Here is a 144,179-nt window from a genome sequence, read left to right on the forward strand (position 1 = left end):
GCATGGGGAGAAATGCTCAGAAGGTTAGCTGATAATGTTCGATGAAGTGGAATGGGAGAAAGCCTGTGTGCAGAAGAAACACCAGCAAAGACAAGTTGAGCTGAATGTTACCCTGCTCTAAATTCTATGTAATTATACGTGATATGTACTATAAATATTGATAAATGCTGTCATGCAACTTGGCCTAGGCTGAGCTCTCCAGAAGCGTCACTATAGATGATCTGTTCCTTATTACAGGTGACCCTGGTTTTCAGGAACGTGCCATTGGCGGTGGTACAGGAGTACCCTGAGTACCATCTTCTGCATTGTGAATGTTGCCTGAGGGAGAAGTGATTCCTACTCATCCTTGTGATGCTTTAGCCATTCTGAAAGTAGTTACTGTACCCTTTTGAGGCAGGTTATGCCGCAGGTGACAGACGGGGGCTCCAATGAAATTCTGATCTGGGAGACCAAAAAGGAAACTAGGTTCAATGGCTAATTGTCTGGAATGAGCTGTAAATATCCAGCTGGAGCTGGACTCTTTGTATAATGAACTGCACACTGAGATATTTCCTACATTGTTCAATCTTTAAACTGTATCCTCGCTTTCCAATATATTTAATCAAACGTATATTGAGTTTTATCATGCGATGCTAAGAGAAATGGTACATAATTTTACTGATTGCAATTTGGGAAGATCTCTGGACTGACTGGATTATGTGGAAACATACTGAAACAAATTGTGATCAATTAAAGGTGTAATTAGGCAGACAGCTGCCATACACTAAAATAACTCACAGCTGGCTCCAAAAAGGTTAGTGGCTTAAATTTACTGATGTAATCATTCAACAGACACATTGGAGAACAATTGATCTCGGAGGCAGTATGTGTAGAGTGGACTCAGAAACATATAAAAATAGGAGCAGGAGTAGCCCATTCGGCCCTGCTCCAACATTCAAAAAAGATCATGGCTGATTGTCTAATTCAGTACCCTGTTCCCACTTTCTCCCCATATCCCTTGATCCCTTTGGCATTGAGAAATATATCTATCTTCTTCTTAACTATCTTTAATGACTTGGCCTCCACTGCCTTCTGTGGTAGAGAATTCCATAGGTTCACCACCCTCGAAGTGAGAAATTTCTCCTCATCTCAGTTCTCATTCTTCTAAACTCCAGTGAATATTGGCCTAGTCGACCCAATCTCTCCTCATACGTCAATCCTGCCATCCCAGGAATCAGCCTAGTAAATCTTCTTTGCACTCCTTCCATGGCAAGAACATCCTTCCTCAGATAAAGAGACCAAAACTGCACACAATACTCCAGATGTGGTCTCACCAAGGCCCTGTATAACTGCAGTAAGACATCCTTGCTCCTGTACTCAAATCCTCTTGCAATGAAGGCCAACATACCATTCACCTTCCTAACTGCTTGCTGCACCCGAATGCTTGCTTTCAGTGACTTGTGTACACAAGGACACCCAGGTCTCTTTGCACCTCCCCTTTTCCCAATCTATCACCATTCCACGTTATACTACATCTGCCTTGCATTTGCCCACTCACCCAACTTGTCCAAATCACAGTGCAGCCTCTTCGTATCCTCCTCACAGCTCATATTCCTCCCCAGCTTTGTACCAGCTGCAAACTTGGAAATGTTACATTTCGTTCCCTCACCCAAGTCATTAATATACATTGTGAATATCTGGGGCCCAATCACTGATCCCTGCGGTACCCTACTAGTCACTGCCTGCCACCCGGAAAAAGACCCTTTTATTCCTACTCTCTGTTTCTTGTCTGTCAACCAGTTCTCAATCCATGCCAGTATATGGCATGTGCTTTAATTTGGTACGCTAACCTCTTATGTGGGACCTTATCAAAAGCCTTCTGAAAATCCAAATACACCACATCCACTGGTTCTCCCTTATCTATTCTACTAGTTACAACCTCAAAAAACTCCAGTAGATTTGTTAAGCATGTTTCCCTTTCGTAAACCCATGCTGACTTTGCCCAATCCTGTTTATGCTTTCCAGGTGTTCTGCTATCACATCCTTTATAATAGACTCGAGCATTTTCCCCACCACTGATGTAAGTCTCACTGGTCTGTAATTCCCTGTTTTTTCTCTCCCTCCTTTTTTAAATAGTGGGGTTACATTTGCCACCCTCCAATCTGCAGGAACTACTCTCGAGTCTATAGAATTTTGGAAGATGACCACCAATGCATCCACTATTTCCAGGGCCACTTCCTTCAGTACTCTGGGATATAGATTATCAGGCCCTGGGGATTTGTCAGCCTTTAACCCCATTAATTTCCCTCGCACTATTTTTTTTTTACCAATACTGATTTCCTTGGGTTTCTCCCTCTCATTAGACCCTTGGTTCCCCAACATTTCTGGGAGGTTATTTGTGTCCTCGCTTGTGAAGACAGAACCAACGTATGTGTTGAATTGTTCTGCCATTTCTTTGTTCCCTGTCAGTTTTTATGTTCCCCGCAAGTTTACTCTCATACTCTATTTTCCCCTGCTTCATAAAAGTCTTTGTCCTCCTTTGCTGAATTCTAAACTGCTCCCAATCCTCAGACAATCCTCTTTGGATCTAATACTATCCCTAATTTATTTTGTAGGCCATGGTTGAGCCACCTTTCTAGTTTAACTTTTGCACCAGACAGGAATGAATGACTCCTCATAGCAGTGAAGATTAAAGGGAGCTCTAATAACAAAAACAACAATATATATATATATAGGGTCTTACAAGCAATAAAAAGTCCCAAGGTGCTTCACAGGGGAATTAGGCAACAAAATATGACACAAGGGTACATAAAGAAATATTAGGTCACATGACCAAAAGCCGGGTCAAAGAAGTAGGTTTTAAATAGTGTCTTAAAGGAGGGAAGCAAGGCAGAGAGGCAGAGAGGGGTAGGGCAGATATTCCAGAGCTTCAGGACGAGGCATCTGAAGACTCGACCACCACCAATGGTGGACGGATTAAAATCCAGTATGATCAAGGTGCCAGAGATAGAGGAGTGGAGGTATCTTGAAGGCTTGTAGGGCTGGAGGAGATAACAGAGATAGCAAGTGATCAGGCCATGGAAGAATTTGAAAACAAGGGTGAAAATTTTCGACTCGAGGCATTGTTTAATCAGGAGAAAGGTCAGTGATCACAGAGCTGATAGGTGAACGGGATTTGGTGCGGGTTGGGACATGGGCAGCAGTGTTTTGAATGACCTCAAATTTATGGAGAGTAGAAAGAGGGAGGTCAGCCAGAAGGACATGAGAATACTCAAGTCTAGAGGTAACAAAGACATGGATAAGGATTTCAGTAGCAGATGAACTGAGACAGGGCAGGTTGGCTGATGATATGGACATTGAAATAGGCCATCTTAGTGACAACATGGATATATGGGTTAAAGCTCATCTCAGGGTTCAAAATGACACTGAGCTTGCGAACAGTGTGGTTCAGCCTCAGACAGTTAGCAGGGAGAGGGATGGAATCAGTGGTTCGGGAGCAGAGTTTGTGGTGGGAACTGAAGGCAATGGCTTCAGTCTTCCCAATGTTTAATTGGAGGACATTCCTGCTTATCCAGTACTGGATGTCAGACAAGCAGCCTGAGACCGTGAAGTTTGTGGTAATGGGGAAACCTGGGTGTTGTTAACAGAAATATGGAAACTGACGCTGTGTTTTCAGGATGATGTCAACAAAGGGATGAGAAATAGGAGGGGGCCAAGGATATCTGCTTGGGAGACAGCAGAGGTGGGAAGGGGAGCCATTGATGGTGATTGTCTGGCTACGATAAGATAAATAATAATGGAACCAGGTGAGTACAGTCCACTTAGCTGGATGATGGTGGAAAGGTTCTGGAGGAAGATACTGTGATCGACTGTGTCAAAGGCTGCAGACAGGTTGAGAAGGATGAGGAGGGATATTAGAATAGGTGATGAAAAGCTTGGACAAATAGATACATTATCAAGAAGGAGAGAAAGATCGAGAAGCGAACGGTCGGGAGACAATTCCACAGTTTAGTGACTAGGCAGTTGAGTGCATGGTCAATGGCGAAGTAATTGAAATCAGGGATTACAAGAGGCCAGAATTGAAGGAGTGCAGAGATCTCGGAGTGAGGCAGGGGTGGAAGAGTGTACAGAGATAGGGAGGGTGAGGCCATGGAGAGATTTGAAAATGAGAATCGAGGCATTGCTGGACCAGAAGGCAATGTAGGGCAACCAGCACAAGTTGATGGGCCAACAAGACTTGTTGAGAGTTAGGATACAGGCAATAGAGGTTCGGATGATCTCAACTTTATGAAGAGTGCCAATAAGAGGCCGATTAGAAGGCCATTGGAACAAGTCTGAAAGTAACAAAGGATAACAAAGGGAGTGGCAAATGGAATTTAACGCAGAGAAGTGTGAAGTGATGCATTTTGGGAAGTTAAACTAGGGCAGGACATATACAGTGAATGGCAGGGCCCTGGGGAGTGTTCTTGAGCAGAGAGACCTTGGCATGCAAGTACATAGCTCCCTGAAAGTGGCAACACAGGTAGACAGGGTGGTGAAGAAGGTGTATGGCATGCTTGCCTTCATCGGCCGAGGCATTGAGTACAAGAGTTGGGACGTCATGTTACAGTTGTACATAATGTTGGTTAGGCCGCATTTGGAGTACTGTGTGCGGTTCTGGTCGCCACACGACAGGAAAGATGTGATTAAGCTGGAGAGGGTGCAGAAAAGATTCACAAGGATGTTGCCTGGTTTGGACGGCTTGAGTTAGAAAGAGAGATTGGATAGGCTGGGTCTGTTTTCCCTGGAGCGAAGGAGGCTGAGAGGGGACATGATGGAGGTATATAAAATTATGAAAGGCATAGATAGGATAGATAGCCAGAGTCTGTTTCCCATGGTAGGGGTGACGAAAACGTGAGGGCATAGATTTAAGGTGAGAGGGAGGAGGTTTAAAGGGGATCAAAGGGGTAAATTTTTCACACAAAGAATAGTGGGTATCTGGAATGAGCTGATAGAGGAGGTGGTGGAGGGAGGAAGAGTAGCAGCATTTAAGAAGCATCTGGACAGGTACTTGAATGAGCAAGGCATAGAGGGATATGGAATTAATGCAGGCAGGTGGGATTAGTATAGATAGGCATTATGGTCGGCATGGAGGCGGTGGGCTGAAGGGCCTGTTTCTATGCTGTACGACTCTATGACTCTATAACTGACGAGACAGGGAATGTTATAGTGCAAAAAGAGAGTCCCTGATTTCAACAGAAGATCTGACAACAGATATGGCTCATGGGACCAGACTGTAACTGAGTTATTGGAGCAGTGGAGTCTCAATGTTAATCAATGAGATACTTCATTGTATCGAAAGCATAATACTGCTGATCCTGGAAACCTGAAATAAAAAGAGGACGTTCTGGATAATAATCAGAAGGTCAGGCAACATCTCTGGAGCTAGAAACAGAGATAACATTTCAGGCTGATGACTTTTCGGGAGAACAAGTATATCTTGAAGCACATTCGTTGCAAAGTTATGTTATTGGAGCACTTCCAGTGACTCGCTGATGCAGACAAGTTCAAGCCCTACATTCCTTTTTCAACCAGATGCTCGTGATGCAGATGTTCCAGAGAGAGAAAATCAGTTCCAGGATATTGAATAAAAGTATCAGCCAATGATAGCTGCAGTCGGCTTTCTGTAAGGGAGCAGAAATATTGCCCTGAATGGGCTGAGTATTTCCCACTAGAAAACAAGTTAAGTCAGTAAAATTAGACCTGTTTAATATGAACTTAGTGGGGAAAACCACTGATATACAAGGCTGAATGACTGCCTTCATTGGGGAACAACTGCCGAGAAAGGGAAGAGTTTAACATTTGTTGATGTTTTACAGCAGACTATATCAGATCGGCCATCGTCTGTACACGAATCTCGATTTTTCTTTCAGTTGACTTTGATTAAGGGAAAATTGGGCGATGGTTTTAGATAGAGCTTTAGACAACACGGGGCATCAACCTCCCCCAGTTCTTTTGTATGCTAGTCATTTTCGCCACCCTACATTGTTAATTTACAGTGGAATAGATCACATATAAGGTTACTGCACAAGCTAAGAGCTCATGGTGTTAGAGGCAATATATTAGCATCGATACATGATTGGCCAATTAACAGATAACAGCGAGTTTGGATAAATGGTCATTTTTACCTTAACGAACTGCAAGTCATGGAGTGGCACAGGGATGAGTGCTGGGGCCTCAACTATTTACAGTCGATAGGAGTGATTTGGATGAAGGGTCCAGGTGCATTGTAGCCAAATTTGCTGACAATACAAAGATAGGTGGGAAAACAAGTCCTGAGAAGGACACAAAGAGTCTGTAAAGGGACATAGGTAGATTAAGAGAGTGGGCAAAAAAAATGGCAGATGGGACATAATGTGGGAAAATGCGAATTTATCCACTTTGGTGGAAAGGACAGAAAAGCAGATATTTAAATAGAGAAAGATGACAGAATGGTGTGGTACAGAGGGATCTGGGTGTGTCGTACATGGAACACAATAAGTTAGCATGCAGGTACTAGGAATAATTAGGAAGACAAATTGAACATTGGCCTTTTTTGCAAAGGAATTGGAGTATAAAGGTAGGGAAGCATTCCTACATCTGTACAGGGCATTGGTGATAATGCACCTGGAGTACTGCATATGGTTTTGATCTCCTTATTTGAGGGATTTTAAAAAATTCATTCATGGGATGTGGGCGTCGCAGGCCTGGCCAGCATTTATTGCCCATCCCTAATTGCCCTTGAACTGAGTGGCTTGCTAGGCCATTTCAGAGGGCATGTAAGAGTCAACCACATTGCTGTGGATCTGGAGTCACATGTAGGCCAAACCAGGTAAGGACAGCAGATTTCCTTTCCTAAAGGACATTAGTGAACCAGATGGGTTTTTACAACAATTGACAATGGTTTCATGGCCATCATTAGACTAGCTTTAAATTCCAGATTTATTAATTAAATTCAAATTCCACCTTCTGCTGTGGTGGGATTCGAACCCATGTCCCCAGATGGGTCTCTGGGTTACTAGTCCAGTGACTTTACCAGCATTGGAGGCAGTTAAGAGAAGTTTCATTACTTTGATTCCTGGAATAAGGGACTTGTCTTATGGGGAAAGGTTGAGCAGGTTCGGATTATTTTCTTTGGAATTTTGAAGAATGAGGGGTTTGCTGATTGAAACATATATTCTGAAGGGGGCTGACAGGGAAGATACTGATAGGATGTTTATCCTTGTGGAGGAATCTAGAACCAGGGGCTATAGTTTCACAAAAATGGGTCATCTATTTAAGATGGCAATGATGAGGAATCGATTCTCTCAGAGCGTCATAAATCTTGGGAATTCTCTACCTCAGAGAGCTGTGGAGGCTGGGTCACTGAATATATTCAAGGCTGAGATAGACAGATTACTATATGGGGTCAAGGGTTCAGAGGAGCAGACAGCAAAGTGGAATTGAGGCCATGATAAGATCGGCCATGATCTTACGGAATGATGTAGCAGGCTCGAGGGGCCGAATGGAATCTTCCTACTCCTATTTCTTCTGTTCTTATATTCTTGACATTATGTCATGTTGGAAGACAAGTGATAGCGAGTCAACTATCCCTTTTTCTTCTCTCCCTGACTTCAATGGAAACCAACATGGAGACAGATGTTGGGCTGAATTTTCAGGCCTCAAAAGTAGGAACAGAGACAGAAGGGCCCAAAAATCACAGTGCTGGGCAGTGTGCCAATTTCAATGGTTTCCGGTGCTGGCAATTATCAGCAGGGCAGGTGGGGGTCAGGGTACGAATCCCACTGTCCTTCCAATTGAGGCCAAATTTTAAAAGGAGCAGATAGGTTACCAGCACCTTCAGGAAGAGATCATTTGAAGGGAGGTGGGTACAGAGTAGGGACAGTGTTAGCGCATCACCACAGCCCCATAAGAGGGCCAGCAGGGCAAATGGGGACTGTCACTGGGCAACAGGATGCCCTTGGCACTGCACAGATGACAGGGAAAGTGATCAATCATCTCCTCGGATTTAGATGGGATTGCCACACCCTCCGTCCCAGCATCATGGGAGCAGAAGGGCAGGCACCAAGGCTGCCAAGGACAATTGGGCAACTGCGTGCACAGAAGGAAGGCTCAGGCTGGCAATGGTGGCACGACTGTCAGATTTTAGGCCCATTGGTGATAAAGGGCAATACCTTCCACAGGAATGGCAGACCCCTGGGCATCAGAAGGGCATGGTGGATGAAAGAGGGACAGGATGGACACGGAGGTGAAATCCTCAGCACAGGATCTACCACCGAAGACAGAGGTACCTTGAGATGACCGAGAACCAATGTTGAGGGAGACTGGGACTCTCCAGACAGATGGTCACAGACATCTGTTCCCTCGTCACCACAGACCTCGCACCTCACAACACTGGTCACCACACCCTGCCGGTGGCTGTCAAGGTCACTGTGGCCTTGAATGTCTTTGATTTTGGCTCCTTCCAAGGATAAGCTGCAGGCCTTAGTGGCATCTCAAACTGCCTGGACACCACTGCATCTCGCTGGTCATGGATACCCTCCTTGTCAGAGCTGGGCAGCACATTCATTTCACGTCAGACCAACCTTGCACGGACAGAGGGCATTGAAACTGATTCAACGTCTAACTGGTCTGCGACCACATCAAGAGTTTCCTCCATGTGTGCGCTTTCTTTCCTGGTGGCTGCCATGAATCCTTCATCCTCTGCCAGTCCAGGCTGCCTCAGATCTTCATTCCTGGCCCCAAGGTTTGTGAATGGATCCTGGGGGACAAGGGATATCCCTTGAAGAGTTGGCTACTGACCTCTCAGCAGGAACTCCTGACCAAAGGCACAAGGCAACACAACCAATGCCACAAGCTCAGACCCCTGGGACAACCTGAGCAGGCCAATGAGTTCTGAAGATGTGAATCTGGTGCCTGGACCAGGCAGAAAACACCTTCCAATACCCTCCTGCAAGATTCTAGGTTATCCTGGTGGTCTTCTATGCTCTCAATAACATGGTTCTCCAGCGAGGCATGGACCTTGAGGAGAATTAGGCCCTGGAAGGAGACAGCTCACTGGGGGATGAGCAGGAGCTGAGGTAAGAGAGGAGGAGGATTTGGAGTTGGACGGAGATGATGCTGAATGGAGAGGTGTCCCTGCTCCTCGACGAGATGGCCTATTCCTGCCACCTTCCAGGAAGAGGACCTTCCTCCTCCCCCTCATGGCTTTCAGCATTATATCCAGGTCGATATTGATGAAGTGAGGGTCTGCCTTTCCCCTGCATGCCAGGCCTCTGTCTCCCCTGTGACATCTCGCTTCCCTCAGGTACTATGGAAGCTTTAGCACAAACTGCAGATCTCTCCCTCAGGACAACCAGCAGCATCTGCCATGGGAGTCTTAATGAGTCCCCAAAAAATAATGTGACCCCCCACCCTCCCCCCACCCCATTCCTACTCCCATTGGCTCTAAGCAGGCAGGAAGCCCGTCTCCATACCAATTAAGTGCCTCCCCCCACCCCCCACAATCCGTATTTAATCAGTTTTTCTCCCTCATCAGGCAGACGGGGCTCCTGTTTCCCGCCTCCATGGTGAAAATTCAGCTCAGAAACTGGGCTGCAGACTCGCGATCATCCGATTAATGCTATTGCACAACAACAACATCCTGCCTTTACATAGCACCTTCAACAAAGGAAAACTTTGCCAGGTCTTCCAATGTAGCAGATATCAGACAGAAGCTGGCACCAAGAAACATAAGGAGATATTAGGAGAGGGGAAGATAAACTTGGTCAACAATGGTAAAGAGAATCTTCATGCAAAAGGGAGAGGTGGAGAGGTTTAAGGAGGGAATCTCGGGGCCTGGACAGCTGAACACACCCGGGTTAATGGTGAGGTGATCAGAGCTAGCAGTGTTGAAAGGGTGCAGAGATTTCAGAGGTTTGTCGGGCTGGAGGAGGTTATTGATATAGGGACAGTGAGGCTAATGGAGGGTTTGAAGGCCGAGATTGACAATTTTAGATTCAAGGTATTGGTACACCAGGAGTCAATGGAGGTCATTTAATATATTTCCTGTCACAAATTAATTCCTTAAAAATATCTGCCATTACTGTCTGAAGCAGTCAATTAATTGATTTTAAATTATGTTTATTTGTTCAATCAAAAACAAATAAAAACTGAAATTCCCACTTTGGGTAAATTCAATCAATGAGGAAACAGACTTGACTCACCTGAAGATTATTATTCCAGATTGATAATCCCGAAGCTGTTAGAGCAAAGAGCCCACCAAGTCCGTTTGAGACAAGTACAACAATCAACTGAAAAAGAGATGGTTAATCATTGGTTAACACAAGAGGAAAATAACATGAAAAATCTGTGGAGGAATAGGCTCCAGAGCCCCTCTTCTGCCACTCATTACGATCACGGATGATTTTTGCCTTCAATTTTATGTTTTTGCCTGATCACCATATCCCTTGTGTCCGTTACAGTCCGAAAGGTAGAAATTAGTCCCTGATGGTAAAGGCCAGCTCAAGTGATAAAAAGAAACCCTGACCTGAACCCAATGGAACCAATGGGACCAGAGCCCAACCCGGCCTGAGTCCCTCCATTTTCCCCCCGAGCCCGATCCGAGTCCGACCCGACCGCCACAATGTTCCCTTCACTTACCTCCCGACTCCCAATCTTCAGGAAGCTGCAGCATGACTGTGATGACATCATAGAAACGCTCACACTGCGCAGATTCAGAGTTTCTCTGCTTAATGTCCTGGACTCGCAGCTCAGGCAAGTTTTTAGCTTTTAACACGTACCTTGCTGTGTGTCTGACCCGGACCCGGGCCGGACCTGAGCCCAGCCCGAAGGCTGGACCCGGAACAGTGACCCGACCCAACCCGAACCTGACACATGTTGTCAGGTCCCGTCAGGTTCGGGTTGGGTAACAGGCCTTTACCTGGTGGTGGCAGAAAACAGGTAGTATAATATTGGCTGCCTATTATCCACAGTGCCTGATATTTAGTTACATTGACCGCAATAGACTGCAATGGATTTGAGGAACTGAATATCGGATGGAGTTGAGGAACTGAATATCGGATGGAGTTGAGGAACTGACTATCGGGCACTGCATATAACAGATGGCTAATCCAATACTGCCCATTTCCTGGCACCTCCAGAGATGAATTTCTACCCCCACACGTTTACATATCTCAGCCTTGAATATATTCAATGACTAAGCATTCACATTTCCCTGGGTAGAGAATTCCAAAGATTCACAAGCCTCTGAGTGAAGATGTTTTTTTACATTTCAGTTCAAAATAGCTGACCCCTTATTCTGAGATTATGGCCCCTAGGTATAGACTTTCCAGCCAAGGGAAACAGCCTCTCAGCATCTACCCTGTCAACCTCTTTCCAAACCTTAGATATTTCAATGAGATCCACTCTCATTTCTTTAAGCTCCAGAGAGTATATGTCCCATTCTACTCAACCTATCATGGGACAGCCCTCTCATCACTGGAACCAATCGAGTGTACCTTCACTGCACCACCTCCAAGGAAATTATATCCTTCCTTAGATATGGAGATCATTATAGTACACAGTACATGAGGTATGGTCTCCCCACAAACCTGTAGAATTGTAGCACGATTTCCTTACTCTTACAATCCGACCTCCTTGCATTAAAGGCCAGTATGCCATTTGACATCCGAATTGCTTGCAGCACCTGCATGTTAACTTTCTGTGCTTCTTGTACAAGAACATGCAAATCTTTCTGAATGTCAATATTGAGAAGTTCTGATGAAAAGGTCACGGGCCTGAAACGTTAACTTTGTTTCTCTCTCTCCACGGATGCTGGCAGACCTGAGTATTCCAGAGCATTCTGATTTTGTTTTAGAAATTCCTCACCGTTTAAAATATTCTGCTTTTCTATTCTGAACTACCAAAGTGAATAACCTCACATATCACATGACACTTCCTCTGTCACCTTGTTGCCCGCTCAGTTAATCTGTCTATTTCATCTTGCATCCACTTCGTCTCATCCTCACAGTTTATATTCCCACCGAGCTTTGTATCATCAGTAAACCTGAACACTTACTCCCGCTACCCTCATTTAAGCCTTTAATATAAATCGGAAATAGCTGAGACTCCAGCACTAATCCTTGCAATACCTTGAAAATGCCCCATTTATCCCTACTCTCTGCTTTCTGTCCATGAACCAATCCTCTATCCAGGTTAATATAATACATCAACCCCATGAGTCCTTGTTTTGAGTAATTATCTTTGATTTCGAACCTTGATGAACGCCTTTTGGAAATCCAAATATATTACATTCAGCAGTTCCCCTTAATCTACCTTGTTAGTTACATCCTCCAAAACAATAACAATCAGATCAGATACAATTTTCCTTTTGTAAAACATTTTTGACTCTGCCGAATCATAATTTGATTTTCTAAGTGTTAACACTTCCTTAATGGAACTCCACAATTGCCCGACGACAGAGGTCACACGAACTAGTCTGTAATTTCTTGTTTTATCTCTCCCCTCTTGCTTGAATTTCAATGTTAAATTTGTGAACTTCCAATCCACTGGGGCCATTCAGCATCTGTGAAGTTTTGGAAGAATACACTGAATGCATTCACTATCTTTGCAGCCACATCTTTTCGAACCCGAGGCCATCAAGTCGAACATATATTTTGTTTTTTGAGAATTGTAGAATTGATGAACATATATTTTGTTTTTTTAGAATTGTAGAATGAATCATAGAATAGTTACAGTACAGAAGGAGGAAATTCGGCCTGTCGTGCCTGTGCTGGCTCTATGCAAGAGCAACTCACCTAGTCCCACATCCCTGCCTTTTTCCCATAGCCCTGCACTTTTTCCTCTTCGGATAGTTATCCAATTCTCATTTGAAGGCCTCAGTTGAATCTACCTCCACCACACTGTCAGGCAGTGCATTCCAGATTCGAAACACTTACTGTGTAAAAAAGAAAGTTTTCCTCATGTTGCTGTTGCTTCTTTTGTCAATCACCTTCAATTGGTATCCTCTGGTTCCGGATCATTTGACCAATGGGAACAGCTTCTCCACATCTACTCTGTCCAGATTCCTCATGATTTTGAACACCTCTATCAAATCTCCTCTTAATCTTCTCTTCTCTAAGGAAAACAGGCTAAACTTCTCCAACCTATCCATGTAACTGAAGTTCCTCATCCCAGGAACCATTCTCATGCATCTATTCTGAACCCTCTCTAATGCCTTAACATCCTGATGGAAGTGTGGTGCCCAGAACTGGACACAATACTCCAATTGAGGTCGAACCAGTGTTTTATTTAGGATTACCATAACTTCCTTGTTTTTGTTCTCGATGCCCCTATCTATAAAGCCCAGTATCCCATCAGCTTCATTAACTACTTTCTCAAGGGCGCAGAATGTACTCTGGGTGGGAGACTTCAATGTCCATCACCAAGAGTGGCTCAGCAGCACCACTACTGACCGAGCTGGACGAGTCCCAAAGGACATATCTGCTCGACTGGGTATGCGGCAGGTGGTGAGGGAACCAATAAGAGGGAAGAACATACTTGACCTTGTCCTCACCAATCTGCCTGCCACAGATGCATCTGTCCATCACAGTGTTGGTAGGAGTGCCCACCACACAGTCCTTGTGGAGAGGAGATCCCACCTTCACATTGAGGATACCGTCCATCATGTTGTGAGGCACTACCACCGTGCTAAATGGGATAGATTTCGAACAGATCTAGCAATGCAAATCTGGGCATCCATGAGGTGCTGTGGGCCATCAGCAGCAGCAGAATTGTACTCAACCACAAGCTGTAACCTCATGGCCTGGCATATTGCCCACGCCACCACTACCATCAAGCCAGGAGACCAACCCTAGTTCAATGAAGAGTGCAGGAGGGCATGCTAGGAGCAGTACCAGGCATACCTCAACACAGGACTACCTGTGTGCCAAACTTTGTAAGCAGCATGCTTACAAAATCCAGGCATGGGCTGATAAGTGGCAAGTAACATGCGCGCCACACAAGTGCCAGGCAATGACCATCTCCAACAAGAGAGAATCTAACCATCTCCCCCTGACATTCAATGGCATTCTTATCACTGAATCGCTCACTATCAACATCCTAGGGGCTACGATTGACCAGAAACTGAACTGGAGTAGCCGTATAAATACCATGGCTACAAGAGCAGGTCAGAGGCTAGGAATCCTGAATTTTTGAAAGATAACCACCATTGTATCCATTATCTCTATAGCCACCTCCTTCAACACTCTGGGATGCAGTTCATGTGGTCCAGGGGATTTCTCAACCTTCAATCCAGTTAATTTCACAAGTCTTTCACATACATCTTTATTAATACTAATTTCTTTCAGTTCCACATTTTCACAAGTTCCTTGGCTCCCTAGTATTTTTGGCAGATTTTCTGCATCTTCCTCTGTGAAGACAGGCAGAACATAATTGTTTAGTTTCTCCGCCATTTCCCTATTCTCCAATATAAATTCTCTGTCTCCAGCTGTAATGGACTCACATTTGTCCTTGCTCATCATTTCCTTTTCAGATACCACAAGAATGTTTTACAGTCCACCTTTATGTTTCTCATTTGCTTGCATTCATATTCACTTCTCCCTTGGTCATCCTTGGCTGGATTCCAAATTGCTCCCAATCCTCGGGCTTACCATTTTTTCTGGCAACCTTCTGAACCACTTCCTTTGATCTACTGCAATCTTTAACTTCTTTTGTCAGCCACGGTTGATTCATCATTCCTGTTGGGGTTTTGTGCCTTAGAAGAATGTATATTTGTTGTTGACCATTGAATATTTCTTTAAGTACTAGCCATTGCCTGTCTACCATCAAATCTTTTCATGCATTGCCCCAATCCACCATAGCCAACTTGCCCCTCATACCTTCATAGTTTCCTTTGTTCAGATTTAATACCCTAGTTTCAGAATGAACTATATCACTTTCAAACTTAATGTAAAATTCCTGCATATTATGATCACTATTTCCCAAAGTCTCATTTACAGCAAGGTTATTAATTAGCCCTTTCTCATTACATTATACGAAATCTAAAATATTGCGATTCCTAGTTGGCTCTTCATTGTACTGCTCCAGAAACCCATCTCATACACACTCCAGGAATTCATCCTCCACAGCATTAGTGCTGATTACATTTGTCCAGTCGAGATGTAAATTGAAGCCGCCCATTCATTCTGTATTATTCATGCAACTCTAATTTCCTGATTTGTACCATGCTCAACATTACCACAACTGTTTGGTGGCCGATAAACTATTCCAGAATCATTACAGTGCAGAAGGAGGCCATTCAGACCATCGCGTCCGCACCGGCTCTCTGAAAGAACAACTCCCTCAGTTCCATTCCCCTGCCTTCTCCCCATAACCCTGCACATTCTTCCTTTTCATATAACTCTCTAATTCCCGACTGAATGCTTCAGTTGAACCTGCCTCCACCACATTCTCAGGCAGCGCATTCCTGACCTTAAACACTCGCTGTGTAAAACAGTTTTTCCTCAAGTCAATTTTGCTTCTCTTACCAAATACTTGAAATCTGTGCCCTTTCGTTCTCGATTCTTTCACGAGTGGGAACAGTTTCTCTCTATCTACTCGGTCCAGACCCCTCATGATTTTGAATACCTCTATCAAATCACCTCTCAGCCTTCTCTTCTCCAAGGAAGACAGTCCTAACTTCTCAAATCTATCTCCATAAGTGAAGTTCCTCATCCCTGGAACCATTCTCGTGAATCTTTTCTGTACTCTCTCCAATGCCCTCACATCTTTCCTCAAGTGCGGTGCCCAGAAGTGGATGCAATACTCCAGCTGAGGCCGATTCCCACCAATGTTTGCTGCCCCTTGCTGTTTCTTAGCTCCAGCCAAATTGATTCTGTGTCTTGATCCTTTGATCTTAGATGCTCTCTCATGAATGCACTGATCTTGACCCTGATTAAGAATGCTACCTCATCTTTTTCTTCTTGCCTATTCTTCCGAAATGACGAATGTCGTTGAATATTCAGTTCCCATTCTTGGTCACCCTGTCACCATGTCTGTGTAATGGCAATTAAATCAGAATCATTGACCTCTATTTGTGTCTTGATTTTGATTTGATTTGATTTAGAGATACAGCACTGAAACAGGCCCTTTGGTCCACTGTGTCTGTGCCGACCAAGAGCCACCCATTTATACTAACCCTGCAGTAATCCCATATTCCCTACCACCGACCTACACTAGGGGCAATTTACAATGGCCAATTTACCGACTACCTGAAAGTCTTTGGCTGTGGTTGGAAACCGGAGCACCCGGCGAAAACCCACGCAGTCACAGGGAGAACTTGCACAGGCAGTACCCAGAATTGAACCTGGGTCCCTGAAGCTGTGAGGCTGCGGTGCTAACTACTGCGCCACTGTGCCGCCCAAATAATTTTTCAATAATTATTCTTCAAATAATATACCTTGTTGCAAATGCTGCATGCATTCAGATAGAGTGCCCTTAACTTTGTCTTTTTTAACATTATTCCACATTCTGATCCTATTTGATGCTTGCTTTCTCTTTGTCTGTCTTCTCATGTCACTTACTATTCTATTTCATCTTACCCATTTTGCTTCCCTCCAATCTCCAATTTCCTCCCACAATCAGATTATTAATTCCCTTATTGCTATCTTGCCTTCTCCTCTCTCTCTAAATTATCACATCTTCCCTCACTTGATCACTCATCCCACTATTTAGCTTGAAGACCTCTCACTGTCCTAGTTATACGACTTGGCAGAATACTGGGCCCAGCACAGTTCAGGTGAAGAGCGTCCCAATGGTACAGTTCCCACTTTCTCCATTACTGGCACCAGAGCCCTTTGAATCAAAACCCACTTCACCCACACTAATCTTTGAGCTATGCATTTAACTCTCTGATCTTAATTACCCTACACCAATTTGCTCGTGGATCAGGTAATAATCCAGAGGTTCTGCTTTTATAATTTAGCCAATAGCTGCTCATATGCTCTATGCAGAACCACTTTCCTAGTCCTATCTATGTCGTTGGTATCCCTCCCACTGAAATTTCCTCTCCAGCCCTGAGCATGTGACCCAAATCCTGGCACCGGGCAGGCAACACAGGCCTCTGGACTCTTGCTCTTGGCTGCAGAGAATGGTGTCTATCCTCCTGACTGTACTATCTCCTGGAGTTGCTCCCTGTACCACAGTGTTATGCTAAGTTTGCTCATCCACCATGCAGTCCTCTCTCTCGCAAACCTGTTCGATGTGAAGAACTTTTTACACAGAATATGATATTGACCTGGAACTCGCTGCCGACCAGAATGACAGAAATTGTTATGGTGAATGATTTCAAAAGGAAATTAGATGGGTGCGTTCGGGAAATAAAGTTACAGAACACAGAAACATAGAAAATAGGAGCAGGAGTAGGCCATTCGGCCCTTCGAGCCTGCTCCGCTATTCATTATGATCATGGCTGATCATCCAACTCAGTAACCTGTTCCCGCTTTCGCCCCATACCCTTTGATCCCTTTAGACCCAAGAACTATATCTAACTCCTTCTTGAAAACTTACAATGTTTTGGCGTCAACTGCTTTCTGTGGTCGCGAATTCCACAGGATCACCACTCTCTGGGTGAAGAAATTTCTCATCTCAGTCCTGAAAGGGTTACCCCATATCCTTAGACTATGACCCCTGGTTCTGGACTCCCCCACTATCGGGAACATCCTTCCTGCATCTACCCTGTCAAGTCCTGTTAGAATTTTATAGGTTTCTATGAGATCGCCCCTCACCCTTCCGAACTCCAGCGAATATAATCCTAACCGACTCAATCTCTCCTCATACGTCAGTCCTGCCATCCCAGGAATCAGTCTGGTAAACCTTCGCTGCACTCCTTCTATAGCAAGAACATCCTTCCTCGGATAAGGAGACCAAAACTGCACACAATATTGCAGGTGTGGCCTCACCAAGGCCCTGTATAATTGCAGCAAGTTATCCCTGCTCCTGTACTCAAATCCTCTCGCTATGTCGGCCAACATACCATTTGCCTTTTTTTTGCCACCTGTTGCATCTGCATGCTTACCTTCAGCGACTGGTGTACGAGAATACCTGGGTTTCGTTGCATATTCCCCTCTCTCAGTTTATAGCCGTTCAGATAATAATCTGCCTTCCTGCTTTTGCTACCAAAGTGGATAACCTCACATTTATCCACATTATACTGCATCAGCCATGCATTTGCCCACTCACTCAACTTGTCCAAATCACCCTGAAGCCTCTCTGCATCCTCCTCACAACTCACCCTCCCACCCAGTTTTGTGTCATCTGCAAATTTGGAGAGATTACATTTAGTTCCCTTATCTATATCATTGATATATATTGTGAATGGCTGGGGTCCTCGCACCAATCCCTGCGGTACCCCACTAGTCACTGTCTGCCATTCGGAAAAAGACCCATTTCTCCCTGCTCTTTGTTTCCTGTCTGCCAACCAATTTTCTTTCCATCACAATACACTACCCCCAATCCAATGCATTTAATTTTACACGCTAATCTCTTAAGTGGGACTTTGTCAAAAGCCTTCTGAAAGTCCAAATAAACCACATCCACTGTGGGGGTGGAGCCGGCGAATGGGTCTGATTGGATTGCTCTGCAGAGAGCCAGTATGGACTCGATGGGTAGAATCGCCTCATGTATCTTTATAACTCTGTTGCAGTCATGCCATTGTCATCTGTTGGCTGTCCCTTGATTTGAGGATGACGTCTACTCAAGGTCGCATGTTTCTGCTGTGTATCTTCAGGTGAGTGAAACGGCTGATTCTCGACCTGCAGATCTTTGGACACACGGAGCAGGACGTCCCACGAGGCAGTGGGATCTGGTGTGCAGGATTTTCTTCCTTTTCTTTCCTTCTCTGCTGCCGCTCTGCCTCATCATTAAGGCATTTGGACTCAAAGCATGATGCAGCTGATGGACAACTTGACACCATTTTGAACGAATGGTAACAAGCTCTTCCTAGTCATCAATTTCAATGCTGCCGCACTTCAGAGAGAGTTTCAGAGTGTCTTTGAAGTGTTTTCCTTGTTCTCCCTTGGAACGCCAGCCATCTGAGAGTTAGGAAAACAGGACTTGGCGGGGGAGGCTTGGCCATCTGGATACTGTGTCCAGTCCATCAAAGTTGGTTTTGCTAGAGATTTGCCTGAATGCTTGTGGAGATGGCTTCAAGAAGGATACTAGAGTTTTTCGACAGCCCTCCCATTGAATCCGGAGATGTGATGGAGACATTGTTGATGAAATTTCTCTTGCGTTCTTATGTGTCGCTGATTCACAGTCCAGGTCTCACTGCAGTATAGGAGTGTGGTGACAACAACTGCTCTGTACACTAAGACATTTGTTGACTTGTGGAGGCCTTTGTTGTTAAACACTTGCTGTCATAGTGAGCAGAAGTCTGAGCTGGAGCAGCTATTATTAGAGATGTCATAGCAGGACACTTAGAAAAATTCAAGGCAGAGTCAACATGGTTTTGTGCAAGGGAAATCATGTTTAACCAAATTATTGTCGTTCTTTGAAGAAGAGATATCTGCCGTGGATAAAGGAGAACCAGCAGATGTACTGTACTTAGATTTCCAGAAGGCATTTGATAAGATGCCACATCAAAGGTTATTGTGGAAAATAAATGCTCATGATGTCGGGGGTAACATATTGGCATGGATAGAAGATTGGCTTGCTAACAGTAAACAGATGGGCAATTTTCTGGTTGGCAAGATGTAACAAGTGGTGTGCCACAGGGATCAGTGCTGGGCCTCAACATTTTACAATGTATTTAAATGACTTGGATGAAAGGATCGAAGGTATGGTTGCTAAATTTGCTGATGACACAAAGATAGGTCGGAAAGTAACTTCTGAAGAGAACATAAGGGGCCTACAAAGGGATATTGATAGGTTAAGTGAGTGGGCAGAGATCTGGCAAATGGAGTATAATGTGGGAAAGTGTGAAATTGTCCATTTTGGCAGGAAGAATAAAAAAGAAGCATATTATCTAAATGGTGAGAGATTGCAGAGCTCTGAGATGCAGAGGGATCTGGGTGTCCTAGTGCATGAATCACAAAAGGTACAGCAAGTAATTAGGAAAGCTCATAGAATGTTAGTGGTTATTGCAAGTGGAATTGAATACAAAAGTAGGGAAGTTATGCTTCAGTTATACAGGGTATTGGTGAGAATTCATCTAGAGTACTGTAAACAGTATTTGTCTCCTTATTTAAGGAAGGTTGTAAATGCATTGGAAGCAGTTCAGAGAAGGTTTACTGGACTAATACCTGGAATGGTTGTCTTCTGAGGAAAAGTTGGACAGGCTAAGCTTGTATCCCTGGAGTTTCGGACAGTAAAAGGCGACTTGATTGAAACATATAAGATCCTGAGGGGTCTTGATAGGGTGGATGAGGAATGGATGTTTCCCCTTGTGGGAGAATCTAGAACCAGGGGTCACTCATTTAAGACAGAGATAAGGATATATTTTTTCTCTCGGAAAGTCGTGAATCTTTAGAACTCTCTTCCTCAAAAAGCAGTACAATCAGTTTTTAGATATTTTTAAGGCAGAGGTAGATTGATTCCTGATAACCAAGGGGGTGAAAGGTTGTTGGGGGTAAGTGGGAATGTGGATTCGAGGTTACATTGAGATCAGCCATGATCTCATTAAATGGCGGACAGGCTCAAGGGGCCGAGCAGCCTACTCCTGCTTCTAATCCATATGTTCCAAAGGATGTCATTTGTGACTTTGATAAAGGTCGTTTCAGTACTGTGGTGGGAGCAGAAAACTGATTGGAGAGATGCAGACATGGAATTGCAGTAAAATTCAACATTGATTTGGGAGGTTACAGCACACTTAAGCACTTCAGAGAGGAAAAAGAGATTGGAGATGGGACAATAGCTTGAAAGAATCGAGTGATCAATGATGTTTTTGTGAAAAGAAGGGTAATGACGGCAAACGTGAAGGGGACGATAATTGAGGAGAGAGAACTGGTAACATCGGCGAACATGAAGGGCAGGAAGGGAAGTTGTGACTTCAGCAGTGGGGCAACAATAAGGTGGAGCAAGAAAAGGTGGCTCACATGAGCAAGATCAGCTTGGAGATGCTATGATGGGAGATAGGAAAGAAACGAGAGGAAGATATGAGTTCAGGGCTAGGTTGGGGAAAAATCCAAGGGGATTTTTTCTCCGGTGCATGAGGGGAAGGGAGGATAGTGACAAGAGCAGCTGAATGGATGATCACAATCATTTTGACAAGGATGCCCATTAGTTGCTGGCATTAGTTGAAGATGAGGGTGGAGGAGATGAGGAGGAGGCAGGAGAGAGGCACTTTAGAAGGATGGTTTGCAGTGGAGAAGTGAAGTCAGGGGTTATATGTGCATTCCAGGATGATTCTGGAATAGAGAGAAGTTTTGGCAGATGAGAGCAGGATACGATAACGATTAATGTGTTCCAGCCAGATCTGGTGGTGAATGATTAAGCTGCTTTTCAACAATCGATATTCAAGTCTGCATTGCTTGGATTTAAGAGGAGGGAAATGAGAGCCTATCGGGGGAACGACGAGAGTGGGTCTGAATATAGTTTAAGGGGAACAAGGGCAAAAATGGTGAAGAAAGATGGGATGAGAGAGAGTGGAGTGGGATGAAAAGCATGGCAGAAGAGGAGGTCTGACCAGAGGAGACACAGCTGAGTGACAGCAACTCAACAGAGGCACCAAGGAGTGGGTGGCAGAGTGAGGTCAAAATCAGGACAGACAGGAAGGAGTGGCAGAACCTGAAAGAAATAAGACTGCGATCGAGAGTTAGTATTGAAATAAATTAAAACTGAAACCAACCTGGCAGGGTGAAGGGAACCCATTTACAGCATAAGGAAGGATAAACAATGTACACAAAGGACTGAGAGAAGCAGACAGCACTAGACTAAGAAATAGTCAGGTGGCAGCAAACTAGGAGGGAATACAACAAGGTCTGCATTTATTTACAGAGCATGTATGTAAACATGAAACATCGCAATTCATATTGGTGAGCTGCATGTGCAAATAGCCTCATGGGAATATGATGTCACGATGATCATGTAAACGTGGCTCAAGTAATGGCGAGTCTGAGTACTAAATATTCCTGGATACAAGGTATTCAGGAATGATAGGGAAGGAAAGAAAGGAAGAGGGGTGGCTGTAATGATTAAGGAGAATATTACAGTGCCAAAGAGAGATGTCCTGGATGGATCATGGACTGAATATATTTAGTTCGAATGAAGAAACAACAAGATATACCATGACATTACTGGCTGTATTCGAAAGGCCAATATTGAGTGGGAAAGGTACAGAGGAGCAAATCTGCAGGGAAACTGCAGAGAAATGCAAGAACTACAGAGGAATGATAATGGGGGACTTGAATTATGCTAATATAGATTGGGTAGTAATAGTGTAAAGGGAAGAACTGATGAAGAGTTTCTGAAGTGTGCCCAAGAGAATTTTCTTGATCAGTTGCTTCCGGCCAATGAGACTGGAAGCATTGCTGAATCCTGTTCTGGGAATAAGGTGGGTCAAGTGGGTGAAGTGGATCAAGTGTTAGTAGGGGAACATTTAGGGAAAAGTGGAGCACCAATTTCAGTGGGTTGAGAACGGATCTGTCCTGTGTTAATAAGAATTAAAGATTGACAAAACTGTAATCCAACAATGAACTGCCTTAAAAGAGGAGATGGTTCGGGTACAATCAAGGAATCTTAACAAGGGGAAAAAGTAGGGCAACCAAATCAGGAGTTTTCTGGATGAAGAAAGAGATAGAGTAAGATGAACCAGAGAAAAGGGGTGCTATGACAGATGTCAGGTTGATAATGCAAGAGAGAACCAGGCAGAATAGAGAGAGTTTGCAGAGACAGTGAAAAAGGCAATCGGAGAGAAAAGGAGAAAGCATGAGATGAGACTGGCAGCTAACATAAAAGGAAATGTAAATATCTTCGAAAGGCATTTAAATAGTAAAATGGTATTAAGAGGAGGGGTGCAGTAGATTAGGGAGGAAAAAGCAGACCAATGCATTTTTTAAAAATTCATTCATGGGATGTGGGCGTCGCTGGCCAGGCCAGCATTTATTGCCCATCCCGAATTGCCCTTGAGAAGGTGGTGATGAGCTGCCTTCTTGAACCGCTGCAGTCCATTTGGGGTAGGTACACCCACAGTGCTGTTAGGAAGGGAGTTCCAGGATTTTGACCCAGTGACAGTGAAGGAACGGCGATATAGTTCCAAGTCAGGATGGTGTGTGACTTGGAGGGGAACTTGTAGGTGGTGGTGTTCCCATGCATTTGCTGCCCTTGTCCTTCTAGTTGGTAGAGGTCGTGGGTTTGGAAGGTGCTGTCTAAGGAGCCTTGGTGCATTGCTGCAGTGCATCTTGCAGATGGTACACACTGCTGGCACTGTCCGTTGGTGGTGGAGGGAGTGAATGTTTGTAGATGGGGTGCCAATCAGGCGGGCCGCTTTGTCCTGGATGGTGTCGAGCTTCTTGAGAGTTGCTGGAGCTGCACCCATCCAGGCAAGTGGAGAGTATTCCATCACACTCCTGACCTGTGCCTTGTAGATGGTGGACAGGCTTTCGGGAGTCAGGAGGTGAGTTACTCGCCGCAGGATTCCTAACCTCTGGCTGGCTCTTATAGCCACAGTATTTATATGGCTACTCTAGTTCAGTTTCTGGTCAATGGCCACTCCTTGGATGTTGATAGTAAGCGATTCAGCGATGGTAATGCCATTGAATGTCAAGGGGAGATGGTTAGATTCTCTCTAGTTGGAGATGGTCATTGCCTGGCACTTGTGTGATGCAAATGTGACTTGCCACTTATCAGCCCAAGCCTGGATATTGTCCAGGTCTTGCTGCATTTCTACATGGACTGCTACAGTATCTGAGGAGTTGCGAATGGGTGCTGAACATTGTGCAATCATCAGCGAACATCCCCACTTCTGACCTTATGACTGAAGGAAGGTCATTGATGAAGCAGCTGAAGATGGTTGAGCCCAGGACACTACCCTGAGGAACTCCTGCAGTGATGGCCTGGAACTGAGATGATTGCTTCCAACAACCACAACCATCTTCCTTTGCACTAGGTATGACTCCAACCAGCGAAGAGTTTTCCCCTTGATTCCCATTGACTTCAGTTTTGCTAGGGCTGCTTGATGCCATACTCGGTCAAATGCTGTCTTGATGTCAAGGGCAATCACTCTCACCTCACCTCTTGAGTTCAGCTCTTTTGTCCATGTTTGAACCAAGGCTGTAATGAGGTCAGGAGCTGAGTGGCCCTGGCGGAACCCAAACTGAGCATCACTGAGCAGGTTATTGCTAAGCAAGTGCCGCTTGATGACACTGTTGATGACACCTTCCATCACTTTACTGATGATTGAGAATAGATTGATGGAGTGGTAATTGGCCGGGTTGGATATACCTGGGCAAATTTCCACATTGCAGGGTAGATGCCAATGTTGTAGCTGTACTGGAACAGCTTGGCTAAGGGCATGGCAAGTTCTGGAGCACAGGTCTTCAGTACTATTGCTGGAATATTGTCAGGGCCCATAGCCTTTGCAGTATCCAGTGCCTCCAGTCATTTCTTGATTTCACGCGGAGTGAATCGAATTGGCTGAAATCTGGCATCTGTAATGCTGGGGACTTCAGGAGGAGGCCAAGATGGATCATCAACTCGGCACTTCTGGCTGAAGATTGTTGCAAATGCTTCAGCCTTATCTTTCGCACTGATGTGCTGGGCTTCCCCATCATTGAGGATGGGGATATTTGTGGAGCCACCTCCTCCAGTTAGTTGTTTAATTGTCCACCACCATTCACATCTGGATGTGGCAGGACTGCAGAGCTCACATCTGATCCATTGGTTATGGGATCGCTTAGCTCTATCACATGCTGCTTACGCAGTTTGGCAGGTCAGTAGTCCTGTGTTGTTGCTTCACCAGCTTGACACCTCATTTTGAGGTATGCCTGGTGCTGCTCCTGGCATATCCTCCAGCACTCTTCATTGAACCAGGGTTGGTCCCCCGGCTTGATGGTAATGGTAGCGTGGGGGATATGCCAGGCCATGAAGTTACAGTGCTTGAGTACAATTCTGCTGTTGCTGATGGCCCACAGCGCCTCATGGATGCCCAGTTTTGCATTGCTAGATCTGTTCGAAATCTATCCCATTTAGCATGGTGGTCGTGCCACACAACACAATGGAGGGTATCCTCAATGTGAAGGTGGGACTTCGTCTCCACAAGGACTGTGCGGTGGTCACTCCTACCAATACATCGAGTCAGAAGGCATGGCTGAGCACTAAATGAGTATTTTACATCTGCTTTTACCATGGAAGAAGTTGCTTCCAATGTCATAGTGAAAGAGGAGGTAGTTCAGATACTAGATAGGCTAAAAATTGATCAAGAGGTAATTAATGTTTTTCAGCCACCAGGACTGGACGGGATGGATCCACAATGACAACTAATACATTGAAAGGAGATTTTAACCTTTACAAATTTCCATTTTCATGCATGGGATTTGTATAAAATAATAGTAGCCAGCCCAACATCAAGGATACTGTACCTTGCATTTTTCAGTCTTCTTGAGAGGCAATAAGGGAATAATTCCTATAACAGAAAACTGCAAAAAAGCAGAAAGAAAATGATAAATTCATTCCGTGATCTCCTGTGTATCAGATTAAAACACGATCCAGTTCAAACAATATCAGTTGATAAAGCTATGGAGGTTTTTCCATTATTTTGCGCTATTCTGATGGAGGTATGACATTTCCGAGAACAGAAACCTCTTCCCATTTAGAGTTCCCGAATTAAGCCTCCTGCATCAAGAGCTGGAAGCAGAGCTGAGGTGAAGTTTCCAGTTTCGCAGGATATTCCAGTCCATTACACAGTTATAGAAGAGAACTGCACAGATGGAAGTCATTCAGCTGCTGTTGCTTATGGCAACTCTTTACCAGCACAAACCCAAAAAAATCCTATCACCTCGCTTTCTTCCATTCACTGTAACCCAAAGCCAGACTAAACCCATTGCCCTGCTCACTCCCATAGTCCTGTATAAAGACCAAACATATCCCACTGCCCGTTCTCTATTTCCCCCTGAATCAATCCACAATAAACCAACAGTCCTGCTGTCTCCCATTGTCCTTTATCAATCCAAAACTAAAATCGGTGTCCCAATCTCTCCCATTATCCATACATCAATCCCAGAATAAACCCACAATCCTGCTGCCTCCCATCATCCTGTATCAATTCCAAACAAAACCCGATGTCGCACTCTTTAACATTAGCCCTGTATCAATTCAGGAATAAAGCCTCTGTCCTGCAGTCCTCCATTAGCTATGAATTAATCCCATATGAAACCAACTGTCCTGAACTCTCCCATGAGCCAAAAATCAAGCCCAGAAAAAACCCACTGACCCAGTCTCTTGCATTAGCCCTGAATCAAACCCAAATTAAACACACTGTCCCACTCTTTCCCACTAGCTCTGAATCATTCCCAAACTAAACCCATTGTCCCACTCTCTCTCATTACCTTTCAATCAATCCCAAACTAAAGCTACTATCCTACTGTTTCCGAACAGCCCTTTATCAATCCCAGAATAAAGCCACCATCCCACTCTCTCCCATTAGCTGTGAATCAATCCCAAACTATACCCATTATCCTACTCTCTCCCATGAGCCCTGAGTCAATACCAAACTAAACTCACTGTCTCACTCTTACCCATTAGTCCTGAATCAATCACAAACTAATCATACTGTCCCACACTTTCCCTTTAGTCCTGAATCAAACCCAAAGTAAACCCACTGTTCCGCTCTCCTGTTATCCCTGAATCAATCCCAATGAAACCCATTGTCCCACTCTCTCCCATTAGCCTTGAATCCATTTCAAACAAAACCCACTGTCCCATTATCTCCTATTAGTCCTGAATCAATCCCAAACTAAACCCACTGTCCCATTCTTTTCTAACAACCCTTTATCAATCCCAGATTAAAGTCACTGTCTCACTCTCTCCCATTAGCTCTGAATCAATCCCAAACTAAACCCACCGTCCCACTCTTTCCTCATACCCTTTATCAATCCCAGAATGAAGCCACGATCCCACTCACTCCCACTAGCTCTGAATCAATCAAAAACTAAACCGATTATCCCACTTTCTCCAATTAGCTCTAAATCAATACCAAACTAAACCCACTGTCCCACTTTCTCCCGTTAGCTTTGAATCAATCCCAAACTAAACTCATTACCCAATTCTCTGCCATTAGCTCTGAATCAATCCCAAATGAAGCCCATTGTCTCACGCTCTGCCAATAGCCCCGAATCAACCCCAAACAAAGCCCACAGTTCCATTTTCTCCCATTATCCCTATATCAGTCCTAGACAACATCCACTGTCCCACTCCCTCCCATTCGCTCTGTATCATCTCAAATATTTGCACTCTCCCACTCTCTCCATTAGCCTCGAATCAATCCCAAACTAAACCCACTGATCCACTCTTTTCCAGCAGCCCTTTATCAATCCCAGAATAAAGTCACTCTCACACTCACTCCCACTAGCTCTGAATCAATCACAAATTAAACCCACTGTCCCAATCTCCCACATGAGCTATGAATCAATCCCAAAATATACCCACTGTGCCACTTTCTCCCATTAACTCTGAATCAATCCCAAACTAAACCCACTGCCCCACGTTTTTCTAATAGCCCATCAATCCCAGATTAAAGTCACTGTCCCTCTCTCCCATTAGCTGTGAATCAATCCCAAACTAAACCCACTGTCCTACACTTTCAAAACAGCCCTTTAACAATCCCAGAATGAAGCCACGATCCCACTCTCTCCAACTAGCTCTAAAACAAACCCAAATTAAACCCACTGATCCGCTGTCTCCCATGAGCCTTGAATCAATCCCAAACTAAACAGAGAAACATAGAAAAATAGGAACAGGTGTAGGCCATTCAGCCCTTCAAGCCTGCACCGCCATTCAATACGATCATGGCTGATCATGCAAACGCAGTCCCCCGTTCCCGCTTTCTCCCCGTATCCCTTGATTCCTTTAACCCCAAGAACTATATCCAACTCTTTCCTGAATATATTTAATGATTTGGCCTCAATTGCTTTCTGTGTTAGAGAATTCCACAGGTTCACCACTCTCTGGGTGAAGAAATCCCTCCTCATCTCAGTCCTAAATGACTTACCCCTTATCCTTAGATTGTGACCCCTTGTCCAAAAAATCTCCCACCATCGGGAACATCCTTCCTGTATCTAGTCTGTCCAGTCCTGTTAGAATTTTGTAGGTTTCTATGAGATCCCCTCTCATTCTTCTAAACTCTAGCGAATACAAGCCTAATCGACCCAATCTCTCTTCATACGTCAGTCCTGCCATCCTAGGAATCAGTCTGGTGAACCTTTGCTGCACTCCCTCCATAGCAAGAACATCCTTCCTCAGATAAGGAGACCAAAACTGCACACAATACTCCAGATGTGGTCTCACCAAGACCTTATATAATTGCAGCAAGACATCCTTGTTCCTGTACTTGAATCCTCCCACTATGAAGGCCAACATACCATTTGCCTTCTTAACTGCCTGCTGCACCTGCATGCTTACTTTCAGTGACTGGTGCACAAGGACACTCAGGTCTCGCTGCACCTCCCCCTTTCCCAATCTATCACCATTCAGATAATAATCTGCCTTTCTGTTTTACCACCAAAGTGGATAACCTCACATTTATCCACATTATACTGCATCTGCCATGTATTTGCCCACTCACTCAACCTGTCCAAATCACACTGCAGTTTCTCTGCACCCTCCTCACAGCTCACACTCCCACCCAGTTTTGTGTCGTCTGCAAACTTGAATATATTACATTTAATTCCCTCATCCATATCATTAATATACATTGTGAATCGCTGGGGCCCTAGCACTGATACCTGCGGTACCCCACTAGTCACTGCCTGCCACTCGGAAAAAGACCCGTTTATTCCTGCTCTTTGTTCCCTGTCTGCCAACTAGTTCTCTATCCATGTCAGTACATTACCCCAATCCCATGAGCTTTAATTTTGCATACTAATCTCTTATGCGGGACCTTACCGAAAGCCTTCTAAAAGTCCAAATAGACCACATCCACTGGTTCTCCCTTATCTATTCTACTAGTTACAACTTCAAAAAAATCCAGTAGATTTGTCAAGCATGATTTCCCTTTTTCTAAATCCATGTTGACTTTGTTTGATCCTGTCATTGTTTCTAAGTGCTCTGCTATTACATCTTTGAGAACGGACTCTCGCATTTTCCCCACTACCGATGTCAGGCTAACCGATCTATAATTCCCTGTTTTCTCTCGACTATGAAAGGTTCACCAGACTGATTCCTGGGATGGCAGGATTGACGTATGAAGAGAGGTTGGGTGGATTAGGATTGTGTTCGCGAGAGTTTCGAAGAATGAAAGGGGATCTCAGAGAAACCTACAAAATTCTAACAGGACTGGTCAGACTAGATGCAGGAAGGATGTTTTTTAAATAGTGGGGTTACATTAGCTACCCTCCAATCTGTTGGAACTGTTCCAGAGTCTATAGAACTTTGCAAAATGACCAGTAATGCGTCTACTATTTCTAGGGCCACTTACCTAAGTACTCTGGGGTGTAGATTATCAGGCCCTGGGGATTTATCGGCCTTCAATCCCATCAATTTCCCTAACACCATTTCCCTACGAATACTGATTCCATACAGGTCCTCCTTCTCACTAGACCCTATGTTCCCCAACATTTCTGGGAGGTAATTCGTGTCCTCCTTTGTGAAGACATGTATTTAATTGGTCTGCCATTTCTTTGTTCCCCATTATAAATCCCCCCGCTTCTGATTGTAAGGGACCCACATTTGTCTTCACTAATTCACATATCTATAGAACCTTTTACAGTCAGTTTTTATGTCCTCTGCAAGCTTACTCTCATACTCTATTTTCCCTTTCTTAATCAATCCTTTGTCCTCCTTTGCTGAATTCTAAACTTCTCCCAATCCTCAGGTTTGCTGCTTGTTCTGGCCATTTTATATTTCTCCTCCTTGGATCCAATACTATCCCTAATTTCTTTTGTAAGCCAAGGTTGAGCCACCCTTCCTGTTTTATTTTTGTGCCAGATAGGAATGAACAATTGTTGTAATTCATCCGTGTGCTCTTTAAATGCTAGCCATTGCCTATCCACTGTCAACCCTTTAAGTATCATTCCCCAATCTATCATAGCCAACTCGCGCATCATACTTTCATAGTTTCCTTTATTTAGATTCAGGACCCTAGTCTCAGAATCGACTCTCTCACTCTCCATCTTAATGAAGATTTCTATCACGTTATGGTCCCTCTTCCCCAAGGAACCCAGCACAATAAGATTGTTAACTAATCATTTCTCATTATACAATACCCAGTCTAGGATGGCCCCTTCTCCAGTTGGTTCCTCAATGTATTGGTCCAAAAAAACCATCACATACACGCTCCAGGAATTCCTCCTCTACAGTATTATTGCTAATTTGGTTTGCCCAATCTATCTGTATATTAAGGTCACCCATAATTACAGTTGCCCCCTTATTGCATGCATCACTAATTTCCTGTTTAATTCCATCCTTTACATCACCACTGCTGTTTGGGGGTCTATATACATCCCCCACCAACATTTTCTGCCCCTTGGTGTTTCTTAGCTCCACCCATACAGATTCCACATCAGGATTCTCTGAGCTAATATCTTTCCTCACTATTGTATTGTTTTCCTCTTTTACTAACAACGCTACTCCATCTCCTTTCCCTTTTTGCCTGTCCTTCCTAAATATTGAATACCCTTGGATGTTCAGTTCCCATCCTTGGTTACCTAGCAGCCATGTCTCCATAATCGCCACTATATCGTATCCATTTACATCTATTTGCGCGGTTAATTTGTCTACCTTATTGCAAATATTCCGCGCATTGAGACACAATGCCTTTAGGCTTGTCTTTTTCACATTCTTAGTCATCTTAGCATTATTTCGCACTATGGCCCTATTCGTTTCTTGCCCTTGATTTCGATGCCTTCGACTTTTGCCTTTTTGTTTCCTGTCTTTCATTTCTATCCTTGTTTCCTCCTCCTCAGTCTCCCCACTCAGGTTCCCACTCCCCTGCCATTCTAGTTTAAATCCTTTCCAACAGCACTAGCAAATGCCCCCCAAGGATATCAGTTCCGGTCCTGCTTGGGTGTAACCCATCCCGATTGTACAGCTCCCACCTTCCCCAGAACGGGTCCCGATGTCCCAGGAATCTAAATTCCTCCCTCCTGCACCATTTCTCCAGCCACGCATTCATCTGGTCTGTTCTCCTGTTCCAGTACTCACTAACACGTGGCACAGGAAGTAATCCTGAGATCACTACCTTTGAGGTCCTGCTTTTTCATTTAGCTCCTAACTCCTTAAATTCATCTTGCAGGACCTCATCCCTTTTTCTACCTATGTCGTTGGACCGACATGTACCACGACCACTGGCTGTTCTCCCTTCACCTTCAGAATGTCCTGCAACTGCTCCAAGACATCCTTGACCCAAGCACCAGGGAGGCAACATACCATCCTGTCATCTCGTTTGCGGCCACAGTAACTCCTGTCTATTCCCCTTACAACTGAATCTCCTATCACTATGGCTCTTCCAGTCTTTTCCCCCCTGCTGGTGCCACAAGCTTGGCTGTTGCTGCTTTCCCCTGGGAGGCCATCCCCCCCAACAGTATCCAAAGTGGTATATCTGTTTGAGAGGGGGATGGCCACAGGGGACTCCTGCACTACCTGCCTGCACCTACTACTCTGCCTGGTGGTCACCCATCCCTTTACAGCCTGTGCAGCCATTACCTGCGCTGCGACCACCTCGCTAAACGTGCAATCCACAACGTCCTCAGCATCGCGGATGCACTGCAATGAATCCAACCACAGCTCCAGCTCCATAATGCGGGTAGCCAGTAGCTGCAGATGGATACACTTCCTGCACACAAGGTTGTCAGGGACACTGGAAGCGTCCCTGATTTACCACATAGCGCAGGAGGAGCATATCACGGGTGCGAGCTCTCCTGCCATGACTTAACTTTAGATTACTTAGTTACCCCCTATCAAAAATACTAATTACAGTGGGGCCTTGTTCTACTCCAAACACTACCCACTACAATCTAAAGTCCTTAATAAATTGCACTAATTTAAAAAAAAACACACTTTACTAGTCGTCACCTTGTCACTTCTACAGTAGGTTTTGAGGTTTTCCCGAAAAAAACTTCCCTTTTTTTAAAGCTATTTAAATGCACTAACAGCTTTTACTTACCCAATCACCTTGCATATTTCCTGTGATGTCACCCTAAGTCTTTTTTTCCTATTTGGAATTTCAGCGCGCAGAGACACAGAGAGAAACAGAGCCTGCCACTGCTCTGGTCTTCAGGTATAAAGGGCCTCAAGCCCCACTCTCTCCTTTTCAGATCCCACTCAGGATGTGATTCCTCCCAGATCTGCCTGCCGCTGCTCCGGTCCTCAGGTAAACCCACTGTACCACTCTCCCGCACGAGCTCGGAATCAATCCCAAACTAAACCTACTGTCCCACTCTTTACAATTAGCTCTGAATCAATCCCAAACTAAACCCACTGTCCCACTCTTTCCAATTAGCTCTGAATTAATCCCAAACTAAACCTACTGTCCCACTCTTTCCAATTAGCTCTGAATCAATCCCAAACTAAACCTACTGTCCCACTCTTTCCAATTAGCTCTGAATCAATCCCAAATTAAACCTACTGTCCCACTCTTTCCAATTAGCTCTGAATCAATCCCAAACTAAACCTACTGTCCCACTCTCTCCGATTAGCTCTGAATCAATCCCAAACTAAACCTACTGTCCCACTCTCTCCTATTAGCTCTGAATCAATCCCAAACTAAACCTACTGTCCCACTCTTTCCAATTAGCTCTGAATCAATCCCAAACTAAACATACTGTCTTGCTCTTTCCAATTAGCTCTGAATCAATCCCAAACTAAACCCACTGTCCCACTCATTCCAATTAGCTCTGAATCAATCCCAAACTAAACCTATTGTCCCACTCTCTCCTATTAACTCTGAATCAATCCCAAACTAAACCTGCTGTCCCACTCTTTCCAATTAGCTCTGAATCAATCCCAAACTAAACATACTGTCTTGCTCTTTCCAATTAGCTCTGAATCAATCCCAAACTAAACCTACTGTCCCACTCATTCCAATTAGCTCTGAATCAATCCCAAACTAAACCGACAGTCCCACTCTTTCCAATTAGCTCTGAATCAATCCCAAACTAAACCGACTGTCCCACTCTCTCCAATTAGCTCTGAATCAATCCCAAACTAAACCTACTGTCCCACTCTTTCCAATTAGCTCTGAATCAATCCCAAACTAAACCTACTGTCCCACTCTCTCCTATTAGCTCTGAATCAATCCCAAACTAAACCTACTGTCCCACTCTCTCCTATTAGCTCTGAATCAATCCCAAACTAAACCTACTGTCCCACTATTTCCAATTAGCTCTGAATCAATCCCAAACTAAACCTACTGTCCCACTCTCTCCTATTAGCTCTGAATCAATCCCAAACTAAACCTACTGTCCCACTCTCTCCTATTAGCTCGGAATCAATCCCAAACTAAACCTACTGTCCCACTATCTCCTATTAGCTCGGAATCAATCCCAAACTAAACCCACTGTCCCACTCTTTCCAATTAGCTCGGAATCAATCCCAAACTAAACCTACTGTCCCACTCTTTCCAATTAGCTCTGAATCAATCCCAAACTAAACCTGCTGTCCCACTCTTTCCAATTAGCTCTGAATCAATCCCAAACTAAACCTACTGTCCCACTCTCTGCTATTAGCTCGGAATCAATCCCAAACTAAACCTACTGTCCCACTATCTCCTATTAGCTCGGAATCAATCCCAAACTAAACCCACTGTCCCACTCATTCCAATTAGCTCTGAATCAATCCCAAACTAAACCTACTGTCCCACTCTCTGCTATTAGCTCGGAATCAATCCCAAACTAAACCTACTGTCCCACTATCTCCTATTAGCTCGGAATCAATCCCAAACTAAACCCACTGTCCCACTCATTCCAATTAGCTCGGAATCAATCCCAAACTAAACCCACTGTCCCACTCTTTCCAATTAGCTCGGAATCAATCCCAAACTAAACCGACTGTCCCACTCTCTCCAATTAGCTCTGAATCAATCCCAAACTAAACCTACTGTCCCACTCTTTCCAATTAGCTCTGAATCAATCCCAAACTAAACCTACTGTCCCACTCTCTCCTATTAGCTCGGAATCAATCCCAAACTAAACCTACTGTCCCACTATCTCCTATTAGCTCGGAATCAATCCCAAACTAAACCCACTGTCCCACTCTTTCCAATTAGCTCGGAATCAATCCCAAACTAAACCTACTGTCCCACTCTTTCCAATTAGCTCTGAATCAATCCCAAACTAAACCTGCTGTCCCACTCTTTCCAATGAGCTCTGAATCAATCCCAAACTAAACCTACTGTCCCACTCTCTCCTATTAGCTCTGAATCAATCCCAAACTAAACCTACTGTCCCACTCTCTCCTATTAGCTCGGAATCAATCCCAAACTAAACCTACTGTCCCACTATCTCCTATTAGCTCGGAATCAATCCCAAACTAAACCCACTGTCCCACTCTTTCCAATTAGCTCGGAATCAATCCCAAACTAAACCTGCTGTCCCACTCTTTCCAATTAGCTCTGAATCAATCCCAAACTAAACCTACTGTCCCACTCTCTCCTATTAGCTCTGAATCAATCCCAAACTAAACCTACTGTCCCACTCTCTCCTATTAGCTCGGAATCAATCCCAAACTAAACCTGCTGTCCCACTCTTTCCAATTAGCTCTGAATCAATCCCAAACTAAACCTACTGTCCCACTCTCTCCTATTAGCTCTGAATCAATCCCAAACTAAACCTACTGTCCCACTCTCTCCTATTAGCTCTGAATCAATCCCAAACTAAACCTACTGTCCCACTCTCTCCTATTAGCTCGGAATCAATCCCAAACTAAACCTACTGTCCCACTATCTCCTATTAGCTCGGAATCAATCCCAAACTAAACCCACTGTCCCACTCTTTCCAATTAGCTCGGAATCAATCCCAAACTAAACCTACTGTCCCACTCTTTCCAATTAGCTCTGAATCAATCCCAAACTAAACCTACTGTCCCACTCTCTCCCATTAGCTCTGAATTAATCCCAAACTAAACCTACTGTCCCACTCTCTCCGATTAGCTCGGAATCAATCCCAAACTAAACCTACTGTCCCACTCTTTCCAATTAGCTCTGAATCAATCCCAAACTAAACCTATTGTCCCACTCTTTCCTATTAGCTCTGAATCAATCCCAAACTAAACCTACTGTCCCACTCTTTCCTATTAGCTCGGAATCAATCCCAAACTAAACCTACTGTCCCACTTTTTCCAATTAGCTCTGAATCAATCCCAAACTAAACCTACTGTCCCACTCACTCCTATTAGCTCTGAATCAATCCCAAACTAAACCTACTGTCCCACTCTCTCCCTTTATCTCTGAATGAATCCCAAAATAAACCCACTGTCCCACTGTCTCCCATAAGCTCTCAAACATCTCAAATATGTCCACTCTCCCACTCTCTCGCATTAGCCTTGAATCAATCCCAAACTAAAGTCACTGTCTCACTCTCTCCCATTAGCTCTGAATCGATCCCAAACTAAACCCACTGTCCCACTCTATTCTAACAGTCCTTTATCAATCCCAGATTAAAGTCACTGTCTTGCTCTCTCCCATTAGCTCCGAATCAATCCCAAACTAAATCCACTGTCCCACTCTTTTCCATCAGTCCTTTATCAATCCCAGAATAAAGTCACTGTCCCACTTTCTCCCATTAGCTTTGAATCAGTCCCAAACTAAACCCATTATCCCACTCACTCCCATTAGCTCTGAATCAATCCCAAACTAAACCCTCAGCCCCACTCTTTCCAACATCCCTTTATCAATCCCAGAATAAACCCACTATCCCACTCTCTCTCATTAGCTCTGAATCAATCCCAAACTAAATCGACTGTTCCGCTCCCTCTCATTATCCCTATATCAATCCCAGGCAACAAACACTGTCCCACTTTCTCCCATTAGCTCTGAATCATCTCAAATCTACCCCATCTCCCACCATCTCCCATAAGCCCCGAGTCAATCCCAAACTGAACCCAATGTCCCACTCTCTCCCATTAGCTCTGAATCAATCCCAAATTAAAGCCACTGTCCTGTTCTCTCCCCTATTCCTGTATCAAGGTGAACCGAATCCCATTGCTTCGCTCTCTCCCATCGCCCTGTATCAGTCATAAACTAATCCCACTGCTGCACTCTGTCCTCACAGCGCTTTACCAGTCCCAAACTAAAGCCACCGCCTACTCTCTCCCAATAGCCTTCTATCAAACTCAAAGTAATCCCACTGCCCTGCACTTCCCATAGGCCTGTAACAATCCCTAACTAATAACACTATCCCTGCTCTCTCCCCACAGCCCTGTATCAATTGCTAATAAATCCCAATGACACGTTTTTCCTATACTCTGTATTGATTCCAAATTAATTCCACTTCCTCTCTCTCTCTCTCTGTCTCTCCTGCTGTCGATCTCGAGGATTAGTAAACTCTTGTGTTTTCTGAAATGTTGGGCTGCCCCGGAGCATGAAGTAAACTGTTTTGGAACTTGCAATGTTTGTTAATATTTTTCATTGCGGTGTCCGCTAATCTTACTGATATAGGATTTAAAAGGCAAAGACGAACAGCATCCATCATCATTGTAAGCAAACACAACTAAGGCAACTCTGGAATAAAAGCAAAATACTGCAGATGCTGGAAATCTGAAACACAAACAAGAAATGCTGGAAATACTCAGCAGGTCTGGCAGGATCTGTGGAGAGAGAAGCAGAGTTAATGTTTCAGGTCAGTGACCCTTCATCAGAACAGTTCTGAACTGAAACGTTAACTCTGCTTCTCTCTCCACAGATGCTGCCAGACCTGCTGAGTATTTCCAGCATTTCTTGCTTGTGTTTAAGGCAACTCTAAGCCACATTGAAGAATCCTACCAGAAGCCCTGACCACCACGGAATGCGTAATGGTAAGAACCGTTGATGGGGCTCAATGAACGCTGAGGTCGTGGCCAAGATGATGATCACCAAACCTAAAACAATTTGCAAAATCTGCGGATGAGAAACAAAACTAATCAGGAGAATCAATAATGAACGGGCCAAGAATTGAGTTGAATAACAGACTCTCAATGGTTAAAGAGGGCATTGGGCAACTGAAGTGGGCAACCGCTTGCAGGAGTCGAGGGCAGGGTGGGAGTCAGTGGCGGGGAGAAACTGTTGTGGTTGAGTGCACGGTGAATGTGCGGTGGATTAACATAAACCGGACTCCCTCCAAAAATGGGAGATGAAAACTAATCACGTGATGAATTGATTGCAGCAAGGAATCTTGCTCTCTAAACCTTAGTGAATGGAAATTAAATCTGCAGTGGATTGGAAATGATTATATAGGAATTAGCATTGAAATCTACAATGGATTAACACAATTTATTTAGGAAGCGACACATAAGATACAATGGATTGATAACAATTATCCAGGAAAGCACGCATAAATCGGCCATGAATTCATATAATTCATACAGAAATTAGTCCATTAAATTACAATGCATTGATAATATTGACATAGGAATGGACAACTAAATCTACAACGAATTGATAAGGTTTCCAAGGAACGGGCTCTGAAATCAACAATGAATTAATAACAATTATAAAGGAATGGACATTAGTTTACAGTGGATTGACAATAAGCAGAAAGAGATGGATATATACATCTACAAAAGATTGAAATATATCCGATAGGAATGAAAATGTAAATCTATAATGGATTGCTGGTCTTTCTACAGAAATAGACATTTAAATCTTCAATGGATTTATAGCAGTTATATCGAAATGGACATCGAGATCTACAATGGATAGCTAGCGTTTAAACTAAAATATACCATGGAGTGATAGCATCCATATAGAAATAGACATTTAATTCTAGAATGTATTAATACTTTTATATAGTAAGGGACACTGGAATATACCATGGCTTGATAGCGTTTAGAGAGAAATAGAGATTTACTTGTTCAGTGGATTCGTAGCTTTGATATAGCAACAGACACTGAAAACTACAATGGATTGAAAGCATTTATATAGGAATAGATTCTGAAATTTACAATGGATTCATGTAGTTTATACAGGAATGGTCATGAAATTCTACAATTAGTTGCGAGTGTTTATGAAAGTATGGACTGTGAAATGTGTAATGTATTGCTAGTGTTTATTTGGGAATGGGCACTGAAATATACAATGGAGTTATAGTGTTTATATCAGAATGGACACTGAACACAATAATGGATTGATAATGTTCAGATAAGAATGGAACCTACACTTGAAAATGGATTGGTAACTTTGATATAGTAATGGACATTAATTCTAAATGCATTGAGAGGGTTGATATAGGAATGGACACTGCAAACTGCAACGGATTGATAATGTTTAGATAGGAATTGATACTGAAATATATGACGGATTGCTGACGTTTATATAAGAATGTATACTGAAATATGAAATGGATTGATAGTGTTTCTATAGGAATGGACACTGTAATCTGCCATGGATTGATAACGTTTAAATGGAATGGAAAGTGAAAACTACAATTTATACAGTAGTCGACACTGAAATATACAATGGATTGCTTACATTTATACAGGAATGGACATTGAAATAGTGTTATGATTCTGTCTTTTTTTTCCGGGAAGAATGCGGTGTGCCTTTAAGGCTGGAAAAAGAGCCATACTGCTTTAAGGCAGCAAGCTCTAAAGAATGAATCATAAAATCTCCATTCATATATAAATTCCTTGGATACAGCCATTTGGAGACTGCAATTCAAAGGGTGCATTCTCGTTACCTTGGAGACAGCCACTCAGACTGAATATCGAGAGATACATTTGTTACAATTTAATTTTGAACTGGCTTATAGTGCAAACAGCCTGTTCTAACAGGGGACACAGGCAGGCAGCTGTGTGTTAGCACCTGAAAGGAGAGCTCTCAGATCATTTGAACTGCATTGCAGCAGCTTATTCGGGAGCAGAGAGTGCGAGCGAGTGATCAGCTGGGAAGGTCAGTTTCAATTTAAACTTAATTTCCTTTTGTTTTCGGTGGACCAGGGGGCTTCTGGGTAAGTAAAAAGCCTATATATTTGGGCTCACTAGGGGAAGGCAGCAGTAGCCAGGTTCATGGCACCGTGGCTGGCTCTGCTGTTCGGAAAGGCGGGAAAAAGAGTGGAAGGTCTATAGTCATAGGGGATTCAATTGTAAGGGGATTAGATAGGCGGTTCTGTGGTCAAAAACGAGACTCCCGAATGATATGTTGCCTCCCAAGTGCACGGGTCAGGGATGTCTCAGATCGGCTGCAGAACATTCTGAAGGGGGAGGGTGAACAGCCAGTTGTCGTTGTGCACATAGGCACCAATGATATACGTAAAAAACGGGATGAGGCCCTACAAGCAGAATTTAGGGAGTTAGGAGCCAAGTTAAAAAGTAGGACCTCAGAGGTAGTAATCTCAGGATTGCTACCAGTGCCACGTGATAGTCAGAGTAGAAATGAAAGAATAGTCAGGATGAATGCGTGGCTTGAGAGATGGTGCAGGGATGAGGGGTTCAGATTTTTGGGACATTGGGACTGGTTCTGGGGGAGGTGGGACTATTACAAATTGGACGGTCTACACCTGGGCCGGACTGGAACCAATGTCCTTGGGGGTGCTTTTGCTAACGCTGTTGGGGAGGGTTTAAACTAATGTGGCAGGGGGATGGGAACCAAATGAGGAGATCAGTGGACAGTAAGGAGGTAGTAACTAAAGCCTGGAAGGAACTAGATAATGAAGTCAGCGTGACTAAGGAAAAGAGTAGGCAGGGAGCAGATGATGAACGCAATGGGACTGGTGGTCTGAGGTGCATTTGTTTTAATGCAAGAAGTGTAGTAGGTAAGGCAGATGAATTTAGGGCTTGGATTAGTACCTGGGAGTATGATGTTATTGGTATTACTGAGACTTGGTTGAAGGAAGGGCACGATTGGCAACTAAATATCCCAGGATATCGATGCTTCAGGCGGGATAGAGAGGGAGGCAAAAGGGGTGGAGGAGTTGCATTACTGGTCAAAGAGGATGTCACAGCTGTGCTGAAGGAGAGCACTATGGAGGACTCGAGCAGTGAGGCAATATGGGCAGAACTCAGAAATAGGAAGGGTGCGGTAACAATGTTGGGGCTGTACTACAGGCCTCCCAACAGCGAGCGTGAGATAGAGGTACAAATATGTAAACAGATTATGGAAAGATGTAGGAGCAACAGGGTGGTGGTGATAGGAGATTTTAATTTTCCCAACATTGACTGGGATTCACTTAGTGTTAGAGGTCTAGATGGAGCAGAATTTGTAAGGAGCATCCAGGAGGGTTTTCTCGAGCAGTATGTAAATAGTCCAACTCGGGAAGGGGCCATACTGGACCTGGTGTTGGGGAATGAGCCCGGCCAGGTGGTTGAAGTTTCAGTAGGGGACTACTTTTGGGAATAGTGATCACAATTCCGTAAGTTTTAGAATACTCATGGTCAAAGACGAGAGTGGTCCTAAAGGAAGAGTGCTAAATTGGGGGAAGGCCAACTATACCAAAATTCGGCAGGAGCTGAGGAATGTAGATTGGGAGCAGCTGTTTGAAGGTAAATCCACATTTGATATGTGGGAGGCTTTTAAGGAGAGGTTGATTAGCGTGCAGGAGAGACATGTTCCTGTGAAAATGAGGGATAGAAATGGCAAGATTAGGGAACCATGGATGACAGGCGAAATTGTGAGGCTAGCTTTGAGGAAAAAGGAAGCATACATAAGGTCTAGGAGGCTGAAGAAAGACGAAGCTTTGAAAGAATATCGGGACTGTAGGACCAATCTGAAACGAGGAATTAAGAGGGCTAAAAGGGGTCATGAAATATCTTTAGCAAACAGGGTTAAGGAAAATCCCAAAGCCTTTTATTCATATATAAGGAGCAAGAGGGTAACTAGAGAAAGGATTGGCCCACTCAAGGACAAAGGAGGAAAGTTATGCGTGGAGTCAGAGAAAATGGGTGAGATTCTAAACGAGTACTTTGCATCGGTATTCACCGAGGAGAGGGACATGACGGATGTTGAGGTTAGGGACAGATGTTTGATTACTCTTGGTCAAGTCGGCATAAGGAGTGAGGAAGTGTTGGGTATTCTAAAAGGCATTAAGGTGGACAAGTCCCCAGGTCCGGATGGGATCTATCCCAGGTTACTGAGGGAAGCGAGAGAGGAAATAGCTGGGACCTTAACAGGTATCTTTGCAGCATCCTTAAACACAGGTGAGGTCCCGGAGGACTGGAGAATTGCTAATGTTGTCCCCTTGTTTAAGAAGGGTAGCAGGAAAAATCCAGGTAATTATAGACCGGTGAGCCTGACGTCAGTGGTAGGGAAGCTGCTGGAGAAGATACTGAGGGATAGGATCTATTCCCATTTGGAAGAAAATGGGCTTATCAGTGATAGGCAACATGGTTTTGTGCTGGGAAGGTCATGTCTTACCAACTTAATAGAATTCTTTGAGGAAGTGACAAAGTTGATTGATGAGGGAAGGGCTGTAGATGTCATATACATGGACTTCAGTAAGGTGTTTGATAAGGTTCCCCATGGTAGGCTGATGGAGAAAGTGAAGTCGCATGGGGTCCAGGGTGTACTAGCTAGATGGATAAAGAACTGGCTGGGCAACAGGAGACAGAGAGTAGCAGTGGAAGGGAGTTTCTCAAAATGGAGACGTGTGACCAGTGGTGTTCCACAGGGATCCTTGCTGGGACCACTGTTGTTTGTGATATACATAAATGATTTGGAGGAAAGTATAGGTGGTCTGATTAGCAAGTTTGCAGACGACACTAAGATTGGTGGAGTAGCAGATAGTGAAGGGGACTGTCAGAGAATACAGCAGAATATAGATAGATTGGAGAGTTGGGCAGAGAAATGGCAGATGGAGTTCAATCAGGGCAAATGCGAGGTGATGCATTTTGGAAGATCCAATTCAAGAGTGAACTATACAGTAAATGGAAAAGTCCTGGGGAAAATTGATGTACAGAGAGATTTGGGTGTTCAGGTCCATTGTTCCCTGAAGGTGGCAACGCAGGTCAATAGAGTGGTCAAGAAGGTATACGGCATGCTTTCCTTCATCGGATGGGGTATTGAGTACAAGAGTTGGCAGGTCATGTTACAGTTGTATAAGACTTTGGTGCGGCTACATTTGGAACACTGCGTGCAGTTCTGGTCACCACATTACCAAAAGGATGTAGATGCTTTGGAGAGGGTGCAGAGGAGGTTCACGAGGATGTTGCCTGGTATGGAGGGCACTAGCTATGAAGAGAGCTTGAGTAGATTAGGATTATTTTCATTAGAAAGACGGAGGTTGAGGGGGGACCTGATTGAGGTGTACAAAATCATGAGAGGTATAGACAGGGTGGATAGCAAGAAGCTTTTTCCCCAGAGTGGGGGATTCAATTACTAGGGGTCATGAGTTCAAAGTGAGAGGAGAAAAGTTTTGGGGGGGATATGCGTGGAAAGTTCTTTACGCAGAGGATGGTGGGTGCCTGGAACGCGTTGCCAGCGGAGGTGGTAGACGCGGGCACGATAACGTCTTTTAAGATGTATCTAGACAGATACATGAATGGGCAGGAAGCAAAGAGATACAGACCCTTAGAAAATAGGCGACATGTTTAGATAGAGGATCTGGATCGGCGCAGGCATGGAGGGCCGAAGGGCCTGTTCCTGTTCTGTAATTTTCTTTGCCTTCCTTCAAAGAACAAAGAACAATGTAGTCTGTTTATTTATTATTATCTCTCAAAATTCTCCAAAAAAATCAAGCCAAAACAGAGATCTCTGATAATTTAAATCGAAGGAAGGGAAGTTAGACTGTGACAATCTTCTATCCCTCAAAAATTCTAAAGCCAAATTGATTCATTTAAAAAATGTTTGCAAGTTGTTAATTGATGAAATTCATCACTGGAGAAGGAAAGCATCACTTCCAGCCGGAATTAGATTGCAGACTATTCTACTGTTGAAGAACCTTTTTTCCCCATCGGACAGCTGTGAGGACTTCAAGCAACATTGGACTGTTCCACATCCGGCAGGAGCATAAACCTGCAATGTCGCTATTTTTTCTATTTTAAATGTTGTTTATGTCTCAGTCATGTTTAGTTTTCCAAATTAAACAGTTAATTTGTTGATTTAAAGACACCTGGTTTGGTCAGCCTCATTCAGGGGTTAATAGATGGTACAATCCGGCTGGGTCTTTCTTAAATTTAGAAAGTTTAAAATGATATGTAAGGCAATCTGCGGAGGGACAGGATTGAATTAAAAGTGCATTTCTCCCACCACAATCAGAATCGTATATTTTGATTGGCGGCTTTGACTGGAGTGGTTGGTCGTAACATATTAATTGGGGGCTCGTCCAGGATTTGAATCATATCTTAATTGGGGGCTCGCTCGCAGTTGGATGATATTTAATTCAGTGGCTCGCATATGGGATCAGAATCAGACTAATTTGGAGGGCTCGCAGTTGGAATCATAGTAATTACTTGTCTCTGGGTTAACATATTTAAATTGGGCTCCTGTGTTTGGCATCATATTAATTGCTCTCAAGTCTGGAATCATATCCATTGGAAACTTGATTGTTGGGATCTAAATCTAAGGCCAATTATAAAGAAATTAAAAGAACCAGGATTCTTGTATAATAAGGTACAGTCGATACCATTGTTATGGCATAAGTGTTATGGCAGCAGCGTTTTTGGGAAAGCAGAATGTTTCCCTGAGTGACTTGATAACTTTAACTAAGGACAAATTAAAAGAATTGGCAGCAAATTTGGGGTTGGAATTGAAATCAGGAGACAAAAAAGCAGCGATAATTGACATAATAACCGAACATCTGGAATTAGAAGAAGATGATGATGATGATACAGATGAAGGGCAACATGAGGAACAAGAAAGGGAATATGAGAGACATGAAGGTAGTAGGTCCCAGAGTGATGCAGTGGAATTGGCTAGGATTCAGTTAGAAATGAAAAAACTTGAGGCAGAAAAAGAATTTTAAAAACTTGAATTGGAAGACAGGGAGAAAGAGAGGGAATTTAGGCTAAAAGTGATAGAGCTAAGACAAAAGGGTCAGGATGAATCTGAATTTAGATCAGGACCCAGTGAGAAGTTGTTTAAATTTATACAGGCTCTTCCTAAGTTCGAGGAAAGGGATGTCGAGGCATTTTTCATATCTTTTGAAAAAATAGCTAAACAGATGAAATGGCTGAAAGAAAGCTTGACATTGCTCTCTGCAGCTGTTCAATGGCATCCTTGACCCTGGCTCTGGGGAGCTTAACCTTGTAGGTTAAGACACTTCATGTACTTATCGAAATAATTTTTTTTAAATGCTAAGAAGGTTTCTGCCTCGACCATCCTTCAAGTAGTCAGTTCCAGATCCCCAACATCCTCAAGGCAAAACATTTCCCCTCTAACCCCCTCTAAACTTCATACCTCTTATCCTAAGTCTATGCTCCCTAGTTAGGGACCCCTCAACCAAGGGGATTTGGGCCTTCCTATCCAGTCTATTCAGACCCTAAGTAATTTTAACAACTCAATTAGTGTCCTTTCAGCCTGTTCCACTCTACAGAAAACAAACCTAGCTTATCCAATCTTTCCTCAGCCAACATCTTTGTAAATCTCCTCTGTACTCTCTCGTGCAATCACATTTTTTTCTATAATGAAGTGACCAGGACTGCACTCAGTACACCATTTGTGGTCTAATTAGTGTTTTATACAGTTCCAGCAGAACCTACCAGCTCCCATATTCTACGCCAGGTCTTGTAAGGAAAATATCCCATATGCCTTATCGACCTGTCCAATGCCTTCAGGGGTCTGTGGACATGCACTCCAAGATGCTCCAGACCTCTCAGTATCCTACCATTTATTGGGTATTCCTTGCCTGTTGACCTTCTCCAAATCCATTACCTCCCACTTCTCCAGACTGAACTCCATTTACAACTATTTAGCCCACCTGACCAGTCCATTGATATCTTCCTGCAATCTACAGCTTCCTTCTACATTCTCAACTACATGGCCAATGTTTGTATTGTCTGCAAACTTCTTATCCAGACTGTGTACATTCAAGTCGAATTTCTTTTTATTCATTCATGGGATGTGGGTGTCACTGGCTAGACCGGCATTTATCGCCAATCCCTAATTGCCCTTGAGACAGCGGTAGTCAGTTGCCTTCTTGAACCACTACTGTTCTTGGGGTGTAGGTGCACCAACAATGCTGTTATGAGGGAGTTCCAGGAATTTGACCCAGCAACAGTGAAGGAATGGCGATGTAGTTCCAAGTTAGGATGGTGTGTGGCTTGAAGGGGAACTTTCAGGTGGTGGTGTTCCCATGCATCTGCTGCCCTTGTCCTTCTAGGTGGTCGAGGTTCGGGTTTGCAAGGTGCTGTCGAAGGAGCGTTGGTGAGTTACTGCAATGCATTTCGTCGATGGTATACACTGCTGCCACTGTGCATCGGTGTTGAAGGAAGCAAATGTTGAAAATGTGGATGTGGTGGCAATGAAGCGAGTTGCTTTGTCCTGGATGGTGTCGAGCTTCTTGAGTGTTGTTGGAGCTACACCCATTTAAGCAAGTGGAGTGTATCCCATCGCACTCCTGACTTGTGCTTTATAGATGGTGGACATGCTTTGGGGAGACAGAATGTGAGTTACTCGCCGCAGGATTCCTAGTCTCTGACCTGCTCTGGTAGCCACAGTATTTATGTGACTGGTCCAGGTCATATTCTGAAGGTCGATAGTGGGGGACTCAGTGATGGCAATGGCATTGAACATCAAGGGGAGATGGTTAGATTCTCTCTTGTTTGAGATGGTCATTGCCTGGCACCTTTTTGGCGTGAATGTTTCTTGCCACTTATCTACCCAAACCTGGATGTTGTCCAGGTCTTGCTGCATATGGACACAGCCTGCTTCAGTATCTGAGGAGTCACAAATAGTGCTGAACATTGTGCAATCGTCAGCGAACATTCCTATTTCTGACCTTTTGATGGAGTGAAAGTCATTGATGAAGCAGCTGAAGATGGTTGGACCCAGGACACTGCCCTGAGGAACTCCTGCAGTGATGTCCTGGGAGTGAGATGAATGAACTCCAACAACCACAACTATCTTCCTTTGTGCTAGGGGGTGACCCGAGCCAGCAGAGAGCTTTCCCCCTGATTCCCATTGACTTCAGTTTTTCTAGGGGCTCCTTCTTGCCATACTCAGTCAAATGCTGCCTTGATGTCAAGGGCAGTCACTCTCACCTCACATCCAGAGTTCAGCTCCTTTGTCCATATTTAGCCCAAGGCTGTAATGAGGTCTGTAGCTGAGTGGTCCTAGCGGAACCCAAACTGAGCTTCACTGAGCAGGTTATTGCTAAACAAGTGCCATTTGACAGCACTGTTGACGACACCTTCCATCACTTTGCTGAAGATTGAAAGTAGAATGATCGGGTGGTAATTGCCCAGATTGGATTTGTCCTGCTTTTTGTGGACAGGACATAACTGGGCAATTTTGCCACATTGTTGGGTAGATATCAGTTGTGTAGCTGTACTGGAAAAGCCTGGCAATGGGTATGGCTAGTTCAAGAGCACAAGTCTTCAGTACTGTTGCCGGAATATTGTCAGTGCCCATAGCCTTTGCAGTATCCAATGCCTTCAGTTGTTTCTTGATATCACGTGGAGTGAATTGGATTGGCTGAAGACTGGCATCTGTGATGATGGGAACCTCAGGAGGAAGCCGAGATGGATAATCCACTGGGGACTTCTGGTTAAAGATGGATGCAAATGTTTCAGCCTTGTCTTTTGCACTTATGTGCTGGGCTCCCCCATCATTAAGGATGGGGATATTTGTGGAGCCTCCTCCTCCTGTTAACTGTTTAATTGTCCATCACCATTCATGACTGGATGTGGCAGGACCTTAGATCTGATCAGTTCATTGTGGGATTGCTTAGCTCTGTCTATCGCATGCTGCTTCCACTGTTGGCATGCTAGTATTGCTGGGTTGTAGCTTCACCAGGTTGACACCTCATTTTTAGGTATGCCTGGTGCTGCTCCTGGCATGCCCTGCTATATTCCTCTCTGAATCAGGGTTGGTCCCCCGTCTTGACGGTAATGTTAGAGTGGTGGATATGTGGGCCTGAGGGTACAGATTGTGGTTAAATACAATTCTGCTGCTGCTGATTACCTACAGCGCCTTATGGATGCCCAGTTTTGCATTACTAGATCTGTTCGAAATCTATCCCATTTAGCATGGTGAAAGTGCCACACAACAGGATGGTGGGTATCCTCAATGTGAAGACGAGACCTTGTCTCCACAATGATGTGTGGTGGTCACTCCTACCAATACTGTCATCGTTAGATACATCTGCAACAGGTAGATTTGTGAAGGTGGAGATCGGGTAGGTTTTTCCCTCTTGTTGGTTCGCTCACCACCTGCCGCAGGCCCAGTTGAGCAGCTATATCTTTTCAGACTCGGCCAATTCGGTCAGTAGTGGTGTTACCGAGCTACTCTTGGTGATGGACTTTGATGTCCACCACCCAGTGTACATTCCATGCCTTTGCTACTCTCAAGTGTTTGGTGTCCAACATGGATGATTAATCAGCCAGTGTGCGGGGGGTAGGGGAGTGGGTGCTGCTGTTGGTGGGAGCATGTGTGATGATCAGCAGGAGGTTTCCTTGCCCATTTTTGGCCTGATGCTATGAGACTTCATGGGGTCTGGACTCGATGTTGAGGACTCTCAGGCACCTCCCTCCCCACTGTATACCACTGTGCTGCCACCTCTGGTGGGTCTGTCCTGCCGGTGGGACAGGACATACCCAAGTATGGTGATGGTGGTGTCTGAAATATTGTGAACTATGATTATGAGAGTATGACTATGTCAGGCTGTTGCTTGACTAGTCTGTGGGACAGCTCTCCCAACTTTGGCACAAGTCCCCAGATGTTAGTGAGGAGGACTTTGCAGGATTGGCAGGGCTGGGTTTGCCAATGTTGTTTCCGGTGCCTAGGTCGATGCTTGGTGTTCTTTCCAGTTTCATTCCTTTTCATTGATATATAGTACAGGATGCAGGGGATCTAGTACTGAACCCTGTGGAACCCCTTTGGAAGCAGCCTTCCAATCATAAAAATGTCAGATGAACATTATCTTTTGTTTCCTGCCTCTGAGCCAATTTTGGATCCAACTGGCCACTTTCACTTGGATTCTATGGGCTTTCACTTTCGTGACTAGACTGTCATGTGGGCCCTTCGTAAAAGTCTTGCTAAAATGCATATAGACTATATCAAATGCACTGCTCTCATCGACCATCCTTGTTACTTTCTCAAAAAAAGTTAATCTTTTAGTCAGATACAACCTTCCCTTAATAAATCCCTGCTGACTGTCTTTGATTAAGCTTTGCCTTTCTAAATGAAGATTTATCCTGTCTCTCAGATTTTTTCCCAGTAATTTTCCCATCACCAAGGTTATACTAACAGACCTGTAATTACTCGTTTCATCCCTTTCTCACTTTTTAAACAAAGATGCAACATTAGCTGTCCTCCAGCACCACACCTGTAGCCACTGAGGATTAGAAAATAATGGTCAAACCCTCTGTTATTTCTTCACTTGCTTCCCTTCATAGCCTGCCATGTATTTTGTCCAGGCCTGCGGATTTATCCCCTTTCAAAGATGTTAAACCGCTTAATCCTTCCTCTTCATCTAATATTTCACACGCCTCCTCCCTAACTGCAATGTCTGTAACATCCCTCGCTTTTGTGAAAACAGACACAAAGTATTAGTATGAACCAAAATAACACTAACAGGCAGCACAGTGGCACAGTGGTTAGCACCACAGCCTCACAGCTCCAGTGACCCAGGTTCGATTCTGGGTACTGCCTGTGTGGAGTTTGCAAGTTCTCCCTGTGACCATGTGAGTTTCCACCAGGTGCTCTGGTTTCCTCCCCCAGCCAAATACTTGCAGGTTGATAGGTAAATTCCCCCTAGCGTAGGTAGGTGGTAGGGAATATGGGATTACTGTAGGATTAGTATAAATGGGTAGTTGTTCGCCAGCACAGACTCAGTGGGTCGAAGGGCCTGTTTCAGTGCTATATTACTCAGAATGGACACAGCAACATACCATTATTTTATAGTGCTGATATATGAATGGATACTGAAATATGCAGTACATTGTGTAATATTAAATATTCAGAGTAAGGAAGAACAGCAACCTGTGATGATAAAATGTCTTTAGTGTCGAATATTTGGCCCAAAATATTTCACCAGGCACAGTGAAAAGAAATAGACACAAGCTAAAGAAAGTGATTTTCGTAGTCTGTCAGCAAGGGCTTGGTCAAAGAGATGGATTATAATGAACTGTGTAATGGGTAGAGTGGCAGAATTGCTGATAGAGGGAATTCCAGAGATTGTGTCCTCTCTCATATCTTCACATAAACCTGCTTGCTTTCCAGAAAATATTAAAATTTATGACATGTCAGATGTTTATGACACCAATTAAGCTCCTGATGTGTTGATTTTGTACCGTTGTCTCAATTTCTTGTGAAATAATGTAAACAAATGGAACATCGAAACACAATGTCTCTAAATACTCACTGAGCCACAACAGAACATGATTTTTTGGAATACTCACAGAGGAATACCGTAGCTTTCCATCAAGACCATAGTCTTTGGATTTTCTTTTACCTAAACAAATTTTCAAAGAATTGAAAATAATTCTGCATTTCACCACAAAAAGGTTGATTAGGGCAGTAATATTTCTATCAGCAATGATGCATGTGGTTTTATTCAAAACCTTTCCAGTGTGTGAAGAACTAGAATATTAACATAATATATCTGAATTATTATCTAGTGATCGCGTCTACCCTGAGGCACAGTGTGGCTTTCGTGCAGAGAGATCGACTATTGACATGCTGTTCTCCCTTCGTCAGATACAGGAGAAATGCCGTGAACAACAGATGCCCCTCTACATTGCTTTCATTGATCTCACCAAAGCCTTTGACCTCGTCAGCAGACGTGGTCTCTTCAGACTACTAGAAAAGATCGGATGTCCACCAAAGCTACTAAGTATCATCACCTCATTCCATGACAATATGAAAGGCACAATTCAACATGGTGGCTCCTCATCAGAGCCCTTTCCTATCCTGAGTGGTGTGAAACAGGGCTGTGTTCTCGCACCCACACTTTTTGGGATTTTCTTCTCCCTGCTGCTTTCACATGCGTTCAAATCCTCTGAAGAAGGAATTTTCCTCCACACAAGATCAGGGGGCAGGTTGTTCAACCTTGCCCGTCTAAGAGCGAAGTCCAAAGTACGGAAAGTCCTCATCAGAGAACTCCTCTTTGCTGACGATGCTGCTTTAACATCTCACACTGAAGAATGCCTGCAGAGTCTCATCGACAGGTTTGCGTCTGCCTGCAATGAATTTGGCCTAACCATCAGCCTCAAGAAAACGAACATCATTGGGCAGGATGTCAGAAATGCTCCATCCATCAATATTGGCGACCACGCTCTGGAAGTGGTTCAAGAGTTCACCTACCTAGGCTCAACTATCACCAGTAACCTGTCTCTAGATGCAGAAATCAACAAGCGCATGGGTAAGGCTTCCACTGCTATGTTCAGACTGGCCAAGAGAGTGTGGGAAAATGGCGCACTGACACGGAACACAAAAGTCCGAGTGTATCAGGCCTGTGTCCTCAGTACCTTGCTCTACGGCAGCGAGGCCTGGACAACGTATGCCAGCCAAGAGCGACGTCTCAATTCATTCCATCTTCGCTGCCTTCGGAGAATACTTGGCATCAGGTGGCAGGACTATATCTCCAACACAGAAGTCCTTGAAGCGGCCAACATCCCCAGCTTATACACACTACTGAGTCAGCGGCGCTTGAGATGTCTTGGCCATGTGAGCCGCATGGAAGATGGCAGGATCCCCAAAGACACATTGTACAGCGAGCTCGCCACTGGTATCAGACCCACCGGCCGTCCATGTCTCCGTTATAAAGACGTCTGCAAACGCGACATGAAATCGTGTGACATTGATCACAAGTCGTGAGAGTCAGTTGCCAGCATTCGCCAGAGCTGGCGGGCAGCCATAAAGACAGGGCTAAATTGTGGCGAGTCGAAGAGACTTAGTAGTTGGCAGGAAAAAAGACAGAGGCGCAAGGGGAGAGCCAACTGTGCAACAGCCCCAACAAACAAATTTCTCTGCAGCACCTGTGGAAGAGCCTGTCACTCCAGAATTGGCCTTTATAGCCACTCCAGGCGCTGCTTCACAAACCACTGACCACCTCCAGGCGCGTATCCATTGTCTCTCGAGATAAGGAGGCCCAAAAGAAAAAAAAAAAAGAATATCTGAATTATTATCTAGTGATCTATTTATCTGATCTATCCCTCCACATATCCATTAATCCATAAACCGTCAAACCACCGATTTATCAGCAGGTCAGGCAGCATGTGTGGAGAGAAAAGCAGAGTTAATGTTTCAGGTTGGTGACATCTCATCAGAACAGATCTGATGAAGGGTCACTGACCTGAAACGTTAACTCTGCTTCTCTCTTCACAGATGCTGCCAGACCTGCTGAGTGTTTCCCGCACTTTCTGCTTTTATTTCAGATTTCCAGTATCCGCAGTGTTTAGCTTTTATTTATATCACCGATGTATCAAACCCCCCCATCCATATAGCCATCCATCCATCCATTCCTCTGTGTCTTTCTGTCCGTCCATCTGCCTATCTATCTGTCGGTCCACCTCTCTGTATGTCTGCCTATCTATCTATCGGTCCACCTCTCTGTATGTCTGTCTATCTATCTATCGGTCCACCTGTCTGTTAGTCTAACCAACTATCTATCTATCTGTCTCGCTGTCCATCCATCCATCATCTATCTGTCTATCTGTCTGTATGTCCATCTATCTATCTATCCATGAGAAGGAATGCAACTCATGATCCTTATTTTTATTTGCTCTTTGTGTGTGACAATATTGGAAGGGCAGTATTTATTGCCTCCCCCTTGATGCCACAAGGGCTTTAAGGGTGTAATGCTGGCCTTTTACCAACATAAGAGACCATAACCACCAGCTCGCGAAAAATAACGGCATTACAATCACTGAATCCCTCGTCATCACTTTGGAAGAGATTCCCATTTACCAGAAACTAAGCTGCACCAGCCACATAAATGCTGTGGTTATGAGAGTAGGTCAGATGCTGGTTATTATGCAGTGAGTAGCTTATCCCTGAATCACCAGATGCCTCACTACCAACTCCAGGAAACAAATCAGGAGTTTGATGGAAACATTTCCACTTGCCTGGATTGGTGCTGCTGCAACTACACTCAAGAATCTCAGCACGGTCTCAGACACAGCAATCCACTTGATCAGCAGCCCAGCCACCACGGTGAACATCCTCTCACTCTATCTCTGCCTCCACTTGGCTGTAATTTGTACTAGGTAATGACTGAGTTCTGAGTGCGTGAAAGTTCTAGTAGAGGAGGATTCAACATAATCTTGGAGTACTCACCTGAACGAGGGTAAGTCTCTGTTGAATTTTCCACCACCATTGGCTGTATCAATGCTGGGTCTGCTTCGGCCCTGAAGCCTGCAATTCGGATTTCATTTCCATCAGGCACATCATGAACCTGCAAAGATAACGCTAATGGTAAAGCTCTGCAAAGTGCCTCGGGGATTGTGACATCTGCACAGTGTAAGTTTCTGAACCAATGCTGAGATTCCCAGACTGTAATCCATTTTTCCTCCACCTGTAGTTATTCTATTCCGTCGCGGGGATAGAATCTATGATGTTAGCTCGCTGAGTACCATTATCTCAGGTGCTTCCTTGACACATCTGAGCATCAACTCTTCCAACTTGGAGTAGCAACAACTTTCATTTGTATTGCACCTTCAACCTCCTATAAAGAGCCCAACAGGCTTCACAGAAGTGGACCGAACCAAAAATGGCTCATAGCCAAAGAAGCGTCCATCAAGAACACTGATCTCAGAAGGAGAAAAGGAGTGTGTTAAAGGAGGAGGAAGTAAGAGATATGTGGAGAGGATAACTGAGGGAATTTCAGAGCCTGGGACCAAGGCAGTAGAAGGCCTAGCTGCCAATTATAGGGAAAAGGTAGTGGGGGTGCACAAGAGGTCAGATTTGAAGGAACGGAGAGTTTGAACTGATTATAAGTTTACACATCCCAGATGTTGTGCAGAAGACACTGGAAGGGTCAATACAGGTGAGATTGTCAGTTACTTTGCTTTGAAATAGTGTTTTTGCTGATTTTTCTTATTCTTATCACAACTTTTCGTGGTGGGTTACCGAACTCATGGCACAAAAAGAGAAATTGCTGGAGATACTCAGCAGGTGAAGCAGCCTCTGTGGAGAGAGACACAGTGTCAATGGTTCAAGTCGATGGCCTTTCGTCAGCACTGGTAGATGTCAGATCAGTATTGTTCATACTTCATTCTATTCATTGTGAGGGGACGCAAGGAGAGAATACAAAGCCTGATTGACATAGATTGAGTGCGAAGTCAGGAATTTGGTTCACGTGGTAAGTTCTTCCCAATTTAAATTTAGATTAAGAGTCAGACTCAGACATAGAACTTTCAAAGTGCAACGATCCTTCACTGTAGAATACACAAAAAGCATCCCAAGAATACTTGAAATAAAGATGTTAAAGGAAGGGGAGGGGGGCGGGGAACTTAAACAATTACAATCACGAGGGAAAGGGTACTGGGGAAACTATCAGAAGTAAAGGCTGACAAGTCCCCTAGACCTGATGGCCTACATCCTCGAGTCTTAAAAGAAGTGGCTGCAGAGGTAGTAGATGTTTTGGTTGTGATCTTCCAAAATTCTCTAGATTCTACAAAGGTCCCAGCGGATTGGAAAATCACAAATGCAACACCCTGTATTCAAGAAAGGAGGGAGACAGAAAGCAGGAAACTGTAGGCCAGTTCGCCTATCATCTCTCATAGGGAACATGCTAGAATCCATTCTGAAGGAGGTAATAGCAGGACACTTAGAAAATGATAATGCAAGCAGGCAGAGTCAACATGTCTTTGTGAAAGGGAAATTGTGTTTAACTAACTTATTCGAGTTCTTTGAGGAATTAACAAGCAAGGTGATGAGCATGGCTAGAGGATTGGTTCGCAAACAGGAGCAGGGAGTAGGATAAATGGGTCATTTTTGCGTTGGCAAGCTGTTACAAGTGGAGTGTCACAGGGATCAATGCTGGGACATGAACTAATTTCAATCAATATCAATGATTTGGATGAAGGAAAATATGTGTGGTTGCTAAATTTGCTGATGACACAAAGATCAGTCGGGAAGTAAGTTGTCAAGAGGACATAAAGAGTCTACAAAGGGATTTAGATAGGTTAAATGAGTGATTAAAATTTGGCAGATGAAAGTGTGAGAATTTGTGTTCTTGTCCACTTTGGCCGAAAGAGTAGAAAAGCAGCATTTTATTTGGAAGGAGAGCGACTGCAGAACTCTATGGTACAGCGGGTTTCCTGGGACATGAATCACAAAAATTTAGGATGCAGATACAGCAAGTGATTAGGAAGGAAAATGGAATGTTGTTGTTTATTGTCAGGGGAATCGAGTATAAAAGTAGGGAAGTTTTGCTACAGCTGTACAGGGCCTTGGTGAGACTACATCTGGAATACACTGTGTACAGTTTTGTTCTCCTTTCTTAAGAAAGGATATCATTGCATTAGAAGCAGTTCGGAGAAGGTTAACTTGACTGATTCCTGGGATGCAGGGGTGATCTTACGAGAAAAGGTTGAGCAGGTTGGGCATGTATCCACTGGAGTTTCGAAGAATGAGAGGTGATCTTATTGAAACATAGAAGATCCTGAGGGGGCTTGACAGGGTGGATACTGAAAGAATATTTCCCCTTGTGGGAGAGTCTAGAACGAGGCGATACAGTTTATAAACAAAGTGTCTCCTGACAACGCAGAACATGAACAGAGCGATCACGGATGTCATCAATGTGTATTAACCATGTCAGTATGAATGCGTGCAGGCGCATGCATGACATCACCACGTAATGATGTCATCACGCAATGATGTCATCACCCCTCAATAACCATCTTCATTCACCGGTCTCCATTCACCTGAACAGTACCCTGCTCCACCTGCCATGCTGCTGCCTTCCCTCAGCCACTCGCTCCTCCTGTCCGCTTCCCCCACCTCAGCTACTCGCACCCCGCCCACCCCGCCACTGGCCAATCCACCCGTCTGCCACTCGTTCCAGGCCTCCCAGCTTCCCCCTCTCAGCCATTCGCTCCCATCCTCAATGCTTTCTCCACACCCCTCCCCATCCCCACCGGCTGTTTACCTCCCTCATCCACTCGCTCCAGACCTCGTCACTGCTCCCCTCTCCCCTGGGCCGATAGTTCCCCGCTCCTCGCTTCCCTGCTCCTTGCTTTCCCCCCCATCACAACTCCCCTCTCCAGCCGCTTGCTCCCCGCTTACCCCGTGCCCTCCAGCCCCTCCTCCCGGCCTCTTGCTCCAACGTCGCCCCCTCACCCTTTGCGACCCACCTTGCTTCTTCGGGCAGTGTGGCAGAGAATGATCGATCGGAGCCAGCGGCTGGAGTGGGCGGGGAGCAGGCAGCCGGAGAGCGGGGTTGGTGGGGGGGAAGCGAGGAGCGGGCTATGATCGGCCGAGAGGGGGAGCAGTGGCGAAGTCTGGAGCGAACTGCTGAGGGGGGGAACGGCTGGTGGGGGTGGGGGAGGGAGACAGCGTTGAGGGCAGGTGTAAATGGCTGAGACGGGGGATGCTGGGAGGCCTGGAGAAAGTGGGTAAGGGAAGCTAGTGGGGAGCCAGCGGCGAAAAGAGAGGCACAGGAGGGAACGGCAAAGAGAAGTGCAATAGCAGGAGGGAGTGGGGGACTCCAGGGGGTGGGATGGAGGCGGAGATGGTAGCCATTGAGGGGATTTTGGGTTGAATTTGTTTTTTGTGATAAATTGAGCAGCGCCATCTTTAATCCTGGCAACTGACTGAAATGAGGCAGACAATGAGATTTCAGTGGAAGAGGCTGCGTTTGTGCATGTGCTATTACTGCGCCACCTAGTGCTTGCATTGTCAGCAAACACAGCCATTTATAAAGGGGTTTCCTGTTTAAGACTGAGATGAGGAGAATTTATTTTCTCTCAGAGGGTTGTTAGTCTGTGGAACTCTCTTCCACAGAGATTAGTGGAAGCTGGGTTATTGAATATATTCAAGGATGAGTTTGATAGATTTTTGATGGTCAAGGGTTGGGATTGGGGGTGCGGAGTCAGACAGGAAAGTGGAGTTGAGGCCACAATCAGATCAACCATGATCTTATCGAATGGCAGAGCAGGTGTGAGGGGCCGAATGGCCTACTCTTGCTCCTAATTCTTACGCTCTTGTCTCCAAAGGTTGTTAAATATAGAACATCTTCTCGTTCTGGTGATCATTATTGACCTGAAAAAGATTGAACTCTGTTTCCCTCTCCACAAACACTGCTTGACTGACTGAGCACTTCCACCATTTTCTGTTTTTATTTCTGATTTGCGGCACCACAAGCATTTTGCCTGTGTTCAGCATATATAACCTCTGGGTTGTGGGTTAAGCACTGTAATATCAAACAATTGCAAATAATAAAACACACTATTGGAGACTGCTTGAAGGAGCACTGGAGATAGCTAAACAAACAGAGCAGTGAATCAGTCAGCACCCCACGATAATCATTCTCTGCCCAATGCTAAATAAGATTAGTGTAAGCAGAGCCCCAAGACTGAGGCAAAGCAAAGGAGGCCCATTCACCCTCCACACCTTCTCATGAACAAAACAGGCTCATTCTGATAATAAAAGCAAAATACTGCAGATGCTGGAAATCTGAAATAAAACCAGCAAGTGCTAGAATTACTCAGCAGGTCAGGCAGCATCTGTGGAGAGAGAAACAGGATTAATGTTTCAGACCTGTGGCCTTTCCTCAATCAGATCTGAATTTGGGCGATTGTACACATTGGCTGATTTCCAATTTGCTGCCAGTTGTCACTTTGCCGGATTTTCCTTTCCGTAGGAAGATTGTTAATACGATATCACCCATTTTACATTGTCACTCACAGTAAAATCAATCCCTGCCATCAAACACTTGGGAGGATGTCTCAATTGAAAATGCCTGCAATGTTGAGAAGTCTATTTTGCCAGGAATTTTCACATTCAGTGCTGTTTGTTTCAGAGGTCCAGCTAAGTAGCGAACAGACCCGATTAACTCACCTCCCTTGTCTATGCACACAGTACAAAGAACAAAGAACAAAGAACAGTACAGCACAGGAACAGGCCATTCGGCCCTCCAAGCCTGCTCCGATCTTGATGCCTGTCTAAACTAAAACCTTCTGCACTTCCGGGGTCCGTATCCCTCTATTCCCATCCTATTCATGTATTTGTCAAGATGCCTCTTAAACGTCGCTATCGTACCTGCTTCCACCACCTCCCCCAACAGCAAGTTCCAGGCACTCACCACCCTCTGTGTAAAGAACTTGCCTCGCACATCCCCTCTAAACTTTGCCCCTCGCACCTTAAACCTATGTCCCCTAGTAACTGACTCTTCCACCCTGGGAAAAAGCTTCTGACTATCCACTCTGTCCATGCCACTCATAACTTTGATAACCTTTATCATGTCGCCCCTCCACCTCCGTCGTTCCAGTGGAAACAATCCGAGTTTATCCAACCTCTCCTCATAGCTAATGTCCTCCAGACCAGGCAACATCCTGGTAAACCTCTTCTGTACCCTCTTCAAAGCCTCCATGTCCTTCTGGTCGTGTGGCGACCAGAATTGCACGCAATATTCTAAGTGTGGCATAACTAAGGTTCTGTACAGCTGCAGCATGACTTGCCAATTCTTATACTCTATGCCCCGACCGATGAAGGCAAGCATGCCGTATGCCTTCTTGACTACCTTATCCACCTGTAAACTGCACCAAAACAGGTGTACTGACCTCATCCCTTGCACTATCCTAACTCCCGGACCTGCTGCTCTCTGCTGAGTTGTGGACTCATTTTGTGCAATGGGAAGTCAACCTGCAAGGGTAAAGTTAGGGCGAAACTGCAACCAGCCTATTCCCTGCATGCGGTGTGTCCCAGTGAGCTTGTTGTTTGCAGCATCAACCTTTTCAACTCAGTGATGGCCAATTCCCAGCACCAAAACTACAACCTATCCCATTGTTCTCACTTATCCCGATTTGTAAGACTGAAGGAATGAAGGGGTCGTATCCTGGACTAGAATCAGGATAATTTAAATCACATTTCATTGATGTTTTAAAAAAAACTGTTAGAAATTTATTACAGCAAAACAATATTCTCAATTGACAAAACAGAACATTGAGGGTGTAATCAAAGAATGATACAGGACATCTGAGGGGCACAGATAGGATAGATCGGAAGAAACTTTTTCCCTTTTGGAGGGGTCAATAACCAGGAGGCATAGAGGTTTAGGGGCAGTTTAGAGGGGATTTGAGGGAAATGCTTTTTACCCAGAGGTTGGTTGGAATCTGGAACACACTGTCTGAAGGGGTGTTAGAGGCAGGAACCCTCACAACATTTAAGAAGTATTTAGATGAGCACTTGAAACGCCACAGCGAACAAGGCTCCGGGCCAAGTGCTGGAAAATGGGATTAGAATAGATAGGTGCTTGATGGCCAGCACAGACACGATGGGCCAAAGGGCCTGTTTCTGTGCTGTATAACTCTATGACTCTAACTCTATGACTCAATGACATTTGGTCTAGCGTATTCATTCCAGCTCTTTGAAAGAACTGTCCAATTAGTCCTATTCAAAGAACAAAGAACAGTACAGCACAGGAACAGGCCATTCGGCCCTCCAAGCCGGAGCCGATCTTGATGCCTGTCTAAACTAAAACCTTCTGCACTTCCGGGGACCGTATCCCTCTATTCCCATCCTATTCATGTATTTGTCAAGATGCCTCTTAAACGTCGCTATCGTACCTGCTTCCACCACCTCCCCCGGCAGCAAGTTCCAGGCACTCACCACCCTCTGTGTAAAGAACTTGCCTCGCACATCCCCTCTAAAGATACCCCAGCACTTTATATTTTTCCATCTTCAGTCATCTATCCAATTCCCCTTCGAAAATTGCTATTATATTTACTACCACCACCTTTCAGGTAGTGCATTCCAGGTCCTAACATTTCACTGTAAAAAACAAACCTCTTCACCTCCCCCTCTGGTTCTTTTACTCATTACTTTAAATCTCTAACTTTTGGCTGTGGATCCTACCAGCATTGGGGTTAAAAATGTTTCTCTCTGTTCACCCTAATGGTCAACCATGGCTCACAATTTTACAATGAGTTCGAAAATTAAGTTAATTCAGAAACTGGGGTCTTAAGTTTAAACAAAATAACTACGTAGGAATGAGGAGCGAGTTGTTTAAAGGTAGTATGAGAAACTACTTTGAAAGATATCACGGTAGACAAGCAATGGCAAGCAGTTAAAACATTAATGCATAAGTTGCAAAAAAAATTGTATGTTCCTTCAAGGCAAAACCACCCACTACGAAGTGGTCCAACCACAGCTAAGAAGAGTAAAGGTTATGATTAAATCAAAGGAAGAGACTTTCAATTTTGTCAAAAAAGTAAGCCTGAGGATTCGAAGAATTTTACAATTCAACAAAAGAAGACAAAAGAACTGATGTGGAAAGTGAAGAGAGAATCTGAAAGTAGATTAGCAAGAGGTATGAAAAAGTATAAACATTGAGAGGTATGTAAATGGGAAGATGTTAATGAAAGTAAATGTGGGATCATTAGATGCACAAAGATATTTTTTTTCATGGGATGTGGGTGTCGTTGGCAAGGCCAGCATTTATTGCCCATCCCTCATTGTCCTAGAGAAGATGGTGGTGAACCACCTTCCTGACCGTGCAGTCCATGTGGTGTACGTACACCTCCAGTACTGTGAGTGAGGGAGTCCCGGCCAGTGACAGTGAATGAATGACAATATTTTTCCAGGTCAGGATGGTGTGTGACTTGGAAGGGGACTTGTAGGTGGTGATGTTCCCATGTGTTTGCTGTCCTCATTATTCTACATGGTAGAGTTTGGGGTTTGGAAAGTACTGGCAAAGGGAAATTGGTGAATTGCTGCAGTGCATCTTGCAGTTGGTAGACACTGCTGCCACTGAGCATCAGTAGTTGAGGTATTAAATGTTTAAGACAGTAGAAATGGTGCAGTACAAGTAGGCTGCTTCGGCCTGCATGGTGCCAAATGTCTTGAGTGGTGTTGGAGCAGTAATAATTCGGGAACATTGAGCCTATTCCATTACTGTAATGACTTTTGCCTGGTAGATGGTGGACAGGCTTTAGGTAGACAATGCTAGAATTTTAAGGGCCCCTGGGAGATGGGAGGGCAGGCAGGAGGGTATAAAACAGTGATGGAAGGTGGGTACAGAATACCCATTGCCTCCCCATCACCCTGAAATTAAGGGGACAGCTTTCCTGCCCAGGGGCCAAATGGTGCCCTTAAGTGGCTAATTTATATTTTAGAATTTATAGACCTCCCTCCACCCCTCACCACTGCCTGCTGGTGACCCTGCCTCACTTACCTGAGGTCCGGGGCTCGAGCGATGGGCCTGGTCTTAAACCTCCTGTAATACCAATAGTGACCTCTGCTCTGGGTAGCACTGCCAATACAACTGAGCTGTGGGTTCTCTGATTGACTGACAGCTCTGGGAGGCAGGTTCCCCGCCGTTTTAGGGACAGGGAATAAGAACACTAGGCAGTTAATTGCTCAAGTGCATTAAATAGAGCTGGGCGGTCTTCAAAGGGCCAAGGTTGGGTTTCCCTTGCCTTTTTGCGTGTCATTGTACCCAATCAGCTTGACTAATCTCACTCTAAGATGCAAGTTACTTGTTGCATCATTCCCAGCCTCTGACTACTGCAGCCATTGTATTTCTACGGCAGATCCAATTATGTTACTAGTCACGGTAAATCCCAGGATGTTGATGATGAGGGATTCAGCAATGGAAATGTTGTTGAATGTCAAGGGGAGATGGTTAGATTCCCTCTTGTTGGAGATAGTCATTGCCTGGTGATGGTGTAATGCTCATGTACTTATCAGCCCAAGGCTAAATGTTGTACATGTCTTGCTGCATATGGCCACGGAAGGCTTCAGTATATGACGAGTTGTGAATGATGGTGAAAATTGTACAATCATCACTTCTGACCTTATGATGGAGGGAAGGTCAATGATGAAGCAGCTGAAGATGTTTGTGCCTGGGAAACTAGTCACAGGAACTCCTACAGTGATGTCCTGGAGCTGAGATGGTTGGCCTTCAATAACCACAACCCTCTTCCTTTGTGCTAGGAAGGACTCCAACCAGTTCAGAGTTTCTCCATGATTCCCATTAACTTTAATTTTGCTCGGGCTCCTTGATATAACACTCGATGCCTTGTTATCAAGTGCAGTCATTCTCATCTCACATTTTATATTTAGCTCTTTTGTCCACATTTGGGCCAACACTGCAATGAGCTCTGGAGCTGATTGGCCTTGGCAGAACAGAAACTGAGCATTGGTGAACTGGTTTTTGCTGAGTAACATATCTTCAGTATGTTATTCAGGTCCATAGCCTTTGCTGTATCCAGTGACTTCAGCCGTATCACACGGAATGAATCAAATAGGCTGAAGACGAACATTTGTGAAGCTGAAAATCTCAGGAGGTGGCCAAGATGGATCATCACTTGACAACTTGGGCTGAAGATTGTTGCAAATGCTACAGCCTTGTCACTTGCACTAATGTGCTTGACTTCCTCATCATTGAGGATGTGGATATTTGTTGAGTCACCTCCTCCAATTAGTTGTTTAATTGTCAACACCATTCATGACTGGATGTGGCAGGACTCTGCAGGTCTTTGATCTGATCCATCAGTTGTGGGATCACATAGCTCTATAGAATGCTACCTCCGCTGTTTGGCTTGTACGATGTTATAGCTTTATCAGGTTGGCTTCTGATTTTTAGTTATGGCTGCCTGTGGCTGCCCCTAGCCTGCTCTCCTGCAGTCCTCATTCAACCAGGGTTTATTCTCTGGCTTGATGTAATTCTAGCGTGAGGGATATGCCAAGCCATGAGGTTACAGATTGTCATTGAATACAACTCCGTTGCTGCTGATGGCCCACAGCACCTTATGCATGCCCAGTTTTGAGTTGCTTTATCTGTTCTGAATCTGTTCCATTTCACACAATAGTACTGCCATACAACACGAAGGGTACCTCACTGTGAGGACGGGACTTTGTCTTCACAAGAACTGAGCAGTGGTCACTCTGACCAATACAATCATGGACAGACACAGTTGCAGCAGGTAGGTGAAAACGAAGCCAGGCAGGTTTTTCCCTATTGTCAGTTCTCTTACTACCTGTTGCAGGCCCATTCTGGTAGATATATTCTTCAGGACTCGGCCAGCTCATTAAGTAATTGAGCTCCCTAGTCAGTCCTGCTGATGGACAATGGAGTCCCCCACCAAGGGTACATTCTGTGCCCTTTCTACTTTCAATGCATGCCCAGAAGTTGTGATGCAGCAGTCTGGGATATTGTCTGGGAGGTATTTGATGAGTTTGACTATACCAAGCTCTCAGAAGTCCGCTGGTGTTAGCAAAGAGGACTTTGCAGCTTTGACTGGCAGGACGTGCCTTTGTCATTTAGAGTTGCCCAGGTCAATGCCAGGTGGTCCTTCCATTCCACTTTTCTATAAAGTTTGATAAAACTGAGTAGATTGCAATGGCATTTTGGAGTGTAGATACGAGTCGACCAAATTCTGGCTGGTCTGGAGGCCAGAACAGCAAGGACGGCAGATTTTCTTTCCTAAAGGACATTCCTGAACCAGATAGTGTTTGCAACGATCCAACAGTTCGATGTTCATTAGTACTGAGAGTCGCTTTTAATGCCAGAATAATTAATTAATTGAAAGTAAGTTCTGAAGCTACTGTGATGGGATTTGAACTCTGATATCTGGTGAATTAGTCAAGGTTTCTGGATTACTCATCGACTAACATTACCATTATGTTACTTTCCCTAATGTGAAACTGTAATGGGGAATAAGGAATTGGCAGAGATATTAAACAAAGACTTCATAACTGTCTTTATGGTAAAAGACACAAAAATATTCTGGAACTAATGGGGAAGAAAGAGTCCAGCAAGAATAAAAAAAAAACAGTATACGCAAATATATGGTACTGGAGAAATGAATGGGACTAGATCTGCTTGACCTGATGACCTGCATCCTAAGATATCAAAAGAGGTTGTTGCAGAGATAGTGGATGCATTAGTTTTGATCAATCAGTGTCCATAGACACTACAGTTCCCAAGGATTGAAAAGTATCAAATGTAACCTGATATTTAAGGAAGGAGGAAGTGCAAAAATGGGGAACTATAGGCCAGGTGGCCTAAAATCAGTTGCTGACTAAATGCTTGAATCTATTACTAGAGATACGGGAGCAGGGCACTTCGAAAATCATAATATGATTACACAGAGTCAACACGAATTTATGAAAGGGAAATTGTATTTGAAAGATGTGTTAGAGTTTTTTGAGGATGTAATTATTCGGATGAATGAGGGGGACCCAGTAGATGTATTGCTATCTGGATTTTTTAAAAAATCAATAAGGTGTCACACAAGAGGTTATTTCACAAAATTAGCATTCATTGGATTGCAAATTGGGTAATGGACAGAATAGGAATAGCTCGGGAATTTTCGGGTTGCCTCATTGAAACGAGCGATGTGCCACACAGCTATTTACAAGCTAGATTAATGACTTCAATGACTGAAACTGAGTGTCACATTTCCAGGTTTACTGATGATACACAGACAGCTGGGAATGTAAGCTGGAAAGAAGGATGTAAGGATGTTGCAAAGGGGCACATACGAACATATGAATTAGCCTGCTTCACCATTCAACAAGATCATGGCTGATCTGATTTTAACCCTCAACTCCACATTCCCGCCTTCCCAATAACCTTTCACCCTCTTGCTTATCAAGAATACATGGGTTGGGTGAGTGGGCAAGGACATTGCAGATGGAATACAATGTGGTGAGGTGTGAAGTTATCCACTTTGGTAGGAGAAAATAAAAAACAGCACATTTGGTGTATGATGAGAGGGAAATGTTTGCATTTCGAAGGACCTGGGTGTCATTGTACATGAATCAGAGAAAATAAACATGCAGGTACAGCCAGTCATTATGAAAGCAAATGGTATGTTAGATTTTTAACAAATGGCATGTTGTCTAAGAGTAAAGAAAGCTTACAACAATTATACAGGTGGTGCCAGACCTGGAGAACTGTGTGCAACTTCAAATCAAATGGGCAAAGGTATTCTGGAAGATAGGTTTGTCGAATGCTTTTGCGACAGTTACTTAGAACAATATATTGTGGAAATAACTAGGGACAAAGTTATATTAGATCTAGTATTGTTTAATAAGGCAGGGTTAATTAGTAATCTCACAGTATATGTTTCTGTGGTGTTACAACCACGTGGTGTGACTTGGATGGTTCCCACTGTCCAATTCCCCACCTGACAATAACAACTGTATTTGTATTAGACTTTATCCCTTGGTGTTTTAATTATCGAATGGACAGCGACAGGTTGTCTTGTAAGTTTTAAAAACAGAAAATCAATTGTTTATTGATCAATACGCCTTATCCCGAAATTGTTGCAAATGCATCCACACACACAGACACACACACACACACACACAAAAGAACAGACAGAGAAGGGAAAGGTTATGATAAACCTGTTGAATTCTCTTGGAAAGCAAGTTCTCAATGGATGCAGACCTGAGATGACTGTAGATTTCTCTCTTGTTTTGAAGGTTCAATTGAAGACGGTTGGTTACTTCTAGCTCTGACTGCTGTATGATGCAGATGTGGGATTCTGCAGCAGAGCACATGTTTTGTTTTCTGGCTTGGCCGGAACACAAGCTGTTAGGATGTTGCTCTCTCTGTCTGTCTCTCTCTCTCTCTCTCTGTCTGTCTGTCTCTCTCGCTCTCTCTCTCTCTCTCTGTTTCTCTCTCTCTGTCTCTCTTTCTCTGTCTTTCTCTCTCTTTTTGTCTGTCTGTCTGTCTCTCTCTGTCTCTGACTCTCTCTCTCCCTGTTTCTCTCTCCCTGTTTCTCTCTCTCTCTCTTCCTCTCTCTCTCTGTCTCTCTTCCTCTGTCTCTCTGTCTCCCTCTCTCTCTCTCTGTCTGTCTCCCTCTCTCTCTCTCTGTCTCTTTCTCTCTATCTGGCTGTCTTTTTACGTAAAGCTGTTATCTTTGACACCCTGTTATAAATCGATCTGCCACATTCCCTACGTCCCAACAACAGCGACAGCATTTCAATTGTGCTTCATTGCCTGTAAAGCAGTTTTAATGGTAATAAATCTAATAATGGTACATAACTGAAAGATTTATTTCGATTTTGCTCATCAAAACCCTTCAAAACTTTTAACACTTTTATTCAAAGAGGTTAAACTTCTCTTGACCTTCTTCACCCGAAGAAATCCCTCTGGGATTCATCCAGTAAGGCCTCTGTAACTTTGGGGAGAATTCAATTTGTTCATCCAGGCCTTTTATGGGAATCAGCTGGGTTTGCAAACGGGAGGGCTTAGCCGAGGAATGTTGATGACTACTCAAGGGCCGTGTTTATATTTGTTCTTTCAGTGTGGCGACATTGTAGCCACGGTAGTTATTGCCCATTCCTAGCTGTCCAGAGGGCCTTATAATTCTAATACTGGTCTTGCCAGCAATGCTTTATCCCAAGAATCTTTTGGTTGCACAGGACAAATGCGAGGCAATGATCATCTCCAACAATCAAGAACCAAACTAACTCTCCTTGACTTCCAATGGCTTTATCATCACCCAGTTGACCCACCATCAAAACCCTGTGGTCAACCTTAGCCAGAATCTCAATGGCATCAGCCAATTTAATGCATGGTACTGCAGCAAGGCAAAGGTTGGTTATTCAGCAAGGAGTGCCTCAACTCCTGACTCCCCAAAGTCTGTCCACCATCTAAAAAGCAGGTTAGGAATGTGATACAATATTCTCCACCTTCCTGGATAAGTGCAGCTGTGACAACACTGAAGAAGCTCAACAGCACAAAGGACAGAATAGTTAGCTTGATTGGTAGCCCATTCACCATCTTAGACATTCACTCCCTTCACAACTTGTACATCAAGCCTGCAGTTTTTACTATATACAAGCTGCAATGCATTAAATCACCAAGGACTCTGTGACTACCAATTCAAAGAGCAGGGCAGTAGGCACATGGAAACACTATCATCTTCAGGTTTCCTTCCAAGTCACGCATGATCCTGATTTGGAACCATATCTCCAATCCTTCATTGTTACTTGCTCAAAATCCTGCCAGTCCCCCCCCGACCCTCCCCCAACAGCACAATGGATGTACATACAACACACGGACTGCAACGGTTCATGAAGGCAGCTCATCACCATTTTCTCAAGGGCAATTAGGGAATATCAATAAAATATGGTCTTGCAGACAATGCTCACATAATGAGAATTATTTTTATAACCATAAAATGTGGTCTTATTCTTACCTTTTAACTCAACCTAGAAAAACTCATTAATGTCTACAGTTGAACATTTCAAAGCCAAGTGATTGGAATTCTCAATTCTTTGTTGTGACACGAAGACAGTAAAAGAACTGTCAAAGAAGTAACATGAAAAATACCTGCAAATTATCCAAAGTTGACACCAAATCCTGGCGTGGAATGTTCTCCAAAGCATCCCTAATCACCTTCAAACGACGTTCTTCCGTTTTAAACTGTTTCTTGATTAGCTGCACAAGTGTGCAAACATTAGCTTTCTCAAGTTTGCCATGCGGAATTCCATATTCTTCCAATGTTTGCTTGAATTTTTCCAGTTCATCAGCTGACAGCTCCTCAAGAATTGATGTAATTCTGTTCATGACCTCTTGATATTCTAGCGGAAATGGAAAAAAATGGTGATATATTGTACTGCTTGACTATGTTTCTGGTATATAACACAATGACATTTATGTTATCACAGAACTTTTTTTTCTCCTCTGTTTGTGCCTTTAAGACTTTGTTTAAAAACAGTGTGCCTTTAAAAACTATGTTGCATAGTGTGCCACAGCTGCACCTGTCTCCTAGGCCACAGCAGAAGAAAGCGGTCATTTTTTCCCAGGGCGGAAAGGGCTATCGCCAGGGGGCATAATTTTAAGGTGATTGGAGGAAGGTTTCGGGGAGATGTCAGAGGTAGGTTCTTTACACAGAGAGTGGTGGGTGCGTGGAATGCACTGCCAGCGGTGGTAATAGAAGCAGATACATTAGGGACATTGTAGCGACTCTTGGATAGGTACATGGATGATAGTAGCATGAAGGGTAGGTAGGTAGTTTGATCTTAGAGTAGGTTAAAGGTTCGGCACAACATCGTGGGCCGAAGGGCCTATACTGTGCTGTACTGTTCTATGTTCTATGTTCTATGGTGTAATGTTTCAATTTGACTGTGTGCAGGGACAGGCTGAAACTAGCTTTTTGAGAGGCACCAGCGAAGTGTGCTTGCCTTGCAGGAACAGAATTCTCTCAGCTGAAATTCTGCAATGAACCACAGGCTGTGTTAATTGTCAAAGAAGAAAAAGACCATTGAAGAGAACATTTATATTGCTGGAGGTAGCAAAAATTTATTTTCTCTATTTCCAATCTAAGAGTCTTTGCTTCAAGATTGACTCTCTCTTGACTGATTGTATTTTCTGCAATTCCCAGTAAAGTTTCCATTGAAATCTATCAATTTTAAAATCCAAATAATAGACTTGTCATATTACTCAGTACTGAAGGAACTGTGTGATGCCTGCTGCAGCTGAAGTGCTTTGAATATCTATCAAGTAAACACTGTTCATCAAATCTGTGTGGAATCTTCAAGTGGCATCTGATTGTTCTAATCTGGACACCTCATCAAGCAGGGATGTCACTCACAAAGACTTATCACCCAGTTATTTATTTATTCTTAAGAAACAGCTATTTTAACACCATTTTTAAAACTGGCTAACCGTTAGTTTTTGAATGTTTGTGTGTGCATGGGGGAGTTAGAATAAATAAGAAGTTACAAGGTCTTTAGAGATAAATTTATTGTAATAGTATTTAGGATTTAATTTATTAATAAATAGTTAATTTTTTGTCTGAAGATAGTTGGCTTAGTCTATTTTTATACTGGCAGTTACTAAAGTGTTTAAATTGGATGTTTTCTGGTTTGGTGGGATAAATGAGAACAATATGTTGTGACCTGTGGAGTGATGGGACTGAATTGACAGTGCATTGATCCCACCTCGGTCGTAACATATTAATTGGGCATCTCATCCGGGAGCATATTAATTGGGGGCTTGTCTCCAGCATGACATATCAACAGGCGGTTCATCTCTAAGGTAACATTAATTGGGCGTCTTGTCTTGGGTAACATATAAATTGGGATCTTGCGTCTGGCTTCATATTAATTGCTCATCTCTGGGATCATATTAATTGCTCTCGCATCTGGGATCATATTAATTGGGATGCTTGATTGTCGGAATCCAAATCTAATGCCAATTACGTGAATTATAGGGGGAGTAATAATTTGAAAAAAAAACAATAGTAATCAGATTTCTTGTGTAATAAGGTACAGTCTATATCATCAGAATGGCATTAGCAGTTGCAGCAGTTTGTCTGAGAAGGGAGAATGTGGTCCTCAGCAACTTCATAACTTTAACTAAGAATAAACTAAAAGAATTGGCAGCACACTTGGGGTTAGAATTGAAATCAGGTGCTAAAAAAAGCAGAGATAATTGACATAATAGCCCAATATTTAAAATGAGAAGAAGAAGAAGACAAGGAAAAAGAAGGGGGTAAGTCAGAGAGTGATGCAGTGATACTAGCTAGGATTCAGTAGAAATGGAAAAAACTTGAGGCTGAAAAAAGAATTAAGAAAACTTGAACTTGATAAAGAAAAAAGGGAGAAAGAGTGAGCACATCAGAGACAAAATGAAAGAGAAGGGAGGGAATTTAGGTGAAGAGAGATGGAACTAAGACAAAGGGGTGCTCTTGACTCCAGGGAAAATTCAGGTCAGTAACAATCTGAATTCAGCCCAGGACCCAGCAAAAAGTTGTCTAAATTTATACAATCTCTTCCTAAGTTTGAGGAAAGGGATGTAGAGACACTTTTCATATTTTTTGAAAAAATAGCCAACAGATGAAATGGCTGAAGGAAAGCTGACACTGCTTATGAAAAGCAGGTTAGTCGTCAGAGCTTGTGACATTTATGCCATGCTTCCTGAAGAGGTTTCTGCAGATTATGAGATGGCAGAAAAGGCTATTCTCACTGCATATGAGTTAGTTCCTGAAGCTTACCGTCAGAAGTTTTGGAACTTATGGAGATTGACTGGGCAGACATAGGTAGAATTTGAGGGTGAAGCAAATTAATTTTGACCATTGGATACGGGCATTAAAGATGGAAAACATTTGTGAGAACCTTTGAGAATTGATTCTCTTGGAAGAGTTTAAAAATTCAATTCCTTCAGTAGTGAGAATTCACGTAGATGATCTGGAAGTTTTAAAAGCTAGGCAAGCAGCAGAAATTGCTGATGATTTTGAGCTTGTGAGTAAGTCAAAACCTTTTGTATATCACCCCCGTAAACCTAAGAAGGCTAGAAAGTGGGAGAGTGAAAGGAAGGCAAATATCTGGGGACAAGAAGGAACAGTTGGGAATGCCTGAGGATCACCTCCTCAGGTTAGAAAGGAAGGTGCTGAGGGTAGAAGTGAGGTTCACAAGCCAAAGTGTTATCATTGCAACAAAACAGGTCATCTTCGTTCAGAATGCTAGAAATTGTGAGGTAAACCCAAAGGACCTGTTGGGGTACGCAAAGCTAATGCAGAGGAAAAATCTATGACTTGGTGTCTAGCAGACCAGGCTATAGATTTAATGGCAGCTGTAAAACCAGATGCAAAAACGAGAGTGAGTGTAGAGGTTAAGAATAAGATACCCAAAAGTTACAATTTTTTTTTGTTTAAGGGGAAAGTAACTCCATATCCTTTAAGTGAGGCAGGAAAACCTATCATTATACTCAAGGATACAGGGAAACCTAAGCTCTCTTGCTGGGGAAACGTTTCACCAGAGAGCTCCTTGAATGCTCAAGTTTTAGTTACTGGAATTGGTGAGGAGTATATACCCATACCTTTATATAAAGTACATCTGGAGAATGATTTAATATCTGGAATGGTATGTGTAGGAGTTGTCCACAGTTTACCAGTAGAGGGAATTGATCTACTCCTAGGAAATGATTTGGCTGGATCAAAAGTATCAGTTTCTCCTATAAATACAGAGGAACCAAGTGAAGTTAGGGAAACAGAACAATTACAGGAACAAGTTCCAGAAATATTTCCTGCATGTGTAGTCACCTGAGCAATGGCTAAACAGGATCTATTGTCTGAGTTAAAAGTGGCACCACAAACAGATAGCACAGTATCTGAAACCTTATTTGGGGATTTAGATAGTCCAAATGAGAAATTGCAGCACAGCAATACCTAATGGCACAGTCACCTCTGACAGAAGCTGAGGTGAAAGGAGTTCCAGAAGGCTATTATATGGAATAAAAACAAGAAGTGCTGGAACCACTCGGTAGGTCTGGCAGCATCTGTAAAAAGAGAAGCAGAGTTAACGTTTCGGGTCAGTGACCCTTCTTTGGAACTGTTCCGAAGAAGGGTCACTGACCCGAAACGTTAACTCTGCTTCTCTTTCCACAGATGCTGCCAGACCTGCTGAGTGGTCCAGCATTTCTTGTTTTTATGTCAGATTTCCAACATCTGCAGTATTTTGCTTTTATTTTGCTGCTATTATATGGAAGATGGGATTTTGAAGAGGAAATGGAGTGGCCTCATAGACCTGCGGATGAAGTCTGGATAGTTTTTAAACAGATAGTGGCACCACCTAAATATTACAAGGGATTAATAGGGTTAGCACATGACACTCGTTTTACAGGACATCAGGGAATTCGGAAGACTAAGTCACATATAAGCCAACATTATTACTGGCCAGGACTTACAAAGACCGTAAAGCAGTTTTGTGTAGCTCAGGAACACCTTAAAGCAAACCAAGCCAATATGAAAAAATGGGCAGACAAGAATACAAAAGTTTTCACCCAGCAATGTTTTGGTGTTATTACCAATACAGGAGGAACCATTAAAAGCATGGTTTAGTGGCCTATATAGAGTGATCAAAAGAGTGGGGAAGCTAGATTACTTGATTGACACCTATAATCGCCGGATGAAGAACTGGTTGTGTCACATCAATATGCTAAAGCAATATTATCGCTGGGGGGAGGATAAACCAGTACAGGTATGTCAGGTAATTGGGACTGTGGAGAAGGAAAAGGATAGTGAGGATGAGGCAGAAGGAGGCCTAGACAATTCTTAGATTGAACCTCCAAATATCAGATTAGTGAATATAGAATGACTAGTAAAATTGGGAAAAATGATTTTTCCCTGAGAGGCAAGACAACATGAAGACCTAACCAGGCTCTTCACAAAATTTTAAAGAGTTTGTAAGGATAAGCTGAGATATACAAACTTAGCCACACATGTTGTAGATATAGGGGGAACCATTCCTTTAAAACAACATCCTTACTGATTAGGTCCAGACAGACAGGCCCAAGTAAAAACAGAAATCCAATGCATGCTGAAGGGCAGCTTAGTTGAGCCGAGTCAGAACAGTTGGAATTCACGGTGGTCTTGGTGCTTAAACCTGGTGAGTCGCCACAACTTTGCATCGTCTACAGAAAAGTCAATGGGGTAATGAAGGCAGATTCCTACCCAATTTCTCATTTAAAAGACTGTATGGACAGAATGGGCAACACCATGTGTTTTATAAAGACAAATGTCTTGGAGGGATACTATCAAATTCTTTTGACACCTCAAGATAAGGAAAAGTCAATTTTTGTTACACCGGATGGGTTTTTTCAGTATCAAGTCATACCACATAGGTTAATGGGTACTCAAGAAATTTCTCAGAGGATAGTGAGCCCAGTAGTGGTCAGTGTTCCCAGCTGTGCAGTTCACCTGGCTGAGCTGATGGACAATACTTGGAAGGAAAATATGAAGCAACTGGGAGACCATGTTTGGAAGGTCACGATGGGCTGAATGAGACTACATTTGTGAAAAAAGTAGTGTTGAAATGTTTTGATGGAGTTTATTGTTGTAATCTTATCATTTAAAAAAATGTAGATATTTCAGGGAAAAGTAATGTTATTGCTGACGCTTTGTCAGGAGCCGAACCACATTCAGTTACATGGGTGGCTATGGTACACCGAAAGCTCTGTAGATTATCAATAGAATAACTGGGGGCATGAATGGGAAAAATGTCAGGGTGTTTTTGTTCCAGTTTCCATTTTTTGCATTGTAATGAAACACATTTTAAGAATGGTGTTTCATTTCGCCAAGGGCGGAGCTGTAACAGAATTTTTTTTTACTCCTCTGTTTGAAACGGTGTGCCTTTAAGACTTTGTTTAAAAACAATTTTGAAACGGTGTGCCTTTAAGACTTTGTTTAAAAACAATGTGCCTTTAAAAACGAAGATGCACAGTGTGCCACAGCTGGAGCTCTCTCCCAGGCCACAGCAGGAGAGAGGTCACATGATGTAATGTTTCAATTTGGCTGTGTGCAGGGATTGTCTGAAACCAGTTTTTTGAGAAACACTAGCGGAGTGTGCTTACCTTTGAGGAAGAAAATTCTCACAACTAAAAGTCTACAATGAGCCACAGGCTGTGTTGATTGCCTAAGAAGAAAAAGAAACCCTTTTGAAGAAAACATTTATATTTCTGGAGGTAGCAAAAATTCATTTTCTTTACTTCCAATCTAACAGTCTTTACTTCAAGATTGACTCTCTCTTGACTGATTCTGTTTTCTGGAATTCATAGTAATTTTTTGACTGAAATCTATCAATTTTAAAATCCAGGCATTGACCTGTCATTACACTCCATGTTGAAAGAACTGTATGATGCCTGCTGCAGCCAAAGGGGTTCGAATGTCTATCAAGTAAAGACTGTTCATCAAATCTGCATAAAGACTTTAAGTGGTATGTGGTTATTCTAATCTGGACCCCTCATCAACTAGGAATGTAACTCACAAAGACTCATAATCCAGTAATTTATTTATTCTTAAGAAACAGCTATTTTTAACATCATATTTAAAACCGATGAACTGTTAGTTTTTGATGTTTGTTTGCATAGGGGAGTTAGAATAAATAAGGAGGTATAAAGTATTTAGACATAAATTTATCTTAATCATAAATAGTGTTTAAGATTTAGTTTATTCATAAATTGTTAATTTGTTGTCTAAAGATACCTGGTTTGGTCGGTTTTTATTCTGGGGGTTACTAAAATGTTTTATTTGGTTGTTTCCGGTTAGGTGGGAAAACCTTAGCAATATGCTACGACCTGTGGAGTGATGGGACTGAATTGACAGTGCATTTCTCCCGCCTCAGCCGTAACAATGTACAGAAGGTTAAAACTGGGGACATGGCTGGCTTCAGTATCTGAGAATTGTGAATGGAACTGAGCACTGCAATCATTAGTGAGCATTGCATCCCCACTTCTGATATCATGATGGACGAGAGGTCATTGATTAAGCACCTAAAGATGTTCCAGCCTGTGACACTATGATGAACTCATGCAGTGTTCTTCTAAGGCTGAGATTATCGGCCTCCAACTACCATAGCCACCTTGCTTGGTGTTAACCATACCATTTTATGTTTGGCCTGACCCCCTACTCCTCGAGCACATTTTCCTCCTTTGAGCATCTCACCTTGTTCCACCCCCTCATCTCTTTTTTTTCAAAACTATCATTCTCTATCACCCTCCCAAGTGCAATAAAAAATTATTACCGAGATATCTTCACTGTTTTCGTCCCTCAGCTTCTGCACGGAATGACTTCTCATCTTTGGTGATTTCAATCTCCATCACAACTCATCGTGATCTCTTAGTTCACCACCTTCTTATCCTTCCTACATCGCTCTTTATACATAAACTCTCCAGCTCACATTCATGGCCACCCCCTTGACCTTACCATCTCATGTGGTCTTGCTAGTCTCATCATATCAATTACAGATAAATCCATCACTGATCACTTCCTTGTATCACTCACATTCCCCTTCCACACCCCAACCCTCCCTCCTTCTGTATCCATCCATAAGAAAAGAAATGATCTCCTATTCACTTACAACGGCCCTTTAAAAGCCCAACTATCTAGCCTTTGTCCCTACATTCACACAGCATTTATACATATACTGATTTGCTCAACTGCACCATCACCTCCACCTTTGATGCCCTAGTTCCCAATAAAATCATTATTCTCGCTCACCCTGGCCATTTTCTCTGATATGGCCATCATCGCCACCCCTTAAGTCCAAGGGACACAGGCTTGAAAGGATATGGTGGACAACTGGTTTAACCACTCACTTGGAGTGCACCACTTAAAGCAATATCAGGTGCTGCTGTCACCATCTGAAACTGCTCACTATTCAAGGATCATGCTGGATACCCGTGGTTTTTCTCTGCTACAAACCACCATCTGAAACCCCTCTCCCCTGTCCCCTCCATCCTCACCTCCAACAAGTGCGAGGAACCCAGAGATTTGTTTGTCATTCAAATCAAAACGATCCAATCAGCTGCCTCTGTCAGGTCCCTCCCTTCCACTGGCCCATCTGACTAAACTTCCTGTAATGTTCCCCCTGCCCTAGCCCTTACCTCGTACCTTTCTCTAGTTTCTCTCTTATCTCCCCTCGTGCCCTCTCTGAGCTCATTTTGTCCATGAAACCCACCTTTCCACCTCGCTTTCCTCCTTGAAAGCACTCCTTAAAATTTACTGCTTTGACAAAGCTTTTCGTCATCTGACCTATATCTTCTTTCATGGCTCGATGTCATACTTTGTTTTATAATGCCCCTGTGAAGCGCTTTGCGATGATTACTTACACTAAAGTCATTATGTAAATATCAGCCAGCTACAAATGGTGGTGAATAGCCAAAGTAATTATCCACCATAAACTTTCAATTCTGCATCCTTGGACGTAAGGGAGTGGAGATCAGGATTGAACTTGAGGGAACGGTCGCAATGACAGAGATAGAGCGAGAGAGTAATGACTTTAATGGGTTTTAACGGCTCCATGTAACAAACTCCAGAGTCTGAACTGCTTCATTCTGTTCCTCAGTAATCAGACTGAGGGACAAAAATGCTCTTCCTCTGTAACAAGCTTGAGTGCCTCAATGGATATCCTCCTCTTCCCATGTTCCTTCCAATATCGCTTGGTACGAATCATGGGAAATATGTCATAAATAATGAACTCCCATTTGGTCTTTCACAACCTCAGGATATCCCAAAACAATTTACAGCCAATGATGTTATATCAATGTTGATATGTTATGGTTGTTTTACTCTTGGGAAATTCAGAAAGGGAGAGTTCTATGAAAGCATTGCATTTTTCAAAGCTTTTCCATTGACCCTCGTGCTGAGATATTGGACCGCCTACTGCAAATACTGCATGTAGCATAGAAATTACCCAATTTTGGTGTTAGTTTACACTTTCTTAATTTTAAACGGCTATGCAACACAGAGAGTAATAACCTGATGTCTTACTGGAACATACCTCGCATCCTACATACCTTGTTTACCTTTAGAGATCATCTCGCCTTCTTTGGCAGAAACACCCAAACCCATGACTTTTGCCACCAGTGCAAGTGCAATAGGTGCATAGGATCACCTCCAAGTTCCCATCTAAGTCACACATTATGATGCCTTGGATGTATATCGCCGCTCTCTTATCATCACTGTATCACAATCTGGGAACTCCCTACTTAACAACAGTAGCTTTTCACCACTGTAGGGGTTCAGGAAGTCTGCTCACAACAAAGGTCTACTAGGGATGGGAAATAAAGGTTGCCCATGTCAGTGATACCAAAACACGAGGAATGACTTTGAAATAAGATGCCAAGTCTACTGAAATTACATTTTGGGAAAAGATTTGATAATGGGCAGCCAGATCAATGCAGCCAGTTTTTCTAATCATGATGCTGCAATTCCACTATGAATTTTTTACACCTCACCACACAACCTGACACTGGGGATTTTCTGAATGCAGCATCACTTCCAGTGGTGCAGAAAATTAAGCAGCACATCCAGCAAATCTCTAAAAGACCCTGAGAAGTCCACTGTGTCAATTCATGTCATCTCCCGTCTTTGAAGAAAGCCTGCTACATTAATTCTCAACATCGCCTTAAAAGAACTGTTCTAAATGATCCCGGTGACCTGTCTACCTGTACTCAGAAGTTAGACTGTATGTCAGTCTTTACATTGTTGGAGGTAGCAAATTCCTTTTGACTGCCAAGCTCTGAGAAGTCTCTGCCTCAGGTGTGACTTTCTGTTGCTTTTTGTGTTTTTGGAAGCTCTGGAATTCTCAATCATGTTTCTACTGATAGACTGCCAATTTAAAAGTCCAAATACATCTGTTGTCATACTCCTTGTTGAAAGAACTGTGTGATGCCTTCTGTAGCTGAAGTACTTTGAATGCCTATCTATTATAGACTGTACGTCAAATTCACCTGGAGACCTTGAATGACTTCTGACTATTTGACTCAGGGGCACCTCACCAAACCAGGAAACTAACTCACCAGTACTTACAACACAGCTATTTAGATAATGGGAAGGCGGTGGCATACTGGTATTGTCACTGGACTAGTAATCCAGAGCCCCAGGTATTGCTCTGGGGACATGGGTTCGAATCCCACCACAGCAGAAGGTGGAATTTGAATTCAATTAATAAATCTGGAATTAAAAGCTAGTCTAATGATGGCCATGAAACCATTTTCGATTGTTGTAAAAACCCATCTGGTTCACTAATGTCCTTTAGGGAAGGAAATCGACTGTCCTTACCTGGTCTGGTCTACATGTGACTGCAGACCCACAGCAATGTGGTTGACTCTTACATGCCCTCAAAATGGCCTAGCAAGCCACTCAGTTCAAGGGCAATAAATGCAGGCCTGGCCTGCAACGCCCACATCCCATGAAAGAGTTAAAAAAAAATTTCTAAGAAACAGCTCTAATTTTTAAACATAATTTTGAAACCAGTTAACCATTGGGTTTTTGAATGTCTGTGCATGTACAAGAGGGTTAGCAGGAAGAAGAAGTCTTCAGACATAGATTTATCTCAATATTGTTTAAGATTTATTTTATTTTATTTATTTATTTTATTTATTTAGAGATACAGCACTGAAACAGGGCCTTCGGCCCTCCGGGTCTGTGCCGACCAACATCCATCCATTTATGCTAATCCTACATTAACCCCATATTCCCTACCACATCCCCACCATTCTCCTACCACCTACCTACACTAGGGGCAATTTACAATGGCTAATTTACCAATCAACCTGCAAGTCTTTGGCTATGGGAGAAAACCGGAAATGTTTTGTTGCCTAAAGATACCTAGTTTGGTGCATTTTATTCTGGGGGTGACTAAAGTATTTAATTTGGCTAATTTCTGGCCGGTGGAAAAGCTTTAATAATATGCAGTGACCTGTGGGACTGAATTGACAGTGCATTACTCCCACCTCAGTCGTCACATATTAATTGGGGGCTTGATTGTCCGGGATCCAAATCCAACCCGAATTATATGACCTATAAGGGGAGTCATACCACCCTCAATGCAAACCAGTCTCTTCCAGTCATGGATGAGCTGGACGAACAGACAACAAAATCAGAACTCAGTGATGCCATTGATTATCTAGCCAGTGGAAAAGCCCCTGGAAAGGATGGCATTCCCCCTGAAATAATCAAGAGTGCTAAGCCTGTTATACTGTCAGCACTCCATGAACTGCTTTGCCTGTGCTGGGATGAGGGAGCAGTACCACAGGACATGTGCGATGCCAATATCATCACCCTCTATAAGAACAAGGGTGACTGCGGCGACTGCAACAACTACTGTGGAATCTCCCTGCTCAGCATAGTGGGGAAAGTCTTCACTCGAGTCGTTTTAAACAGACTCCAGAAGTTGACTGAGCGTGTCTACCCTGCGGCACAGTGCGGCTTTCGAGCAGAGAAATCCACCTTTGACATGCTATTCTCCCTTCGCCAGCTACAGGAGAAATGCTGCAAACAACAGATGCCCCTCTACGTTGCTTTTGTAGATTTTACCAAAGCCTTTGACCTTGTCAGCAGACGTGGTCTCTTCAGACTTCAGCAAAGATCAGATGTCCATCAAAGCTACTAAGTATCATCACCTCATTCCATGACAATATGAAAGGCACAATTCAGCATAGCGGCGCCTCATCAGAGCCCTTTCCTATCCGGAGTGGCGTGAAACAGGGCTGTGTTCTCGCACCTACACTGTTTGGGATTTTCTTCTCCCTGCTGCTCTCACATGCGTTTAAGTCTTCAGAAGAAGGAAGTTTCCTCTGCACAAGATCAGGGGGCAGGTTGTTCAACCTTGCCCATCTTAGAGCGAAGACCAAAGTACGGAAAGTCCTCATCAGGGAACTCCTCTTTGCTGACGATGCTGCATTAACATCTCACACTGAAGAGTGTCTGCAGAGACTCATTGACAGGTTTGTGGCTGCCTGCAATGAATTTGGCCAAACCAACAGCCTCAAGAAAATGAACATCATGGGGCAGGACGTCAGAAATGCTCCATCCATCAATATCGGCGACCACGCTCTGGAAGTGGTTCAAGAGTTCACCTACCGAGGCTCAACTATCACCAGTAACCTGTTTCTAGATGCAGAAATCAACAAGCACATGGGAAAGGCATCCGCTGCTATGTCCAGACTGGCCAAGAGAGTGTGGGAAAATGGTGCACTGACACGGAACACAAAAGTCTGAGTGTATCAGGCCTGTGTCCTCAGTACCTTGCTCTATGGCAGTGAGGCCTGGACAATGTAAGTCAGCCAAAAGCGACGTCTCAACTCATTCCATCTTTGCTGCCTCCGGAGAATCCTTGGCATCAGGTGGCAGGACCGTATCTCCAACACAGAAGTCCTCAAGGCGGCCAACATCCCCAGCATATACACACTACTGAGTCAGCGGCGCTTGAGATGGCTTGGCCATGTAAGCCGCATGGAAGATGGCAGGATCCCCAAGGACACATTGTACAGTGAGCTCATCACTGGTATCAGACCCACCGGCCGTCCATGTCTCCACTTTAAAGACGTCTGCAAACGCAACATGAAGTCCTGTGACATTGATCACAAGTCATGGGAGTCAGTTGCCAGTGATCGCCAGAGCTGGCGGACAGCCATAAAGGCGGGGCGAAAGAGTGGCGAGTTGAAGAGACTTAGCAGTTGGCAGGAAAAAAAGACAGAAGTGCAAGGAGAGGGCCAACTGTGTAACAGCCCCGACAAACAATTTTATCTGCAGTGCCTGTAGGCGCTGCTTCACAAACCACTGACCACTTCTTGTACTTACCCATTGTCTCTTGAGACAAGGAGGCCAAAGAAGAAGAAAGGGGAGTATTAATTTGAAAGAGAAAAATAAAAGGACCCTGCTTTATTGGAAAGTATGGTAAAGACTATATCGTCAGAATGACATTAGCTGTAGCTGCCCAGTTTCTGGGAAAGGAGAATGTGTCTCTCTGTGATTTGACAGCTTTAACTAAGAATAAACTAAAAGATTTAGCAGCAACATTGGGGTTAGGGTTGAAATCAGGTGCTAGCAAAGCAGAGGTAAAATTGGCACCACAAACAGATAGTTGAGCATCTGAAACCTTATTTGGGGATTTAGATAACCCAAATGAGATGTTTAACAGCTCTTATATAAGTGCAGCACAGCAAGCTGATCCAGAGTTTTACAGAATAGCACAATTGACTCTGACAGAAGCTGAGGCGAAAGGAATTCTAGAAGGCTACGATTTTGAAGATGGGGTTTTGAGAAGGAAATGGAGACTGCCTCATAGACCTGCAGACGAAGTCTAGACAGTTGTTCAACAGCTAGTGGTACCACCTAAATATCAACAGGAATTATTAAGGTTAGCACATGACATTCCTTTTGTAGGAAATAAGGGGATTTGAAGACTAAATCACATAGAAGTCAATATTATTATTGGCCAGGCCTTACAAGGAGCATGAAGTAATTTTGTAGGACATGCCATACATGCCAAATGGTGGGAAAACCACAACCTACCATAAACTGGCACCACTTCCTATACCAGTAATTGAGGAACCATTTAGAAGGGTATTAGTAGACTATTTAGGACCCTTGCCAAAAACAAAAGCGATGCATCAATACATACTTACTATCCTGGACATGGCTACTTAATTGCCAGAGGCCATTCCATTGAGGACAATTATTGCTAAGATAGTAGTAGAAAAGTTAACCCAATTCCTAACGAGATACGGGTTACCACTTGAAATCCAATTGGATCAAGTTCCAATTTCATGTCTAAGATATTTCAGGAAGTCATGGTCAATTTGGGTATCAGACAATTGAAACCTTCAGCATATCACTCACTGACACAGGGAGTTTTATAGAGATATCACCAAACTCTCAAAACAATGATCAGAACATACTATCATGAATACTGCATGACTGGGATAAAGGGCTAGACTTTCTTTTGTTTGCCACCAGAGATTCACCGAATGAGTCGACAGGTTTCAGTACCTTCGAATTGGTTTACGGACATGAAGTCAGAGGTCCTCTAAAATTCATCAAAGACAGATTCTAAGAACAAAGGAATGAATCTTCACGACTAGACTATGTATCTGTGTTCCAGGAAAGGCTCACGAAAACTTGTTGAGTGACTCAGGAACACCTTAAAGCAACCCAAACCAATATCAAAAATAGGGCAGACAAGTTTGCAAAGTGCCGCAATTTTCAACCAGAGGATGAAGTATGAGCGCTGTTACCATTACAGGGAGAACCATTAAAACAGAGTTCAGTGGCCTATATAGAGTGTGTAAGGTAGACTACTTGATTGCCACCCATGATCACCGAAAGAAGAAGCATTGTGTCATATCAATATATGAAAGAAATATTATCGCAGGGGGGAGGATCAGCCAGGTCAGGTAATGGGGACTGTTGAGACGGAAAAGGAAAAGGGTAGTGAGGATGAGGCAGCAGGAGACCTAAACAATTCTCAGACTGAACCTCCAACTATCTGGTTAGCACATACAGACTACATGGCTAGGAAAATTAGACAATATGCTTTTGTACTTAGATGCAAAGCAACATGAAGACCCAACCAGGCTTTTCACAACACTTAAAAGAGTTTGTAGGGACAATCCAGGATGTACAACCTTAGCCACACATGATGTACAGAACCTTAGTTAGGCCACACTTAGAATATTGCGTGCAATTCTGGTCGCCACACTACCAGAAGGATGTGAAGGCTTTGGAGAGGGTACAGAGGAGGTTTACCAGGATGCTGCCTGGTCTGGAGGGAATTAGCTATGAGGAGAGGTTGGAAAAACTCGGATTGTTTTCACTGGAACGACGGAGGTGGAGGGGCGACATGATAGAGGTTTACAAAGTTATGAGCGGCATGGACAGAGTGGATAGTCAGAAGCTTTTTCCCAGGGTGGAAGAGTCAGTTACTAGGGGACATAGGTTTAAGGTGCGGGGGGCAAAGTTTAGAGGGGATGTGTGAGGCAAGTTTTTTACACAGAGGGTGGTGAGTGCCTGGAACTTGCTGCCGGGGGAGGTGGTGGAAGCAGGTACGATAGCGACGTTTATGAGACATCTTGACAAATATATGAATAGGAAAGGAATAGAGGGATATTGTCCCCGGAAGTGCAGAAGGTGTTAGTTTAGGCAGGCATCAAGATCGGCGCAGGCTTGGAGGGCCGAATGGCCTGTTCCTGTGCTGTACTGTTCTTTGTTCTTTGTTCTTTGATGTGGATATAGGGGAATCTGTTCTGAGAAAACAACTTCTTTACCACTTAAGTCCAGACAAACTGGCCCAAGTAAAAGCAGAAAACCAATACCAACTGGAAAACAACTTAATTGAACCGAATCAAAGAAGCTGGAGTTCAACAAGAGTATTAGTGCCTAAACCTGATGGGTCAAGCCAGTGCAGTAACGAAGGCAGACCAATTCCTTGCTTAGAAGACTGTATTGATAGAGTGGGCAGTGCTAGGTTTCTTAGAAAGATCGACTTGTTAAAGGGATACTGACAAGTTCCTTTGACTCCTCAAGCCAAAGAGATATCAGCTTTTGTAACATCAGATGGTCTTTATCAGTGCCGGGTGATGCCATTTGGGCTAAATATGCCCCAGTCACTTTTCAAATATTAATGAATCAGGTGATAACCAGTGTTCCCAACTGTGTAGTATATCTTGATGATGCACTAATATATAGTGACACTTCGCAAGAACACTTAAATCAGCTAAAAACTCTGTTTAAAAATAAACTTCAAGCAGTGGACTCAGTAGTAAATCTGGCAAAAAGTGAATTTGGAAAAGCAAGAGTGACATACGTCGGACACATACTAGGGCAAGGACAAATATTGCCAAAAACTGCAAAAGTAAAAGCCTCAGTGAAGTTCACTATTACTAAATCTAAATGTCAACTCATGAGGTTTTTCGGGATGTGCAGTTTCTACAGGAAGTTTGTATGGAAGTTCAGTACTGTAGCTACTCCATTAACCGATTTACTGCAGCAAAAGACAGCCAAAGTAGTATAGTCAGAGGAATGCCAGGCAGCTTTCGTAAAGCTAAAGGCAATCTTAACTAATGAACCAGTGTTGGCTGCTCGAAATTTGGCTAAACCCTTCAAGATAGTGATTGATGCTAGTGACCTGGGGGTTGGTGCAGTTCTATCGCAGGATGATGAATCGGGCATAGAAAAACCAGTAGGGTACTTTTCAAGAAAACTAAATCACTACCAAAAATGGTATTCCACTGTAGAAAAAGAAACAACAGGACTGTTGCTGACCCTTAAACATTTCGAAGTATATGTCCACCATGAATATAAAGAAACATTAATGTACATTGAACATAACATACTAATGGTCGTGGAAAAATTTAAAGCCAAAATGCTAGAATATTCAGATGGAGTTTGTTGCTGCAGCCCTATAATTTGTAGATTGTACATATCAGGGAAAAACAAAGTTATCGCCGATGTGTTGTCACAAATTTAGCCTTGTTAAGTTGCTTGAATAATGATGGTACAAAGAAAATTTCAATTAATTACCAGTAGAATGAATGGGGCATGAATGTGAAAATAGGTTTGGAGAGGTTATTTTAGATTTTCAAGAATGGTGTTTCATTTCACCAAGGGCAGAGGTGTCTTGGAGAGATACAGCACTGAAACAGGCCCTTCAGCCCATTGATCTGTGCCGACCATCAACCACCCATTTATGCTAATCCCACATTAATCCCATATTCCCTACCACATCCCCACCTTCCCTTAATTCTCCTACCTATACTAGGGGCAATTTACAATGACCAATTTACCTATCAACCTGCAAGTCTTTGGCTCTGGGAGGAAACCGGAGCACCCAGCGGAAACCCACATGGTCACAGGGAGAACTTGCAAACTCTGCACAGGCAGTACCCAGAACCAAACCTAGGTTGCTAGAGCTGTGAGGCTGCAGTGCTGACCACTGCGCCACGATGGAATCTTTTTTTCTGCTCCTGTAAAATCTAAATAGGGTTGTGTACCTTGAAGACTTTTTTATTCTCTGACACAGTGTGTGAATGCAGCAAGCCTGTTTCCTAGGCATCAGCAGGAGAGGAAGGGCCACCTACAGCATTGTATCAGTTGACTGCGTGCAACGACTGGCTAGAACTGGTTTGAACTGGAAGTCCTACAAAGCGTGCTCCCTGAAGGAAGGAAGGATTTTGCCTCTCAGCAGAAAATCTACATTTGCCTACAGGACAGACGCGGCTGGTCGTTTAATTCAGTCTGAATGAAGTTTAACTCCAGTAATGAGCAGCATGGCTGGACTGGGATCTCTGCCCTGCATTCTGGATAGCTGGAACAAGCGCAGCAGCCGACAGACTACTGGGAGCTCCACAGGGAGGAGTAGGTGGCCCGAGTGCCCATGAGGCTGTCGTCGAGGCTCAGGGCCTCAATCCAGCCTCGGTCGCCCTACCCGCTGTCACAGCTGGGAGCTGGGAGCTGGGAGCCGGGGAAGAAGCTCCTCTGTGAGCTGGATGGCGACCATGAGTGCAGTGTCAGCCTGGAGGACCCTGACATTGAGGAGGCTGTGCAAGCTGTGGGCTGGCCCGCTTGCCAGGGTTGCGACCACCACTGGACACCTCCCCCCCTGGCACCACCTTCACACTCCCTTCCCCCCTCGCACCCCCACCCACTCACACCTCCTTCCCTTACTCCCTCATCCCTTTCACCCGCCCCACCTCACACCCCCTCCCCCCGCACCCCCTTCCCCCACCCCCTCCCTCCTCGCACCCCCTTCCGAGCTCAACCCTCCGCACTTACTTCCCCCTTTGCCTCTGCATCCCCTTCCCCCACCCCCTCCCCCTTGCACCCTCTTCCCAGCTCCCCGCTCGCACCCCCTCCCGATCGCACCCCCTTCCCCTGCACCTCCTCCCCTCCCCACTGCGTCCCCTCCCCAGCTCCCCCACGTGCCCCCTTCCCCCCAACCCCCTCCCACTGCACCCCCTCCACCTTGTACCCCCTCCCTCCTCGTACCCTCTTCCCCCACCCACCTCCCCCTGGCATCCCCCCGCTCGCCCTTCCCCCTGCACCCCGTCCCCCCCTTCTCTCGCCCTCCGTGAAATCGCACAGTTTACTTGTTAGCTCCTATCCCTGAGCAGGGGCCCTAACAACCCCACTGCCTTATGGGCGTCTCGGGAGAGACCAAGGCGAAGGGAGTAAATCCTAACAGAAAGTCCGGAGTGGAACCCCGAAGGCGGTCATGTGTCACCTTTGGCATCTTTCCGGTAGTTCCTGCAGCCAAACGTCGTGCTCTGGCTCGGTCATAGAAGACAGAGGGTAACAGTGGATGGGTGTTTTTCTGAATGGAGGGCTGTGATTAGTGGTGTTCCGCAGGGATCAGTGCTGGGACCTTTGCTGTTTGTAGTATATAAAAATGATTTGGAGGAAAATGTAGCTGGTCTGATTAGTAAGTTTGCGGATGACACAAAGGTTGGTGGAGTTGCGGATAGTGATGAGGATTGTCAGAGGATACAGCAGGATATAGATCGGTTGGAGACTTGGGCGGAGAAATGGCAGATGGAGTTTAATCCGGACAAATGTGAGGAAATGCACTTTGGAAGGTCTCATGCAGGTGGGAAGTATACAGTAAATGGCAGAACCCTTAGGAGCATTGACAGGCAGAGAGATCTAGGCATACAGGTCCACAGGTCACTGAAAGTGGCAACGCAGTTGGATAAGGTAGTCAAGAAGCCACACGGCATGCTTGCCTTCATCGGCTGGGGCATAGAGTATAAAAATTGGCAAGTCATGTTGCAGCTGTACAGAACTTTAGTTAGGCCACACTGAGAATATTGCATGCAATTCTGGTCGCCACACTACCAGAAGGACGTGGAAGCTTTGGACAGGGTACAGAGGAGGTTTACCAGAATGTTGCCTGGTCTGGAGGGCATTAGCTATGAGGAGAGGTTGGAAAAACTCGTATTGTTTTCACTGGAACGCCGGAGGTGGAGGGGCGACATGATAGAGGTTTACAAAGTTATGAGCGGCATGGACAGAGTGGATAGTCAGAAGCTTTTTCCCAGAGTGGAAGAGTCAGTTACTAGCGGACATAGGTTTAAGGTGCGAGGGGCAAAGTTTAGAGGGGATGCGCGAGGCAAGTTTTTTACACAGAGGGTGGTGAGTGCCTGGAACTTGCTGCTGGGAGAGGTGGTGGAAGCAGATACGATAGCGACATTTAAGAAGCATCTTGACAAATACACGAATAGGGTGGGAAAAGAGGGATACGGTCCCCGGAAGTGCAGAAGGTTTTAGTTTAGATAGGCATCAAGATCTGCGCAGGCTTGGAGGGCCAAATGGCCTGTTCCTGTGCTGCACTGTTCTTTGTTCTTTTGTTCTTTGTTCTCTGCACTCCTTTGAACCCCACCAGGAAGGCTGAGAGGGGGGTTTTGATGCTTGGGCAACTCACAACCTCCATACATCCGCCCAGGCATGCGCCATGGAGAGGTCACTCCATAGTCGCCTCACAGCGACCAAATCAACACGGAAGGCAGCAGTTACGAGTTATAAGTCCAGCTGAATTGACGTAGATATTGGGCGCCACGGGTTGCCTTTGTCGGTGGGAGAGGTCATCTCATCTCACTGGACAGCTACCGCCCGCCTCAAACCGGGCAGCCCCCGGTAAGTAAGGTTCTGTCCTGCCACAGTCCACCTGCTTCAATGGGTGTTTGGAGCTCAGGGTAATTGCCCGAAAAGTAGACTGTAACACCACACCAAACAGCACGACTAAAAAAGGAAAGAAGGTACCAACCCTTTGTTTTGCAAGCTGGAACGTCAGAACTATGTGTCCTGGCCTGTCGGAAGACCTTTCACAAATCAATGATTCTTGGAAGACCGCCATCATTAACAACGAGCCCAGTAGACTCAATGTGGACATTGCAGCACTTCAGGAGGCATGCCTCCCTACGAGCGGATCTCTAAGAGAGCAAAACTATACCTTCTTCTGGCAGGGTAGGGATCCTGAAGAACCTAGGCAGCATGGAGTGGTCGAGTGGTCTTCACCATCAGAAACTCTTTGCTCAGCATGAAAGAGCCACTTTCAAATGGCTCGGAACGCATACTGTCCGTCTGACTGCTCACCGCCTCTGGTCCATTACACACACTCAGCATTTATGCTCCAACACTCTGCTCTCCACCTGAAGCTAAAGACCAGTTCTACGAGGATCTCCATAATATCATTAGCAGCATCCCCAACACCGAACACCTGTTCCTGCTGGGGGACTTTAATGCCAGGGTTGGGGCTGACCATGACTCATGGCCCTCCTGCCTTGGGCGCTATGGCATTGGAAGGATGAATGAGAATGGACAGAGATTGCTTGAGTTGTGTACCTATCATAACCTCTGCATCACCAACTCGTTCTTTCACACTAAACCCTGTCAACAGGTTTCATGGAGGCACCCAAGATCACGTCATTGGCACCAGCTGGACCTCATCGTCACAAGACGAGCCTCTTTAAACAGCGTTCAAATCACACGCAGCTTCCACAGTGCGGACTGCGACACCGACCACTCCCTGGTGTGCAGCAAGGTTAGACTCAAACCAAAGAAGCTGCATCACTCCAAGCAGAAGGGCCGCCCGCGCATCAACACGAGCAGAATTTCTTATCCACAGCTGTTACATAACTTTCTAAATTCACTTGAAAAAGCCCTTCAAAACACTCCCACAGGGGATGCAGAGACCAAGTGGGCCCACATCAAAGACGCCATCCATGACTCAGCAATGACCACCTATGGAAAACGTGAGAAGCAGAATGCAGACTGGTTTCAATCTCACTTTGAAGAGCTGGAACCTGTCATAGCTGCTAAGCACTTTGCACTGCTGAACTATAAGAAAGCCCCCAGTGAGTTAACATCCGTAGCACTTAAAGCAGCCAGAAGCACTGCACAAAGAACATCTGTGCAAATGACTACTGGCAACACCTATGCAGTCATATTCAGCCGGCCTCCGACACTGGAAACATCAGAGGAATGTATGATGGCATTAAGAGAGCTTTTGGGCCGACCATCAGGAAGATTGACCCCCTCAAATCTAAATCAGGGGACACAATCACTGACCAACGCAAGCAAATGGACTGCTGGGTGGAACACTACCTAGAACTGTACTCCAGGGAAAATGTTGTCACTGAGACCGCCCTCAATGCAGCCCAGTCTCTGCCAGTCATGGATGAGCTGGACGTACAGCCAACAAAATCGGAACTCAGTGATGCCATTGATTCTCTAGCCAGTGGAAAAGTCCCTGGAAAGGACAGCATTACCCCTGAAATAATCAAGAGTGCCAAGCCTGCTATACTCTCAGCACTCCATGAACTGCTTTGCCTGTGCTGGGACGAGGGAGCAGTACCACAGGACATGCGCAATACCAATATAATATATATGTGTTCATCTGAAGAGGAAAAAATCTCTGAAATTGAACTTTTGCATTGTTGCAGGTAGCAAATTCCTTTTTAATTCCAGTCTCTAAGAGGTCTCTGCCTCAGGAGTGACTTTTTGTTGCTTTTTGTGTTTCGGGGAGTTCTGGAATTCTTAGTCAAGTTTCTACTCATAGACTGCCAATGTAAAAATCCAAATACATCTGTTGCTATACTCCTTGTTGAAAGAACTGTGTGATGCCTGCTGCAGTTGAAGTACTTTGAACGCCAATCAATTATAGACTGTTCATCAAATTCGCCAGCAGACTTCGTGTGGTATCTGACTATTAGACTCTGGGACACCTCACTGAACCAGGAGCGTAACTCACCAGGACTTACAACCCTGCTCCCTATTTATTTCTAAGAAACAGCTCTAATTGTTAAACATCATTTTGAAACTGGTTAACTGCTGGGTTTTTGAATGTTTGTGTGCGTGCATGAGGTTTGGGAGGAATAAGACATTATAAGGTCTTTAGACATAGATTTATCTCAACATTGGTTTAAAATTTAGTTTATTGATAAATAGTTTGTTGTTGTTTAAAGATATCTGGTTTGGTGCATTTTATTCTGGGGGTTACTAAAGTGTTTAATTTGGCTAATTTCTGGTACGTGGGAGAACTTTACAAATATGCTACAACCTACAGAGTAATGGGCCTGAATTGGCAGTGCATTACTCCTGCCTCAGTTGTAACACTGTAAAATCAAATTCCATCTCAACAGCCTGAGTTTCTTTGTTCTGAATGTTGAGAGAAACACAAGTGGGTCATGGTCTGTATCGACTAGTATTTCCCATTGACTGTTGCTTACATTTATCACAAATTGCTGTAGAAGCATTGCTCGATTTAACATTGTTACGGACCATCAAATAATAGAATCGTATAGTACAAAAGGAGGCAATTAAATTCATCGTCTCTGTGCTGGCTCCTTGAAAGGGTCATCCAATTAGTTCTACTCCTCTTCACTCTCCACTTAACACTGAATTTATTTTGCATCAAGCTGTTGTGCAATTGTCTTTTGAAAGTTACTCGTGAATCTGCTGCGACAATCTGCTATCAGACAGTCCATTCCAGAGCATCACAACTCACTGAGTAATAACAAAACAAAAGTCAGCTTTTGTTTTTGGCTCTTTTGTCATTTCTCTGATGCCCGACCCTTCAGATATTGGAAATAGTTTCTCCTTATGTACTCTATCAAAACTACTCAAAGTTTTGGACACATATATTAAAATCTCTCTGAATGTCCTATGCACTAAGGTGAATAAGTCCAGTTCCTCTAGTTTCCACACGTAATTGAAATCCCTCATCAGTGGTACCATTCTAGTAAATCTCCTCTGCATAGTTTTCAAAGCCTTGACATACTTCCGAAAGTGTGCTACCCAGAAAAGGAAAATATTTTATTCCAAATTGTTTTTACAATAGTAAATTATGAACTATTTGACTGTATTTTGTGCTTTCCACAGCTTCCTAATTGAAATTTGCTATAGTTTTATCAATATAAAGGCAATTCTTACCTAAACCCAGATAACAAAACTTCTTCAGCTGACAGAAAGAGAGCAACTTATTTCAAAAGCTTGCACAGCGTATTGAACAATCCAGCTGGGGGCGAAGTGTGAAGTTGCACAGTCATTTAGATACAAAGTCGATGCTATTCTCTGAGGCGATTGGACCATTGCAAATGTTAAAAAGAGGAGATAAATAAACCCACCAATCAGAAATTAGTCAGTCTTATATCGGCAGTGGGGAAACTTTTAGAGGCAATAATTTCAAGCAAAATGCATAGGCACTGGGAAAACTGTGGAATGATCAATGGATCAATGGAATTCAGCGTGATCTGTAAAAGGCAAATTGTGCTTGACTAATGCGTTCGATGTCTTTCATGAAGCAACGGAGAGAGTTGCTGAAGGTAGTGTGCTTGATGTTTTATACATTGACTTTCAAAAGACATTTCACAAAGTGCCACATAGTAGACTTATAAGCAAAGCCAAGACATAAATGGATAGTGGCAGCTTTGATTCAAATTTCTCTAAGGGGCAGAAATCAGGGAGTAGTGGTGAACTTTTTTTTCCCGATTTCAGGGAATACACAGAAGTGCCCACAGGGAACGGTTCTGTACTGTAGTTTTTGATCTATATTAATGAAATAAGCATCAGCTGACGACATGAAGATGGAAATATAATTAATGGGAGGACAGTAAGATAATTGAGGACAAAGACAGACTGGACAAATGGGCGGACATTTAGCAGATGAAATTTAACGAAATGACATGTAAAGTGATACATTTTGGTGAGAAGAATGAGGAGAGCCAACATAAACTAAACGGTATAATTTAAAAGAAACAGTCGGAACACAGCGACCTAGTAGTGTAGGTTTAAAGGTTGCTGAAAAAAATGCATGTTATATGGCTTTATTAACAGAGGAATAGACTACAAAAGCCAAGAAGTTATGATAAACCATCATAAACATTGATTATGCCTCAACTGGAATATTGTGTTGAATTTTGGGATGCATGCCAAGGCCTTGGACTGGGTGCAGAAGTGATTTACCAAAATGGCACTAGGATGAGATACACTGGAGAGGCTGGTGTTGTTCTCCTTGGAGAGGACAGGGTTAAGAGGAAACTTGATGCATGTGTTCAAAATCATGATTGTTATAAAGTAAATAAGGAGGAACTTTTTTCTGTGGCTCAAGTTACAAAACCAAAGTATATGTGAGGGACAGTGCTGAGGGAGTGTTGCACTGATCAAGGGGCAGTACTGATGAAGTACTGCTCTGTTGAAGGAGCAGTACTGAGGGAGTGCTCTATTTTCCAGTGGCAGTACTAAGGGAGTGGTAGAGTGTCAGAAGCATTGCAATGAGGTTTGGCTGCATTGTCATATGGGTAGTACTGAACGAGTACAGCACGGTGGTATTGGCAGTTCTTGTTGCTTTTTGTGTTTCGGGGAGATCTGGAATTCTGAGTCAAGTTTCTACTAATAGACTGCCAATGTAAAAATCCAAATACATCTGTTGCTATACTCCTTGTTGAAAGAACTGTGTGATGCCTGCTGCAGCTGAAGTACTTTGAACGCCAATCAATTATAGACTGTTCATCAAATTCGCCAGCAGACTTAGTGTGGTATCTGACTATTAGACTCTGGGACACCTCACTGAACCTTATTAGTTGTACTAGGGACACGGAAATCCACAAAATGTAATAACTCCTTCATCACTTCTGCAACTTTCATCAATCTGGTCTCTGTAATTTTTGGGATACTTTTAATTTTATCACTGTTCCCATCTCCCTGCCCTCTGAGCCCATTTCTGCTGTTTTCTGCTAATTCTCTGCTTCCCAGCACTGCCTCCTCCACCTGTCAAATTAGTTTAAGCACTACCGATTACAGAGTGTGAAGCTGAGTGGTGGCAAGAGCAGGAGTGACAGTATCAGCAATTAATAGAGTAGGAGACAAGGCCCCCAGACACACAGGGAGGGGTCTTATACATATACAAGATGCACGGCACCAACTCGCCAAGTCTCATTTGACAACACCTTCCAAACCTGCGACCTTTACCACCTAGAAGGACAAGGGCAGCAGATGCATGGGAACACCACCGCCTGCAAGTTCCCCTCCAAGCCACACACAATCCTGACTTGGAACTATACCACCGTTCCTTCACTGTCGCTGGGTCAAAATCCTGGGAATTCTTCCTAACAGCACTGTATTGAGTACTTACACTGGATGGACTTCAGTGGTTCAAGAAGGTTGCTCATCACCACCTTCTCAAGGACAATAAAGGATTGGCAACAAATGATGGCCTTGCAAGTGACATTCATATCCTCTGAAAGAATTTTTAAAAATCTTGTATTCTGTCAAACTTATCGAGGGACAGGACCTTTTCCTGGTCCTGACCACTGACTGGCTGCCAGAGTGCCTGTCTGGGAGACTGTCAATTAAAAGGCTGCCTCTGGGACTGCTGTCCATTTAAGGAAGACGGGTGGGTAGAGGTGGGGGATGCCACTGAAGCAGGGAGACCATGAGTGCACCTCCATCGTGAGGTGCCCTCTGAAGAGATATTTGCTATAATAAAATAAACTCTAGCCACAGCTACCATTCCACCCCTGTGGAGGAGAAACCCCTGCACAGGATGGCCAGCTGCCACAGCTGCTGATGACTTGGACTCCTGTTGAGAGATAGAACAGAAGGCCTTGCAGGACCCCAGCAGGTAACTCCAGGCATCTGCTGGGCTTGGCCCTCAGTGAGGGACCTGTCCACAGCTGGGAAGATACCAACAGCATCCCCACTCAGCCCAGTTAATTGTACAAATTGGCTAACCCCCTCCTGCAGGGTGGGTAAGGTGTTGTCGATGAAGACCAGCCTCCAGCAAGAATGAGTGGAGGGGAAATACGTTGGACTGCAGACCCGTGACAAATTTAAATGAATTTGTTCCAGGCCCTGCCTTGAAACCCGCCTCTACAGGATTGGTTAGATGCTATCTACAGTGTGCAGAGCTGAATGGTGGCAGTGTATAATCAATGGAAAAAGTGACCTCCCGGAATAACAGGTGATTACTTGGTGAGTATTATCATTGTCTCGATTTCTGGAACTGAGGGCTCTAAGTGTTAAAGTAAGAAATTTAGCTAATTGCGTGAAACGTTTTTAAGTTTGGCAAGTTTTAAATTTTGGAGCTGTAAGCGGGATTCAGTCTAAGAAAGTTTAATGTTTTATTTAAACTAAGCTCCATTTAAATTAAGTGATGTCACAAGAAGGGAAGCATCACCTCAGGGCCTGAGGACAAAAATCAAGGCTGAAACTCCAGTGCAGTAACTAAGGGAATGCTGCATTGTCACGGCGCCATCTTTCAGACGAGACCGAGGTCCCATCTTATTGCTCAGATCCATGTAATAGATTTCATAGCTCTATTTCGAGGAAGAACTGAGAAATTATCCCCAGTGTCCTGGCTAAAATGTATCCTTCAATCAAATCACCAAAACACATTATCTGGTCATTATCACCGTTGTTTGTCGGAGTTTGCTTTGTGAATACTGGATGCAGCTTTTCCTGCCTTATAACAGTAACTACACTTCAAAAAGTACTTCATTGGTTGTAAGAAATTCTGTGAGAAGTCTGGGGGTCATGAAAGTTACGACATAAATGCAAGTCTTTCCTTTCTTTCTAATTGCTGAGTGGCTGGTGAGTGTTTATATAGTTAAGTCTTAGATTACTTTCCATTAAGTCAATTAATATTCGAATAAATAAAGGCATGGCAGGGCACCTCAGTCCTGTTCACACATCCTGTTCCATGGAACTGTAGGAAGCTTCTCGTGTCTTAGACAGACACATATCTATAAAATGTTAGTAACTGGAGGGCCTTGAACTCTGGGTTTCGGAGCATGTTCAGCAACTGTCATCAGTGTGGTTCACCCACCAGGCTGAGTGTCTCATGAATAGCAGATGTGGTCACTGATAGTTTAAGGGTGTGAAAGCAGGGATGAAATGGGTGATCTCCAGACAGTCAAGGAAGGCAAGTGAGGTAGTGCTGGAGTCCACTATGTGCATATCACTCTCCAACTGTTATTCAGTTTTAATACTGGTGGGAGTAATCGTTCCTCTGGGAGGTGCAGCCAGAGCCGAGTCCCAGGCACCAAAGTACAGAGGGACACGGGGAAAATTGTGAAAGCAATAGTGATAGGGGAATTCTAAAGTTAGAAGACCAGACAGGTGTTTCTGCAGCAACAGACATGAGTCCAGGATTCTGTGTTGTCAGGGTGAAGGATGTCATGAGTGGTACATAGTGATCTGAGGGAGGAGGCTGAATAGCAGGAGATCGTGTTCCATATCAGTACCAAAAACCAAGGTGGAAGGAGAGATGAAGTCCTGCAGGCAGGTTTTAGGAAGCTAGGAAAGAAACTGGCAAGCAGTACCTTAGAGGCAGTACTCTCCAGATTGCTCCCAGTCCCACATTCCGGGAATAGAAGTATAGAAGTGATTATAGAAATAGGAGGACAGAGCAAATGAATGCATGGCAGGAGAGATGGTGCAGGAAGGAGGGCTTTAGATTTTTGGAATATTGTCACCGGTTCGGAACGAGAGGGCAGACAGGTTGCACCTTAACAGGGCCAGGATCACTGCCCTGTCAGTGCAGTTTGCTGGTGCTATTAGGGAGGGTTGTGTCTAAGTCGGTAAGGTGATGAAAACCAAGATGGAATGTCAGAGGAAAAACAAAGTGCACAATGAATTGGGAGAGAGAGTGGCACTAGAAAGGGAAATAATATAGCGTTTTGTGTGGTCAGAGCAAAAGGGAATGCAATAATCTTTCAATTCGGATTACCTTGCCTGTATATGAATGTGCAGAGTGCAGTAACTAATGCTTGTGAGCTGCCGGCGCAGATAGCCAAGTGAGAATATGAGGTCAGGGCGATAATGGGGCCCTGGCTCAACAAAGGGCAGTGCGCGATACTAAATATTCCTGCATACAAGGTGCTCAGGAAAGATAGGGAAGGAAAGAAAGGAGGAGGGGTGGAAGAATCGGTAAAGGAAAAAAATTACAGCGCTGAAAAACAAGGACGTCCTAGCAGGGTCATGGACAGAAGCTATTTGTTTCGGGATAAACAACAATGTAAGAACCATTACACTGCTGAGCATATTATATAGACCAGCAACTAGTGGGAAAGCTATAAAGGATCATACTTGCAAGAAAATTATAGAGATGCAAAACAATTATAGGTAGCTATAATGGGGGATTTTAATTACCTTAATTTAGACTGGGATAGAAATATTGTACAGGGCAGAGAGGAGTGAGATTTTGCAATATGTTCAGGGGAATCTTGTAGATCAGCATGTTTCTGACATTGCTGAATCTGGAACTGGGAAATGAAATGGGTCAAGTGGATGAAGTGTCAGTAGGGGAATATTTAGGGAACAGTGATCATAGTATCATAAGGTTTAGGTTAGCAATGGAAAAGAACAAGGCAAAACCCAGGATTAAAATAATTTATTAAGAGAGGGCATATTTCATTTCGAAGAACGGATCTGACCCAGGTAAATTAACATCAAAGATTTTCAGGCAAATCTGTAAAGAAACAAAGGGCTGTCTTTAAAGAGGAGATGGTTGGTGTACAGTCGAGGTTTATTTCCTTGAGGTGGGATTGTAGGCCAAACAAAACTAGAGCTCCCTGGATGATGTCTGAGATAGAGAGTAATATGAAGCAAAAAAAGGATTTGTATGACAGATGTCAGATTGATAATATTCACTGAGAACCACGTTGTCAATAGGAAGTTCAGAGGGGAAATGAGAAAAGAAATAAGAGAAGCAAAGAGTATGAGAAGGCATCTCACCATCACCTTCTGAAGGCTATTACAGATGGGCAATAAATGCTGGCCTAACCAGAGACACACACATTCCATGAAAGGATTATTGAAAAATGTGGATTAATTAAGGAAAACTCGTACGGATTTGTTTTAAAGGCAAATTGTGTTTAACTTACTTGATTGGGTTATTCGATGATGTAGCAGAAAGTAATGTTTGAGGGTAATGCAGTTGCTGTGGTCGACATTGATTTCCAAAAGTTGCTTCATAAAGTGCCACATAACAGGCTTGCCAGTAAAGTTGAACCACCTGGAATAGAAGGGACAGCAGCAACATGTTAGCTAGGTGACAGGAAGCAGAGTCGTGATGACTGGTTGTGTTTTGCACTGGAGGCACATATAAAGTGAGGCTCTCCCCCAGTGTCGTTATTAAGGACCACTGCTTTTCTTCATCACAATTAGAGGCCTTGAGTTGGGAGTGCAGGACACACTTTCAAAGTTTGCAGATTACACAAAATTTGGAAGTATTGTGAAAGGTGAGGAGGAGGTGAGGGGTGACACAGTGGCGCAGTGGTTAGCACCACAGCCTCACAACTCCTGCGACCCGGCTTCAGTTCTGGGTACTGCCTGTCCTGAGTTTGCAAGTTCTCCCTGTGACTGTGCGGGTTTCCACTGAGTGCTCTGGTTTCCTCCCACAGCCAAAGACTTGCAGGTTGATAGGTAAATTGGCCATTGTAAATTGCCCCTAGTGTAGGTAGGTGGTAGGAGAATGGTGGGTATATGTTATTCATATAGGATTAGTATAAATGGGTGATTGTCAGTTGGCACAGACTCAGTGGGCCGAAGGGCCTGTTTCAGTGCTGTATATCTCTATACAAAAAGATGATGATGAACTTCTGGAGGAAATCTCCCATCTGGTGGATGGGTAAACATGTGGCAAATGAAATTCAATGCAGAGAACAATGAAGTTACATATTTTGGTAGGAAGGATGAGGAAAAAACAATATAAAATAAAGGATATAATTCTATGCGGGGGAGAGCAGGAGCAGAGGGAGCTGGGTGTAAAAGTGTACAAGTCGTTAAAGGAGGCAAGGCAGGTTGAGAAAGTGGTTAATGAGGCACATGGGATCCTGAATTTTATAAGTAGAGGCAGAGAGTAAATTAGCAAGGCAATTATGGTGAACCTCTAGAAAAATATTGGTTCGGCCTCAGTTGGTTTATTGTGTTCAGTTTTGGGCACCACGCTTTAGGATGTCTGTACATGCACTAAAAAGGGTGTAGAAAAGGTTTACGAGAATTTCCAGAGATGAGGGACTTCAGTTGCGTGCTGGGGCTGTTATCCTCAGAGAAGAGATTTGATAGAGATGTTCGAAATCTTAGGAGTCTGGACAGAGACACGTGTTCCCATTGGCAGAAGAGTGAGGATCCAGAGGACACTGATAAAGATGATTGACAAATGAAGTAAATAAGGTTCATGCAACAATTGATTTGCATATGGTTTCATTGCCTAAGTGTGTGGTAGAGGTGGTTTCAATTATAGTTTTTCAAAATGGAATTGGATAATTATCTAGATGGAAAAAACTGCAGTGCTATGGGTAAAAGACAGGGGAGTGGGGCCCTTTGATTTACTCTTGCAGAAAGCACGGACATGACTGGCCTCCTATGGCTCTGTGTATAGAATAGTAATTCTATGATTCTCTGAACAGCTAACCTAGTTAACCCTCAATGAGAGCATAGATCTCGGCTTTGATCCAGAGCAATTCAGCAATGCAGTCTTCCATGTGCCTTATCAATGGAGGGAGATTGAAACAGCAGATGAGTTTTCTACTTTTGATTTCTTTTATTTACATGACGTGCAGTCAATACGTAATATTTTATAGCTGATGAATCAGAGTGTTTCAGAGTGCATAAGTGCAGCCTCTGAGTGAGAAGGTTGTGGGTTCAAGCCCCACTTCAGTGACCTGAGCACAGAATCTAAACCAACTCCCCCAATGCAATATTGAGGAGGTGCTGCACTGTTGGACGTGTTGTCTTGCAGATAAGACGTTAAAGCGAGGGTCCTGTTTTCCCTCTCCACTGCACATGGAAGATTCTATGATATTACCTTGGAAGAAGAGCAAAGAATTTATTCCCCCTGCCCTGGCCAATATTTACAGCTCAACCAACCACACTGACAAACAGATTATCTGATCATTGCCACATTGCTGTTAGTAGTTCATTGTTGTGCACATTACAACAGTGAATAAACTTTAATGAGCTTAGTTGGCTTTAAAACTCTTTAACTGGTCCTGAGCTCACAGGAGGGACAATTTAAATTCAAGCCTTTATATTATTTTTTATGTCCACATTTATTTGTTAAGGCACAATATCACCAAGTGTGCTGGACTGTAATGATAGCTTAATCTTGCAATGTCTCAGTTTCAATTTAAACTAAGCAGTTCGCCCGGATGATCTTTTTTGCAAAGCAAACCAGAATCCGCACATATACATGAGGCTTCACCACAGTTACCTCGTGACATATTTCATAGCTTTCATCAAAGTGTCCTAACACATTATGCTTCACCACAAATCCAGCTCTAGTTTCCATGCTCATTGCTAGTATTTGCATCTGATGGGGTAATTAGCTCCTCAATCAGGACACATTAATCAATGAGATTTTAATAATCAAATACGATTCGGAAGTGAAAGCAAAATACTGCAGATGCTGGAAATCTGAAATAAAAACAAGAAATGCTGGAAATACTCAGTAGGTCTGGCAGCATCTGTGGTGAGAGAAGCAGAGTTAACGATTAGGAAGTGCATTGGCCATCTAGTGGCGTCTAATTACTGAGTCCTGTGATTGACTACATTCAAGACCATCATCCGGACTTGGCTGCTTCCAATGAAAGTGTTAAGTTCATTCACATACTGCTATAGCAGCAGTCTGGAAAAATGCTAGAATCTATTATAAAGATGTGATAACCAGACACTTAAAAATGATTGGACAGAGTCAACCAGGATTTAAGAAAGGGAATGTTTGACATGCTTTTTGGATTTTTGAGCATGTAACTATATGTTATGTAATTATGCATTATATATTTTATATATATTATATATGTATTATGTAATAGTAGATGTAGGAGAACCAGTGGATCTGGTGCATTTGACTTTTCAGAATTTTATTTTTGATAAGGTCCCACACAAGAGTTTAGTGCAAAAGAAAAAGCACATGGGATTGGGTGTAATATACTGGCATGGACTGAGAATTGGTTAACAGTCAGAAAAAAATAGAGTGGGAATAAAGGGGTCATTTTCAGGTTGGTAGGCTGTGACACAAGGATCAGTACATGGGCGCCAGATATTCACAATCTATAACAATGATTTCGATGTGGAAACCAAATGTAGTATTTCCAAGTTTGCTGATGTCACAAAACAAGGTGGGAATGTGAGTTGTGAGGAAGATGCAAGGAGGATTCAAGGGGATTTAGACAGGCTAAGTGAGTGAGCCAGTGCATTATATTGTGCAAAAATGTGAAGGTATCGACTTTGGTAGGAAAAGCAGAAATACAGAGTATTTCTGAAATAGTGAGAGATTGGGAAATGTTGATATCCAAAGTGATCTGGGTGTCCTTGTTCATCAGTCACTGAAAGCTGACATGCAGATGCAGCAAGTAATTAGGAAAGCAAATGGTATGTTAGCCTTAATGCAAGAGATTTCCAGTACAGGATTAAAGAGGTCTTGCTGCAATTGTGTAAGAGCATACGAACATATGAATTAGGAGCAGGAGTAGGCCATTTGGCCCTTCGAGCCTGCTCCGCCAGTCAATAAGATCTTGGCTGAACTAATTACTTCACATTTCCACCGACCCCTGATAACCTTCCACCCCCTTGCTTATCAAGAATCTATCTACCTCTGCCTTAAATATATTCAAAGACTCTGCTTCTACCGCCTTTTGAGGAAGAGAATTCCAAAGACTCTCAACTCTTCGAAAGAAAAGATTTCTCCTCATCTCTGTCTTAAATGGGCGACCCCTTATTTTTCAAGTGACCCCTAGTTCTAAATTCTCCCACAAGGGGAAACATCCTTTCCACATCTACCCTGTCAAGACCCCACAGGATCTTATATGTTTCAAACAAGTCGCCTCTTACTCTTCTAAATTCCAGCAGATACAAGCCTAGCCTGTCCAACCTTTCCTGATAAGACAGCCCACACATTCCAGGTATTTGTCTAGTAAACCTTCTCTGTACTGCTTCCAATGCATTTGCATCCTTCTGTAAATAAGGAGACCAATACTGTACACAGTACTCCAGATGTGGTCACACCAATGCCCTGTATAGCTGAAGCATAACCTCCCTACTTTTGTATTCGATTTCCCTCGCAATAAACAGTAACAGTCTATTAGCTTTCCTAATTACATGTTGTACCTGCATACTAACCTTTTCCAATTCATGCACTAGGACACCCAGATCCCTCTGCATCTCAGAGCTCTGCAATCTTTCACCATTTAGATAATATGCTTCTTTCTTATTCCTCCTGCCAAAGTGGGGAATTTCTCACTTTCCCACATTATAATCCATTTGCCAGGTCTTTTCCCACTCACTTAACCTATCTATATCCCTTTGTAGTCTCCTTATGTCCTCTTCACAAGTTACTTTTCTACCTATCTTGGTGTCATCAGCAAATTTAACCACAATACCTTTGATTCCTTCAACTAGGTCATTTATATCTGTTGTAAAAAGTTGAGGCCCCAGCACAGATCCCTGTGGCACATTACTTGTTACATCTTGCCAACCAGAAAATTACCCATTTACACCTATTCTCTCTTTCCTGTTAGCTAACCAATCTTCTATCCATGCCAAAATGTTACCCCCTACACCATGAACTTTTATTTTCTGCAATAACCTTTGATGTGGCACCTTATCAAATGCCTTCTGGAAATCGAAGTACAATACATCCATCAGTTTCTCTTTATCCACAGCACATGCAACTCCCTCAAAGGACTCCAATAAATTGGTTAAAAATGATTTCCCTTTCACAAAATTTCCCTTCAAGTTGGATTGAATTTTTCGAGGAGGTGACTCAATATGTAGATGAGGGTGAAGCAGCTGACATAGTCTCCATGGACTTCAGTAAGCCTTATTTGGTAAGGTTCCGCATGGGAGATTGGTCAAGAAGGAAAGAGCCCATGGGATCCAGGGAAATTTGGCAAATTGGATCCAAAATTGGCTGAAATAAAAACAAGAAATGCTGGAAATACTCAGCAGATCTGGCAGCATCTGTGGAGAGAGAAGCAGAGTTAATGTTTCAGGTCAGTGACCCTTCATCAGAACTGACAAATATTCGAAAAGTGAAAGGTTTGAAGCAAGTAAAGCAGGGGTAGGGCAAGAGATAACAAAGGAGAAGGTGTAGACAGGACAAGCTCTCAGAGAATAACTGACCAGAAGGTCATGGAACAAAGGCAAACAATATGTTAATGGTGTGTTGAAAGACAAAACATGAGTACAGATAGGGTGTTAATGGACTGTAAATTGAACAGCCGCAAGTGCAAACATGAAAAAAAAAGTGGGTAAGCAAACCGAACAAACGAAGATAAAATAAAACAAACACAAAAAAAATTAAAAAGAAAAAAGAAAAATAACTAAAAATGAAAGTAAAATGGGGGACTGTCATGCTCTGAAATTATTGAACTCAATGTTCAGACCGGCAGGCTGTAGTGTGCCTAATCGGTAGATGAGATGCTGTTCCTCGAGCTTGCATTGATGTTCGCTGGAACACTGCAGCAATCCCAGGACAGAGATGTGAGCATGAGAGCAGGGGGGAGTGTTGAAATGGCAAGCAACCGGAAGCTCAGGGTCCTGCTTGCGAACTGAGCGGAGGTGTTCCGCAAAGCGGTCACCCAGTCTGCGTTTGGACTCCCCAATGTAGAGGAGACCACACTGTGAGCAGCGAATACAGTATACTACATTGAAAGAAGTACAAGTAAATCGCTGCTTCACCTGAAAGGAGTGTTTGGGGCCTGGGATAGTGAGGAGAGAGGAGGTGAATGGGCAGGTATTACACCTCCTGCGATTGCAGAGGAAGGTGCCGTGGGAAGGGGTCGAGGTGGTGGGAGTAGTTGAGGAGTGGACCACGGTGTCATGGAGGGAATGATCCCTTCGGAATGCTGACAGGGAAAGGGAGGGGAAGATGCATTTGGTAGTGGCAACACGCTGGAGGTGTTAGAAATGGTGGAGGATGATCCTTTGGATATGGAGGCTGAAAGGGTGAAAAGTGAGGACAAGGGGAACCCTGTCGTGGTTCTGGGAGGGAGGGGAAGGGGTGAGGGTAGATGTGCGGGAAATGGGCCGGACATGGTCGAGGGCCCTGTCAACCACAGTGGGGGGGGGGAATCCTCGGTTGAGGAAAAAGGAAGACATATCAAAAGTGCTGTAATGGAAGGTAGCATCATCAGAGCAGATGCGTCGGAGATGGAGAAACTGGGAGAATGGAATGGACAAAGAACAAAAAACAAAGAACAGTACAGCACAGGAACAGGCCATTCGGCCCTCTAAGTCTGCGCCGATCTTGATGCCTGCCTAAACTAACACCTTCTGCACTTCCGGGGACCGTATACGTCTATTACCATCCTATTCATATATTTGTCAAGATGTCCTTTAAACGTTGCTATCGTATCTGCTTCCACCACCTCCCCTGGCAGCAAGTTCCAGGCACTCACCACCCTCTGTGTAAAAAACCTGCCTTGCACATCCCCTCTCAACTTTGCCCCTTGCACCTTAAACCTATGTCCCCTAGGAACTGACTCTTCCACCCTGGGAAAAAGCTTCTGATTATCCTTCTGTCCATGCCGCTCATAACTTTGTAAACCTCTATCATGTCGCCCCTCAACCTCCGTCATTCCAGTGAAAACAATCTGAGTCTTTCCAACCTCTCCTCATAGCTAATACCCTCCAGACCAGGCAGCATCCTGGTAAACCTCCTCTGTACCCTCTCCGAAGCCTCCACGTCCTTCTGGTAGTGTGGCGACCAGAATTGCACGCAATATTCTAAGTGTGGCCTAACTAAGGATCTGTACAGCTGCAACATGACTTGCCAATTTTTATACTCTATGCCCCAACCGATGAAGGCAAGCATGCCGTATGCCTTCTTGACTACCCTATCCACCTGCGTTGCCACTTTCAGTGACCTGTGGACCTGTACGACCAGATCTCTCTGCCTGTCAATACTCCTAAGGGTTCTGCCATCTACTGTATACTTCCCACCTGCATTAGATCTTCCAAAATGCATTACCTCACATTTGTCCGGATTAAACTCCATCTGCCATTTCTCCGCCCAAGTCTCCAACCGATCTATATCCTGCTGTATCCTCTGACAATCCTCATCACTATCCGCACCTCCACCAACCTTTGTGTCGTTCACAAACTTACTAATCAGACCAGCTACATTTTCCTCCAAATCATTTATATATACTACAAACAGCAAAGGTCCCAGCACTGATCCCTGCGGAACACCACTAGTCACAGCCCTCCATTCAGAAAAGCACCCTTCCACTGCTACCCTCTGTCTTCGATGACCGAGCCAGTTCTGTATCCATCTTGCCAGCTCACCTCTGATCCCGTGTGACTTCCGCTTTTGCACCAGTCTGCCATGCGGGACCTTGTCAAAGGCTTTGTTAAAGTCCATATAGATAACATCCACTGCCCTTCCTTCATCAATCATCTTTGTCACTTTCTCAAAAAACTTACAGGAGGCAGGGTGTGAAGAAGTATAATCGAGGTAGCTGTGGGAGTCAGTGGGCTTATAATGGATATTAGTAAACAGCCTATCCACAGAGATGGAGACAGAGAAGTTGAGGAAGGGAAGGGAAGTGTCGGAGATGGACCATGTAAAGGTGAGAGAAGGGTGGAAATTGGAAGCAAAGTTGATAAAGGTTTCCAGTTTGGGGCGGGAACAGGAAACGACACCGATACAGTCATCAATGTACCGGAAAAAGAGTGGGGGAGGGGGGCCTGAGTAGGACTGGAGCAAAGAATGCTCGACATATCCCACAAAAAGACAGGCATAATTGGGACCCATGCGGGTACCCATAGCAACATCTTTTACTTGAAGGAAGTGAGTGAAGTTGAAGGAGAAGTTGTTCAATGTGAGGACAAGTTCAGACAGGAGGGTGGCGGTGGATGGGGACTGGTTGGGCCTCTGTTCAAGGAAGAAGCGGAGAGCCCTCAAACCGTCCTGGTGGGGGATGGAGGTGTAGAGAGATTGGACGGCCATAGTGAAGAGGAGGCGGTTAGGACCAGGAAACTGGAAATTGTCAAAATGACGTCGGGCGTCAGAAAAGTCACAGATGTGACATGGAAGAGACTGGACCAGCGGAGAAAAGATAGAGTCGAGGTCGGAAGAAATAAGTTCAGTGGGGCAGGAGCAGGCTGACACAATGGGTCTGCCAGGACAGTCTTGTTTGTGGATTGTTGGAAGTAGGTAGAAGTGGGCTGTTTTGGGTTGTGGGACTATGAGGTTGGAAGCTGTAGGGGGAAGATCTCCAGAGGAGATGAGGTCAGTGACAGTCCTGTGGACAATAGCTTGATGTTTGGTGGTGGGGTCATGGTCTGGGGAGGTGGAAAGAAGTGTCTGAAAGTTGCCGCTGAGCCTCTACAACGTAGAGATCGGTACGCCATACAACAACAGCACCACCCTTGTCTGCAGGTTTGATGACCATGTCGGGGTTAGACCTGAGAGAACGGAGTGCCTCACGTTCAGAGGGGGACAGTTTAGAGTGAGTGTGGGGGGCAGAGAAATTGAGATGACCAATGTCTCACCGACAGTTTTCAATGAAAAGATCAAGAGTGGGTCAGAGGCCAGGGGGAGGGGTCCAGGTAGAAGGAGAATGCTGGAGGCAGGTGAATGGGTCTGCTGGTCGTGGGGAGGACTCCTCGTCAAAGATTCTAATTGACCTTCTGGTCGGTTATTCTCTGTGACCTTGTCCTTTCTACACCTTGTCCTTTGTTATCTCTTGCCCCACCCCTGCTTTACTTGCTTAAAACCTTTCACATTACTGATATTTGCCAGTTCTGATGAAGGGTCACTGACCTGCAACGTTAACTCTGCTTCTCTTTCCACAGATGCTGCCAGACTTGCTGAGTATTTCCAGTATTTCTTGTTTTTATTTCAAATTTCCAGCATCCGCAGTATTTTGCTTTTATCCAAAATTGGCTTCGTGGCAGGAGGTAGAGGGTGATGGTCGAGGGTTGTATTTGTGAGTGGAAGCCTGTGACCAGTGGTGTACCACAGGGATCGGTGCTGGGATCCTTGCTGTTTGTATTGTACATTCGTGATTTAGACGGGAATGTAGGAGATATGATCAGTAAGTTCACAGACGACATGAAAATTGGTGGTGTCTTAAATAGTGAGGAGGAGAGCCTTCGATTACAGGACAATATTCTCTTCTCTCTTTGGCCTCCTCGTCTCGAGAGACAATGGGTAAGCGCCTGGAGGTGGTCAGTGATTTGTGGAGCAGGGCCTGGAGTGGCTATAAAGGCCAATTCTAGAGTGACAGACTCTTCCACAGGTGCTGCAGAAAAATTTGTTTGTCGGGGCTGTTACACAGTTGGCTCTCTCCTTGTGCTTCTGTCTTTTTTCCTGTCAACTGCTAAGTCTCTTCGACTCGCCACACTTTAGTCCCGCCTTTATGGCTGCCCGCCAGTTCTGGCAATCACTGGCAACTAACTCCCACGACTTGTGATCAATGTCACAGGACTTCATGTCGCGTTTGCAGACGTCTTTAAAGCGGAGACATGGACGGCTGGTGGGTCTGATACCAGTGGCGAGCTCGCTGTACAATGTGTCTTTGGGGATCCTGCCATCTTCCATTTGGCTCACATGGCCAAGCCATCTCAAGCGCCGCTGATATAGATGGGTTGGTAAGATGGGCGGAGCAGTGGCAAATGGAATTTAATCCTGAGAAGTGTGAGGTGATGCATTTTGGGAGGACTAACAAGGCAAGGGAATATACAATGGATGGTAGGACCCTAGGAAGTACGGAAGGTCAGAGGAACCTTGGTGTACTTGTCCATAGATCACTGAAGGCAGCAGCACAGGTAGATAATGTGGTTAGGAAGGCATATGGGATAGTTGCCTTTATTAGCTGAGGCATAGAATATAAGAGCAGGGAGGTTATGATGGAGCGATATAAAATGCTAGTTAGGCCACAGCTGGAGTACTGTGGACAGTTCTGGTCACCACACTATTGGAAGGATGTGTTTGAACTGGAGAGGGTGCAGAGGAGATTCACCAGGATGTTGCTTGGTCTGGAGCATTTCAGCTATGAAGAGAGACTGAAAAGGCTAGGGTTGTTTTCCTTAGAGTAGAGAAGACTGAGGGGGGACCTGATTGAAGTATACAAAATTATGAGGCGCATTGATAGGATAGATAGGAAGAAACTTTTTCCCATAGCGGAGGGGTCAATAACCAGGGGGCATAGATTTAAGGTAAGGGACAGGAGGTTTAGAGGGGATTTAAGGAAAACGTTTTTCACCCAGAGGGTGGTTGGAATCTGAAGCACAGTCCCTGAAGGGGTGGTAGAGGCAGGAACCTCACAACATTTAAGAAGTATTAAAATGAGCACTTGAAACGCCATTGCATACAGGGCTACGGGCCAAATGCTGGAAAATGGGATTCGAATAGATAGGTGCTTGATGGCCAGCACGGATATGATGGACTGAAGGGCCTGTTTCTGTGCTGTATAACTCTATGGTTCTATGACAAAACCATGGTGACTCTGCCTGACTACCTTGATTTTTTTCTGAGTGCCCTGCTATAACATCTTCAATAATAGCTTCTAACATTTTCCCTGACTTGGTGGATGATGAGCCTAGGGAAGGGAGTGCAGATAGTCTCAGTCATCTCATTATCAAAAAGGAGGAGGTGTTGGGTGTTTTGCAAAGCATTAAGGTAGATAAGTCCCCAGGGCCTGATGGGATCTACCCCAGAATACTGAGGGAGGCAAGGGAAGAAATTGCTGGGGACTTGACAGAAATCTTTGCATCCTCATTGGCTACAGGTGAGGTCCCAGAGGACTGGAGAATAGTCAATGTTGTTCCTTTGTTTAAGAAGGGTAGCAAGGATAATCCAGGAAATTATCGGCTGGTGAGCCTTACGTCAGTGGTAGGGAAATTATTAGAGAGGATTCTTCGGGACAGGATTTACTCCCATTTGCAAACAAACTAACTTATTAGCGAGAGGCAGCATGGTTTTGTGAAGGGCAGGTCATGTCTCACTAATTTGATTGAGTTTTTTGAGGAAGTGACAAAGATGATTGATGAAGGAAGGGCAGTGGATGTTATCTATATGGACTTCAGTAAAGCCTTTGACAAGGTCCCTCATGGCAGACTGGTACAAAAGGTGAAGTCACACGGGATCAGAGGTGAGCTGGCAAGATGGATACACAACTGGCTCGGTCACAGAAGACAGAGGGGAGCAGTGGAAGGGTGTTTTTCTGAATGGAGGGATGTGACTAGTGGTGTTCCGCAGGGATCAGTGCTGGGACCTTTGCTGTTTGTAGTATATATAAATGATTTAGAGGAAAATGTAGCTGGTCTGATTAGTAAGTTTGCGGATGACACAAAGGTTGGTGGAGTTGCGGATAGTGATGAGGATTGTCAAAGGATACAGCAGGATATAGATCGGTTGGAGACTTGGGCAGAGAAATGGCAGATGGAGTTTATTCCGGACAAATGTGAGGTAATGCATTTTGGAATCTCTAATGCAGATGAGAAGTATACAATAAATGGCAGAACCCTTAGGAGTATTGACAGGCAGAGAGATCTGGTCGTACAGGTCCACAGGTCACTGAAAGTGGCAACGCAGGTGGATAGGGTAGTCAAGAAGGCATACGGCATGCTTGCCTTCATCGGTCGGGGCATAGAGTATAAAAATTGACAAGTCATGCTGCAGCTGTACAGAACTTTAGTTAGGCCACACTTCGAATATTGCGTGCAATTCTGGTCGCCATACTACCAGAAGGACGTGGAGGCTTTGGAGAGGGTACAGAAGAGGTTTACCAGAACGTTGCCTGGTCTGGAGGGCATTAGCTATGAGAAGAGGTTGGATAAACTCGGATTGTTTTCACTGGAACGACGGAGGTGGAGGGGCGACATGATAGAGGTTTACAAAGTTATGAGCGGCATGGACAGAGTGGATAGTCAGAAGCTTTTTCCCAGGGTGGAAGAGTCAGTTACTAGGGGACATAGGTTTAAGGTGCGAGGGGCAAAGTTTAGAGGGGATGTGCGAGACAAGTTCTTTACACAGAGGGTGGTGAGTGCCTGGAACTTGCTGCCGGGGGAGGTGGTGGAAGCACGTGCGATAGCGACGTTTAAGAGGCATCTTGACAAATACATGAATAGGATGGGAAAAGAGGGATCCGGACCCCGGAAGTGCAGAAGGTTTCAGTTTAGGCAGGCATCAAGATCGGCGCAGGCTTGGAGGGCCGAATGGCCTGTTCCTGTGCTGTACTGTTCTTTGTTCTTTGTTCTTTGTTCAGACAGATGTTAAGCTAACTGGCCTGTAGTTTCCTGCTTTCTGTCTCCATCCTTTTTGAATAAAGGAGTTACATTTGCTATTTTCCAATCTAACGGAACCTTCCCCGAATCTGGGGAATTTTGGAAAATTAAAACTAAAGCATCAACTCTCTCACTAGTCACTTCTTTTAACACCATACGCTGAAGTCCATCAGGACCCGAGGATTTGTCAGCCTGCAGCTCCAATTTATTCACTCTCACTTCCCTTGTGATTGTAATTTGCTTGAATTCCTCCTTCCCTTCCATTTCCTGACTTACAGCCACTACCGGGATGGTACTTGTATCCTCATAGAACTTGTTGAGACTGCACTTGGAGTATAGTGTACAGTTTTAGTCTCCTTACCTAAGGAAAGATATGGAGGGAGTGCAACGAAGGTTCACCAGACTGATTCCTGTGATGACAGGATTGTCCTGTGAGGAGAGATTGAGAGGCTGGGCCTGTATCCTCTGGCTTTAAGAATGAGATTTGATATAATTGAAGCATGCAGCATTCCTACACGGCATGACAGGGTAGATGCAAGAAAGATGATTCCCCTGGTTGGGGTGTCTGGAACCAGGGCACACAATCTCAGGATAAGGGGTAGGCCATTTAAGATTGAGATGAGAAGGAATTTCTTCACTCAGAGGACAGTGAAATTTTGGAATTCTCTACCACAGGTGGCTGAGAAAGTTCAATCATTCGGCATGTTCAGGACAGTGATAAGTAAATTTCTAGATATGAAAGACATCAAGGGATATGGGATAATGTGGGGAAATGGTGTGGAGGTAGGAAACCAACCACGATCTAGTTGAATGGTGGAGCAGGCTCGAGGGGCAGATCTACTCTTTATTTATTTATTTAGAGATACAGCACTGAAACAGGCTCTTCGGCCCACCGGGTTTGTGCCGACCAAGAACCACCCATTTATACTAACCCTACAGTAATCCCATATTCTCTCCCACCTACCTACACTAGGGGCAATTTACAATGGCCAATTTACCTATCACCTGCAAGTCTTTGGCGGTGGGAGGAAACCGGAGCACCCGGAGGAAACCCACACGGTCACAGGGAGAACTTGCAAACTCCGCACAGACAGTACCTGGAATTGAACCCGGGTCGCTGGAGCTGTGAGGCTGCGGTGCTAACCACTGCGCCACTGTGCCGCCCTTTACTTACTCCTATTTCTTATGTTCTTATGTGTTTAGGAGGTTATGCTGACAGGATTAGATGAAGTGTGATAGGAGGAGGTTTGTGTGGTGCATCAACACCGACATGGGCATATTAGATGCAATGGTCTGTTATTGTTCTGAACATCCAATGTAAATCTATGTCTCCTTCATATAGTTGATGAGAAAACGTTAATTGTCATATGAGTTTCAAAGTTAACTTTCAAGTTTTAGAAAGTATTAGATATTTGTGGCCTTCACATTGAGATATATTGGCTGAGGAAATAAGTTCAGTTCCAAAATGGACAGGGCACAGCGTTCTGTAGTAAATGGTGACAGGCCACCCGAGCACTTTCTATTTCCAGTAACTAGCTTACTTCTTGAAGTGGTCATCGTCTAGGGCCTGTTCAATAAGGAATGATCGACCATACTTCCCTTTTTGGAGGCAAAGACCACATGCTCGCTCAAACTCTTAGGAAAGAAGGAACAAGGGAGTATATTTAGACCCTAGATCTCGTTATCTTAGATCTGAGGGAGACCATTGAAAGCCTCGATCCTGTTATGTAGGAACATGTTGAGGCCATTCATCCACTGCAGCCTAATGCATAGGAACAGAAATAGACCATTCAGCCCCTAATGACTATTCAATTTGATATGGGTTAGACACTACCATAATTCCATTTTCCCATATTTATTCTTTATGCCTCAATTTGCATATGCAACTAATATCTATTGAACTTAGGGTCCAAAATTTCTCCACACTTGACATCTTTGATAATCCACAAACTCTCACAACTATGTGTTTTGATCAGGAAATCACCCAATAATCTCACACTCATCTCAGGCAATCTATTTGAGGCTGCAATTCCCTCGAAAAATTGACAGTTACATTGAGAACTATTATGAAAGAGAATATTGAAGATTTCATTCCATGGAAAAGTCAGAGCAGGAAGTGAATGAACTGAACACTTGAACTTATTAAAGCCATCTTGTTCCAATGGAGATGATGGGGTTGGATTTATCAATGTCATTGGGCACATGAATGGCTAGTGAAAGGTGTAAAGAAAGAACATCCATTCATATAACATAATTTGCAATCTCAGGAAATCCCAAAGAGCTTTGAATCCAATGAAGTGTTTTAACTTGGAGTCGAGTGATCATTGTATTGTAGGAAATGCAGCAGCCAATTTCTGCTCAATGAGCACCACATAAAGCATTGTCATAATAAACTGCTTTTAACCATACTGGTTGAGGGCTAAATATTGACCAGGATACAGGGCAGAACTATCCTGCTCTTTTTCCAATAGCGACATGGATCTTTTATGCCCAGCTGAGAGAGCATGCAGAGCCTCGATCCAACATCTCATGCAAGATACAATGACTCTGACACAACAGCACTCCCTCAGTATTGGCACAGGGAGTGTCAGTCTCAAATACGAGCACAACTGTTTTCAGTATATCTTGAACCCAGAACCTTTTGACTTAACGGTGACAGTGCTATTACTGAGCCTTGGATGACACCTATTAACAACGTTTCTATGGATTTGATCCACTATAACCTCCATGTGTCCCCATCGGGGAGAGTATTGTATTAGATGGAAATATTGAAGATGAGCTTGAGAACATGAACTGCAGTTGAAACTTAATGCAATTAGATACTGCACATTGGTGGTACCAAGATGTCAAAACATAGGGACGTGGTGTCTGAGTCTGAAAGCAGTGGATTCTAGTCCATCCAGATGATATTGATTTACAATGCAAAGATTATTTTGCACATACACATGAGGTTTCACAGCAGTTTCGCCTTGGAATCTATCATAGCTATCATTGTGTCTTGTCTCAGTTTCAACTGCGTACATACAGTTCACCAAAATGATTTTGTTTTGCAAAGCTGTTTCTCCACATATACATGCATTTCACAATCATTCCCCCTTGACATTTATCATAGCTTTCATCAAAGTGCCACAACTACTTATATTATTCTTCAAATCCAGCTTTTAATTACATGCTCATTGCCACGATATCCATTTGGTGAGGCAGTTCTCTCGGCAACCTGGACATATTGATCAACGAGATTCTTGCAATCCAGTTGAAGGAGTACGTTTAGGAAGTGCATTGGCCAGCGGTGGCACCGAACTCGGGAGTCCTGTGGTGAGCAGATCCAACTCCATCATCCTCACTGATCATTTGAAGTGTTGTTTAATTCACTTCCTGTTTAGTCTGTTCAGGATATTATGCTGATAGGGTTAGATGAAGAGGCATTGCAGGAGGCTCTCTTTTCCATATGGTTAATGAGAGGACTTTAATTGCCATATGAGTTTCGAAAAGGAGTGAAGAATTGTAGCATTCCATGTGGAGGGAATCCAGCTGATGAATATAGGATCAGTTCCAAGATGGAGAGGGTCAAAGCTCTTTATGGTAAATGATGACTGGCCACCTGAGTATCTTCTATTTCTACCTGATCACTTGAGGTGCTGCAGGTTCAGACTGCAGGATCGTTCAAATTCTTCAGAACAGAAGAGGAGTTCCTTCACTCCCTCAATATTGTTACACAGGGAGACGGGGGAGGCCTTATTGTCTCTCCAGCTTGTTACTTAGGAATGAGAGAAGGACATTCTGCCCCAAGAGTGCTACTTGGAACCTCGAGGAGGCCATTCAGCCCTTTGAGCCTGTTATTTAGAAACAGTACATGGCCATTCAGTCCTCCACAGCTTTTATATAGGAACAGGAGGAAGCCATCAAACTCTTGACTCTGTTACATAGTAATCAACCATTCTTCAGGTTACATTGGAAGAACAGCAGTCCTTTAAACTGTTGATCAGCTTACGTTGGACCAGGAGTAGGGTATTCAGCTACTCAAGACTGTCATACCATTCAATTATATATTTTCTGATATGTACCTCAATTCCATATTCCCACCTTTAGTCCAAAGCTCTAGACATTCTAAACCAACAAATAAAAGTTAAACTCAACATCTAACAATCCCCTCACTTGATATCCTTGACACTGTTTAGCAAAGTGCCATAGTTATGTACATCTGGCCAGAAATTCATCCCCTAGTCTTACACTTATTCTTAGCATTTTCATTTGAGGATGATTTTTTTGTATTGACTGGCAGAGAGATCTCGGCGTACAGGTTCACAGGTCACTGAAAATGGCAATGCAGGTGGATAAGGTGGTCAAGAAGGCATACGGCATGCTTGCCTTCATCGGTCGGGGCATAGAGTATAAAAATTGGCAAGTCATGCTGCAGCTGTACAGAACCTTAGATAAGCCACACTTCGAATATTGCGTGCAACTCTGGTCGCCACACTACCAGAAGGATGTGAAGGCTTTGGAGAGGGTACAGAAGGGGACAAGCTGTTGCCTGGTCTGGAGGGCATTAGCTCTGAGGAGAGGTTGGATAAACTCGGATTGTTTTCACTGGAACGCCGGAGGTGGAGGGGCGACATGATAGAGGTTTACAAAGTTATGAGTGGCATGGACAGAGTGGATAGTCAGAAGCTTTTTCCCAGGGTGGAAGAGTCAGTTACTAGGGGACATAGATTTAGGGTGTGAGGGGCAAAGTTTAGAGGGGATGTGCGAGGCAAGTTTTTTACACAGAGGGTGGTGAGTGCCTGGAACTTGCTGCCGGGGGAGGTGGTGGAAGCAGGTACGATAGCGACGTTTCAGAGGCATCTTGACAAATACATGAATAGGATGGGAATAGAGGGATACGGTCCCCGGAAGTGCAGAAGGTTTTAGTTTAGACAGGCATCCAGATCGGCGCAGGCTTGGAGGGCTGAATGGCCTGTTCCTGTGCTGTACTGTTCTTTGTTCTTTGATGTAATTGCCTATCAAAATTGATAATTACTTTGGGAACTATTATGAAAGGGAAGACTGATCATTTCATTCAGCTCATTATCCAAATGGAAGACATACAGCAGGATACGAATGAGCTCAAATCTTGTATTCCATAAGACCATCTTCACACAAGCAAGGTGATAGGCTACACCAGAGGTCAGTGAAGGAGAAACAGAAATAATTCCTATTTTTTATCATCCCATCAACACTCTCAGGATGTGACAATGCATTCTTCAATCAATGAAGAGCTCTGTGCTTTCTTGCAGTGCAGTTCAAGTTGTGATGTAGGAAACACGACCATCAAAGTGTACACAGCAAGCTTCCACAAGGAGAAATGTCATAATAACCTGACAATCTGTATTTTAGTGATGCTGGTTGAGGAATAAATATTGATTACAGTATCGGTACGAATTGCCCTGCTCTCTTCTAATAGTGCCATGGATTATTTAAGCTGACCTGAGAGGGAAGACATGGTCTCATTTTAACATCTCATCTGAGACACAATCTCCCACAGAACAGTGCCCACACAGTAATGGCACTAGAAATGTCAAACTAGGTGAGGGCCGAATTTTCTACAGTGTGATTTAAACCAATGGCCTTCTTACTTTCAAGGCCAGAGTACTACAACTGAACTGTGGATGTCATCCTTGACTTGTATTCCATGGAGATGACCATTATAATCTTATTTATCTATGTGGCCCCATTGTGGAGCGAATGTCAACATCAAATGGACATATTGAAGGAGAGCATGAGAATAGTTATAAGGTGATTAGATGAAGAGTTGGATTCAGCCACTCATAAGGAGGTGGAATGGAATCACAGAGGAGAGGGAGATGGAGAGGGAGAATGGGACCAGTCGGAGGAGAACAAAGTTTCTGATAAGGGTCACATGAGTGCAGCGGTGAAGCAATCTGGAATCTACTTCACATTGAAATATATAGGCCGCTCACAACTTCCTTTCAGTTCAGAAAGTATAAGCTGCCCAAGTACAGCAGAGTAGTTCTCAGAGGAGAGTTTAGCTCCCCCAGTATGAAGAATACTTAGATGGAACTTTGAAAATGAGATCTAGGGCTGAATTATATATATGTATGACTCCTGGATGGTACCAAAATGCTAATTGAAGGATATCGCCCAGCAAGTATTAACCCCTTAAAGAGTAGCAGTAGGTCACTGAGCCCTTCGACACTTACACAGGAGCAGGGGTTGGACATCTGGCCCTTGAGCTTTTTACATTGTAACAGGGGTACGTAAGCCAGTACTGTGAGCCTCTTATATAGGAATAGGAGCGGACCACTCAATCCCTTGTTTATGTCACATAGGAAAGAGCGTAGGCTGTTAAGATCCCTCCAGTCTGTAAGATCATTGAATTAGATATTTGTGGATCTCTACTGTAATTCAATTTTCCAACCTTTGGTAAATATCCCTTCATACCCCCACGAACATAGAACATAGAACATAGAACAGTACAGCACAGTACAGGCCCTTCAGCCCACGATGTTGTGCCAAACCTTTAACCTACTCTAAAATCAAACTACCTACATACCCTTCATTCTATTATCATCCATGTACCTATCCAAGAGTCGCTTAAATGTCCCTAATGTATCTGCTTCTACTACCACCGCTGGCAGCGCATTCCACGCACCCACCATTCTCTGTGTAAAGAACCTACCTCTGACATCTCCCCGAAACCTTCCTCCAATCACCTTAAAATTATGCCCCCTGGTGATAGCCCTTTCGGCCCTGGGAAAAAGTCTCTGGCTATCCACTCTGTCTATGCCTCTCATCATCCTGTACCCCTCTATCAAGTCACCTCTCATCCTTCTTCGTTCCAATGAGAAAAGCCCTAGCACCCTCACCCTTTCTTCGTAAGACATGCCCTCCAGTCCAGGCAGCATCCTGGTAAATCTCCTCTGCACCCTCTCTAAAGCTTCCTCATCCTTCCAATAATGAGGCGACCAGAACTGAACACAATATTCCAAGTGTGGTCTGACCAGGGCTTTATAGAGCTGCAGCATAACCTCGCGGCTCTTAAACTCAATCCCCCTGTTAATGAAAGCCAACACACCATACGCCTTCTTAACAACCCTATCAACTTGGGTGGCAACTTTGAGCGATCTATGGACATGGACCCCAAGATCCCTCTGTTCCTCCACACTACCAAGAATCCTGTCTTTAAGCCTGTATTCTGCATTCAAATTCGACCTTCCAAAATGAATCACTTCACACTTTTCCAGGTTGAACTCCATCTGTCACTTCTCAGCCCAGCTCTGCATCCTGTCAATGTCCTGTTGCAACCTACAACAGCCTTCCACACTATCCACAACTCCAGCAACCTTCGTGTCATTGGCAAACTTGCTAACCTAGCCTTCCACTTCCTCATCCAAGTCATTTATAAAAAGAGCAGAGGTCCCAGAACAGATCCCTGTGGAACACCACTGGTCATCGAGCTCCAGGCTGAATACTTTCCATCAACAACCACCCTCTGTCTTCTATGGGCCAGCCAATTCTGTATCCAGACAGCCAACTTTCCCTGTATCCTATGTCTCCTTACTTTCTGAATGAGCCTACCATGGGGAACCTTATCAAACGCCTTGCTAAAATCCATATACACCACATCCACTGCTCTTCCTTCATCAATGTGTTTTGTCACATCTTCAAAGAATTCAATAAGGCTTGTGAGGCATGACCTGCCCCTCACAAAGCCATGCTGACTGTCTCTAATCAAACTATGCTTTTCCAAATAATCATAAATCCTGTCTCTCAGAATCCTCTCCAATAATTTGCCCACTACCGACGTAAGACTGACTGGTCTATAATTCCCAGGGTTATCCCTATTCCCTTTCTTGAACAAGGGAATAACATTTGCCACCCTCCAATCATCTGGTACTACTCCAGTGGACAGTGAAGATGCAAAGATCATCGCCAAAGGTGCAGCAATCTCTTCCCTCGCTTCCCTTAATATCCTTGGGTATATCCCATCTGGCCCCGGGGACTTATCTATCCTCATGTCTTTCAAAATTTCCAGCACATCCTCCCTCTTAACCTCAAGCTGTTCGAGCATATCAGCCTGTTTCACGCTGTCCTCACAAATGACCAGGTCCCTCTCACTAGTGAATACTGAAGCAAAGTATTCATTTAGGACCTCCCCTACCTCCTCCGACTGCAGGCACAAGTTCCCTCCACTATCCCTGATCGGCCCTACCCTCACTCTGGCCATCCTCTTGTTCCTCACTTAAATATAGAACACCTTGGGATTTTCCTTAATCCTACCCGCCAAGACATTTTCATGTCCCCTTCTAGCTCTCCTAAGTCCATTCTTCAGTTCCTTCCTGGCTACCTTGTAACCCTCGAGAGCCCTGTCTGATCCTTGCTTCCTCAACCTTAAGTAAGCTTCCTTCTTCCTCTTGACTAGCTGTTCCACATCTCTTGTCATCCAAGGTTCCTTCACCCTACCATCCCTTCCTTGCCTCTTCGGGACAAACCTATCCAGCAGTCGCAGCAAGTGTTCCCTAAACAACCTCCACATTTCTGTTGTGCATTTCCCTGAGAACATCTGTTCCCAATTTATGCTCCCCAGTTCCTGCCTAATAGCATTGTAATTCCCCCTCCCCCAATTAAATATTTTCCCATCCCGCCTGCTCCTGTCCCTCTCCATGACTATAGTAAAGGTCAGGGAGTTGTGATCACTATCACCGAAATGCTCTCCCACCGAGAGATCTGCCACCTGGCCTGGTTCGTTGCCAAGCACCAATTCCAACATAGCCTCCCCTCTAGTCGGCCTATCTACATATTGAGTCAGGAAACCTTCCTGGACACACCTGATAAAAACTGCTCCATCCAAACTATTTGCACTAAGGAGGTTCCAATCAATATTAGGGAAGTTGAAGTCACCCATGACAACAACCCTGTTACTTCTGCACCTTTCCAAAATCTGCCTCCCAATCTGTTCCTCCGTGTCTCTGTTGCTATTGCGGGGTCTATAGAAAACTCCCAACAAAGTGACTGCTCCTTTCCTGTTTCTGACTTCCACCCATTATGACTCAGTAGACAAACCCTCCTCGACGACCTCCCTTTCTGCAGCTATGATACTGTCCCTGATTAGCAATGCCACTCCCCCACCTCTTTTACCTCCCTCCCTATTCTAAACCCCAGAACATCCAACATCTATTCCTGTCTCTGTGATATCCAAGTCTCCGTAATGGCCACAACATCGTAGCTCCAAGTACTGATCCATGCTCTAAGTTCATCACCCTTATTCCTGACACTTCTTGCGTTAAAATAGACACACTTCAACCCATCATACTGGCTGCAACTTTGCCCTGTCAACTGTCTAACCTTCCTCACAGACTCTCTGCACTCTGTATCTGCCTGTTCAACAGCTACCCCATCCACTGTTCTGTAGCTCCGGTTCCCATCCCCCTGCCAAACTAGTTGAAACCCTCCCGAAGAGCTCTAGCAATCCTCCCGCCCAGGATATTGGTGCCCCTCCAGTTCAGATGCAACCCGTCCTTCTTGTACAGGTCCCACCTTCCCCAGAAGGTATCCCAATGATCCACATAACTGAAGCCCTCCCTCCTACAGCAGCTCTGTAGCCACGTGTTCAGCTGCACTCGCTCTCTGTTTCTAGCCTCACTAGCACGTGGCACCGGTATCAATCCTGAGATTACTACTCTGCTCATCCTGCCTTTTAGCTTCCAACCTAACTCCCTATATTCGCTCTTCAGGTCCTCATCCCTTTTCCTAGCTATGTCATTGGTACCGATATGTACCACGACTTCTGGCTGCTCCCCCTCCCCCTTAAGAATCCTGTAGACTCGATCCGAGACATCCCTGACCCTGGCACCCGGGAGGCAACATACCATCCGGGAGTCTCGTTCGCGACCACAGAATCTCCTGTCTGTTCCTCTAACCATTGAATCTCCTATCACTATCACTCTCCTATTCTCCCCCCTTCCCTTCTGAGCCACAGAGCCAGGCTCAGTGCCACAGACCTGGCCGCTGTGGCTTTCCCCTGGTAGGTCGTCCCCCCCAACCGTATCCAAAACGGTATACTTATTATTGAGGGGAACGGCCACAGGGGATCCCTGCACTGTGCGCCTATTCCCTTTCCCTCCCCTGACGGTCACCCAGCTAACTTTATCCTGTGACTTAGATGTCAGTACTTCCCTATAACTGCTCTCTATCACCCCCTCAGCCTCCCGCATGATCCGAAGTTCATCCAGCTCCAGCTCCAGTTCCCTAACGCGGTCTGTGAGGAGCTGGAGTTGGGTGCACTTCCCACAGGTGAAGTCAGCAGGGACACAAGTGGTGACCCTTACCTCCCACATCCTGCAAGAGGAGCATGCAACTGCCCTAGCTTCCATCCCCTCTGCTCTAAATTGACAACAGAGAATAAAAACAAATAAAGGAAAACCTTACCTTACCAAACCCTCCACACAAGAGTCCTTTTTTTTTGGTTAGAGGAGGAGGATGGGTGGGAGACACTACACGTGTAGTGTTTCGGGTTTAGCCACTGCCCGAATATATAAGTTCACTTACCCAGCAGTCCTTGTGTCCACGTCCGCCGAATCACGAGGTAAGTACTTTATAGTGAAACTTACCTTCCCGGCTGCTCCCTGGCTCGCACTCTCACCGCTACCGCTGATCAAAAGGAAGTTGCCGAATCGCCAGGTGACAAAAATCAATCAATCGCATTAACCAACCATCCTGCAATTGACATCCTACTTTTCATCAAAAGTAACAAAGTTTGCACAACCCAGCCTGAAAGCTGAGACCCCAGCGCTGACCTCACCCTCAGGCATTATTCCTGTCTCAACACCCAGTTCATATTTCACCATCATCCCGTGCCCAGCTCACAGCTCCGCCCAGTTTTCACCCTCAGCCTGTGCCCACCTCACACCCTAGTAGCATCCCTGCTTCACACCCCAGGCCAACAGATCACAGGCCAAGACTGGGCCGGACGTCCCAGCTCAGGTCTTGCACCCAGCCCAGTTCTCCACCTCATACCCAAACTCAGATCGCACACCATGACTATAGTAAAGGTCAGGGAGTTGTGATCACTATCACCGAAATGCTCTCCCACCGAGAGATCTGCCACCTGGCCTGGTTCGTTGCCAAGCACCAATTCCAACATAGCCTCCCCTCTAGTCGGAGCTACAGAACAGTTCCCCATACCACACCGCATCCCAGATTTCATTCCCCATCCCTTGCCCCCAAATCAGGCCCCATCTCAGATCTGACACCACAGTCCGTGCTCCCACCACATACCCCAGCTCAGACCCCAAACCCCAGCCCGTGTCCCCGTCTCACACCTCATTCCAGATGTCACACACAGCCTGGGTTCCAACCTTGCCTTCATCGGTCGGGGCATAGAGTATAAAAATAGGCAAGTCATGCTGCAGCTGTACCGAACTTTAGTTAGGCCACACTTAGAATATCGCGTGCAATTCTGGTCGCCGCACTACCAGAAGAACATGGAGGCTTTGAAGAGGATACAGAAGAGGTTTACCTGGATGTGGCCTGGTCTGGAGGGCATTAGCTGTGAGGAGAGGTTGGATAAACTCGGATTGTTTTCACATGAACTACGGAGGTGGAGGGGCGACATGATCGAGGTTTACAAAGTTATGAGCGGCATGGACCGAGTGGATAGAAGTTTTTTCCAGGGTGGAAGAGTCAGTTCCTAGGGGACATAGGTTTGAGGTGAGAGGGGCAAAGTTTAGAGGGGATGTGCGAGGCAAGTTCTTTACACAGAGGGTGATGAGTGCCTGGAACTTGCTGCCGGGGGAAGTGGTGGAAGCAGGTACGATAGCGACGTTTAAGAGGCATCTTGACAAATACATGAATAGGATGGGAATAGAGGGATACGGACCCCGGAAGTGCAGAAGGTTTTAGTTTAGGCAAGCATCAAGATCGGCGCAGACTTGGAGGGCCGAATGGCCTGTTCCTGTGCTGTACTGTTCTTTGTTCTTTGTTGTTCTTTGTTCTTAGACTCCCGCCCAATTCTCACCCTCATCCATGTTCCCACCTCAGACTCCCGCCCAGGTCTCACACCCTCATCCACGTTCCCACCTCAGACTCCCGCCCAGGTCTCACACCCTGATCCACGTTCCCACCTCAGACTGCCGCCCAGGTCTCACACCCTCATCCTCGTTCCCACCTCAGACTCCCGCCCAGGTCTCACACCCTCATCAACGTTCCCACCTCAGACTCCCGCCCAGGTCTCACACCCTCATCCACGTTCCCACCTCAGACTCCCGCCCAGGTCTCACACCCTCATCCACGTTCCCACCTCAGACTCCCGCCCAGGTCTCACACCCTCATCCACGTTCCCACCTCAGACTCCCGCCCAGGTCTCACACCCTCATATATGTTCCCACCTCAGACTCCCGCCCAGGTCTCACACCCTCATCCATGTTCCCACCTCAGACTCCCGCCCAGGTTTCACACCCTCATCCTCGTTCCCACCTCAGACTCTCGCCCAGGTCTCACACCCTCATCCACGTTCCCACCTCAGACTCCCGCCCAGGTCTCACACCCTCATCCACGTTCCCACCTCAGACTCCCGCCCAGGTTTCACACCCTCATCCTCGTTCCCACCTCAGACTCCCGCCCAGGTTTCACACCCTCATCCATGTTCCCACCTCAGACTCCCGCCCAGGTCTCACACCCTCATATATGTTCCCACCTCAGATTCCAGTCCAGGTCTCACACCCTCATCCATGTTCCCACCTCAGACTCCCGCCCAGGTCTCACACTTCAGCCTTTGTCCCAACCTTACACCCTATCCCAATCTCAAACTCCACCCTGTGTTGACACCTCACACCCCTGCCCAAACCTCACACACATCCTCCCATTTTCCCACACCATACGCTTTCCCAGAATTCGCACCCCAGCAGGTGCCCCCACCTCATACCTTATCCCAGAGCTCACACCCCAGCCTTTGTCCCCACTTCACATCCTATCCCAGACCTCACACCTTAGGTGAGACCTCACCCCCCTGACCCATGTTCCCATGTCACATCCTATCCCAGACTCACACACCAGCCTGTGTCCCCAGATTATCGCTCATCCCAGACCTGAAACACCAGACCTTACCCACTCCTCATTCCCATCCCTTGCCTCGTGGGGAATGGGAAGGGGACGAGGAATGGTAATGATGACGTATGCTGGGATGGGATGTGATGGGGTGGGTAGTGAGGAATCCTGGGGATAGGGGGCTGGTGGTATGGCCGAAAGGATGGGAGGGGCTGCAATGGGATGGGGATTGAGGCATAGGAAGGGATGGGATTGGGGTGAAAGGGTTGGGATGTGGGTTGTGTGTGAGGGGATGGCACATACAATGGGTGCAATACTGTGGGGAATGAGTTGAGGGTGGGGGAATGGGATATGGGGATAGAACAGGGAAAGGGGAGGGTGATATTTTGGGGGGTTGGGGATGGGATGGGAATGATGTATGGGGGATAAAATAGGAATAGAGAATAAGGATGGTGTGGGAATGGGATGAGGATGAGGTGGAGGAATTGGATAGGACTGGGCATAGGATGGATGAATTGGTTGGGGATGGGGTTATTGGTTATGGGATGCATGGGGGGATGTCTATGTTATACTAACAAGGAAAACGTTAATTGTTGTTAGCTTTTATTATCTCTTGTTGTCTCTTGCTGTCAAATGTGATGACTTTAACTCTAAATCCCACACTGAGCAACAGTTAATACCTGTTTTAGGTAACTACTGACCTCAGAGGTAGTAAGGTAAGAGAAAGTTCCATTTACCCAGATCAACACTGTTCCTGTACAGAGTAGACAAAGTTTACAAAGTAAGGCAGGAAGTTGTGAGAATGAGATTGGGAGAGTCTGACCAACAGGCACAATTTTTCAGCTTGAGGCTGTGCAATGGAATGTGAAGAGGGATTAGCTTCTGTCTCTAAACACACGGACACAATTGAATCTTTTGTGTATTTTAGAGTCAATGGATTTGATCTGAGAATTGTTTCCAGCCTGAAGCAAAGCTCAGTGGGTATTAACTGCCTCCCCACTCACAGCACCAACTTGGAAATAACTGATCTTTATGGTGCCCATATTATTGATCTTATATTACATGCTAAAGTAGCACTGGACCAGTGTTTCCAAATTCAAGTATATTTCATATCCAACAATCAAAATAAATAATTTTACAATTTTGAACTTGGCTCTGGGTTTTACTTGATGCTACTTTCTATCAGTGATTTCACAATTGCAGAGTAGCTAAAGTAAGCATTGGTCCATTACAGGGTGTAATTAGGGAATTATTAATGGGAAACAAGGAAATGGCAGAGGTGTTGAACAAGCATTTTGTATAGATCTTCACAGGAGAAGACACAAAAAGCATCCTGAGAGTAGTAGAAAATCAGGAGGCAAAAGGGAAAGAGGAACTTAATAAATTACTATCAGTAGAGAAAAATTAATGAGAATAATATGGGACTACAGGCTGACAAGTCCTTGGACCTGGTGGCCTTTAGCGAGGGTCTTAAGAGAAGTTTATGTGAACATACAAATTAGGAGCAGGACTAGGCCACTCGGCCCTTCTAACCCGCTCTGCCATTTAATAAGTTCATGGCTGAACTGATTACTCCACATTTCCACCTACCCCCGATAACCTTTCACCCCCTTGCTTACCAAGAATCTATCGACCTCTGTCTTAAAAATATTCAAAGATTCTGCTTCCACCACCTTTTGTGGAAGAGAATTCCAAAGACATACAATTCTCTGAGAGAAAATTTTTTTCCTCATCTCAGTCTTAAATGGGCGACCCCTTATTTTTAAACAGTGATCCTGAGTTCTAGATTCTCCCACAAGGGGAAACATCCCTTTCACATCCACCCTGTCAAGACCCCTCAGGATCTTATATGTTTCAATCAAGTTGCCTCTTACTCTTCTAAATTCCAGCGGATACAAGCCTAGTGTGTCCAATATTTCCTCATCAGACAGCCCACTCATTCTAGGTATTAGTTTAGTAAACCTTCTCTGTACTGCCTTCAATGCATTTCCATTCTTCCTTAAAAAAGGAGACCAGTACTGGACACAGCACTCCAGATGTGGTCTCACCAATGCCCTGTATCTCTGAAGCATAACCTCCCTACTTTTGTATTCAATTCCACTTGCAATAAACACTAACATTCTATGAGCTTTCCTAATTACTTGCTGTACCTACATACTAAACCTTTTGTGATTCATGCACTAGGACACCCAGATCCCTCTGTATCTCAGAGCTCTGCAATCTTTCACCATTTAGATAATATGCTTCTTTATTATTCTTCCTGCCAAAGTGGAGAATTTCACATTTTCCCACATTATACTCCATTTACCAGTTCTTTGCCCACTCACTTAATCTATCTATATTCTTTTGTAGCCACCTTATGTCCTCTTCACAACTTACTTTCCTACCTATCTTTGTGTCATCAGCAAATTTAGCAACCATACCTTTGGTCCCTTCATCCAAGGCATTTATATAAATTGTAAAAAGTTGAGGCCCCAGCACAGATCCCTGTGGCACACAACTCATTACATCTTGTCAACCAGAAAATTACCCATTTATGCCTACGCTCTGTTTCTTGTTACCTAGCCAATCTTCTATCCATGTGAAAATGTTACCCCCTACACCATGAGATTTTATTTTCTGCAATGAACTTTGATGTGGCACCTTATCAAATGCCTTCTGGAAATCGGAGTATAATACATCCACCGGTTCCCCTTTATCCACAGCACAGGTAACTCCCTCAAAGAACTCCAATAATTTGGTTAAACATGATTTCCCTTTCACAAAACCATGTTGATTCTGCCTGATCGCCTTGAATTTTTCTAAATGCCCTGCTGTAACATCTTTAATAATAGCTTCTAATATTTTCCCTAAGACAGATGTTAAGCTAACTGGCCAGTAGTTTCCTGCTTTCTATCTCCCTCCCTTTTTGAATAAAGGAATTACATCTGCTATTTTCCAATCTAACAGAACCTTCCCCGAATCTAGGGAATTTTGGAAAATTAAAACCAGCGCATCAACTATCTCACTAGCCACTTTTAACACCCTAGGATGAAGTCCATCCGGACCCGGGGACTTGTCAGCCTACAGCTCCAACAATTTGTTCATTACCACTTCTCTGGTGATTGTAATTTTCTTGAGTTCCTCCCTCCCTTCCATTTCCTGACTTACAGCTGTTGGATAAAGGACGTGTGCTGGTGTCCTGGAATGAAAGGTGACGTGGAACATTACGTCAAGAATTGTTTAATCTGTGCACAACCCAACCCCGATAGGAATGTCAAGAAAGGGGCCCTCCGACATACTAGACCAGTAGAAGGGCCTTGGACTAATTTACAGATAGACTATGTAGGACCCTTACCCCCCACTCCAGGAGAGTTTAAGTACTTTCTAGTAATAGTAGATACGTTTACCAAAATGGGTGGAAGCTTTCCCAACCAGAACAAATACAGCCAAAGTCACCGCGAAAATTCTGTTAGAAAGGGTATTCACTCGATGGGGTTTACCCCGAAGTATAGAATCAGATCAAGGAACACATTTTACAGCCCAAGTAATGCAAAATGTAATGACCCTCTTTGGGGTCAAATAGAAATTCCACATACCCTATAGACCACAGTCTAGTGGAATTGTGGAAAGGATGAATCGGACATTGAAAAACATGACAGCTAAAATGGTACAGCAGCATAAGACGACCTGGCAGGTTGTTCTGCCTTATGTGTTGATGGTAATCAGGAATACCGCAGCTTCATCATCAGGCTATACTCCCTATAAACTCATGACGGGAAGGAACATGAGAGGAATGGAGGGGTTGGTAGGTTTGGACTTGTCCGAACCTGAGGTGGATAGTATTATATCAGAAAAATGGGTACAACAATTAGTAGAAACAGTGAGGGAAGCAAATTACATGGTAGCTCACCAACAGGGAAAGAAGAGACAGCAAAGTAAGGCTTATTTCAATGCGAAAGCCAGCCCGATAGAGTTGGACCCCGGACAAAGGGTAATGATCAGTATATACCAGCGCATCTCATTTCTGAGTCCAAAGTTCGCCGGTCCCTATGAGATCGTAGATAAAGCTAGTCCATCTGTATACAAAGTGTTGACGGTGCCAGATAAGAGTGGCTGGTATCACATTACTCAGTTAAAGTTAGTAGGAGAAAAACAAGATTATCACAGTTGGCTTGATGCTACCGATGTTCCGATCGAAGGTCAGGGAGATCAAGAGCAGGATCAATTGCGGATCCAAGCGGAAGTGTTTGAAAAACAACCTGATGTTGTACGTGCACATACAGAGAGAAATCGAGGGAAAAAACGAAAGAACAATAAAGAAAACAGGGAAAATAAGTGGGCAAGAAGAAATGGACGGTTAGAATCAGTAACAAATTGGGAAGAAGATATAGACAGTCTGGCTCAGTGTATGGAGAGACTGGACTTAAAATAGGATAAGAAAGAAACTGTAAATAAGTGCAGAAATTACACTTGTATATTACAGGTCCAGCCCACAATGAAGAGGGTGATACATTGCATTGCAATTGGATTGACCATATTTGGGACTATAGGTGAATCCGCATTGGAGCTATCACGACGAATGAAAGCGCCTGAAGCAGTGGCGACGTGGGAAGACTATCCCGTGGCCAGAAACAACTTTGCTCGGCAGATCAAGATAGTTCGAACCGACAAAGGACAGCGAGAAGATTTAAATTTGTATTATGCGGGAGTAGATGGGTTGGCGTGCGCGGGAAAGACATTGGGTATACCGGAGGGAACAAGAATACAGTTTTCATGTAACAGGGTTCTAGAGGTGACATTGTCGATAATCAAAGGGGGAAAAATCATTAGTCAATTTGTCGGCCCATTTATCGAACGACCATCGGGGGAGGACGGCCGAGGTAAAAGTGTAGTTTACTGGGATCACACCTATGTGAACATTGACTGGGGCAGTGATTCATACAGGAGATATATTGACTGGGGTGGTTATAGCAAACAGTTTAGAAAAATTGGTTGGATCATCATCAATTGTACAAAGGAAGATATGGTACAGGAAAGGGATAGAACAAAAAGGGCGTTAACAGATGCAGATAGGGGTTTTTGTAAGGGCCCAGGGCCCTTTATAATTTTCAGGACCCCTAGGAAGCTTCCCACCCCACAACCCCCCCCACCCCCACCCCGTGACTGAAACCACGCCAGAACCTAAATGTAGTGAATCTCAGTACAAAACGGAAGATGTAGGTTTGGTGTTAGAAGAGACAGACGAATCGTTTACATTGGTTCCAGGATATCAACATGTGCAAGTAATTTTCAATTTAACTGAAATGACTATTCCAGAATGGTGTCCATCCACCATGAAACAATTATTTGCCCACCTCCTTCAGAGACAGTTAAGCAGAAATGAGTTTAAGTCGGTGAAAGACAGAAAGAAAAGAGGGCTGTTAGAGTTAGCAGGGGTAGGTTATGCATCAGGAGTGGCAACAGTCAACACATTGGACATAGCCGAGTTAGAAAGTCAGATACAATCCCTCCAACAGAAAATGCAGGTTATTACTGGAGAGGGTTACCTGGATCAGATACAGACCAGTCAAATAGGTCAGGATGCATCACGGGTAACCCTGGACACAGTCAAATTTCTAAAGCCTTTACAGGATACAACGAATTCAATTATTGAGCGTATGGCTACTACTTCTGAGCAGGCCCATAAAGCTGAGACGTGTGCCATATATACTAGCTGGGTATTGGCTATGATTAGTTCAAATTTAATACAACTCAATACACACCAGGTTCCAGACTGGGTGTCAGATGAACAATTAAAGAAGTGGGTCGGAGGTGAGATACCCCTGTGTCACCTCAGAAGTTTGACCTTAACTAACAGAGTGTTAGGTACCTGTGAAGAGGATAGAGGAAGATATTATGTTGGGGCAGTGTTTCATATTCCCCGACACGGGAGTAATTTGACCTACCCTTTAAAGAGAGTCCATAATGTGGGCAAGTACCAGGAGGGTATTTGGATATCTTTAAGTAACCCACCATCTCATGCCATTGTAATGGATGGTGTTGAGAAAGGGGTAGATTTGTCAAAATGTCATCAAGTGGGGAATCACTGGGCCTGTCCGGAAAAGATAACGAGACAGAAACTTACAAATTGCGGGCTCAGCACCTATGAAAATTGTTCATTGTCCATTCTGCCTGTTGCTAACCAGACCTTTTTACAATATGCCCTTGTGGGGCAAACGTATTACATAGCCAGGGCTGCTATAAATTACAACAAGGGATGGAAACAGTGCCCTCTGGAGGGACACAATGTAGCCATTCACAATGTAACCTCAGACTTGGTTGTTGGTGGACAAGTCCTGCCGAAGCCAATAACGAGGATAGTGATAAAGGAGAATCTCACGGTCCAACGTACTGATACAGATCAAAAGGTACGGGAATATATTGCCACCGAATAACCACCCATCCCACACCTAACAGCAGATTGGGCACAAATAGCAGAAGAGGCAAAAGAGATAATTCATCAATGGAATAAACACACTAAAACAATTAGAACTCATGCTGACAAGGCAAATGAACTGTTACGTGACCCAGGGTTTTGGAGTAAGTTTTGGAATTGGGGATCTAATGTTCAAATACATCCATGGGTCAGAATTGTATCACATATTGCTGTCATAGTGATTCTATGTGTGCTTATAATTGTTGTATTCAATGTATATCAGCTTAGAAGGTGGAAAAATGAAATTTTGCGAAGATTGGATGATGGGGCTATAATGAAACAGAAGGAACAGTTATCAATATAAACAAAAACTGTAAAAAAACAACTGTATATACTAAGATTTATAACGTATCTTTTTATATGTAACAGTATTGCACACCCATTGGGGGACAATGACGTTCTCAGGAATGGTTCACAGAGCAGAGAAACTTGATGATCCTAAGATAAGTATCTTTGGATCATGAGGGGGGAGATGTTGGCCAGGGGCTGCAAGAAACACAGAATCAGTTACAAAGTGCTGGAATTGTTAGACCTGTAGTAACCTGGAGCTCGGACACTGGCCTGTGCTGATAAAAACCAGTTTGAACTAGTTACTTTATGGGACAAGACAAAGAACAGGACACAGGAAAAGGGCCTTATTTGGACATGGTGTGATACCGGGGTCTTTGGGCCTGGGCCAATTAAGAGAAGCTGTGAAAGAGGTGATCAAGCTTAAGCCAACCGGAAAGACACAGCTCAGATTTGGAGAGATAAGCAACAGGATAAGAATAGAGCTTTTTGGGCATCGAGCCAGCGAAAACTCTGGAGATCAACCATCGTGGAAGCGGAAGACCCTGCATGAGCGACGCGGTGACGACGTAGAAGAGAGAGAGAACGGAATGTCTGGCCAGCGTTAACTCTCCCTTTTTCGGGTAATATCATTTGTATTCTGTGACTAGGACAGGGAAAGGTCAGAGGAACCTAATGGGTGTGCTTATGAATTCTAGCTAGTTTTGGTATTAACTGTATAACTCAGTTGGAGTTGTATGTTTTTGTCTAACTAAGTGTATAAGCCTTATTCTTACATTGTCCAACAACGTGAATAAAGTAAATTGATAGTTAAAGAAAGGACTGAGTTCCCCCTCTTTGTACTAAGCCATTAACTGTAGCTGTGGACAAGGGGGTGTTGACTCCGCTCCACGGTTAACACAGCTAATACTGGGATGTTACTTGTATCCTCAATAATGAAGTCCGATGCAAAATATCTGTTCAATTCATCTGCCACCTTCTTAGTATCCATTATTCATTCCCCAGACTCACTTTTTGTAGGACCAACGCTCACTTTGTCAACTCTTTTTTTAAAAAATATCTATAGAAACTCTTACTATCTGTCTTTATATTTCTAGCTCGCTTTCCGTCATACTCAAATCTTACCTTCCTTGCTAATTTTTAGTGGCAACATAGATAGCGGATGCATTGGTTGTAATCTTCCAAAATTCCCTCGATTCTGTAAAGGTCCCATTAGATTGGAGAAACACAAATGTAACACCTCTAATCAAGAAAGGAGGAAGATAGAAAGCAGGAAAATGTAGGCCTGTTACCCTCACATCTGTCTTTCGGAAAATGCTAGAATCCATTATTAAAGAGGTAGTAACAGGAAATCTAGAACATCACAATACAATCAGACAGAGTTTTATGAAAGGGAACTCGTGTTTGACAAATTTGAGAGTTCTTTGAGCATATAACAAGCAGGGTGGATAAAGGGCAAGCAGTAGAGATGTAGTGTATTTGGATTTCCAAAATAAAACATTCGATAATGTGCCACATAAAAGTCACAACACAAGATAAGAACTCATGGTATTGGAAGTGATAAATTCGCACGGGTGGAGGACTAGATAACTACAATGAGCAAAGTGTCGGAATAAATTTTCAGGATGGCAAACTGTAACTAGTGGAGTGCTACAGGGATCAGTACTGGGGACGCAACTATTTATAATCTATACTCGTGAGTTGGAGGAAGGGAGAAACTGCATTGTAGCCAAGTTTGTTGATGATACAAAGATAGGTAGGGAAGCAAATTCTGAAGATGGTAAAAGACTGCAAAAGGTTATGGATAGGTTAAGTGAGTGGACAAAAAATTGGCAGATGGAGTATAATGTGGGAAAATGTGAGCTTGTCCACTTTGGCAGAAGAAATAGAAAAGTGGAAAATTGTTTGCATGAAGCTAGACTGCAGAGTGCTGAGATGCAGAGAGACCTGGGTGTCCTTGTACATAATTAGGGAGGCAAATGGAATTGCATTAATTGCAAAGGTAATAGAGTATAAAAGTAGTGAAAACAAGAAATGCTGTAAACACTCCGCAGGTCTGGCAGCATCTGTGGAGAGAGAAGCAGAGTTAATGTTTCAGGTTAGTGACCCCTCTTCAGAACTGACGAAACATTAACTCTGCTTCTCCCTCCACAGATGCTGCCAGATCTGCTGAGTATTTCCAGCATTTCTTCTTTTTATTTCAGATTTCCAGCATCCACAGTATTTTGCTTTTATAAAAGTAGTGAAGTCTTGCTACAACTGTACAGGGCATTGGTGAGACTGTACCTAGAGTATTGTGTACAGTTTTGACCACCTTTTTTAAGGAGGGACGTCCTTGCATTGGAAGCAGTTGAGAGAATATTCATTAAGCTCATTCCTGGGATGAAGGGGTTATCTTATGAGGAAAAGCTTTGGATGTGGTGTTGCTTGGAATTGCCCAAACTAAAAAGGTGGCATTCTAATGTAAGAGTTTATTAGGTGATTTAAATGAGATGTTTAATATGGTTAAGTAATTAATTGGGTTGATAGAGATAAATTGTTTTCCCTGGTGCAGAGAGGTCCAAAACAGTACGGTGTGACCTTAAAATTAGTGGCAGGTCAGGTGCAATGTCCAAAAAGCGCATTTTCACATGGAGGTAATGGAATTTGGAACTCTCTCCTGCAAAAAGCTGTTGAAGCGAGATGGTTAATTGGAAATTTCAAAGCTCAGATTGATAGATTTTTGTCAGCAAGGCTGTTACTGGTTCCAGTAACCAAAGTGGGTCGAAGGAGTTAAGATACAGTTCACCCATGACCTACGTTAGTTGAAGAACAGGCTTGAAGAGCTGAATGGTGTACTCCTGTTCCAATGTAGTCCAACCAGCACTGGTGACTTTCTGGTGTACATTTGCACATGTCTGCCTGTCAGTTTGGCCTGTTCCTAGGAACACAGTGAAGAAATTCTAGTTCATCCACCCTAGGGATATGCAAGGCTATCGAGATTTCCTTCCTAACAGAACTATGAGTGTACCTACCCCAGATGGACTGCAGCTGTTCAGGAAGACAGCTCAACACCACCTTCTCAATGGTGGTGAGAGAGAAAGGGTCAGAGAGAGAAAGGGTCAGAGAGAGAAAGGGTCAGAGAGAGAGGGGGACAAAGAGAGGGGAAACAGAGAGAGAGAGAGAGAGAGAGAGACAGGGAGAAAGAAGGGTAGAAAAAAAGGACAGAGAAAGAAAGGGTCAGAGAGAGAGGGGGACACAGAGAGAAAGAGAGAGAGAGAGAGTGGGACAGAGGAGGCACAGAGAGAGAGGCACAGAGGGTTAGAGAGAGAGAGGGTTACAGACAGAGAGATGGTTACAGAGAGAGAGAAGGCAAGGGGACAGAGACAGAGGGAGAGGGGGGACAGACAGAGAGGGACAGAGAGAGAGAGAGAAAGAAGGGCCACAGAGAGAGAAAGAGGAACAGAAAAAGGGGGAGCAGAGTAAGAAAGGGTCACAGAGAGTGAACGAGAGAGCGGGCACAGAGAGGGAGAGCGGGCACAAAGAATGAGAAAGGGGTTACTGAGAGAGAGAGGCTCAGAGAGAGAGAGGCTCAGAGAGAGAGAGAGAGAGAGGCTCAGAGAGAGAGAGAGGGACAGAGAGAGACAGAGAGAGAAGCACAGAGAGAAAGAGGGGGGTTACAGAGAAAGGAGGCAGAGGAAGAGAGAGAGAAGAGGCAGAGCAAGGGGAGGGGGCAGAGAGAGAGGGACAGAGACAGGGACAGAGAGAGATGCACAGAGAGAAAGGGACAGAGAAAGGGGGCAGAGAGAGAAAAGGTCAGAAAGAGAGAGAGAGAGAGAGACAGAGAGATAGGGGGGGACAAATAGAGAGACGGGGGGGACAAAGAGAGAGATGGGGGACAAAGAGAGAGATAGGGGGGCAAAGAAAAACTGAGGGGGACAATGAGAGAGAGAGGGACAGAGTGAGAGAGGCACAAGAGAGAGGAGGATGGAGAGAGAGGGACAGAGAGAGAGGGACAGAGAGAAAGAAGCATAGCAAGAAAGAGGGGGTTACATAGAGAGAGGGGCAGAGAGAGGGGTCAGAGAGAGAGAGGGGTCAGAGAGAGAGGGGTCAGAGAGAGAGGGGTCAGAGAGAGAGGGGTCAGGGAGAGAGGGGAGGACAGAGATAAATAAGGGGCAGAGAGACAGGGTGTAGAGTGAAAGCTGGGACAGAGTGAGAAGGGGCAGTTTGAGTGAGGGGGAAGAATGAGAGAGAGGGGTCAGAGCAAGAGAGTAGGTGACACAGAGAGAGGACACAGGGAGAGAGAGAAAAGAGAGTCAGACAGACAGTCAGAAAGGGGGCAGAGTGAGAAAGAGGGACAGAGAGAGAGGTGGCAGAGATAGAGATAGGGGCAGGGAGAGGGGGCAAGAGAAAGAGGGAGCAGAGTGAGAGAGGGACAGAGAGAGACATGGGACAGAGAGAGTGTGGTCAGAGAGGGGAGGCCAGTTTGCGTGAGTGGGGAATTTAGAGAGAGGGGGAAAAGCAAGAAAGAGGATGATAGAGAGAGAGGTGACAGAGAGAAGAGGCAGAGAGAGTAAGCAGAGAGAGAGAGAAAGAGAGAGGGGCAGTGATATAGAGATGGGGCAGAGTGAGAAAATGTCAGTGTGTGAGAGAGAGGGTGGCAGTGTGAGAGGGGGGAGAAAGAAAGTGTAGGGATCGGGGCAGAGCAAGAGGGGGTACAGAGCAAGAGGGGGTACAGAACAAGAGGGGCACAGAGAGAGAGGGCGGGACAGCGAGAGAGGGGGGGCAGAGAGAGAGAGGTCAGAGGGAGTGTGGGGCAGAGAGATAGAGGGGGACAGACAGAGAGAGGGGCAGAGAGAGAGAGGGAGGGAGACAGGGGGGCAGAGAGAGTGAGAGGTCAGAGAGAGAGCAAGGCAGTCCAAGTGAGTGGGGAAATTAGAGAGAGGGTGACAGAGAGAGAGGGTGACAGAGAGAAAGAGCGGGTGGACAGAGTAAGAGGGGCGCAGAGAGATAGAGAAGGGGCAGAGTGAGATAAAGTCACAGAGGGAGAGAGAGCGAGAGAGAGTGGCTGAGAGAGAGGGGTGGCAGTGTGAGAGAGGGCAGAGAGAGAGAAAGTGAGAGAGGGAACACAGTGAGAGAGCGGACAGGGCAGAGCAAGAGAGAGAGGAGGCAGAGCCCGAGGGGATGAGGGAGAAAGAGCTGGGAACAGATAGAGAAAGGAGGGAACAGAGAATGAGGATGACATGGGGGGGAGAACACAGAGGGGGAAAAGCATAAAGAGGGGGGAAACACAGGGAGAGAGAGAGAGAGTCAGAGAGGGGTGAGAGTGATCCAGATGACTCCTGACAGATGGACATCTATCCGGAATATTCCGCATCGTTATATCAAATGTGTGGGCAAACATTGACAACTTGTGCAAGCAAAAACTGCCAGGTATCTCTCAAAATCAGTGTCCAACATAGCGATGAGAAAGTAAGTCAATATATTATCTTTTCATTTAAAGCTTCGACACAAAAATGCACATATGTTGTTGTTTTGGGTGATAGTAAAATAACTTTTTTATACCTTTATTCCAACATTGTCTCACCAGCCCCCCATGTAAGACAAAAATTGTAATGTGACACCCCACACAAAAAAGTTGGACAATCCTGTTCTAAATCCTAGGGTTTGATAAGAAGTGTCTTACTAATTTGATTGAGTTTTTTGAGGAAGTGACGAAGATGATTGATGAGGGAAGGGCGGTGGATGTTGTCTTTTTGGACTTCAGTAAAGCCTTTGACAAGGTCCCGCATGGCAGACTGGTACAAAAGGTGAAGTCACATGGGATCAGAGGTGAGCTGGCAAGATGGATACACAACTGGCTCGGTCACAGAAGACAGAGGGTATCAGTGGATGGGTGTTTTTCTGAATGGAGGGATGTGACTAGTGGTGTTCCGCAGGGATCAGTGCTGGGACCTTTGCTGTTTGTAGTATATATAAATGATTTGGAGGAAAATGTAGCTGGTCTGATTAGTAAGTTTGCGGACGACACAAAGATTGGTGGAGTTGCGGATAATGATGAGGACTGTCAGAGGATACAGCAGGATATAGATCAGTTGGAGACTTGGGCGGAGAAATGGCAGATGGAGTTTAATCCGCACAAATGTGAGGTAATGCATTTTGGAAGGTCTAATGCAGGTGGGAAGTATACAGTAAATGGCAGAACCCTTCGGAGTATTGACAGGCAGAGAGATCTGGGTGTACAGGTCCACAGGTCACTGAAAGTGTTAAGGCAGGTGGATAAGGTAGTCAAGAAGGCATACGACATGCTTGCCTTCATCGGTCGGGGCACAGAGTATAAAATTGGCAAGCCATGTTGCGGCTGTACAGATCTTTAGTTAGGCCACACTTAGAATATTGCGTGCAATTCTGGTCGCCACACCACCAGAAGGAAGTGGAGGCTTTGGAGAGGGTACAGAGGAGGTTTACCAGGATGTTGCCTGGTCTGGAGGGAATTAGCTATGAGGAGAGGTTGGAAAAACACGGATTGTTTTCATTGGAACGACGGAGGTGGAGGGGCGACATGATAGAGGTTTAAAAAGTTGAGCGGCATGGACAGAGTGGATAGTCAGAAGCTTTTTCCCAGGGTGAAAGAGTCAGTTACTAGGGGACATAGGTTTAAGGTACGAGGGGCAAAGTTTAGAGGGGATGTGCGAGGCAAGTTCTTTACACAGAGGGTGGTGAGTGCCTGGAACTTGCTGCTGGGGGAGGTGGTGGAAGCAGGTACGATAGCGACGTTTAAGAGGCATCTTGACAAATACATGAATAGGATGGGAATAGAGAGATAAGGACCCCGGAAGTGCAGAAGGTTTTAGTTGAGACAGGCATCAAGATTGGCGCAGACTTAGAGGGCCGAATGGTCTGTTCCTGTGTTGTACTGTTCTTTGTTCTTTGTTAATAATTATGAAAGTTTTAGCAAGGGATTTAGAGAATCATAGTTTGATCAGACAGAGTCAACATGGTTTTACAAAAGGAAAATCCTGTTTGACAAACTTATTGGAGTATTTTGAGAATGTAACGTATAGGCTAGATAAAGGGAAGTAAGCAGATACCATATATTTGGATTTCCAAAAGGCATTCGATAAGGTTCCACACAAAAGTTTAATATGCTAGATATGGGCTTATTTAGTTGGGGGCAATATCTTCTTTCTTTGGCCTCCTTGTCTCGAGAGACAATGGGTAAGTGCCTGGAGGTGGTCAGTGGTTTGTGGAGCAGCGCCTGGAGTGGCTATAAAGGCCAATTCTAGAGTGACAGGCTCTTCCACAAGTGCTGCAGAGAAAATTGGTTGTCGGGGCTGTTACACCGTTGGCTCTCTCCTTGCGATTCTGTCTTTTTTCCTGCCAACTGCTAAGTCTTTTCGAATCGTCACGCTTTAGCCCCGCCTTTATGGTTGCCCGCCAGCTCTGGCGAACGCTGGCAACTGACTCCCACGACTTGTGATCAATGTCACAGGACTTCATGTCGCATTTGCAGATGTCTTTAAAGCGGAGACATGGACGGCCGGTGGGTCTGGTACCAGTGACGAGCTCGCTGTACAATGTGTCCTTGGGGATCCTGCCATCTTTCATGCGGCTCACATGGCCAAGCCATCTCAGGCGCCGCTGACTCAGTAGGGTGTATATACTGGGGATGTCAGCCACCTCGAGGACTTCTGTGTTGGAGATATGGTCCTGCCACCTGATGCCAAGGATTCTCCGGAGACAGCGAAGATGGAATGAATTGAGACGTCGCTCTTGGCTGACGTACGTTGTCCAGGCCTCGCTGCCATAGAGCAAGGTACTGAGAACACAGGCTTGATACACTTGGACTTTTGTGTTCTGTGTCAGTGCGCCATTTTCCCACACTCTCTTGGCCAGTCTGGACATAGCAGTGGAAGCCTTTCCCATGCGCTTGTTGAATTCTGCATTGAGAGACAGGTTACTGGTGATAGTTGAGCCTAGGTAGGTGAACTCCTGAACCACTTCCAGAGCGTGGTCGCCGATATTGATGGATGGGGCATTTCTGACGTCCTGTCCCATGATGTTTGTTTTCTTGAGGCTGATGGTTAGGCCAAATTTGTTGCGTGCAGCCGCGAACCTGTCGATGAGACTCTGCAGACACTCTTCAGTGTGAGATGTTAATGCAGCATCGTCAGCAAAGAGGAGTTCCCTGATGAGGACTTTCCATACTTTGGAATTTGCTTTTCGACGGGCAAGGTTGAACAACCTGCCCCCTGATCTTGTGTGGAGGAAAATTCCTTCTTCTGAAGACTTGAACGCATGTGAGAGCAGCAGGGAGAAGGAGATCCCAAAAAGTGTGGGTGCGAGAACACAGCCCTGTTTCACACCACTCAGGATAGGAAAGGGGTCTGATGAGGAGCCACCATGTTGAATTGTGCCTTTCATATTGTCATGGAATGAGGTGATGATACTTAGTAGCTTTGGTGGACATCCAATCTTTTCTTGTAGTCTGAAGAGACCACGTCTGCTGATGAGGTCAAAGGCTTTGGTGTGATCAATGAAAGCAACGTAGAGGGGCATCTGTTGTTCACGGCATTTCTCCTGTATCTGACAAAGGGAGAACAGCATGTCAACGGTCGATCTCTCTGCTCAAAAGCCACACTGTGCCTCAGGGTAGACTCGCTCGGCCAGCTTCTGGAGCCTGTTTAGAGCAACCCGAGTGAAGACTTTCCCCACTATGCTGAGCAGGGAGATTCCATGGTAGTTGTTGCAGTCACCACGGTCACCCTTGTTCTTACAGAGGGTGATGATATTGGCATCGCGCATGTCCTGTGGTACTGCTCCCTCGTCCCAGTACAGGCAAAGCAGTTCGTACAGTGGTGAGAGTATAGCAGGCTTGGCACTCTTGATGATTTCAGGGGTAATGCTGTCCTTCCCAGGGGCTTTTCCGCTGGCTAGAGAATCAATGACATCACTGAGTTCCGATTTTGTTGGCTGTACGTCCAGCTCATCCATGACTGGAAGAGGCTGGGCTGCATTGAGGGTGATCTCAGTGACAACATTTTCCCTGGTGTACAGTTCTAGGTAGTGTTCCACCTAGCGGTCCATTTGCTTGCGTTGGTCAGTGATTGTGTCCCCTGATTTAGATTTGAGGGGGGACGATCTTCTTGATGGTTGGCCCAAAAGCTCGTTTAATGCCATCATACATTCCTCTGATATTTCTGGTGTCAGAGACCAGCTGAATATGACTGCATAGGTGTTGCCAGTAGTCATTTGCGCAACGCCTGGCTGTTCTTTGTGCAGCGCTTCTGGCTGCTTTAAGTGCTACGGATGTTAACTCGCTGGGGGCTTTCTTGTAGTTCAACAGTGCAATGCGCTTAGCGGCTATGACAGGTTCCAGCTCTTCAAAATGAGATTGAAACCAGTCTGCATTCTGCTTCTCACGTTTGCCATAGGCGGTCATTGCTGAGTCATAGATGGCGTCTTTGATGTGGGCCCACTTGGTCTCAGCATCCACTGTGGGAGTGTTTTGAAGGGCTTTTTCAAGTGAATTTAGAAACTTACGTAACAGCTGTGGATGAGAAATTCTGCTCGTGTTGATGCGCGGGCGGCCCTTCTGCTTGTCGTGATGCAGCTTCTTTGGTTTGAGGCTAACCTTGCTGCACACCAGGGAGTGGTCAGTGTTGCAGTCCGCACTGTGGAAGCTGCTGGTGATTTGAACGCTGTTTAAGGAGGCTCGCCTTGTGATGATGAGGTCCAGCTGGTGCCAACGACGTGATCTTGGGTGCCTCCAAGAAACCTGGTGACAGGGTTTAGTGTGAAAGAATGAGTTGGTGATGCAGAGGTTATGACAGGTACACAACTCAAGTAGTCTCTGTCCATTCTCATTCATCCTTCCAATGCCAAAATGCCCAAGGCAGGAGGGCCATGAGTCATGGTCGGCCCCAACCCTGGCATTAAAGTCCCCCAGAAGGAACAGGTGTTCGATGTTGGGGATGCTATTAATGATATTATGGAGTTCCTCGTAGAACTAGTCTTTAGCTTCAGGTGGGGAGCAGGGTGTTGGAGCATAAATGCTGAGTAGGTGTACTGGACCAGAGGTGGTGAGGATGGACAGTATGTGTTCCGAGCCATTTGAGGGAGGCTCTATCATGCTGAGCAAAGAGTTTCTGATGGCGAAGCCCACTCCATGCTGTCTTGGTTCTTCAGGATCCCTGCCCTGCCAGAAGAAGGCATAGCCTTGCCCTCCCCCACCCCTGTACCCCCTTCCCCCCACCTCCTCCCATCGGCATCCACCTACCCCTACGTAGGGGCCCTAACAACCCCACTGCATTGTGGGTGTCTCGGGAGAGACCAAGGCTAAGGGAGTAAACCCTAACAGAAAATCCGGAGTGGAACCCCGAAGGCGGTCATGTATCACCTTTGGAATGTTTCCGGTAGTACCTTCAGCCATACCGGTGCCAAACGTCATGCTCTGCACTCCTTTGGACCCCACCAGGAAGGCCGAGAGGGGGGTTTTGACGCTTGGGCAACTCAGAACCTCCATACATCCGCCCAGGCATACGCCATGGAGAGGTCACTCCATAGTCGCCTCACAGCGACCAAATCAACACGGAAGGCAGCAGTTACGGGTAATAAGTCCAGCTCAATTGGCGTAGAGATTGGGCGCCACAGGTTGTCTTTATCGGTGGGAGAGGACATCGCATCACACTGGACACCTACCGCCCGCCTCAAACCGGGCAGCACCCGGTCAGTAAGGTTCTGTCCCGCCACAGTCCACCTGCTTCAATGGGTGCTTGGAGCTCCGGGTCATTGCCCGACAAGTGGACTGTAACACCGCACTAAACAGCGCGACCAAAAACGGTAAGAAGGTACCAGCCCTTAGTTTTGCAAGCTGGAACATCAGAACTATGTGTCCTGGCCTGTCGGAAGACCTTACACAAATCAACGATTCTCTGAAGACCGCCATCATTAACAAGGAGCTCAGTAGACTCAATGTGGACATTGCAGCACTTCAGGAGACTCGCCTCCCTGCGAGCAGAGGCAATATGCTAGCATGGATAGACGATTGTGTAACGGACAAGAAGCCAATAGTAAGGATAAATGGGGCATTTTCAAGTTGGCAGGTGTAACTGGTGGAATTCCACAAGGATCAGTGCTGGGGCCTCTGCTATTTATAATCTATATTAATAATTTGTCCAGGAGACTGAGAATGGTCTATTTAAGTTTGCTGATGGTGCAAACATAGTTGGGAATGTCAGCTGCGAGGAGAATACAAAGAGGCTGCAAATAGATACAGGCAGGTTAAGTGAGTGGGCAACAAGGAGGCAGATAGTGCAAAATGTTGGCAGCGTGAGGTTATTCACTTGGATACGAAGAATAGAAAAGACGATTCTTTAAAAGGCATAGGACTTCTAAACGTTGATACAAGCAAAATACTGTGGATGCTACAAATCTGAAATAAAAGTAGAAACTGCTGGAAATACTCAGCAGGTCTGGTAGCATCTTTGGAGAGAGAAAGCAGGTCGGTGACCAAAATGGCATTTTTTTTATTGTAGGGTGATTTGAGTGCCAGTATAATGAAGTCTTGCTAAAATTGCGCAAGGCTTGGTCAGGACACACATGCAATATCATGTGTAGTTTTTGTCTCTAAGGAAGATATACTTGCATTGGAAGTGGGGGAGTCCAGAACCAGGGGTCATAGTCAAAGGATATGGGGTAAACCTTTCAGGACTGAGATGAGGAGAAATTACTTCACCCAGAGAGTGGTGAGCCTGTGGAATTCGCTACCACAGAAAGCAGTTGAGGCCAAAAGATTGTATGTTTTCAAGAAGGAGTTCGATATAGCTCTTGGGTCTAAAGGGACAGAGGAAACAGGTTACTGAGTTGGATGATCAAACATGATCACAATGAATGGTGGAGCAGGCTCGAAGGGCCGTATGTCCTACTACTGCTCGTAGTTTCTATGCGTGCAAACCGGGGAGGATTAGACATTGTGTAACCCAGGGATGATGGGCCCAGGAAGATTAGACAGTGTGTAACCAAAGGAGGATGGGCCCATGACGATTAGACAGTGTGAAACACAGGGAGGATGAGCCCAGGAAGATTAGTCAGGGTGTAACCCAGGGACGATGAGCCCAGGAAGATTCGACATTGTGTAATCCAGGGAGGATGGGCTCTGGAAGATTAGACATTGTGTAACCCAGGGGATGATGGGCCCAGGACAATTAGACACTGTGTAATCGAGGGAAGTTGAGCCCAGGAAGATTAGTCAGGGTGTAACCAAGGGGATGATGGGCCCAGGACGATTAGACATTTTGTAACATAGGGAAGTTGAGCCCAGGAAGATTAGTCAGGGTGTAACCCAGGGAGGAAGGGCCCTGGAAGATTAGTCAGGGTGTAACCCGGAGAGGATGAGCCCAGGAAGATTAGACAGTGTGTAACATAGGGAAGTTGAGCCCAGGAAGATTAGACATTGTGTAACTCAGGGAGGATGGGCCCAGGAAGATTAGACATTGTGTAATCCAAAGAGGATGGGCTCAGGAAGATTGGACATTGTGTAATCCAGGGAGGATGGGCTCAGGAAGATTAGACATTGTGTAATCCAAAGAGGATGGGCTCAGGAAGATTGGACATTGTGTAATCCAGGGAGGATGGGCTCAGGAAGATTAGACATTGTGTAACCCAGGGGAGGATGGGCCCCGGAAGATTAGACATTGTGTAATCCAAAGAGGATGGGCTCAGGAAGTTTGGACATTGTGTAATCCAGGGAGGATGGGCTCAGGAAGATTAGACATTGTGTAATCCTGGGAGGATGGGCTCAGGAAGAATAGACATTGTGTAATCCTGGGAGGATGGGCCCAGGAAGATTAGACATTGTGTAATCCTGGGAGGATGGGCCCAGGAAGATTAGACATTGTGTAAACTGATGAGGATGGGCCCAGGAAGATTAGACATTGTGTAATCCTGGGAGGATGGGCTCAGGAAGATTAGACATTGTGTAATCCTGGGAGGATGGGCCCAGGAAGATTAGACATTGTGTAATCCTGGGAGGATGGGCCCAGGAAGATTAGACATTGTGTAACCCAGGGAGGATGGGCCCAGGAAGATTAGACATTGTGTAACCCAGGGAGGATGGGCCCAGGAAGATTAGACATTGTGTAACCCAGGGAGGATGGGCCCAGGAAGATTAGACATTGTGTAACCCAGGGAGGATGGGTCCAGGAAGATTATACATTGTGTAACCGAGGTAGGATGGGCCCAGTAAGATTCGACATTGTGTAAACCAGGGAGGAAGGGCCCTGGAAGATTAGTCAGGGTGTAACCCGGAGAGGATGGGCCCAGGAAGATTAGACATTGTGTAATCCAAAGAGGATGGGCTCAGGAAGATTGGACATTGTGTAATCCAGGGAGGATGGGCTCAGGAACATTAGACATTGTGTAACCCAGGGGAGGATGGGCCCCGGAAGATTAGACATTGTGTAATCCAAAGAGGATGGGCCCAGGAAGATTAGACATTGTGTAAACCAGGGAGGATGGGCCCAGGAAGATTAGACATTGTGTAATCCAAAGAGGATGGGCTCAGGAAGATTGGACATTGTGTAATCCAGGGAGGATGGGCTCAGGAACATTAGACATTGTGTAACCCAGGGGAGGATGGGCCCCGGAAGATTAGACATTGTGTAATCCAAAGAGGATGGGCCCAGGAAGATTAGACATTGTGTGACTCAGGGAGGATGGGCCCAGGAGGATTATACATTGTGTGACTCAGGGAGGATGGGCCCAGGAAGATTAGACATTGTGTGACTCAGGGAGGATGGGCCCACGAAGATTAGACATTGTGTGATTCAGGGAGGATGGGCCCAGGAGGATTATACATTGTGTGACTCAGGGAGGATGGGCCCAGGAAGATTAGACATTGTGTGACTCAGGGAGGATGGGCCCAGGAAGATTAGACATTGTGTAACCCAGGGAGGATGGGCCCAGGACGATTAGACATTGTGCAACCCAGGGTGGATGGGCCCAAGAAGATTATACATTGTGTAACCCAGGGAGGATGGGCCCAGGAAGATTAGACAGTGTGTAATCGAGGTAGGATGGGCCCAGGAAGATTAGACATTGCGTAACCCAGGGTGGATGGGCCCAGGAAGATAAGACAGTGTGTAACCCAGGGTGGATGGGCCCAAGAAGATTAGACAGTGTGTAACACAGGGAGGATGGGCCCAGGAAGATTAGACAGTGTGTAACCCAGGGAGGATGGGCCCAGGACGATTAGACATTGTGTAACCCAGGGAGGATGGGCCCAGGAAGATCAGACAGTGTGTAACCCAGGGAGGATGGGCCCAGGACGATTAGACATTGTGTAACCCAGGGTGGATGGGCCCAAGAAGATTAGACATTGTGTAACCCAGGGAGGATGGGCCCAGGAAAATTAGACAGTGTGTAACCCAGGGAGGATGGGCCCAGGAAGATTAGACATTGTGTAACCCAGGGAGGATGGGCCCAGGAAGATTAGACATTGTGTAACCCAGGGAGGATGGGCCCAGGAAGATTAGACATTGTGTAACCCAGGGAGGATGGGCTCAGGAAGATTAGACTGTGTGTAACCCAGGGAGGATGGGCCCAGGAAGATTAGACATTGTGTAATCCAGGGAGGATGGGCCCAGGAAGATTAGACAGTGTGTAACCCAGGGAGGATGGACGCAGGAAGATTAGACATTGTGTAACCCAGGGAGGATGGGCCCAAGAAGATTAGACATTGTGTAATCCAGGGAGGATGGGCTCAGGAAGATTAGACTGTGTGTAACCCAGGGAGGATGGGCCCAGGAAGATTAGACATTGTGTAATCCAGGGAGGATGGGCCCAGGAAGATTAGACAGTGTGTAACCCAGGAAGGATGGACGCAGGAAGATTAGACATTGTGTAACCCAGGGAGGATGGGCCCAGGAAGATTAGACATTGTGTAACCCAGGGAGGATGGGCCCAGGAAGATTAGACATTGTGTAATCCAGGGAGGATGAGCCCAGGAAGATTCGTCATTGTGTAACCCAGGGAGGATGGGCCCAGGAAGATTAGACATTGTGTAACCCAGGGGATGATGGGCCCAGGAAGATTAGACAGTGTGTAACTCAGGGAGGATGGGCCCAGGAAGATTAGACATTGTGTGACTCAGGGAGGATGGGCCCAGGAAGATTAGACATTGTGTAACCCAGGGAGGATGGGCCCAGGAAGATTAGACATTGTGTAATCCAGGGAGGATGGGCCCAGGAAGATTAGACATTGAGTGACTCAGGGAGGATGGGCCCAGGAAGATTAGACACTGTGTAATCCAGGGTGGATGGGCCAAGGAAGATTAGACAGTGTGTAACCCAGGGTGGAAGGGCCCAAGAAGATTAGACATTGTGTAACCCAGGGTGGATGGGCCCAGGAAGATTAGACAGTGTGTAACCCAGGGTGGATGGGCCCAGGAAGATTATACATTGTGTAACCCAGGGAGGATGGGCCCAGGAAGATTAGACAGTGTGTAACCGAGGTAGGATGGGCCCAGGAAGATTAGACATTGCGCAACCCAGGGTGGAATGGCCCAGGAAGATTTGACAGTGTGTAACCCAGGGTGGATGGGCCCAAGAAGATTAGACAGTGTGTAACCCAGGGTGGATGGGCCCAGGAAGATTAGACAGTGTGTAACCCAGGGTGGATGGGCCCAAGAAGATTAGACAGTGTGTAACCCAGGGTGGATGGGCCCAGGAAGATTAGACATTGTGTAACCCAGGGTGGATGGGCCCAGGAAGATTAGACAGTGTGTAACCCAGGGAGGATGGGCCCAGGACGATTAGACATTGTGTAACCCAGGGAGGATGGGCCCAGGAAGATTAGACAGTGTGTAACCCAGGGAGGATGGGCCCAGGACGATTAGACATTGTGTAACCCAGGGAGGATGGGCCCAGGAAGATTAGACATTGTGTGACTCAGGGAGGATGGGCCCAGGAAGATTAGACAGTGTGTAACCCAGGGAGGATGGGCCCAGGAAGATTAGACATTGTGTAACCCAGGGGATGATGGGCCCACGACGATTAGACATTGTGTAACCCAGGGAGGATGAGCCCAGGAAAATTAGACAGTGTGTAACCCAGGGAGGATGGGCCCAGGAAGATTAGACATTGTGTAACCCAGGGAGGATGGGCCCAGGAAGATTAGACATTGTGTAACCCAGGGAGGATGGGCCCAGGAAGATTAGACATTGTGTAATCCAGGGAGGATGGGCTCAGGAAGATTAGACTGTGTGTAACCCAGGGAGGATGGGCCCAGGAAGATTAGACATTGTGTAATCCAGGGAGGATGGGCCCAGGAAGATTAGACAGTGTGTAACCCAGGGAGGATGGGCCCAGGAAGA

The 144,179-nt window shown here is 44.8% G+C and overlaps 1 protein-coding gene across 1 annotated transcript; it reads right to left on the minus strand.

Annotated features, from left to right (window-relative positions):
- Positions 1-789: 789 nt before the first annotated feature.
- Positions 790-98,098, minus strand: LOC137345887 (uncharacterized). The gene is made up of 10 exons (XM_068009132.1): positions 98,021-98,098; positions 96,388-96,425; positions 95,691-95,821; positions 66,858-67,108; positions 52,682-52,799; positions 49,804-49,856; positions 37,100-37,213; positions 25,551-25,607; positions 10,203-10,289; positions 790-5,642 (listed from the first exon to the last, which is right to left on the minus strand). Exons 1-10 carry the CDS (start codon positions 98,096-98,098, stop codon positions 5,526-5,528), a joined length of 1,044 nt encoding a protein of 347 aa, XP_067865233.1. The 3' UTR covers positions 790-5,525.
- Between the last annotated feature and the right edge of the window lie 46,081 nt (positions 98,099-144,179).

Source organism: Heterodontus francisci, chromosome 29 (assembly GCF_036365525.1).
Source record: "Heterodontus francisci isolate sHetFra1 chromosome 29, sHetFra1.hap1, whole genome shotgun sequence".
In the NCBI taxonomy this organism is placed as follows: domain Eukaryota; kingdom Metazoa; phylum Chordata; class Chondrichthyes; order Heterodontiformes; family Heterodontidae; genus Heterodontus; species Heterodontus francisci.

What these genes read in the sequence shown, in the direction of transcription:
- LOC137345887 (XM_068009132.1), bottom strand. Translation starts at nt 98,098, where the DNA reads ATGGAAACTAGAGCTGGATTTGTGGTGAAGCATAATGTGTTAGGACAC. An exon ending in AAGTTCATCATCATCTTTTT is followed by an intron (nt 95,822 to 96,387) that starts GTATAGAGATAT and finishes CTTCTATTCCAG; the next exon opens with GTGGTTCAACTTTACTGGCA. An exon ending in CGTGGTGGTCAGGGCTTCTG is followed by an intron (nt 25,608 to 37,099) that starts GTAGGATTCTTC and finishes GCTTTTTTGCAG; the next exon opens with TTTTCTGTTATAGGAATTAT.